This window comes from Gouania willdenowi, chromosome 19, assembly GCF_900634775.1.
Source record: "Gouania willdenowi chromosome 19, fGouWil2.1, whole genome shotgun sequence".
Classification (NCBI taxonomy): Eukaryota; Metazoa; Chordata; class Actinopteri; order Blenniiformes; family Gobiesocidae; genus Gouania; species Gouania willdenowi.
This window is the reverse complement of record NC_041062.1, coordinates 19,277,323-19,396,269: the sequence shown is the minus strand read 5'-3', so window position 1 is coordinate 19,396,269 and position 118,947 is coordinate 19,277,323. Positions and strand designations below refer to the sequence as shown.

Sequence of the window (118,947 nt, the reverse complement as noted above, 5' to 3'; positions counted from 1 at the left end):
ATTATCAAGTCAGCCTGCCTTGGCCTTGGACCTCACTCCCAGTGACCTAGTCAACACTTATTATAAAGGTGATGAATCTCTTCTTGTTTATTGCTAAGCTAACAGCAACTCCAAGGTCTGTAAATGCAACCGTTTACAGACGAGCCCATGTCCGCTTTAGTGGTTAGGTTATTTTATGATTCAGTCCTTTTATTACTCATTCATTCCATCATTTTGCTATATAGTAGTTTTTTCATAGTATTCTAAGTAAAATGCTGTAGTCAGACAAAGGGGGTACTTGCGTTCAGAAATCAGGGGGTACTTGGGCCAAAAAGGTGTGAGAACCAGTGCTCTAAAGGGCCCACAGGCCTTGAGTTTGACACTAAGGTACATAGAAACTTCTCTCTGGCCTTTTTAAATAACATTTTGACTAAGATTCAGATTAATTTCCAAGAACAAAACTCAATAATAGCCTTTCTGACATTGGCTTACGTGATCTTAATGAATTAAAAAAGGATTAACGATGCATCATTTATACTGAAAATGTGGAACACATTGTTCTGATCCTGCTCTGAGTTTCCTGTATCAAAATGAAATAACCAAGCACCACTCGACACAGTGTTATTACAGTGTTATTACAGGCAGCCCAGGAGGGCGGCTGCTAATCACATGTTGCAGAGCGTGTGGGTGGAATTGTAATTGAAGGCTTTTTTTTAGTGAAAGATAAGAGGCAGCTTTTTGATGTACAGACACTGAGGCCCGAGCACGCAGTGGGCGGCTGCTCAACCAACACCTCACTGTATATGGTCATTTCCTGCTTCTCTGGTCGTCATGGTGATATCATCTGCAGTGCAGTGAACCTATAGCTGTGCAGTGTTTACAGTGAAGGAGGCTGTGTATAGATTCAGTTTATTTCACCCTGTGTAAAGTGTTTCTCAGCATGTTGGTGCAGTTACTGTAATATTTTCATCTTCTTTATGAATGTGAGAATCATTAAAAAATGTGAGTCTGCTTAGCTTCAAATCTTTAATTCTTTGATGATCATCTTGTTTTTTGGGGGGATTTTTGCAAGTCACTGACGGTTTGTGATAATGTGACTCAAGTCTGCTTTCAAATGAAGGAAATGTTTTTGTTCTATAAAGAAAGAAAGACACGATTTAAGAGAAATTGTTCATTATTTCATTTTTCTTTGACTCACTTTAAAAGCCACAAAAAAAAAATTCTCTTCATCCATCAAACCTGCTCATCCTGAAGCCCTGCTGGGTGTAGAATAGATGGTGCAAAAACACATGAATTAATGAAATGCAAGTTCATTAGTTTCAATTTATGTATAATGTTTCATACTCCACATACTAAAATCATGCAACTCCGCACATAATGAGCCTTTATTAGACATTGGTCTAATTGGAAACCATTCATTTTCTTACATTGTACAGTTACACAATGTATTTTTGTCATAATTTGGGCTTCTGTTGGTTACATTCATTTTCCATCGTCATCATTAAAATTATCATGGACGTCCCCCCCCCCCCCCCCTTTTTTTTTTTTTACAATATTCTCAACATCATCTGGCTCTCATAGGGCATTAATGAGCTCACCAACCGCATCATCATAAATCACATATCTTGAAATAGTGATTATAATTATTACATTAAAAATTGCATTTTAATAAATAAATTCTTACAGTAATATTGCATACACTTGATCAGTATAGTTTAAAAAAAAAAAAAACAAACAAAAAATAGTTTTCTGGTGCTTTGATTTTAACACAACTAGGGCTGTGAATATTGTGGTTTAATATGCGCTTATTTTTTTAAACGGCCTCTTGTCATGTATTTTTCAATGAACACAAGCAATAAATCAATCTGTTTCATAAAAAAACACTTCAGATGTATTTAAACTTTAAATAAATATAAAATACACATTTTAAAGCACAGATTAAAATAAAGCAAACAAATCTGTGGCTTTACCTCATTAACATATCTAATTAACTTCACGTTTCATGTGGACTGGACTTCTTAAACACTCGCTGAACTTAACAGGACAAGACAAGAAAAAAACGAAACTCAGCCCTTTGCGAATAGAAAATAATATATCGCAAATGCAAATAATCGTTCAGCCCTACATACAACTGTTGTTTCATGTCACAGATGTTAGTTCTACCTCCGGTGTCATATAATTATCAGTAAAATGGCTCCAAACTCTTGAGACTTTAGGTTGGTTCTTCTTCTGTTGCAGAGTTCTTCACAACGTAAATGCTGAAGCGACACTGCACCCAGCAGTTCATGTATGGTACTGCAGCAACTATACCAAGAACAATTTACAGGTGTGTGGTTTTTATAAAAAAATATACTCATTGGACGCCAAACTTTAAAGCTGTAAACATACATGTACATATTTTTCACAGCATGCCTGTCAAAATACATTTCTTTCAAAAGAAAAGACAAGTCCAACATGAGATGCACATGACGTATTTATTTTTTCATCAGCTGTTCGCGACCCACCCAGTGCAGATCCATGACGTACTTTTGGGTCCCGACCTACCAGTTGAGGAACACTGCTTTAAAGATTATTACAGTTTTCTAGTTGTCAGAAACATACAGGTTAATTGATAGTTATGAGTTAACCTTTTACCAATTTGCATGTTCTCACCATGCATCTTAAATAATGAACTGGGGGCCTGTTCAGGGTGTACCCCAGGGCTGTGAGGCCTATTTTTGCCCCTCCCAACACAAATAATGACACATAAAGCCACTCCAATAGTTTCTTATACTTTATTTTCTTTGGAAAGTGTACAACCAAGCATTGCTATAACATGTTTTATTTCATGAGCTCATCAAAAAGCATACATACATACAAAGGCCAGGAGCTTCCAAATGCAGCATCATCGCTATGTCGAGTGTAATGGCATTTCTCTCAGAGAGTTCTCCTGAAGCTCAGGGATAAGGCAGCACGGTTCGGTTGGAACATCTGACATTCTGCAGTGATCTGTGAAAGCTCGGCTCCCCGGGACTCCAAGGAGAGCCAGGAGGGTAAAATAACAGCAAAGCTTACACGCATTCAAAGAATAATACTTTGACCTGGGAAAGTCTTCCACCACTTCACTACCAAGAACAGGCCACACATGGGGCTCTCAGCTCAGCGCGAAAGAAGAGGAAAAAAAACAAACAAACTAAAAACCATTTCACGTGTGATGTTTTCTGTAGAAATAGTGTGTATGTTCACACTGAGAGGCTCCATCACACACTCCTTCTGTTGCACAGGGTCGTCTTTTCATCCCTGAAACATCGCCGTTGCCATGACAACTTCCCAGAAACACTAAGGAAGTCCATCGCGGAGTAAATGTATTACAACAGTTGTTTCGTGATCGATAATAATAAGGCGTAATCTACATTTAAAAACTGCATTAATTACCTCAAGCCACAAGGAATGTTGTTTTTTTTTTTTTTTCCTAAACTTGTAAATAAATATTAATATCGATGTAAAGAACGGGAGAATCCACACAAAAAAAGAAGTAAAAAGACGACTGGAAACCTGCAGTCACCAGCTACACTGATCACTGATTGAGTCGCTACTTCACCTGCTGCCCACACGTGCTAAACAATACATGCTATGGTTTACCTTTTTGTTCTGAGGCCATTTTTAAACATTCTCAGTACTCACTGTAGTACTGGAAATGATCTGTGTTTGATCCGTTAAGTCATGGGGGGAGGGGGGAGGGGGGCATTTTTAAAAATGTATCCTTTTCATTTTATGGTTAAATGGAACCAATGAGGATTTTGTGACATTTACACATTCTAGAATCTTTATTGAATAATACGTGACTCACATGCGACCAAGGTTTGTTTAAAATAATAAACGTCGGCAGATTTCCTCGTGTCAATGACTTCCTTTTAAAGGCCAATCATAAAACCTATTTAGTTATTTTGGTAGACGGAGTTCAAACTGTGTGTTTCATGTTTTTTTTTTAGGATGAAAGTGAAAATATGAAATCTTCTATAATAATTGCAAAGTTAAATTTAAAGATTAAAAGTGTGAATTGAACCTTTGGCTTTTTGATGCGGACACAGAGCTGTGTGGTGGAGATAATGAGATGCTCCTTATAGGACGGTGCTCTCAGAGTCCAGCTCACAGTCTTTGGAGAGCAGCAGCGACGCTGATGAAGAGGAGGAGGAGGAGGAGGAAGAGGAGTGAGCAGGAGGAGGAAGATGGGCCGTCTGCTGCTCAACAGCAAGGTCAGGAACCAAAGCTCGACTCGGGCCCTTAAAGGACGTCATGGGGTCTGCACATCAACACAGAAACAAAGCAACAAAAACGTCAACACTTAAAGAGACAAACACACAATTCACACCTTCAGTGTGTGAACCTAGAGCTATGGAGGTAGATATGCAGCAGACTGGGAGAGCTTGTAGAATATAATGTGAACTTGTAAATAAAAATTCACACACACACGTGAAATAAATTTCACGAAGGTGTAGATTTTATATTTAAACCCAAAGAAAATATTCACAGGTGTGTCGACGGATATTTACGCAAATAAAATGACGGCTGCAAACTTGTAATACAACATTTACTCCAGGGCTGAATTCAATTATAATTACATTTTCAATTACCCATGTTCAATTACAATTACAGTGACCAGCATTCTTTACAATTACAATTATATTCTCAATTAATAAAGTTCAAGTACAATTAATCACAATTACTGAGCCTTAAATAAATAACCTAATAAAAGTGAACCTTCCTCTTGTGTTAGCTTTCTGTTAGCATCTCTTATAATAATATTATTATAAATCAGCTGTAAAATACACTAACATCCAATATCTATCATCTAATTTCTTTCCTATCTATTAGTTACCTTGTTAGGCTTCATAATCAATGAAAATATAGGTTTAAATATTTTTGGTGTGGGCGTCTGAGCCTTTTTTGTGTCACTATAGCCCTAGATTTATTTATTATTTTAAATTAGTAAAATGTGAGAAAAAATAAAATAAATAATTATATATTTTTTTTAATTAAACAAAATAAAAATAATAAAAAATAAATAATAGTAAAATCGTAAAATGTGAGAAAGCTTGATATGAAACATATTTTAATAATTGTTAACTACATATGTACATAAAACTGTAACATGGTTCACCAGTTTTGCATTAAATTACAATTGAGAATTTCCATGGCAATTGCAATTACAAAGTCAAGTATCTGAATTCAATTACAATTGAATCACAATTACGACAGCAACTGATTTTAATAATTACAATTGTAATTACGCTATAATTGTAATGAATTGTTAATTACACAACTAAAATTATAACTGACCCCAACCCTGATTTACTCCTATGTTTTTTATTTTTATTACTCATTATGTAAAAAGTTTTATTAAGGTTACAACGTCTACAGATGCACAAACTAAATCTGTTTTGCAACAGACGTCTCGCAAAATGTGTTGAAAAAAAATCAAGCAGCGCCGATTCACGTGAGAAAAGTAGTTTGAGCAGCTGTAGCAACAGAGTGGAGAAGTTAGAACCACAAAGTTGTGGTTGAAAACCATAACTGGCACAAATAACAAACAAAAAAAAACTTGGATTATAAGTTTGCCGCTGTCATTTTCCCATCATTTGTGACATGAAATCATTTCACTTTCATTGTATGTGGATTTTTTCTGCACGTTCTGCCATTTTGCAACATATCAACCTTCTTCGGAGCTCAATCATTGTCAAAGCTGATGTGAGTGTGTGAACAGCAGGGGGCGCTGTGTGCACAGAGCAGAAATAAACCCAGCAGAGCCACGGATGGTCAAATATGCAGCAGTGATTGATTGCCGAGAAAAACAGTTGGAAATTCAGAATGAGCTTTGGTTGGTTGTTGGATGATGCAGATGTGCTTTGACTCTGTTTGCTAATGAAGGGGTTCTCAACATTGGGGTCAGGGCCCCATTTGGGGTTGTGAGGCAGTGGGAGGGGGTCTCCAGATGTTTGTAAGAAACAAAATAGATTTTGAACAATTCTAGCCCATTTTTAAATATTTTTACCCCTTTTCTGTAACTCAACCAAACCATATTTTTTTACTTATTTTCATCACTTTTTTTTGTCATATTTAATGCATTACTTGGCACATTTTCCACTCTCAAGACAACATCAGCACTTCTAAACCCTTTCCACCACTTTTCCCACATAATGTTGCATATGTTGACTTATTATTGTCACTTTTATCCTCTTTTCACCATATTTCATACTTATTTTCGTCAATTTAACCACATTCACAATTTGCCAGTTTAAACAAATTGTTTCTACTTTTTAAATGTCATTTTTTACCACCTTTTCTGTCTGTTTTTGGCCACTTTAATTCATCTTTTGACCAATTTCTGTGGTTTTTAAAATCCAATTTCACCACCTTTTCCACCATTTTTTGTTACTCTTAACACATTTTTTTCTCTGATTAAAACACAGATTTACATTTTAAGATGATTATATATTGAGGCACAAATACGTTCAACCACCTTCAGGTACAGTAGGTGTCCCCGGTCTCTGGCACCTTTCATTTGGGGGTCGTAGGCTGAAAAGGTTGTGAACCACTGAGCTGACTCACACTCAGGCTTTAAAATGATTAATTAGCTCCAAAATGAGATGACGAGTGAATTCAGTCACTGATGAGAACAACTGTGATGTCAGACTGACACTAAACAAAGCGAGGAAACAAAACACCTTCATCCATTGATGTTCGTCACTTCTAAACGTGGACATCATGGTGAGGAGAAATGTTTGCTAAAGGGCAACAGGCTCAAAATAATGAGGAATGTAAAAGCAAATGAAAAATGAAAGTAGTGCTGCTGAAAAAGTGATGAACAAACCTGAGTGTGTTTCTTTCATCTGTGGAGCGATTACAATGCAGGGCTTAGTCACTTCATCATCCAGCACAGGAACCATCAACACTCATACAGAACCAGTACTCACCCATTGTCCTGTAAGCAGCAGCGGAGATCCCATTGGTCTCACTGGTGCTGGGCTGTGGAGGGGGGGGGATACTGGGACGGTTCCGAGGCTTGGGGACGGGTCGTGGTCTGGGCAGAGAACCAGACTGAAAAGAAGGCAGGGAAAGAGGAGGGGCTACATCGTGGCTGCCAGTGGAGGGCGGGGGCGTGTCCGGAGGGCTGGGCGTGCCGGGTGGGGAGGGGTCGGCACTCTTCTGCTCCCCCGGGTGTGAGGAGGCATGTGTGGGAGGCTCTGGGGGTGGGTGGCTGGGGGCCTGGATGGGCGTCTGATTGCTGGAGTGGCGTCGGTGCGTGGGCTGTAGAGGTGGGGAGGTGGGGGAGGTGGGCGAGTGACTGGAGAGTGGTCTTGGGGAGGGACTGAGTGTCTGTGAGGAGGGGGCGCTGGCTGATGGCTGACTGGGAGGAGGGTTTGTAGGTTTGGGAGGGGGAGGAGCCTGTTTCTTTGACACTGAAACACAACCATAAATATTCTGTTAAAACCTGTCACCAGCAGGTGGACCTCTATTAAACATTCAAAATAAAACACAAAGGGCACTTTATTTTGAAAACACACAAGCAGATTCATCATTTGATTTCATATTGTTGACATAGGAAGGTACAGTATATACTGTATGCCCCTCCTAGAACAGCGTTTCTCAAATGGGGGTACACGTACTTAAGTAAACTAAATTATTAGTTTATTATTTAAAAGAATAATAATAATTATTATTACTAAATTAAGTCAAGTTTGTATTTCCTATTTGTTCTTCAATTAACATTTTGTTCAATATTTTCATTTGTCTTTTGATATTAATTTTTGTGTAGTTTGTTTATATTTCTTAGTTTATTAGTTAATTTGTGTTTATTGAAAGGGGTGGAGCTCTTATACGAGCCCTTTGGGCTTCAGTCCCTCCTTGTTTTTTCTTTAATGTGTGCTAAATAAATACATAAATGAAATATATTAAATAAATGTACGTGATGGCACTACAGGGGCAACTTGAGAGAGAGAAAGTGGAAAATTAACAAAGAAATCATTAAAAATATGAGATTTTGTATTGTATAAAAATTATAATCATAATAATGATGATGAAAATGATCTTGATTAGGAGATGAAGTGGAAATACAAGATATGAGAAAAACTATAGATTCAGGAGGCACTAAATACTGTTTCTTTCCACTTATTTACAAAAAAAGATTCTTTAAAATATGTGTTCAGCATCTTCTCTGATGTTTAGAAGGTGTGGATGTTCCCCTACACGCACACGTTTGGGTGTTTTTCACTTGTCAATAGTGATAGTGACCTGTTATTACTACCCTGTATGTACTGATTTCATCTGAGGAATAAAATATGTAAAAATGGTCTGGAAATTTCCATGCTATTTTTATTTATTCCAGTAATTGTAAATAAATATCACAAAAAGCAGATTTTCAAGAAAATTCACATGGTGATAAAAACATTGTAGTCAGGTGATCATTTTTACCCAATCGGAAAATGCCATTTTTTGTTCCCTTCACCAGGGAAGCCTCAAATGCCCCAGAAATGATTAGACCAAAGACCAAGTTTCCACCCATGGTAGTTTTTTCCATTTTGTTAGGCATGGCATAGGTGAAAATAAAAGAACACAACTCTGATTTGTCATGTATTGTCATATTTTCATAGATCATGATGATAATGACTTTTTATTGGGTATAATATATCGGCGATAGTGATAGTGTTACTAATTCTAGCGATAGTTCACATGCTAATATTAAAGACATCTTTAAAACTTGTTAGAACTTCAACTTGCTGACTTTACTGTTACAGTGCAGACCACTAGAGAAGGCTTTAGTTAATCGATGTGATTCCAAGCGGATAAAACGGTTGTATGAATCCTCGATGACCGCCAGAGGAGGTGCTTAAAGCACTGGATGTTCCATCTCGCACATGCACAGGTCGAGTAATTATAACAACAATGTCTGCAATGAGGCATCGCTGATGGACTGGGCTGCAGGCTCCAACGCGGAATCATGCAAGGTACGTGACAAAGCCAGTACCAGGTGTGACAGGGAATTACCTAGACATCCCATAGGGGCAGCGATGTTATAACTGTGAGTCAAAAGATCATTAGTCAATCTGCACTGAGGTAGGGGGAAGCATGCATCTGGTCTCACCGCCTCATCTGGCGACACTATCAGTGCTGCAATGGCAAGATCAACTGGAGCTAGTTGATCTAAGCCGTAGCTGCCAGCATCATGCATGGTGGCTGTCGCTTGTTTGATGGGAGAGAACCCTCGAGTCGAGCCAGCATCAGCGGAGCTCAGCAATGTAGGGGTCAGAGGGAGGTAGGTTACCACAAAGGCCAAGGGGTTGGGGGCCTGCCTGAAAAAAGCATTTGCCGTTCGGGTAGGGACTGGAGCTTCATCCAACACAAGGCGTGCCAAGGCCATGGCTGCACAGTGCCAAGGCTGGACACTGAGCCTACAGAGGAGGTCCTACTAGAACCCTCTGAAAAGACATGAGAGGCAATCTCATCCTGCCCATTCCCGCCAGCGTCACCAAACAGAGTACAGGATGCTGCCGTGGACAGCTCACCCTCCTCCTAAATGCCCAACTTTTATTTATTGATTTCTCATCTGCTTTTAACACGATTCAACCACACATTTTAATCCGCCGGCTGTTGGATCATTTTAACTTAAGTAATAATCTTGTGGACTGGATTTGAGACTTCTGAACAAACAGAACACAGAGCGTCAGAGTGAACTGGTTTTTTATCAAACACAGTGTGCTCTTCCACTGGATCTCCACAGGGGTGTGTGCTGTCACCTCTGCTTTTATTCTCTACACAAATATGTGTCAGAGTACTGATACAGTGGTGGTTAGTCTCCTCCAGGGCAATGAGAGCAGCCATGGTCCTATAACTGATGATTTTATCAAATGATGCAATGAATCATATCTGGAAGTTAACACTGTAAAAACCAAAGATATGATTATTGATTTTAGAGGACTGACAAGGATCAACCATGACATCACGACCATCAAGGGAGTCAATGTTGAATGTGTTCAATTCCAATAAATACAATCATTGATAACTGAACTTTGAGGAGAACTGTGAAGCTGTGTGTAAAAGGGGCCACACCAGCGTCTTCACTGCTTAAGGAAGCTGTCCTACCTCCACGTGGACAAAACTATGATGACCCTTTTTTACCGTGCTTTTATTGAATCAGTTTTATATTTTTGTCTGGTGTCATGGTTTGGTGGGTTACCTCTGAAGAACACAAACAGACTGGGCCAGTTAGTGAAATGGTCCAGTAGAATCATTGGTGAGCCTCAGTTACAGCGAATCGCCCGCTCAATTAAGGCAGATACCTCCCACCCTCTGTCGGCAGAGTTCCAGCTCCTTCCATCCGGTCGGAGGTTCAGGGTCCCAAAGAGCAGAACAAAGCGCTACAGGGACAGCTTTGTTCCAGCCGCAGCTGTTCTTTAGTAAGTTATAGTTTTAGATAATTATAGTAGTTTTATCCTTTTACTGTCTTTTACTGTGATGCTGTAATGATCTTTTAATTGCTCAGTTGCCCCTCTTTCCTTCGGTCCTGGTCCTTCGGTAGGATGTCGTGTTGTGAATTGTCTGTTTTTGTCAGTGCTTTGTGGTCTGTTGTTTTAATATCAATGTAGATGCCATCCTGTTTTTCACTGCAAAACAAATCTACCTACGGGTATTAATAAAGTCACCTGAAGCTGAACCTGAACCTGAAGGTGGAATGGTCCTGCAACAGGGTTAGTAGATATAGACTCTCCAGGTCATCCAGGGGTCACAGGTGACTTTGTTGACATAATTACTTGACCTGCCCATGCGCGAGATGGAACAGCCGGTGCTTTAAGCACCGCCTCCGGCGGTCAGTAAGGATGAAATAAAACATGATCAGCAGTTGCTCTCATACTCTAAGAATCATGGGATTGGATGAAGTGTATAGTTTCTATCAACAGTGCACGTACCTCTGCGCAGGGTGTGAGGACTCGGCCCTATTGATCCAGGCCCGGGTGTTCCGGTGCTGTTCTGACCTGCAGCCTGGCTTCCTCCTCCTGCTGAGCCGTTCCTCTGAAGCACGGGTGTGGATGTGCAGTCTCGTAGCTTTGGGTTACTTTAAAGGAGACAAAATAAACAAACACAAGTTTTCGAGGTGGCAAGATGTGTAAAGTGTTCCACTGCATGCATCACTCAGAGGTTAGTCATTTTTTTAAGTGTTTTCATTTCAAAGTAACTCTTTAATGTCCCATGCTTCATATCATTGATTTAATCTGTGCTTCTGATCTCTGTTCATCAAAGCCATCCTTCAGTTTTAGCCCAACAGGGTCAAAGGGCCAGACTTCCCACTTTGGGCCAGTTTTTAGTGACAAAGGCCAATTGTTGTCAACCCTTTGTGGGCTGACTCCAGCAATTGATGCTTATCAAATAAATCTTGTGGTTTACCTGGAAAAACAACAGGTTGAACTGACGGAACAAAAAGTTCCTCAAAAGGTCTTTGAGGAAACATGCGTTTGATTTAAACGCATCAATCAATGCCTGTACTACGAAGCTGAATAAACATATGACAGAAACTGTGTAAAGACAAGCACAATGCTATTACTATAATTATTATAATATATATATATATATAAAATCACACCCACACTTACAGTATGTGTAAGATTTGGAAATAGTGTTTATGGTAACCTGTCAGCATTTTCTTTCTTTCTTCTTTTCTGTAATTGTCTCTGTCTTTGTGTTGTCTGTGCCAATTTTTTTTTTTTTTTAAATAAAACAAATAATAACATGAAGACTTAAAATCAATCATTCAGACCACAAACAACACTGTTGCAGCAAAAGCAGAAAAGAAGGAATGCAGGCCTCGAATTAATGATTGTTAATGCTTAAATTAGTGAGATTATACAATAATAATTCATGGGAGAATACAGACACTTTGATCAGTTTTACATTATTAAGACACAGACCTTGTCTGTGGCACTGATGCTGCGTTCATACAGCTCAGCATACATCATAAGGTGGAATAATATATTTGCATTTTAAATAGCCTGGATTATTTTACAGGCTCTCAGCGTCACCACAGAATACTGTACATGAATGAATGAATGGATGCATTTATTTATCGGTCTGAAAGCGCCCAACACACAGGTTTTATCAGCTGATGTAGGTCAGTCAATAAGATTAAAGTCTATGTTTCCTACAGGACGTCATCGGTAAATGAAAGGATTGCATCAATGTCTAAATATTCTCTCTCCTGTGAGCGTCACATCAGATCCACACAGCGACATGTTCACACAATGATCCTCTTTTTATTGGGCAGCTCGTTTTCCAAAAGAACTGATTGGTCAGAAGGCGGAGCTTTATGCTGGCTTGAATCTTATCAAGTCCTTAAACCTACTCCTAACCAGGTAAGGTGTTCAGCCTAAGTTACCATGGTGATTTAGCCCCGTAAGAAGTTAACTAGTACAGGACAAACCGATTAAATTTAGGAAGTTTGCACAATAAGACGAAATCCAGCTTCTTAGTTTAGGCTTCTAAAGTTTGTCCAACACAGGGGGTGTAAAGAAACTAGTTTTATCTCACAACACTGTTATATTGGGGGGGATCAACTAAATCTATGGCCACAGCTGTCCAGACATTCTGATTGAATGTTCAAATTCATCTGCTGCAAAGTGGATTCAATGTGTGGCCAAAGGACACAATGACAAAGACTGGGATTAGAACCGTAAACTCCATTTGGGTGGATGACCAATTTATTCCTTATTTCTACATTATTAAATGTTTGTGCAGCAGACAGAGAAGACCAATCCGTGTATCATTCGTTCATTTGTTTTTCATTATGTAACAAAAACATGTAAATTTTTCAAATTCAAGGTCTTTTGCTTTGGTACAGAAAACAAAAAACGGAAAACGAACACCTTTATTCGTTTTCTCCATTACGATTGGCCAAAGTACGTGACCCGGAAGTGAAAGCTCATCCAACGCTAATGGCTATGCTAACGACAGATCGCTGCTTCCAACTGCGCATCCGAAACGTGTCCTTTTCGCTTTATCTGGTGTTGGGCACAGAACCTCCTCACAGACATTTCAGAGGATTTAGAGAATCCTAAGTGTTGCAGAGCTAATGATATCTCGGAATGTGTAACAGTTCACTTCCGGGTCACGGACTTTGGCAAATCGGTAATGGAGAAAACGAATAAAGGTGCTTGTTTTCCGTAGCGAAGTAAAAGAGCTTGAAATAAAAAAAACAAGCCGTTTTCCGTTCTTTCATTTTGGTTTTGGAAACCACCTACCAAATGAGTGTTTTTTTTTTGTTTTTCATGTTTTTGTCACATAATGAAAAACAAACGAATGATACACGGATTAAGTCCATCTGCCTCAAATTTAACTTCCTCAAATGTCAGTGTGATTGTGCGCACTGACGTCTCCACATTAAACGAGCAAAACGCTCATTTAAAAAGGGTCGGTCTACACCAGTTCTGCTCATGCACTAATGAATCTCAGTGAATTCCATGCAGCAGGTGAGGAAACTGCGTCACTAAAGGATTTAGGGAAGCAACTGAATTACCACCCTTTATTTCAGATCTTTGTGAATCCGCCCCTTAGTGTAGATTCAACTCAATGTTTTATAAATGAGGCCCCTGGTCTTTTTTGAAGTTGTTGACCCCCCTTGGTCCTGATCATGCAGGTCTGTGTGTAACTCATGAAGCAGCAGCAGCAGCAGGGATGCGGTGCAGCAGCTCTTACCTAAGCTCCTCTGTGTGCTGGGACAGAAGCTGCTGAGCTGCTGCCAGAGCAGCCAGACTCTGAGCCAAGCTATGCTGGGCACTGTCAAACCCTGACCCCCCCGGTGGAGTCTGGTGCTCCACCTGAGCCTCCAGGGGGGGTAAAGGAGGCTGGAAGGCAGGTGAGTTGTGCTGTTTTCTACCTAAGGTGTTACTGCCTTTACGGAGGTTGTGTTCCAAGTGCTTGTTAGGGTTGCTGCTGCACAGGGGGAGCAAAGAGGGAAGGTGAGGGACAGATTGGATAAGAAAGTCACCAATTAGAGCAGAATCATTAGTACCCAAGAGAAAAGTTATATATATTAGAAAATAATTACATACAAGTCAACAATTAGCATGAAACAGGGTTGGGATCAATTACATTTTCAATTATCCATGTTCAATTACAATTAAATTACCATTACAGTTACCAGCATTTTTTCCAATTAGAATTAACTTGCAATTATTGTTTCTTATTTTCAGAAAGTCAATTACAATTACGTTCTCAATTACTAAAGTTCAATTACAATTAATCACAATTACTGAGCCTAAAATAAATAACTTAATAAAAGTTAATCTTCCTCTTGTGTTAGCTTTCTGCTAGCATCTCTTATGATATCGAGTCCTAAATCAGCTGTAAAATACACTAAAAACATATATATCATCTAATTTCTTTCAGATCTATTGGTTACCTTGTTAGTCTTCCTAATCAATGAAAATATAAGTCTTAAAAAATGTTTAAATGGTAAAATGTGGGAAAGTTTGATATGAAATGTATTTTAATAATTGTTAACTCGATATGTAGTTAACATAGAACTGTACATAGTACTGTAACATGGTTCCCCAGTTTTTGTGTTTGTTTTTTGTTGTTTTTAAAGCGACTTTGAGTTCCCAAAAAAAAGCGCTATATAAAATTGATGTTCATTATATTAGTATATTATATTAAATTATAATTGACCATTTTCATCAAATTTACATTTAATTAGGATTATGACAGCAACCGTTCTTTAAAATTATTAATTAGAATTATTTTTAATTTAATGGTATTTAATTATTAATTTGATTGTATTTTTTTTTTATACATTTTTCTAATTTACATTTTTTATTTACAATTATAACTACGCCATAATTGTAATTAACTATCAATTACGTGATTGCAATGACAATTGACCCCAACCCTGGTATGAAATATTAGAGACGGAGACCAAAGGAGGTAACTGGAAAAAGCAAAATGATATAGAAAGAGTTTGTGGTATTATTATAGACATAGACACATAGTAGCTAACTCAGGTGTAGAAAGTAATCAGAGTAATTACTTGTCTTTGCGTGAGGTGTCGCTCTCTGGTCCCACCATGCTGCCAGGCCTCTTTCTTTCTATGGTGCTGCAGTCGTAGTCCAGGTGATTGAGGTTGGAAGCAGGCGAGGGCATCACAAATGCCCCCGACACATTAAAGTCCACATCTGGGACAGGAAAAGAGGAGATGTTGACACTTTGATTTCCATCACATGACGAGAGCAAAGGAGCTACCATAGCAACATTGGGAGTCAATAAAAATACATGAGAAAACTTTGACCACACTTTAAGATCTACCACGGACAGCTCTACACCATCTACTTTATTGGGGGCTTATAACTGTAAATAATGTGATTTTATTATTTCCAATCCACTTTATTTATACAGCACATTTAAACAACAAAACGTGCTGCACATGAGATCATAAAAACAATAAAACCAAAACAATGCAAATGAGCTCCATCACTAAATGAGTATAAAACAATAAATAGAAATAAAACTGATTCAAAAATAAATAAATGACAACAAAAATAAAATAAACAATTTATTTATTTAAATATCACACTTGTTAAATAATTATTAAATATCTATATAAGATCAAAATAATATTGAATCAGTAACAATGGAGTTAGATTGACATTTATTTTAAAAATATAAATACAATCATTACAAATATTTAGAAAATAAAGTTTGTAAAATATACAGAGTGAAAATGTAGGATTTCCATTTCATCATGGCAGAACAAAAAGCGGTTTGTTTATCTCAGATAATCTCAAATTAAAAAATTCCACCAAGTTCATTATGTCTTCTTTTTGAATAAAATGCTACGGTCATCTATTCCGACAACTTTTTTCAGAAAATAAAGGAAATTAAAAAAAAAAAGAACTGAAAAAGAAATAAAAGAAAATAAAGATCAAATTAAAATTCCTGAAAAAAAAAAGTGTTTTGTTTTTCTCTACTGCATATGACAGATTGTTAATCATGTTATTGTTGATTTAATGTGTTTACTGTTGATTTTAATGTATTTATTGATTTTTAAACTATAAACTGTTTTCTGTTGCACTTTTTAATTATGTAAAGCACATCGAGTTGTGTATGAAATGCGCTATACAAATACATTAGCGTTGCCTTGCCTTCACCATTTCTCAGAACAACATGAAAGGCACAGTGATATGATCACCGAGTGCGTCCTAACCCAGACCTTCCCCAAAACAAGCCACACTACAGAACTCACTCACACGTGCTGTCCCTTAGAGGAGAAAAAGCCAAGAGGGGCACATATTGTGCTGCGATTTGTTAAAGGGGACATATCATGCTAAATCCACTTTTTTAGCCCTTAAATGCATTTTGTTGTATATTTAGAGTGTTTAGAAGTACAGAAAAAATCAAATTAGTCTCTTCAGGTGCTCTGTAGATATCTTTATATTCTGTTTTGCTCATATTTTTCAATCTCTTTCGATTTTTCTATTCTCTATTACGTTTTTTGAACTATTACATCACAGTATTTGCAGCGGAACTGCCAAATTAGTACATCAACTCCAGTTTCAACACTTTGAGCAATCCACCATTTTTATTTCTCGCTTTTATTTTGTAGTCCAAGCTCAAGGATGTTGAAGTTACGAGAGGATAAATCAAAATGTTCGGTTGTTGGATGTAGTAACCCACACGCTTCATTACACCGTCTCCCAGCATCAGAACCTTTTCAAAGTGACTGGTTGAGTTTTATTTTTTACGGAAATGTACCCACATCTGTGGGTAAGGTCATTTTTGTGTGCGTGAAGCACTTCAAGGTTGACAGCTTCAGCAACCTCCACCAGTATAAAGAAGGATTTGCCGAAAGACTTTGTCTGATTGAGGGTTAAATTCCTTCTATCTTTGGAGACGACGAACAGAGCACTTCGGTAAGCTGTAAATAACGCTAAAAAGTGTGATGATAAGACGTCCCTGTCATTGTTTTGTTAGCATTAGCAGTTGCACCGTCTTCATATGTTAGCGCTGTGTGCTCGTTTTAGATCCTTGATGATATGGCCTACGTGATTTAATTTAAGTCTAAAGTTTTCATTAGTCATTTCATTTTGCCGTTTTTGTCTTTGAAAAGACTGTATTAAAATGCATTTTGTGACGTTAGCTTGGCGCTAGCATTAGCTCGGTGCTTGTGCTAGCTCACTTGTTAGGGTTCTGCAGGTTCATCATCTTCATTTTCATCTCGCTCCGCCGGGTCCGACTCTGGCTGGAACATGTAAGGATGGATGGACAAGTCTTCTGTTGTTGACATTTTGTAAATAACCTCTGAATAAAAAGTTTATGCGCCGCTACAGAGCCGTATCTCTTCTATCAAACTACAAAAATGGCCGAGCAGGGTGGAGTTGAACCGAGTGTCACCTGAAGAGGGGGCGGGGTATGGAGTGTCTCATTTGCATTTAAAGAGACAGCACCAAAACGAGTTGCTCTCAGAAGCGCATCAGAAAAGGGGTAGAAAAGGGGTGGAGCTATAATAATGAGGAATTCAGACCCAAGCATTGCAGTTCCTCTTTATATAGACCACAACTGTATGATTTATATGTAAAAAGGAAGGATTTAAAACCATGATATGTCCCCTTTAACAAATGTGCCTCTGTGGCTAATTTAACCCAGAATTGTCTTTGAGAAAATATCGGGATATAAATGTTGGTCCGTATCATCCAGCCCTACTAGGAATGTGTGTGTTGTGTGTTTTTCACCCTTCAGGCTGACCTCAGATCAACCATCACTGTCTGATGGTGAATAAACACTGCAGTCATTTATGAGAGCATCAGTGGTGACTCAGCAAGTTGCAGCTGAATGTGAACCTGAACCTACCCTCAGGAAAGAACCAGTCAGCGTGCTGGATGATGGGCTCAACGATGCCCACCACGTGCACAGACGTAGCTGCAGCCATCTCAGCTAAGCTCCTAGATGAACAAAGTCAAAACACACGGCCACAGATTAGATAAGATCCTACTTGTCCTTATAAGGAACACTATATAAAACAAACTATATGATTTATCAGTGAAAATGTCCTGTATTCAGGGTCGGGGTCAGTTATAATTTTGTAATTGATAATTAATTACAATTATGGCATAATTATAATGGAAAATCTGTTGCTGCTGTAATCAGTTAATTTGGAAATGAGTTTAGATAATTGATTTTGTATTTGAAATTTTCATGGAAATCCTATAAAAACCGTCAGTACCAAGGCATGACAATGGGAAAAAAAATACAAATTTTAATTCTGAAATAAGGCTATAGTAAAGCATAAAAATGTAAACTTTTTTCTGAGATAAGGCAAAATAAAAACTAAAAAACTAGTTAAATATGATGAGCACACTTAAACTGAGGTGAAAATGCAGTAAGGCATGAAAAATGAGAAAAACGTGGAAAACACTTCAAAGGCAAAAAAATAAATAACGTTAACTTTAATAATTAAGAACACAATTGTAATTGAATTTTAGGGGAAAAAATAATAATTGTAATTTCAATTGTAATTGGGAAAAATGCCAGTCACTGTAACCATAATTGAGTTGTAATTGAACATGGATAATTGAAGATGTAATTGTAACTGAAGTTTAGATCAAGTAAACTTTTCTATTTTTTATAAAAACTGAAAATAGAAAAATTTCGGGTTTTTTTTTTGATGAGGTTAATAAGGCATAAAAATGAAAAAACATTAGGATTTTTTTCTGAGATAAGGCTATATTAAAGCATAAGAATGGAAAAATACATGCATTTTCTTTTGAGAATAAAGGCAATAGTAAGGCATAAAAATGTTTTGGAACATTTTTCTGAGATAAGGCTATCATAAGAAGAGTAAAAACCTCTTACCCCTCAGTCTTGGCCCAGAGCAGATTAGGCCCGAGGACGATGGCGATGTTGCTCGGCGTCATCTTGTTGGCCTCGCTGTCCTGAGTCAGTTTGGATAAAAACTTAACCAGATACCTGCAGAAGTTAAAAGTGTGAGTATTCTCCTAAAACACAACGAGCAGCAGAGGATAAAGCACGTTGCTCTGACCTCAGGTTGGTTTTGTTGCTCTTTGGTAGTTTATCACACACAACCCAGAGAGCCTGGAGCCGCTTGTCTGGGTCTGACACGCTGCAATGACAGAACACGACAGAGACGTGAACGCAGACATCATTGTTTACCATTCAGCTGGACCAATCCAATCTACTGCCATGTTACGCTGTAGAGCAGGGGTGTCAAACTCATTTTAGTTCAGGGGCCCAATACGGACCAGTTTAATCTCACGTGGGCCACAGATTAGCAGTAAAATGAGCTTTTGTATCATTTATGTGCCCTCGTTTGCAGTTCCACGTATAATAGTGTGTAAAGCAGGGGTCACCAACACGGTGCCCGCGGGCACCAAGTAGCCCACATGTACCATGTGAGGGGCCCTCAGGAGCTCTAGTCACCAATGAGCTCCATCTATAATCTGATTTACTTCCATGATTCAAACTCACAAAGATAAATACATATGAGAGATGTCGTTGGTACTGAGTAAAGTTAAATACTTGGGATGTCCCGATACTACTTTTCTACTTCCGATACAAAACCGATATTGCAACCTTGAGTATTGGTCGATACCAATATCGATCCGATACGATATCAGCACGAATCATACATACTTTTATTACTTATTTTGTAGCGTGGAATGTTATAAAAGGCTTGATCATGTGATGTTACTCAAACAGAGAACAATAGTCAACAATTCAAGTTCACTTCAGTTATTTTTTACTTTCAGTATATGTTGGGAACAACTGAGGGTGGGGACAAAAGAGATTTTAGATGCAGTCCGATAAAATCCAATTTTCGTTTTCTGGCTGATATCGGACCAATATCCGATATCAATATCGGACCAATATCCGATATCAATATCGGATCGGGACACCCCTATTAAATACAGGTGTGCATGATAAAGTTTTAATATTAAATTAATCATCTCTAAATGTTTATTTTCACTGAAAAAATGTGACAAATGTTTTTAAGTGCTGCATATTTGGTGTATGAGTTGTGGTATGTTATATATAATATGATTTATAAGATACATTTTAAAAATCGCAAGGAGAATTTTTGTAAAACACAACGTAATTGTTACATTTTACAAATGCCACATGTTAGACGATAGTTAAAAGTTGTTTGTTAGTGGCGAGTAAAATAGGAAGATGATAATTGTCTATGAAATGTTGTGAAAATAAAACAATTACATAAATTAGGAGAAATAAAGTGTTGCATGAACAAACATTTCCTACCTTTTTAAGTAACTGCTAGCATTCCTTATTATCTATCCCTCTGATTAAAGTGAAAGTGTGAACATTTGGTATTCAAGAAGTGCTTTTCTAACTGGTAGCCCTTTGGACTATATGGTACCTGTGAAGTAGCTCACAGTTTCAGAATGGTTGGTGACCCATGGTGTAAAGTACATTATATAAAGCACAGACAATATCCAAGCAAGAAGTGAAAAATGTCCTTGTATTTGTGACCAAATTTTATTCAATTTGGGGAAACCTTGGGGAATAATATGAGCAAAATTGTAGGATTTTGGAAAAGTACTTCTAACAATTTCCGATCACAATGACTGCCATCATGTGATATAGGCATTGGGAAAACTGTGAGCCCTGAAAAAAAAAAAAAAAGTGTATAATTTGAGGGACTGAGATATCTACATTTGAATTAGTTGCTGATTTAAACAATTAGTAATGTGTTCGGTGTCATTTTCACTTTCTCCTGCGGGCGAAATTGGGAGCTTCAAAGGGCCTGATTTGACAAGTGTCCTGTAGAGAGTGATTCATAGGAGCCTTGCCTGGATGCCAGGATCCAATCATCATAAAGCTGGTAGGTCATTAGAGGTTCAGGGAGTTCCCTCAGGTAGGACTTCAGGGCTCCTGAAAGCAGATATGAGGAAAATTACATCATTTGAGGGAATTTTATTATTATTTATTTAACAATGGTTAGATGTTGTACAGAAAATATGTTTGTTAGAAATATGACTCACTGAGGATTTTGATAGAAAATGGAACAAATGGATTTGATTTTTATAAAGACACCAGCAGTTAAAGGATAACGTCACCTTTGATTTTTTTCCTTCGTGTATAATGAAGAAAACTGAAATGTAAATATATAATAGCATTAACATTAACCTAGTAATAGCATTAACCTAACGTTAGCATTGGCCTAGTGTTAACATTAACCTAGTAATAGCATTAACCTAACGTTAGCATTAGCCTAGTGTTAACATTAACCTAGTAATAGCATTAACTTAACGTTAGCATTGGCCTAGTGTTAACATTAACCTAGTAATAGCATTAACCTAATGTTAGCATTGGCCTAGTGTTAACATTAACCTAGTAATAGCATTAAGCTAATGTTAGCATTAGCCTAATGTTGATATTAACCTAGTAATAGCATTAACCTAACGTTAGCATTGGCCTAATGTTAACATTAACCTAGTAATAGCATAAACCTAACGTTAGCATTGGCCTAGTGTTAACATTAACCTAGTAATAGTATTAAGCTAACGTTAGCATTAGCCTAGTGTTGACATGAACCTAGTAATAGCATTAACTTAACGTTAGCATTGGCCTAGTGTTAACATTAACCTAGTAATAGCATTAACCTAACGTTAGCATTAACCTAACGTTAGCATTAACCTAACTTTAACATAAACCTATTAATAGCATTAACCTAATGTTAGCATTGGCTTAGTGTTAACATTAACCTAGTAATAGCATTAACTTAACGTTAGCATTGGCCTAGTGTTAACATTAACCTAGTAATAGCATTAACCTAATGTTAGCATTAGCCTAGCTTTAACATTAACCTAGTAATAGCATTAACCTAACGTTAGCATTGGCTTAGTGTTAACATTAACCTAGTAATAGCATTAACCTGACGTTAGCATTGGCCTAGTGTTAACATTAACCTAGTAATAGCATTAACCTAATGTTAGCCTAGCTTTAACATTAAACAAGTAATAGCATTAACCTAGCATTAACATTAACCTAAAGTTAGCATTAGCCTAGCAATGGCATTAACTTAACGTTAGCATTGGCCTAGTGTTAACATTAACCTAGTAATAGCATTAACCTAATGTTAGCATTGGCCTAGTGTTAACATTAACCTAGTAATAGCATTAAGCTAATGTTAGCATTAGCCTAATGTTGACATGAACCTAGTAATAGCATTAACTTAACGTTAGCATTGGCCTAGTGTTAACATTAACCTAGTAATAGCATTAACCTAACGTTAGCATTAACCTAACGTTAGCATTAACCTAACTTTAACATAAACCTATTAATAGCATTAACCTAATGTTAGCATTGGCTTAGTGTTAACATTAACCTAGTAATAGCATTAACTTAACGTTAGCATTGGCCTAGTGTTAACATTAACCTAGTAATAGCATTAGCCTAGCTTTAACATTAACCTAGTAATAGCATTAACCTAACGTTAGCATTGGCTTAGTGTTAACATTAACCTAGTAATAGCATTAACCTGACGTTAGCATTGGCCTAGTGTTAACATTAACCTAGTAATAGCATTAACCTAATGTTAGCCTAGCTTTAACATTAAACAAGTAATAGCATTAACCTAGCATTAACATTAACCTAAAGTTAGCATTAGCCTAGCAATGGCATTAGCATTAATCTAACACTAGCATTAACACTAACCTAGCATTAGCTTAGCATTGAAGTGTTGAAATAGTGGAAATAGTTGAAAAAGGTTGAAATAAGTTAAAGGCAGTAACTGAACATGATAAAGGTTAAATGGTCAAAATCTGTTAAAGAATAACTGGAAATGAAGGGGTTAAAAGTTGAAAAAGCTGAAATTTCCAATAGAAATTAATGGGAAATAAAAGATATAAGTCAAAAAGTTTAAAAGTTACAAATTCTAGAAGTGAGAGCATAAATCTCGGGAACTTTCTGAATTTACTGATATCTTGTTTGGCTCCTGAATCCTCACTAATAATCTAAATCAAACATCTACAGTATGTGGTGTGACCATCCTTTGATTCTGAACAACATAAACCAACTCAGCTCGTCACTTTTTTTTATTGATGCAGTAGAACTTCCTTGTGTCTTGTTGCTCTGTGCTTGGTTTTGGCTAGATTATAAGAATTTATCTAAAAATATTTCCTAAATAGAGCAGAAGAATTTGATACTGAACAAGGTTTATTTAGATATAAGAACAGTTTTTAATGAATTCATTTCCTTCAAATGTTGCAGCTAATTTTGTCCAGTACCTGCAACAGCGTGAGGGTCTGAGTAGAACCCCTCCAGTTGGGATGTGGAACAGTCCAGCGCTGCCTTTAGCTTCTTTAACTTGGAGGCCCCTGCTGCTATCCTGAATAGACCCTGACACACACACACACACGCACACACACACACACATATTAGCTGCCAAAATCAACAAAAGCACATGCCGGCATTTCACATGCAAACAATGTAACGCACACTTTCCCGATCTTCTACACACTCCCTCTGACAGCAGCACATAATGAAACCTTAAAGCAGGAGAACAAACAGTGTCTCTTTACTCTGTCACATAAACAAAGGCCATCTTCACCACATAATGACACAGGATGGCCTGACAGGGAAATCAATGGGATGGAAAACAAGAGTGCTGTGAATTTAAAGCCAACACACACGCTCATCCCTTGTTACAGGACGAACTAACACACACACACACACATTTGAATCAAGCTGCAGCCATGTTGAAAGTATCAGCTCTGTCTGTCCCTGAATACCAGAGATATTTGAGCCCCACACACACACACACACACACACACACACACGCACGCACACACACACACACACGCACACACGTACAGAGACACGCGTAACAAACAAACCTGATTTATGAATGGGTGACAAGTGCATTCTATTGTTTGCTAAATGTGTTTCGTGGAAACACCCAAAACTTTTCATCAATCCTTACATCCGGAACACGCTTTCAAGGAAGCATCGTGTTTACAGTCTCTGGCTGCTGGTTTAGATCTTATAACGTTTGCATGAACCACCTAAAATTCTGCCGTTTAATGAGAAATTAAGCTAACTTTAGCAACCAAAGCTCCAGGGGGATCCTTTTGCAATGAAGAATGAAATGATCACATGTTTGTGTGGAAATCAGCACTGAATTGAGTCAATCTTTAATGTTTATAAAAGCTTAAACAATATATAATTCATGTTTATTCTCTAATCCAGTGTTTCTCAAATGGGAGTATGCGATGGCACAATAGGCACAATTAACAAATAAAGTTTCAGTCTAAATAATAAAAAAAGCCAAAAAACTATAGAAATCAATCCCATCAAAATCAGTGTTTATCAACCTTGGGGTCAGGACCCCATGTGGGGTTGCCAAGAGTTCAAATGGGGTCGCCTAAAATTTCTGAAAATGTAATGAAATAATAATATACTTTCATAAATAACATATATATATATATATACCTGTGCTGAAATGTGATCAAAATATAATTTTAGGGAAAAAGAAATGTCTTGGAGTCGCCAGAAATTATTGATATCGAAATGCAAAATGGAGCCACTGCACTAAATACTGTTTATTTCCACTTCTTTACAAAATTAGATTTGTTCAAATGTGTGTTATCACTCATTAATTCCATCATTATGCTCTATAGTTCTTTTTAAATAGTTTTCTATAAGCAAAATGCTGTTGTCGGACAAAAGGGGTACTTGGATTCAGGAGTAAGAAAAAGGGGGCAGAAGTTTGAGAACCACTGTTCTAGTCTATTACACAACAGAGGGTAAGAAAGGGTAAAAGTGTGGAGACAGCCTCCCTTCATTAAGTGGGTTGGCCGTCTACCAGTTTGTCTCTGTCTCCCTGGCTGTGTTTGAAATCACTTACTAACGTACTACTCATGCTAAGTTTGACATCATAATTAGTATGCACAGTGGGCAAACTAGTCATACTCAACCGCCCCGTTAGGGCTGGGCGATTTTGCCTAAAAAAAAAAATCTCTGATTTTTTAAAGAATAATTTGAGTTTCGATTCGATTTTTTTTTCAATGCACTTAAAAATGACTGCAGACATCGGATATATTGTCAAAAGTGCAACTTTATTGCTGTGATTGTCCTCAATGTATAGAACAATCCCAAAATAAAAAGTAAATGAGGCTCTGTCATTCATTTCTGATTAAGAAATCAGATAACTACATATTTTATAACATATAACATTACAATTAAAAAAACAATAAACCTTAGCATCTCAGCATAGTGTGAATAAAACATTAAACATGCCTGTAGCACACATATACAGTAGCCTACTCAAAGGGTAAACACATGTAAACAAAGAGGGGGCGTGCTCACATCGCGCTACAGTAACCCACAGGGATGGAATGTGAAAAAGTCCTAAAAAACTGTGGTGGGAAAAAAATAAATAAATAAATGTTTTAGATTTTGTTCAAAAATTTAAAAAAAAAAAAAAAAAAAAAAAAAAAATCACATTTTTTTTATTTATTATTATTATTTTTTAAACTCAAATTTGCAAAATAAAAATAATTTTTATCTCCAAATTTGATTAATCAATTAAATAGATTTTTCCCCCAGCACTAAGCCCCATGATGCATTGTGAACGAAACGAGTTTTATGGATTAAATGAGCACGTGTTGATATTCTACTTGGTCACTTTCTCACTTAAAATGTTTTCAGAACTTTCAAAGGTGGAGATATTTACCCTCAGTGTGGTTCAGGTTTTTATCGTTGTAGGTTCCAAATGCATCTTGGGAAAGTTGGAAGTATACTTCAGTGGGAACGCTCATCATCCTAATCTTACTCAGTATATAGTAGACAGTAAATACTCATTGTATACAGTTTGTAGTGTACAGTACGGACAGACACATTCTGTGTATACAGAGAGACAGGAATGTGTATGAATTTTGCTTTGCTTCAAAGTAAAATAAAATGGTTTAAAATGTAAAAAGTAGCACTCTTCCTTAATCCATTTCTGTTCTTTAAAAATGACTTAAAGGAGACAAATTATGAAAAATCTACTTTTTTTGATCACATATGAGGTAACTTGAGTGTCCACCAGCACAGAAAATATGAAAATAAAACCATCCAGTCGTTTGTTTGTGGTCGGTGGAAGTGTTATTCTACAAATGTGACGTCACAAGTAAAAGTGTTGCCAGATCAGATCAGATCAGATCAGATCATCTTAGAACCCACCCGTTCCAATGAGTTTGTGACACAATGTGACCGCTGCGGCTGCACAAAAGAGTAAACTATTACCTTGAATGGATTATTCCTGTAATCTCTACATGAGACGATGAAAATAAAGCAACGTAGCAGTAAGTGTTTGAAGCAGCAGAAACAGCTGCTGTTGCTGTTGAAGCTGCTGTTGCTGCACTGCACATACACAAAACAGTGTTTTTCAGACTCACAATCACAATAGCCGCTTAAATAGCCATGTGTTTTACTGTAATGTGCAGTTTTTTGGCTGAAAACAATAACAAGAGTGTGTGAATCATCGCTTCCTCTGTGGATTTACTGGACATTTTACTCAAAGGTGCGCTCACCTTTGCTCACAAAGTGAAGCGCCGGAGGAGAGGAAAAAGAGCTGGTGCGCTAGTGCACCTCCGCCAGCGTGGCCGACGCACACCGTTACCAGGGATATTCCTCTCTAACGTGCGCTCACTGTGTAACAAAGTGGACGAACTCCAGCTGCTGTTGGGTAGAAACAGAGACTTCTCCTCATCTTCTGTTCTGTGCTTCACGGAAACGTGGCTGTGTGGAGCGGTACCGGACTCTGCGCTGCAGTTGGCCGGCTTCCAACTTCACAGAGCGGACCGAGACGCGGAGCTCACCGGGAAGAAGAAAGGTGGAGGAATCTGCTTTTATGTGAACAGCAACTGGTGTAACGACGTGACAGTGATCCTTCAGCACTGCTCTCCTCACCTGGAATCCTTTATTATCAACAGCAAACCCTTCTATTCTCCCCGTGAGTTCGCTTCATTCATCCTGCTTTGTGATTTAAAGACAATATATCCGCGTTAAAAGAAGCTGAATGATAATATATTGCAGCTCTATGAGTCTGACAGGGAATCAGAAAGATGAGGTTATCTTTGATTTTCTGAAACAAATACTTTACCCAAATTATAAATAATAATAGATAAAGGACTAGTGAATTAATTGCAATGTGTCACATGACTTACTCATATTACTTTTGTCTAAAGTAACTCAAAATATTTGTGAGGTTTAGTAATTTAGTGAGCTGTAACAACTTTAATCAGAAAACTAAGTTGTCATCAGAAAATTAAACTGACATTTTACTGCTATTTGGAAAGAAAATAATCCTGTTTTTTAATTACAAACTCACAAAACATCAATAGAAATTCAAAACAAGAAGGGGCTGATAGTACACGCATTCATTCCCTATTTGCTTTCTGTTAGTTTTTTGGTTATTCCGTTTTAAAACCAAATCAAAATATCAAATAAACAGTGTGGTTATTTTGTTTTACTGACTTAAAACCAAAACAGAAATACAAAAAAATCAAAAACCAGACAAGCAGGGTTTTTATGTTTTAAAATTAAATCTTCTGTTTATGAGATATTTGGACGATAGCTTGATGTTTTAAGCTCACTACACAGAGTGGACCCACAGACGGGGGCAGACTTTTACTCTGCTGCGTTTCACAAAAATGATCTTGTATCATGTTGTACACCTCACACCAATGGCAAAGAGGCATAATTTGTGTGTCGATGACGTTTCGTTAAAGAGCTATTGATGGAAGTCCGAATCTGTGAATATCGTGCTAACTTTACCAAACAGTGTTGGTCTAAATAGTATCCAGATAAACTGGTGACTGACTATCGACTGTAAGGAACAATAGATGTTAGAACTTCTATGATTTGACAAAAACAATTACACAGCTTTTTTTGAGGGCAGTAAAAAAAATATTTTTGCATGTTATAATACCACTAACCAATAACGGCAGCAATCAAGTTGATCACAAGAAACGAGGAGCACCAGTAGATTCATTACACAACCTCTGGTTCCTTTAATCACTTATGACGTGCATAGTTTATCTAACATTAATTTTGTTTGTATTTATTTATGTATTAACGTTTCAATTCATCAGTTCGTCAGTAATGTGACTTGTGCGTTGCTCCTTTTTCGTCCAGGAGTGAAAGTCCGCCCCCGTCTGTGGGTCCCCTCTGTGTGGTGAGCTTAAAACATGAAGCTCTTGTCCATAGTTTTCCCGTAAATATCCAAATATCACACAAACAGAACAAAATTACATTTTAAAACAGAAAAACGCTGCTCGTCTGGTTTTTGTTTCGAATTTTGAGTCAGTAAAACAAAAACAACCATACTGTTTGTTATTTTGAATAGGTTTTAAAACAGAATAACCAAAGAACAAAGAGTACACAGATTCAAAACTTAAACTGACCTTTTACTGCTATTAGGAAAGTAAATGATCCTGAAGTAGATTTTATTAAGTTTTTGCTTAGATAGCATTTGACAGTAACCTGGATAAACCAAGACATGTGTTTTCTTCCTGCAGAAATGTTGGTTTCTGTATTTTTTTTTTCTTGCATGAGGATATTTTTTTAAATCCTAGTTTAATTCCTCACCTCTTCCTTCATGCCCGTCTCCAGGAGCATCATTACACACGCTTCTATTGGCAGTGCAATCTCCCTTCCACTTCTCTTCAGGTGCTCGTCCAGCCCGCTGCCGAACGCTGGCTTTTCCATCCATGAGTCTAAAGGAAAAACACACACATGCAGTGACTTTGTCTTTGATAATGTGTTGGAGGGCGAAAAAACAAAGCTGTTTTAGATCATTCCTATGAACTTTTTATCCCTACATCCTGCAATGAAATAGTTATTCTGCACGAGTGAGGCCTTATGCTGATGTAAATGTAAATGTAAATGGTAAATATCTGGGTCAACTTTTCTCCCCCACCAGTGAGCTTATTCTTCTTTTTTCTTGAACCACACATTAAACAAACATTCTCAGCATGGAGAAGCAACAGATTGTAGCTCTGTGTGTTTATGAGTGCACGTGTTTGAAGAGAGGAGTGTGGGGTGCAAAACTAAAAGATTAAGAGGAGGGGGGGCAGCATATGAGTCATTGACCACATGCTGGGAAACCAGGCTTGTCTGGTTTCATCCACTTATACTCAGTTCAAGAGAGAAAAAAAAAAAAAAAACACACTTCCTTGAATGAGTCACTGATTAAATTAAAAAAAGAAAAAGGTGAATACGTCTATTCAATAGACTATGAAAAGGAAGCATTGTCTGTGAAAGTGAAAGATACATAGAAGCTGGAGACTAAAGTGGGGAAAACAAAGTACTCCTATTTAATATCTAGAATTTACCAATCCATGCGACAGCAGTGAGAGAAACAGCTTTTGTTTTAGGTGCCACTAATGGAAGTGATTAAAAATAACTGCTTCTACTTTTACTTGTCATGGTATTTTTGTGCAAAACAATTTGAACTTCTAGCAAAGTGGGCTGTAAAACAGAAGGTGAAGTGAAACAGGAGCTGACAGTTTTGCAACAGATGTTTAAAGAGAAATGTGAATTTTAAAGTGGTAACTGTCTAGACCACATCTCAAACTCATGGCCTGGGGGCCAAATCCAGGCCTTTAGAGCTTCCAATTTGGCCTGCAGGAGAAAATAAAAAGGACAGATAAAACAGAAATCATTTTGTAAATGAAACTCAGCAATATTTGTATTGGCTCACAGCTTTCCTGGTGCTTATATCGCATGATTGCAGTCATTGTTGAAATTACTCGTTTTCCCGCAAAAAATCTGTGGCCCACTTGAGATCAAACCGCTCCGTATTTGGCCCCTGAGCTAAAATGAGTTTTACGCCCCTGCTTAAATGGAAGTGATTCAAAATAACTGCTTCTGTTTCTACCAGTGACTCGTCATGGCATCTTTGTGCAAGCGTTTTGAATTTCTAGCAAATTGGGCTGTAACACAGAACACAGATGGTGAAGTGAGACAGTTTTGCAACAGATATTTCAAGAGAAATGTCAATTTTAAAATAGTAACTGTCTAGACCGAGGTGTCAAACTTATTTTAGTTCAGGGGCCAAACATGTACCAGGTTTACCTCAAGTGGAATGTAGATTTTAGGTGAGGGAAAAAAAACAACTATAACATTTTTGTGCACTAGTTTTCAGTATCAGCTCAATTTAGTTCATTTATTATTATTTAAACATTTTTTGTGTAATTTAGAGGAATTTTATGTGATTGATTGGTGAGATTTGTGGAAACATTGAGAGCTCTTTCCACAATTTGCAATTAAAAATGACTGCATTCAACAAAGGAAAAATGCAAGCCCCTAAAAATATTGTGGAGTTTGTAAATTTGAGATATCTACAACAGGTTTTATTGGTAATTTACATAATAATTAATGTTTTCTCTGTCATTTTTGCTTTGTCCTGCGGGCCAAATTGAATAGGGTTACTATAGGGAAACTGTTTTGGCTCTAGTACCCATTTCTCTTACTTTTGAATCCAAGTACCTCTATTGTCCGACATCATTTTGCTTAGAAAACAAATTAAAAACAACAATAAAGCATAATGGAATAAACGAGTGATAACACACATTTTAGAGAATCTCGCTTTGTAAATAAGTGGAATGAAACAACCTTTTTTGGATCATGAATCCATTTTGATATCATGAATTTCTGGCGACCCCAAAGACTTAGTTTTCGATCATATTTGAGTTCAGATATAGTTCAGATTTAGTTGAACTATATTCACAAAGTGAAAGTATAGAAACAGTTGTATAAGATTGTGTTGTTTTACTTAAAAAAAAAAAAAAAAAAAAAAAGTCTATTTTAATTTTTCAGAAATTTCAGTCAACATCACTTAAAGTCCAGACTCTCATTTAGTGGCTCCTGAATAGATTTATCTCTATAGTTTTTATCCAAATTTCCAGTCATGTCATGCCTGAGGTGGGACCAAGACTGACACTTTATTTGTTAATTGTCCACTCTCTCTCCCTTTTTCAAGAACCCCGCTGTGCCATCGCTTACTCCTAAAGGTTCACGTACCCCCATTTGAGAAACACTGCTATAAAGGGCCGGATCAGGCCCCCGGGCATTGAGTTTGACACGTGATCTAGACCGTGTGTAGAATACTGTATGTTATGGAGTGTTAACATGTAGAGCAGGGGTCACCAGCCTTTTTGAAACATCAAGCTAATTCAAAGTTACTGAATATTCCAAAGGGTTACTAGTTTTATATATTAAAAAAATTCTAAAATTTACTTTAAAAAGGAGGAAAAACACATGATTTTTCTTAAATTATGGACTTGCTTTGTTTTCAAATGAGCACTTCTGAAACATTTTATAGAAAAACATCATGTTCCTATATTACTATAGCCACCAACTACCATTTATATAACATTTTCTAAAACTGCAATTTATATGTTTTTTAAATACATTTTCTTTAACAAAACCCAACCTGCAATACTGGTACTTAAAATTCTTAAAATAGTGTGCTACACCAATGACCATAACTATACTACAAAAATTTCATATAAACAAATTGCTGTGTGCAAATGTAAGAATTAAATGTTTATAATGAACTAGCTTTAACAGGCTAATACGTGTATGTCTCTTTGACATGTGCTCTGAATTACCAAGTAGGCGACAATGATTTTACCCAAAGAAAATCCTATAAATAAAATTGAGCTCTTGATAAGTGGTTATTAAAGCAGAACTAAGTAACTCTGAAGATCCCTTTTGGTTATGTCACGGCTGTAAAAACTCCCCACCCCCCGCCACCTGCCCCACCACACAGCTACATGCTCTCCCAAGATGGTAGCAACTGATCACTGAAAAATCCTAATACAACAGTGACACTAAGTGCTTTCACACATATAGTCCCATGTGACCATGTGAACAGTATGAGGAAGAGAGACAAGTAAAATAAATGTATGATGTTAAAAAATGTGTGTGATGTGTTTGTTTATGTGCTGACAAAGCGGCTCTGAAAATGGATGGTTGGATATTTGTGTGTGTGCTGCCTGATGGAGTACTGGGTTGCAAGTGTGTGCGCGCGTGCCAACAGTGCGTGTGATTGCTGTGTGTTGCTGCTGAGCTGTCACTGCATGGAGTTGCTCTGTTCCCCGGACAAAGGTCTTCTCTGCCTTTTTTTTTTGCTGGCTCCGTCATGATATAAGTTTGAGAAAGGTGAATTTATAGACAACCGCGTGCAACCACGGGGCTGGTCATAATCTAGCATTAGTTTGTATTGGGCTGCCATAAAAGCAGTACGTCTGCCACCGGGTCGGAGGCAGGAAAGTTGCAAGTGTGCTTTTCTGGCCAGAGACAGCAGGGGGAGATGAAAGACCCCCCAATCACCTCATAAACACTTGTATTACCCTCACAGGGACTAAGAGAAGGATTTATTAAGGTGAAAAAGTTACTTAGTTCTGCTTTAATGAAAGTGAAAAGACAATTTCATTTATTTTTCACAGTCAACTCTTCAAATTGTGCATAAGTCTGTGTTTAGTTACTGGAATTTCAAGGTGATTTTGATTTGATTTTCAAAAGGTCAACAATAAAGACCTTTTATTTTTTGTGTCATTGTAATAATTTTTGATACAGATATGAGGCATTTCCTTAAAATCAAGTGTAATTTGTTGCATTTCTTTTTGTGTTCCATACCTTGCTGGGCCTTGACGGTTGGTAGCACGTTTTCTAGAACAGTCAGAGACTTTCGGTGATAATCAGCCTGAGCTTCCAACAGCTACAGCAACATATACACATCAATTAAAGCAGTGTGTGAATAAAACAGTACTAAGACAGCAAAAGTCAGTAATTGCAGCTGTAAACATTCCCACGGAAAGCAACGCTGCACTCACGGTTATGAAGTAGTGGGCGTAGTCCCCTTCCTTAGAGAAAAAACTATACATGTCTGCAGCAAGTTGGTCCTGTGCAAATGAACCAGAGGGGAAAAAAAACAACAATGATCATGTGTTTTACACAAACATTACTTTACACACAGTCTAATTCATCAGTGCACATCTACGTGACTGGTAGATGGTGCTGCTGTTGGCAGGACCAGAGGAGCCTGGGGGAAGCGCGAGTGTGTGTTTCCTGGACGCGCCACAAACACACGCTGTGCTGACGATGCATTTTCACTCATTTGTGGGTGTCAGCAAATCAGCTCAGAGCATCCAGTCCATGTTACGGTTCACTCTGCCCCACTTTTATCTACTGATAATGGATTTCTGCAGTTGGTTTAAAGCAGTGGTTCTCAAACAGTTTTGACTCAAGTACCAATTTCTCTTATTTCTAAATCCAACTACCGTCATTTCCAGACTATAAGCTGCAACTTTTTTCTCAGGCATTGAACCCTGCGGCTTAAACAACGACTCGGACCAATGAAACGATTTATATTAGATCGACTGCGCTCCCACTGAATCATTTTCAGTCATTTTGTCATGGACACTGAAGCTGATAGAGAAGCTTACGTAAGGAGAACTGACAGACGGATACAGTAAAAGTCATCCAGTTTGTAATAGAAGGAAACATTGAACAGCATGACGTTGCCAAATCACCACGTTTCGTTTGCTCAGAAGAGATCTCATCCGTATTCTGACTCAGAGTCCGACTTGTCGTAATCGCTCCACAGTGATTCACGGTAAGAAGAACGGACAAAACGGTGAATCTGATCTGGTTCCAGTAAAAACTGACCATAAAAAGCTGTAAATGGACTGATATGCAGACGTGGGGCAGTGAGAAGAAGACTTTATGTGGAGAAGGAAAGATATCAGATAAAACACGGAACTCTCCATTAAAGCAAACGATAGCATAGCAGCCCGCCAACCTGCCCATTCTGATTGGCCGAGTCGTCTGAAGGGCACCCTCATCAGCCAATAAAGTGTAACCTATGTGACGATGCGGCCTTTGTATGAATTTTTCTTGGAAAATTGCTACATTATTGGAATGCGGCCAATAAATGGGTGCACTTTATAGTACGGAAATTACAGTATCCCCTTTGTTCGACTACATTTGGCTCTGAATACCATGGAAAAACAACCATACAGCATAATGATGGAATGAATAAGTACATTTAAAAAAATCTCATGTGAATAAGTGGAATGAAACTGTATTTATTGCCTCCTGAATAGATTTATTGCTATAGTTTTTATCATTTCCGGTCATCTCCCTCCTTGTGTGGGACCAAGACTGACTCCTGTATTTTCAGTTCATGTTCTAATCAAGATTATTTCCATCATCATCTATCTGCCTATAAAGCAAGGAATGTGTGTGTGTGTGTGTGTGTGTGTGTGTGTGTGTGTGTGTGTGTGTGTGTGTGTGTGTGTCTGTGGCTCAAATACAGTATCTCTGGTATTCAGGGACAGACAGAGCTGATACTTTCAACATGGCTGCAGCTTGATTCAAATGTGTGCAACCTTGGATTTGTTAGGACTGCAATAGTACCGTTGATGAATTATTTCATAAAACTGTCCACCGGAGCGAGTCACGTGTGTGGCAGAGCCAATCGCTGGAGAGTGAAATTAGTGAAATTGCGTACCCCCATTTGAGAACCACTGGTTTAAAGGGATGACAGTTGGCATTACAATATACCAGGACACTGTTTGGTTTTCTATCCTTCTTTGTAAATCTTTATAAAAACACCAATATTTTTCTTTCATTGAATACAATTCTAGGACCATGTGTTAATAATGTGAACCATTACCTTGCACATCTCCACTTTGTTCATAGCCTCATCCACCTCCTCCTTCAGCAGGTCGGCCTTGGCCGTCAGCGCTTGAGTGTTTGTTCCTGAGATTATTGACTTGGTTGCCTGCAACCACCTGATTTCGGACACGCAAAAGAAAGGAAGCGTATAAACGAGTGTGAGCCGTAAAACGTCTATAAATCTGTTGACCATCATGTGACGGACCTCGCTCTGGCAGAATCATAGTCCAGCACTAATTTAGCTAGCTGTTTCCTCTGCTTCAGGATGTTGGGGATATCCACCTGTAACGACAGGGAAACAGAAACCAAAGGAATAAAGAACACTGAAGTACATTAGATCAGTCTCCTCCCACAGTCACAACATAAGGTGGTAATAAATATTCAGAATTCAGACTTTACACCAAATACAATTAACAGCAGCTTTAAGAACTACAACTACTACTAATAATTCATTTTTTTATTTATCCACAAGGGGATATTCTTGACTGTTGAAGCACGACAGAGGACATGTTGGTTAAAGAAAGGTGATTTTTACAGATGCATGTTATTATTGCCATTATTTTGATCAAAATTTAAAAGCTTCGTTATATAGAGTTGAATCTAAACTTGTTATGTGTGAATATATAATCAGTGTACCTTTTCCTTTCAAAACCAAATTAAAAAATATGAAAAAACAAATTGGTTTTTTTTGTTTTATTAATTTAAAACCAGAAACGGGAAAACAGAAAAACCAAACAAGCAGCGTTTTTCTGTTTTAAAATGAAACCTTGTTCCGTTGGTGTGATTTTTGGATATTTACGAGAGCTTCATGTTTTAATCTCACCACACAAAACGACAGACAGACGGACTTTTACTCGCTGCGTTTGATAAAAAATGATCTAGTATCATGTTGTTCAACTCACACTGATGGTAGAGGTGTAATTTGTGTGTCGATGACGTTACGTCCGAATCTGTGAACATTTGACAACTTTACCGAACAGTGTTACGGTCCAAATAGTATCCAGATAAACTGGTGACAGGGCGAACCTTTGCTCCCGGTCCGGACATAAAAAGAAGCAACGCATAAGTCACAAATAAATTAAAACCAAAAAATGGATGTTACGTAAAACATGCACACGATAAAACGAACCAGAGGTGGTGTAATGAATCTACTGGCGCGCCTCGTTTCTTCTGATCAACTTCCGTGTGAGGTAAACATTTTTACTGCCCTCAAAAAAGCTGTAATTGTTTTTGCAAAAGAATCAAATCATAGAAGTTTTAACATCTATATTGTTCCCCACACCAGCCTCACAGTTGATAGTCAGTCACCAGTATATCTGGACACTATTTAGACCGTAACACCGCAAAACAAAACAAACCGGAGCAGCTTTTTACGAGCTAAAACATCCAGTCTGAATGAAACAGGAGCAGGTCCAGAAAACTGCTCAAATAAATCCTAAAAGGAGACCTGGTCCAGGACCTGGGGAGGGAAACCAGGTGCAGCGGACTTCAAATCTCACTCTAATTTCCCCCGTCACACAAACAGAACAAGTTTAAACCAAAAAAAAACAAAAAAAAAAAAACACAAAATGTCATAGGGTTAGGATCATTTTTAAACACACAAAATGACAGTAAAATACACGCAAAAAAGACAACAATAATTAAAATCAGTCAAAACACAAGATGACTATAAAAATAGCCAGAAATCAATGAAACAACAAAAGTATAAAAAATAAATAAAGGAAAAGCAATTAAGTATATCTATATATATTTTTAAAAACAAATGTTACCATTTATTTCGAAATGTGAGACTAATTCCAATCATAAAATCATACTTATTATATGTTAAAATTTAAGACTTTTGAAACATTGATTCAAGACATTTTAAAGACTTTTTAAGGATCCGCAGGAACCCTGAATAATGTAAATAGGTCAAACACTCCCTTTGATGGTAAACGATGTATCAGGCTGACCATGTGACTGGAAACGGGTAAAAAAAAATGGTTAAGTGAACTCACAAGCCATTCAGCAATGGATTGACATTGATTCATTTTCTCTGAGTGCAGAAAGAAAAGCTTGACGACGTTGGACAAAATGGTCTGAGTTCGTAAAAGCAGTAAGATCAGATTATATATGAATATAGTTCTAGTTTGTGTCAACCATTTTTATAGTTACGACAATCATGATATCTAGGCAATGTGTACATAGCGAGATGTAGATTTTAGCTTTTCACAATAGCTGTGTTTACATTACCCTTGAAAATGCGCAAAATCTAAATAAAGCAATAAAAACTGGTAATGGAAAAACCTAAAATTAAAAAAAAAAAAAAAAACACTCAAATATGGCTAAAAGGTTTTGAAGCTTTCATGAGGAAAAATTTCAGGCGTTTCGATATTGAAATGTGTCGCAAAATCGCTACGGAAACACTTTTTTCGCACTGTGACGTACCTGGTCATATGACGTGAGGTATTTGGTCACATGACCACTTCTCTTGGAGAAGTACATGTAAACAGAAGAGGAGACTGAGACATTCTTTAGCATTATACTTAAAAAAAAAAGGCAGTGGCTATCCGTGCGGTTACCGTATCAATATACCGACATTCTATCTGTACGCAGTGCCCCTATTTGGCCAGTTTAGGTCACGTGACTAACACTACACCTAACCGTGAACCTAACCCTAACCCTAAAAATTGTTGCGATATTGGGGTATAACTAAACCTAAACCCAACCCTAAGACGTTACGTACTTGTACTTCGGTAACCGTAACAATAGCAACGGGGTTGTCCGTACAGCAACCGTACAAATAGACACTTTCTTAAAATACTTACTGTCACATTAGACGTGAAACAACAAATTATTACCGAGTGTTATAAGGAGGTTTGGAGCGTCCGTCTTCCAGCAGCAAAGAATGGCGGGATGAGATTTCACGGGAGTTACGAGGCTCCTCCCCAAAACAACGTTCAATGGAAACACATTCAAAGCGCAATTACTGTATACTTTGTTGACATTTAGAAATATTGCTTTTATATTGCGAAAATCTGTAATGGAAACCCAGCTAGTGATACACAATTCTTTGTATGACTGAGATACGACCGAGGAAAGTGTGGAAGGTTGTGAAAATGAGAATTTATTGGCTTTTCCAAATAAAAAGTTATTTTGAGAGAAACAAGCAATAGTCTCGGCTAGCTCTTCAAATGAATGGAGGTCAGACCAGGTTGTGAAGTTGGGGAGGACAAACAGGGACGGACACAACTTAGTTTGACTTTTTTTTCTCTTATTTACCTACACATGTTCATACATTTGTAACTCATTTTAGGTTGTTTTGTCCCTGTAACTGATCTCTTGTCATACTTCTCCTCCAAACTCAAGACAATCTTCAAAAAACAGACAAATGGCAAGACAAACAACTCTCAAATCTGGTCTTTAGTTACAAACAAAGCACCAAAGCAAAAGATACTAAAAGTCACCAAAATCCTGAGACCATTTGAAGATTTCAACATAAAAGCTAACAACTCAAATGCACTTATGTGGTTTCTGACCTCTGCAAGCTGGCTGAGTGGATCCAGGACGTCCTTTTCTATCTGCATCTCATGTTGCATCAACTCTGCAGCCAGTCGGTTCTCTGCCTCTCCACACACTTCCATCATCTTCCTGTAGATACAAAGACATAACATAATATATACCATAACCATCAATAACCTCATTTATTTGGTTGCAAACAGGGTTGGGGTCAATTCAATTTTTTTATTAAAATTTGAAATCTTTATTTATCCATGTGCAATTACAATTACTTTGACCAGGCTTTTTTCTAATTACAATTATTATTTCCTCCTGAAATCAATTACAATTACATTCTCAATCACAATAAACCACAATTATTGAGCCTTTAATAAAAGTTAACCTTCTTCTTGTGTAAGCTTTCTGTTAGCATCTTTTATGATACCTGGTCAGTTTGACCCATGTCTTAAATCAGTGTTTCTCAAATAGGGGTACGTGTACCCCGAGGGGTACGCAATGGCACTACAGGGGTTACTTGCGAGAGAGAGGTAAATTAAAAGCATTATAAATATGAGGTTTTATGTTTATTTTTTAATAGAAAATGATAATCAGGATAAATATTACCAGCAACTCACAAAAACGACAACAAAAACACAATTATAAGAGAAAAATATACTGAATAATAAAAAAAACAAACAAAAACAAAATGACGCCAAAAACACACACACTGAGAGAATAATTTAAATAATAACACACAAAAATACAAAATAAGAGAAAAAAATATTGAAAAATAAAAAAGAACAGACAAACAACAAAATACACGACATGACAACAAAAACACAAAATTACAAAAAAAAAAAAAAACACGCACAAAATTATACAAGAAATGATACTGATTAGAACATGAAGTGAAAATACAAAGGTCAGACTTGGTCATACACCTGGAGGAAAATGACCGTAAATGATAAAAATGATAGAAGTAAATCTATTCAGGATTTACTAAATACTGTTTCTTTCCACTTACTTACAAAATGAGATTCTTTAAAATGTGTTTTATCACTCATTCATTCCATCATTATGCTCTATAGTTATTTTTTAACAGAATTCTGAACAAAATGTTCTCGTTGAACAAAGTGGGTACTTGAGCCAAAAAAGTTTGAGAACCACTGCCTAAAATGAGCTGTAAAATACAGAAAAAAATGTTATCTATCATCTAATTAGTTTTTCATCTCTTGGTTGCCTTGTTAGGCTTCCTAATCAATTAAATAATTGGTATTGATATTTTTGGTGTGGGCGTCTGAGCCTTTATTCTGTCAGTACACCCCTAAATTTAATTTATTTTTTTTAAATAATAAAATGATCCTTAAGAGAAACATGTTTTAATAATTGTTAACTATGTAGGCCTATGTGTAAGCCATAGAACTATAACACGGTTCCACAGTTTTGCATTTAATTACATTGTAACTTTTTTTTTATAGAATGTCCATGCCTATTACAATTACAAAGTCAATTATCTGAACTCAATTACAATTAAAACAGCAGCAGATTTTTTCCAATTATGATCACAATTCTAATTACATCATTGGTGTCTTAAAAAGACCTTTGACAGCATGTGCAGGCAAAAAAAAAACAGCAAAACAATTCTAATGACATCATAATTGTAATTAATGACCAGTTATTATTGATCCTGACCCTGGTTGCAACATAGTAATGCATTGAAAAGATGGTTCTGTTTCAGTGGCTCTTCATCTGCCCTCATCAATACACGACTGTAAAACCAGGTCATCACACTGTCACCAGTCACAGCTGCCTGGAGCTAAAGTGAGTGACAGCTCATCTGTGCTTATGAAGACAAGCTGCAAACAAACCTTCAGGCAAGGGAGGGAACTTAAATCTATTCTAATTCAGGAGTGCTTTTTATACACTAAATGTGAGTTACCTGTACATGATTAACAGGGAAACATTAAAATCCTGAAAACAAATAGAGCTGTTGGCAGTTTGATCTAGTTGTGTGCAGCAAACATTATTATTACTGGAAGACCTGTGAGACCTAATATTGACTCTTAAATTTGATGGTTTGTCAACTTAAGTTAAGTGTTTGTAATTAGGGCTGTGTTCTTAGAACAGTAATTGCGATTATTACAGGAAAAATAACGCACTAAAAAAATGAGGCCATCAATCGCGTTTTCTTTTTTTTTTTGCACTCCAAACAGCACGGAATCTTTCTTACATCAAGACTTCCCAGCATACCCATAATATTGATCCACAGACTGCAATACAAGACGGGAGACTGCTGTGCTTTCGTTTGTGTAAATTTTACCAAATAAAAACACTGGATAGAAAACAAAAGCCTGGCTGTGTGCAAACTGTGCGCAACATTCTGTGAGCAGGCAGTGTGTCCAATACACACTGGACAAGATGATAGGGTTCAGAGTCAAAATAAGTCCATGACTGACAAATGAACAAAGTCAATGGCTAAATATTATTATCTGAAGAAGAGAAAAAGCAACAAGTCTGGTGTTTAGTAATTGTTTTGATCATAAAAGTGTTCTTACTGTTTATGATGCACTAACTTATAGCACTACATATGGACCTGATGTTTTATTTCATTTGTATTTTCTATTTTTTGGATATTGACGAAAGTACACATCAATATTTCCCCCTGATGGTCTAAACTAAAGGTGTCAGCAGTTCTTGGGACTAGTTTCAAGAACAGCAGAATATAAATGTCTATGTTATATATCAATATTTTGATTTGCTACAATAATGTCATTACTTTAAATGAAAATACCTCAAATTGAGGGCTTTTCTCAGCAATTTTAGATGAGATGAAAAAATCGATTAATTAGACTCTCTTGAAAGCACTGTTTGTATTTTAGGATGCATCCACATAGGGTTAGCCCCAGACTAAGACGAAACGGGCGGAGAACAGCTAATACAAATTGATTTGTCTCAGTTTGTTTTCACAATGCACTTTTGGAATTGTTCCAAAATGTCAAGAAAAACCTGTCGGATACTGCTTTAGGTGTGCATTCAAACTATTTTTCTTTACACATGTTGCAGCGTTGCCATCTAGCAGTTAGCTTTATGTCAGAGCTGTAAATTAAATTGAAACTGCTCCAAGATCTCCTTTATTTATCCAAAGTACAATTAACTTGTCTGATCTGCTCTAGACTTTGGTTGTGTGTTCACATGGGACAAATGAAGAGGACTTTTCAGGGAAACAAAGCACCCTTAAGGATGGTTCCACAACGATTTAGTCCCGGACTCGGTCGGAATAGGACAGCTGATAATTTTATCACCTTGGGTTTGATTCGCTTTGAGTTCAGATCGCAAATTCTAATCCACTCCAAATAGCCTCTGATGCTGTTTGCATGAGCTACTACCGTTACTGGAGTAGAAACTTCTCTCGGCAGAAAAACAGAAACCCGAAAAAGATGCTCTCAACAATGGGTCAAAGTGAGCCCTTAAGAGTGCGCAGAAACTTCAGCCTTCTCTGTTTTTGTTCTTTCACCACCATCAACAATGAAGCAGCAACAAGTTGCCGTGCTTTTGTGGTTTTAAAGCCCTGTTGTGGACTTCTGTTTTAGAATTTGTTTGATCTGCTTTGGACTTTGTTTGCGTGTTCACACCGCCCAAACAAGGCCGACTATCCGAGCGAATCCTAAAACTGTTGTTTTTGAGACAATGGTTTGAGGTATGTACCAACAACAATCCTCTAATCTTTTTTACTGCGGACAAATTTCTTGAGTATTGTTGTTAATTAGTTGAAGGAATTTGTTTCATTCAGTCATTAACTTCAACTACTTTATACCACTAGATTTAGTTGTCGTCATCTCAGTATGTTTGGTAATCACCAACATAGTTGTTAGTACATAGTATATTTCAACTGGCAAAAAAAAAAAAAAAAGTCCCAGAATTGAGCCTTGAGGAACACCATAGGTCATATCCATGCAACCACATTCAAAGACGCCTCATTGCACAGTGATGTTATGTTTAAGAGCCTGTATAAAGTGGGAGTTTCGCCTTTATTTCAGTTTCACAGAAATATGCTAAAAGTGTGTACTCAAAAGTGTTTCGTCGTTCATTTCCATCCATAAACTGAACACAATTAAATATTATTCAGCACATTTTTTACCATGACAATCAAATTGACTCTTCCATCATTCTGGTTAACATTGCAGCACTTGCAATTGGCGAATCATGAACTCACCCTATCAAAGAATCTTCTCCCAGTTGGTTTCCACCTTCCACCATTGCCTGTGATAGAGCTGTAAGAGGAAGCTTTTTCTGCAGGGGAAGATGAGATGGCGATTAGACTTGAATAAAAACATCGACCAACTGAGACATTTTCAAGTACTTTGATTTCAAGTCAAGACAAGATGCATTAAGGGCTTTTACTGTGGAAACATCAACTGGAAGATAACAGGTTTAATAATGTAATAGAGACAAATGCAGATGTTATATGGGATTAAGGATGTCGACTTAGAAAGCAAGAAATTTAGAAGAACTCCCACAGCCTTGTTGACAACCGTATAACCTTAATTTTTGCAAAAAGACTGCATGAAATATCCTGTTTTATACCAACATTCCCAAAAGCAGAAGTGTCATGCAGAAAGAACAAAGATAACAGATGCTTGAATAAGAAATGGAGCAAATGGTGTTGAGGGTAAAGCGGTGGTACTTTTACCTGACCATTTCCTGTATAGAGGCGTGGTACCGACTGTAGTGTATATTTGGGCCGAAAACAAAAGAAAAAAAAAGACAAATGATAGACTGGACTAGATTATCTAAATAAAAAAAAAACATGTTTTTGCTGTTCAGAGAAAAAAATGTAATACATAAAATTTAAATTAAAAGCTGTAAACATTCAAAAGCAATGACATACATAAACATATAGCCTTACATGTCTCTTTTCCGCATCTGCACACATGTGTCCCTGTAGACACGACGCCATTCTTTTGTGCGTGTTGTGCGCCACCACACGCACCAGCTCCATACGCCGTTCGATCTGTGCACACAAAGTGATCCAAAGACATCCACCATTTAATGTCCTCCATCATTAAGGGCACAAAGCAAGAACATTAGTTCAGGTTGTACTATTTATGTTCTTATCCTGTACTTTTTAGTCCCTGTATGCTGATCTAAAAGCTATGAATATATATTATGTTTGACAACTCAAAACAGCCAAGATGTAGAAAACACAAGTACAAATCTCAGCGTTTAAATGTTAACTGGACATTATTCCAGTAAATTGTGCACAAAACGTGACTGTATCTGCTAAAATAATCCAGTAGCCTTGAACAGATTTGATTTGGTGCCTGTGTGGGATTGATGGTTAAGGTTCAAGCATGGCGGATAAGGTCTGTCCCTGGGGAATGACGCTGGAATGTTATCTTTGAAACGCATGATTCATCGGAAATGTCTTCATCGCAATGGCCACGGGTTGAAACTGAACACTCTCAAGGGTAATTTGGCTTTGAAGAAAAAAAAAAAAAAAAAATCACACAGGCATTCTCCTGTCCAGCAGGCCACCAACACAGACCCGCTGTGGGACACGACATAATACTCTCATTGACAGCGGCCACAGCTATTCACGCTCAAAGACAGAGGCCAACTGAGGTTTTGCAGGAGGACTATTGACTTTCCTTTCCAGCCCAGGTGTCACAATTACAATAGACAGTAATGGGCTGTGTTTCACCAACTCATGAAAAGAAGTGACGATTGTTGAAGTTACTGTTTGTGTCAGGCAAAGGCTGTTAAATAACACAAAACTGGTTTAGGTTGGCATACCAGTGAGAACATCGAAAGCAAGATTGCATCCATTGAGATCAATTTACAAAAAGGGAAAAGGACAGAGAACTATAGGGAGATAAACACACAGGGAGGATGAACCAAATACCAGAGTGTTGTGCTCCAAAAACAGAACCAAAGTCCACAAATTCCACAGCAGATATCTATACAAACCCTCCGACTCACAATTACGTCATTCCCAGCCTACATTGAACCCAGGCATTCCAAAAACAGCTGGGTTAAATACAGACTTACCAACTGCATATTCATGCCTGTATACACATATGGATACACTCTATCCATAGGTTACAGGCTTAGATTTGAGTGAGTGAAGTACGTCTGGCAGTTAACCACTGAGGAGATTCCCATGCTCTAAGGCAGTGTATGTTCTCTGTGGAGGCTTATGGAAAACATTTGGATTACGTGGCTATTTCCTTCTTCCTTTCATTGTACAAAACAAGGATAGATACCAAACTTGGTGATCTCTATTCAGAAAATATGCGAGAGGAAGGGAAACCACGGAAAAGAACTGAAAGGCAGTGGGGTGTGTTATTTTTCCAGCAATGAGGTGAGGTCAACATTTGGTCAAACCCATAAAACGTCATAGAACAGGGAATCCCAGAAAACAATTGATCTAACAGGAAAAAGCAGACAGAAGGTTGTGTGTTTATCCGTTGGTTCCTAGGAGAACGCTGACATGTCTGGACAAGTACTGTGAGAACATAAATTATATAACACGGTGCATTAGGGTCATTTTACACTAATAGGATTAAATTGTTTTTGTTTTCTTTGAATGACTGATGACAGAAGATTTTCAACAGCTCCTGGTGTATTTTTGGTGCCCCAACGTGAGTGGGTTGCTCTTGTATACATAGGAATGGATACATGGTAGAAAGCCTCAGGGAAACTCAATTTAGAAAAAAGTGGTACTAGAATTTAGAAAAAAAACAAAACCATAAAAACAGTAGTTTTGTAAATTTGAAAAAGATTTACATCCAGATGTGATTTTAAATGATTGGCAATTAAATGTGTAGGCTTTTTTCACACAGTAGTGATGACAGATCTGAGATGTCTGGTCAACCAGACGGATATAGAAAGAGCACAGTGTGCGCGCCTATACGATTGTTCCCCATGCGCACTGATGTGCTCTTCTGTTGACATTAACAAATGTTGAAATATGGAAGGCTCCTGCAGTTGCTTAACAAAAGCGTGCTTTCCACACAAACAAATATAAATGTCATTAGTATGAGAAGAAAAAGAGATTATATCTGTGTCGGGCTCGGGTCAGGCTCGGACATAATTCTTAATGCTTGTCGGACTCGAGTTGTGTTGGTGCTGGGCTTGGACAGAAAAATGTGGCCCGATCCGCACTCTAATCGGAAAGGCCTGAGAAGTGATGCAGAGGTCGGTGCCTTTCTGTTAAAAAGGTAATAATTTTGTCAATGTGAAGCATTCCCTATTTTAAGTTCCAAAATCTTTCTTATTGTTATTTTCCTTGAATTGACCCTGTTCGTCATACTGCATGCAAATCTTAACCATTCAAAGATCAAAATGTTCTGCTGCTTAGTGACAATGACAATATATCATTTGTAAAATGCCAACTATCTTACTTTTAATGTAATTTAAGGTTTTATGCAAATGAAGCTGCTTTTGCAAGCCTTAGAGTGCTTGATTAGGTCCGCTAGAGTGTGACAGCTGCTGCTCATGAGCTTCAAGGAAAACTGCTGTTAAAGCTTTAATCTTGCAGCTACAGCCACAATTTGTATCTTCCTCTTTCTTAAAGACATACTTTTAGTGGGAATGCTTAGCATTCACCACTTATTTTGACAGTAGGAATTTTATCGTAGGACTTCTATGTGCAGCTTTAGCTCAGTGTGACAGAGCCTGCTTCTACCTCCTATCAAGCAAACATCAAGTGGAACCTGGTTTGAATCTTGCCCTGCACAATGTCTGTAACCTTCACTCTAAATACTGTAAATCATGTTCAAACATTGCAGACTGCACCTTTAAAGGGCCGACAAAGACAATGTCCATAGCTTTAAATTAATACATTTAAATGTTTTTCTTATGAATAGGACTAGTCCTAACAAGTGAAAGGCTTTGGATCAAAAGATCAAAAACAACAGCAGTGATAACATTTATTTCTTCAGTAAAAAGCACTGTGGGGTGTGTGTTAGCGGGTGGAGAGGAATAAGAAGGTGCCTCAAGGTATCTAGCTCTGAATAATGATTGGGATGCATGTGTGGCGGGCCTCTTTTCATTGTACCTGCTTATTTATTACAGTGAGCGACTGGGATGCTCATTTGGGAGCACCCAGTGAACGAACGTCAGTAGGTGGCTGCGAGGAGCCAAGAAAAACTGCTAAATAAATATGGGTGCAGAAAATACAAGAGCCCCAGAAAGAAACACGTGTATCTGCATCTGTGTCCCTGTCAGAGGTAGCCTTACCTGCAACAGAGTCGTGCTACAAGCACCTTTATGCATTCCATGTACATGAATAGAGACATCAACCCTGCATACTTACTGGCAAAAGAATACAGGGTGGTGAACAATTGTCTGTTCATAAGAAGTAAAGCCATGGCAGCTATGACACCTCCCTTTCACGCACAGATGATCCACAGGGCTGGAATGTGTTTGCTAAGCAGCCACTAGTATGTATTCCCCACCTGCTGACTGCCCAGCTGGTCTAGAGGGCTGTAGACACTTTTCTTCTGAAATTTTCTCACACCAGCAAGGTTCACATGCACACACAGGGCTGTGTAAACATAACTTAAACTGACCTCTTTGCAGAGTTGCCAGCAAGCTTCAGTTAGCAGAGTGTCATGAGTATGCTGAACTTTATTTTTGCTTCTAGTGTAAACCCTGACTAGGAATGGTTTAATAACATTGTATCCAGAAAGAAAACAGCATCAACCCTAAAAGTCAAAGGCTTGCAATTTCACCCTAGCATCTCCTTCTAGCTAGCATTTACTATACCTGATGCAGAATCTAGAAAACAAAATTTTGTAAGAGATTATTCATTCGGAGGTAAGCATTACCCAGTGCTGGGCAGTATATCAAGTTTTAGGAGTTGCTGCTTTTGCTACTTCTCAGAACAGCATGAAAAGAACAGTTAGATGGATTGCTGAATGCATTCCCCTAAAACAAGCCACACTACAGAACTCACTCACCTTTATAGAAAAAAAAAAGCCAGAAGTGGCACATTGTGTTAATAAATGAGCCTGGGTGGCATTTTGCATCAGAAAATTTTACCCAGAATTGTTTTTCTGGCTGGACTTTATTTGAATTAAAAATAGAGATTTATATCATATATCACTATTTTAAAGGAACTTTACCTTACTGCACACATACAGTTGCTACAATATAGTAAAAAAAAAAATCAGCAGGGACTGAAGACTGTTTTAACAATGCATGTCTTAGGTGTTTGTTTAAATTAACATATACAAAACCAAAAATTATGTTATGTAGTGAAAAGGGAAAAAACATCTGCCTGACTAATGAGTTACCTGCAGGAGGTCATCGCTGAGAACTTCAGTTTTCTCCGCTCTGTAGGTGAGAAAAGAAAACACAAACATGGAGTTCAGCACTAACAGTGATAGAAGATAAGCGCTTTCAACACATAGTCATCGGCAAAAAACCAGCACACAGATTGCACTGTGTTTGAAATGGTGGTTTCCACAGGACAGTAAAAAAAATTGTGGACATCTGTGGGGAAAGTTTCAGGAGTGGGTGGGTCTCGCAACGGCATCAAGCAGCCAAGTTGGTATGTGCTGGTTCTTTGTTACTGTGTCATGCTTTTGTGTTCTGAATGTTTAGGCTGTCGGCACAACAAGCTTTGATTTCCTTGTGTTTGATCCACACCCGCCTGCAGTATTGTGCAGGGAAGGGTCAGCTGTACAGGCCTACACTGCCTTAGCCTATTAATAGTCAACTTTGACTAGGCCTTGACAGAGTCAGAGAGATTCGATTCAGTTAAAAGGAAAAGGCTGAGAAACCAACAGACTCAGCTAACAGTGCTTATCAACATTTTCACAAGTTAGTTGCTTCTGTCAGAGGGTCTGTCACTGCACTTGGAAGCATACCACAATTCTTGACTGTCACAAAAAAAATACACATTGGCAGAATGCAACACAACATCACACAAAAACAGTTTGAGGTTTTTTCTGTTAAGGCTCTTAGCTGGAGTAAAGCAATGTGTTTAAAGGGTAAAAATGGTAAATGGACTTGATTTATGTAGCGCTTCATAACCACCAAGGTAGTCCAAAAGTGCTTCGCAATATCAGCTCATTCACAAATTCACACACACATTCAAAAACTAATGGGACTGAGCTGCCTTGCAAGGTGCTAATTAACCATTGGGAGCCACTTAGGGTTCAGTGTCTTGCTTAAAGACACTTCGACACATAGATAGGTATAGGCTGGTATCGAACCCCCAACCTCTGGATCAGAAGTCCATCACCTCTAACACAGTCACCTTAAAGAAGAAGAGTCCAAATGTACGTGTGCCCTGGGGTGCCAATCTTGACACTTGTACAAAAATAGTAGTACTACTAGAAAAGATTTCAGTTTTTACGAGTAAGATTTTTAGTAAAGCCAAAAGATTCACTAGTGGTTCTAGTCGACATGATGCAACTCAAGTAGGTGAGGTAAAAACAACTCTATAGGCTTGATTGTTTGCAATCTTATTGAAAGGCAATGAGAAACCTGAATTGGCTTTTCCCCATTCCCTTATTAGCATATATGGCCTACTAGCATTAAGGGTGCAACAATTAGTCAACGCTGTCAACAAAAAATGACAACAGAAATAGTCGCAGACAAATTTAATTGTCTATAATATGATTGACAGAAAGGAACATGGAAACCTGGGAAGTCTGGAAGGTCAAGTCCTTGCTGATGATGCCGGCATCAGCAACAGAGTCAAAAAGAGTAGGCAGAGTATGGTTACCATTTGGAAGGAGAAGCCAGGCTTGGAGAAGAGTTCTTCGCTGGTAGGGAGATAGTGTAGTTGAATTCATCTGTGTCGCCCAAGTAATAAGTAAGTTTTGGCTTTATCAACCTTGCATGAAAAAGGGTGCAAATCTGAGTGCACAATGTGTTGTACGACACGACCAACATGGGACTTATTCATATCTGACCAATCCCAGCGTACCAATGATCGAGTGTTGATAAATGCGCCGGCTGAATTTGATTGTCGTTAACATATTACGCCCTCAAATATTCCAAGTTCGGAGGCCCCTCCCACTGAGGTCAAACAACCATTGGCAAGAAAATAGGTGAAGAAAAACAAAGATGTGCTTTTCGGTAGTGTGAAAACTAGAATTTACAAAGCTCATTAAAACGTGGCATCAACATTCTTGTTCTAGAGGGGTGAGGGACGACTGGCCCAACTGCATAGGCACAGTCCCCACATCTGCTGATTTGGCAAGAAAAGGGAAGTGTTGGTGCTCCCTCTGAAACAAAGTGTGGACCAAAGCTTGGGAGGCCAAGTTTGACTAATTTGACTCATCATCAAGTGTAGAAAGAACCACAAAAGACACTAGGTCATCTTTAATGTAATAAGCCAGACCATGGATGTAAGCATTAATAAAGTCAGCAGAGTTCCAGCTGGTCCAACTGGACGTAGTGTAAACCTCTATGCAGTAGTCAGCCACTGTCCTTTCCCCTTGTCATGTTGTATCTTCATCAGCCCTCGAGCAGCCTCAGAATTTGAGAACCCCAAGTGGAAAACCTTGCGTAGCTTCTCAGCAAATGAGAGAAAGGAGCTGCAGACTTGAGATTGACTTTCTCACTTAGTGATGCTGCACTGGCAACCTTTCTTAGGCAGAAGTAAAAACAGCAGAGAAAAGTTTGTCAGAAAAGTCAGATCTCTGAGTCTGCAGTTCCTACCTGGGATTTAGGTGCATCAGAGCGTAGAAGTGATGGTGCAGGAGAGGCTGCAGTTTGATGCTGCAGTTGACTTGAAACTATTGCAAATGATTGTTTGTGGGCTGCTACAGCTGCAGTCATCACAACCTCAGATTGCTGGAGGATGCATTCTAATCATGTCAAGGAAATCCAGGAGGGATGGATTGCGTGATGGCTCCATGGTTGACCAGATTGTAGTGGATACAAATGGAATGCAATCAACCGTGAAGTACTCAGAATGTCTTTTGTTGTTGCACTTAAAAGGAGTAGTGTAATGCACAAGTGCCAGGACAGAACACGAACCTTGGGAAGGGGGAGTGGCTAAGGTGAGAGGAGCCAGTGACCAGGAGGGCAGTGATGTAAAGTTAAAATTAGAATAAACCCATACTTTTACTGCATACACTGAAGTATACAAATTAGTGGTGAGACTCTAATAATCAAACTAATTCGGTACTTTGTAATGAATTTTGGTATATGATAACAACAAAACTGTGGAACACAGTTTTGTTGTTTAAGCACAATTCCTGTTTATTATTTTCATCACTGTGTTTTAACATTTTGTGCAATATGAATAAAAAATACTGATTACATTGTTCACAAAGCACAACCTTATATTTAAGTAAGCTATATTCATGCTTTTTCTGATTTTTTTCAAACTTTCTAAAACAAATATGTTTTTGTGTATTAAAATACAAAACTGCAATTGGTACAGAACATTCCAGAGAAGTGAACCCTGTCTTGTCCAGTGTGGAGTGGTAACACGTCGAGCTCACAGCATGTTGCAGCTAGCACTGTCTGAATATCCGTGCCAGCCAGGGTTGGGGTCAATTAAATTTTTCAGTTTCAATTACCCATGTTCAATTACAATTCAAGTACAATTACAGTGACCAGCACTTTTTCCATTTACAGTTCATTTTTTTTATCCTCTTGTTTTAGCATCTCTTATGATAACTGGTCCTAAATCAGCTGTAAAATACACTAAAAACAAATATCTATCATCTAATTTATTTCCAATCTATTGGTTACCTTGTTAGGCTTCCTAATCAATGAATATATAGGTTTTAATATTTTTGGTGTGGGTTTCTGAGCCTTTTTTGTGTCACTATAGCCCTCGATTTAATTTATTTATTTTATTTTTTTCAAATGGTAAAATGTGGGAAAGCTTGATATGAAACATATTTTAATAATCGATATATAAATACGTTTAAGACTGTACATAGAATCATAACATGGTTTCCCAGTTTTGTGTTAAAATATAATTGACAATATTTATAGCATTTTCATGGAAATTACAATGAGAAAGTCAATTATCTGAACTCAATTATAATATAATAGATATATAATAATTATAATTATTTATCAATTACCCGATTACAATTATAATTGACCCCAACCCTAGTGCTAGCTGTCTGTACTATATGCTTAGCATTAAGGCTGTAGCGGGTGCCGCAAAGCCATTAACGTTATTCTTCTTTAGTGCGTTATTTTCGGGACACCCCTACTATGTAGCACTATTCATTTTGCCTGTTAGCCACGCAATATTGCATAAATAAATAGCATAAATATAGCATTATCATTATAAAGAGTGGCTAACAATAGCTTGCCTGCATTTAACAGAGGCTCTGAAATCTATACTAAGCCATTCTCCCTAAACGTGTTCTCAGTGAACTTTAATAACCTCCTCACAGGCATCTGCTTTCAGTTAGGTAATAGAGGCAGTGAGAGGGGAAAAAAGAAGAAGACTGACAGAGAGACGCGCATGGTTTGAGTTTGAGAGGAAGCAATATACAAGCAATGCCAGTTGCAGGATAAACGATTCAGCAAAGTAAAACAATCCACAGGATTGAAATGTATCGAAAAATATTCACCGGAGGCGAGTCATAGCAAAGTTACTGAGATCCTACATCTTTAAAGACCTCCAGATGGCTTTGGAAAAACGTGATCACAAAACACACACATACATGACGAGTGTTGGAACAGGGCTAAGAGAAATACGAGCACATTTTGCCATTTTTATGCATAACTAAATGAATTACATGACATGAAAACAGAAAACAAAAAAGAACATTCTCTTGTATGCAAGATAACATACAAGAATGCACCCAAGTATTTTCACATAAACTTTTAAATATGTATAACTTAAAGGCCTAAAAAGCAACATTGCTGAAATAAACGCAACAAAACAGTAAAACTAAAATTAAAATGTTTTAAAAATTATAATTTAAATACAGGCATAAGGAACATTGCTTTTCATATCTTTAATCTTGTAATCTTTCTTTTCTTCGAAACTTTACCTTTTTAATAGGTAATCAACTTAAACTGAGCTGTATATAAAAAAAGACCACTTCTTATACTGTACATTCAAAAAATGTAGGTTTAAGTACATTTGTTATTCGTGAATTAGCGAGATCGCCCGATTCCTTGCTGTGACAAATACGCATCACAGATGGAGGCAGTGGCGATTGACGGACAGTGGATTACGCAACAGTTACACAGTGGAGACTTTACGGAACAGTTACACATCCAGTGGAAATCCAGTGTTAGTTTAGACATCCGTGGCCTACATGATGCCTGACTATTTTACCAACATTTTTATAAGTGGCCAGTGGCCTATATTAGAAGTTCTTCCACTGTATCACTAGGGCTAGGAGATTTTGCATTAAAAAAAAAATCTCAGATTTTTTAAAGAAAAATTTGAGTTTCGATTCGATTTTCTTTTTTTTTTTAAATGCACTTAAAATGACTGCAGACATCAGATATATGGTAAAAGTGCAACTTTATTGCTGTGATTGTCCTCAAGAGTTAAAATGCATAGAACAATCCCAAAATAAAAAGTAAATGAGGCTCTGTCATTCAACAATTTCAAGCTTTAACCCAGGTTTAAGCAAAAGTGCAACAGCGCCTTCACAGTAGCTTAAATTTTCTGATTAGGAAATCAGATAACTACATATTTTACAACATATAACATTACAATTAAAACAATAATAAACTCTTCCCTTAGCATCTCAGCATAGTGCGAATAAAAAAATGAAACATGCCTATAGCACACATATAGCCTACTCAAAGGGTAAACACATGTAAACAAAGAGGGGGCTGGCTCACATCGTGCTAAGGTAACCCACAAGGATGGAATGCAAAAAAGTTAAAAAAAAAACTGAGGTGGGAATATATATATATATATATATATATATATATATATATATTAAATTCGATAAATCAATTAAATTGATTTATTTCCCAGCCCTATGTATCACTTGTGTAACCACCCTGAAAAACCACTGTGTCATCAGGATAAAAATAGACGACAAACTGCAGGGTCAGAGGACAAACAGTAAACAAAACAACAATTGTGTAGTGTGAATCTGCTGACCTGGAGCGAGTGAGGCAGATCCTGACCTGTCTCACTGACGCTACACACAGAGGAAAGTGTGTCACTCTTTAACACATGCGACCTCTCAATGAGTCACAGATCGTTCAGAACCATGGTGATCTACTACTGAAGTGTAATGGGGAGTAAGTTAATAATAAAGTACAAAAGAGCAGCTGTTATGTCAGGGACCACTACACAATCACAGGGCTGAGGAGGAGGGAGGGTTTCCCAGTTAAGGCTGCAACAGTTGGCAGCTTAAGGCCCACTGTAATGGATATAGGACGCAGAAGAAAGGGACCCAGGGGATAACTGACTGACTCGGTCGCTTGCCACTGACAAGTTATTATTATTAGAGGAGCCTCGATCCAATATTGATATCGGATATCGGTCCGATATCAGCCAGAAAACAAATATTGGATTCTATCGGACTGCAACTAAAATCTCCGATATAAGCGCTCCGATAAGTTTTTGTTGTTTTTGTCCCCGCCCTCAGTTGTTCCCACCATATACTGACAGTAAAAAATAACTGAAGTGAATTTGAATTGTTGATTATTGTTCTCTTTTCTATCATTCCACACTACAAAATAAGTAATAAAAGTATGTATGATTCGTGCTGATATCGTATCGGATCGACATTGGTACCAGCCAATACTCAAGGTAGCAATATTGGTATCAAATCGGAAGTGGAAAAGTTGTATTGGGACATCCCTAATTACTATCTCTAATTAGCCCGACCCGATGAGTCTACATCGGTCTAGTTCAGTTTGCTACTCGAGCTGTACGACTCCCATGGATGTTTCACTGAGGTTTGAAAACTCTAGCTGTGTTTTCATTACAGTTTTTCGCAAATTAAAAGCGATGTTTCTAAAATTTCGACAAAGTTTTATTGTTTTGAATGCATTTTGATTAAAGATAGTTTTGAGTAACTCCCGTCAGGGCTCTACACAAAGTTTTCCAGTGGTGGCACAGAATTTGGTCGCACCCTTTTTTTTGCGCGTGGAGGGGGGCGTGAACAGCATACAGTAGCTATGCATTGATGAATAGTTGACTTAACTGGCGTACCGTAGTTTTGTATGAGGAAAAGATATACAATGACTCAAGATAAGATATTTGCAAAATTATTTTAAAAAAATATATACAATTTTTTTCTCATTTTGTCTCTCATAGTTGAGGTACCTATGATGAAAATTACAGGCTTCTCTCATCTTTTTAACTGGGAGAACTTGCACAATTGGTGGCTAACTAAATACTTTTTTGCCCCACTGTATGTATGTATGTATGTATGTATGTATGTATGCATATATACATTATACATATGTTTTATTTGCTAAATAAAACAAATGCAAGCTCCTCCGCCCCGCCCCTCTCAAAGCTAATGCTAGCCTACAGGCTAACACGAGCAAAGTTGTTGCTAGCGGTCTTAAAACATGGCAGGATAAACGCAGCAAAAACACTTGGTAAACAAGCAAGACAAGTCAAATTCTCTTACATGGGAACACTTGATGATGACCTAGAAAAAAGACACATCATGTGGAAGTAGTGTTTGTTCTACACAAAAGTGAACATACTTCATTTTAGTGTTTGAAGGATTTTTATTTATGTTTAAAGAATATATTATTGATTATGTGAGCTGCCCAAAATAATAGACCTGTTGGAGAGCAAGTGAACTTTCTATGTCCAGTGCATTGTAACAATACAGATATATCTGTGTAACAACATTAATAATATTCATATTCTCTTTAACAACTACTTTTGGACACTTACTTTGGATGGTTTGAAGCTTTTAATAATCTGGACTCTACACTGACAATGCACTCCTGAAGTAAAAACATTTGGTAGTACAAAAAATATTTACTCAGACACAAAAATAGGCCATGTTTGGAAATGGTATACTGACATAAATTAGTATGTAGTATGTCGAGTACGCAAAAAAATACCTGGAAGTATAATACATTGGGACATTTTTGAAGTATGCACGGTGGCCACACTAGTCATACTCAACCGTCCCATGATGCATTTTGAGCGGAATGTAAAATCGTCCTGGGACCGGCTTCAAGCTAAAAATCAAACATCCCCTTTTCAAAACAAAAGCATCTCGTCTTCCAATAGTTTTTAACGCTTTTGCAAATAGGGCTCTTGTTTTGAAGTTAACTGAGTCAGTAGCACAATTCCAAAATGTCGGAATTAATTGTGCAAGTATTTTGGATTAAGTGATTTCCTGTTGATTTTCTACTTGGTTACTTTATCACTTTAAATGTTTTCAGGACTTTAAAAGGTGGAGAATCAACAGAGATATTTAGCCAGTGTGCTTCAGGTTTTTGTCATAGGTTTGAAAAGCATCTTAGGAAACTTGGAGGTATACTTTAGTGGGAATGGTCATCATCCTATTCATACTTTGCACACTGCAGGAAAGAATTATCAATTAATTTAAAAAGAATCAGAAAATGCTCCTAATTTCTTTTTAGGCTATTATTGAAAAAATTCACCACAAACCAACAGTACTATTGGGGCCTAAACTACAAAGCTAGAGTTCCTCTTATCGCGCTAATTTCCGGGATTTAATCAGTGTGTGCTGGACTACGAAGCTGGTTAAAGTCTTACGGAGCTAAATCACCATGGTAACTTAGGCTGAACGACTAACCTGCTCGGGGCCAGGTTTTGTTCTGGATAAGATCTGAGCAAGTGCTAAAGTCCCGCCTTCTGACCAATCAGTTCTCTTAGAAAATGACCTGTCATATAAAAGGAGGATCATTGTGAACACGTCTCTGTGTGGATCTGATGTGACGCTGACAGGAGAGAAAATATTTAGACATTGATGCAACCCATTCATTTACCGATGACATCCTATAGGAAACAGATTTATATCTGACTGACTGATAAAGTAAAATAAGTCTGCTGATAAAGCCTGCATGCATCAGGCGCTTTCAGGCCGATAAAATAATTCATTCATTCATTCATGTATTCTGGGGTAATGCAAAGAGCCTCAGTCCAATTCCTGCATTAACAGTGTTGTTTTTGGTTTGAAGTATGGATTTTAATTCTTCATATTATTCCTCAATCGTGACGCAAATTGCTCTACAGTTTCTCTGTAATTGTGATTGGTCTGACGCTGTAATCTCGACCTCTGTCACAACAGCGCGCACTTAGCCAAGCTGAAATCAACTCGCTTAACTTAGCGAGTTGTAATCAAGTTTTGTAGGACAGCTTCTGTCTGACGGACAATGTTAGGTTAGGTGAAGTCAGCTGACGGAGACAAATCCAGGATATAATTATCTAGCTTTGTAGTATAGGCCCTTGCTCAATAAAATACTATAATTGCTTGTAATTTATTGAAAGAAACAGGATTATTTTATGCTGTAGATGCTAATTTATCACACTTCTGACAATAGGAGACAGTAATTAGCTACATTTTACATATGAGACTGTATTAAAAGTTGCATTGGTATCTAAGAAAAATAAATAAATTACACTCATTGTTTTAAATTTGTAGATTAAGCCTTAGGGAGACATATTTAGGGGTTTAAGAGAGGCCACTGTTCCACAAATGAACAAGCATATGAAATTATGGAAAGGGTACGAAAGGGTCATGGGTATGAAATGAAGAGGGGGTACACATGACTTGACAAAAAAATATTGGGAACCACTGTAGTAGTTTGTAGTGTATAGTGCGGAGTGTGTCATTTCGAACACAGCCATACCCATCACATAGTTGTTTGCTGGCTGTTTGGCACAATTAACATAGGCCAAAGAACTAGCACAAAGCTAAGCACAAATTTCTTTAAAAAGCTGCAGCAAAGGTGTTTTAGGCTGCAGCAATCGACAAATTGGCAGTGAAATTGAGGAACTGCAATAAAGAACTCCATCAATATTTGCAGTAAATCTAAAGGTAATTTGCATGAGGACAAAAAAATACAATTTGATTTCGTAAAATTCCAAATAGGTGACTCTAATCCATCACAAAGTTATATTCTGTCCCTGGCTGGAGATGTTTTGAAAAAGTTTTCTTCTATCTTTATAGAAATCCAGTTTACAGCGGCACAGCACTGGCATCCGAGCTGAAACATGTCATTGTTCTTGTGCCACAGGCTGCATTAGCAGACAGGAACACCCACAGCCACCTTTTGTTGTTGATTCAATACTCAGTGACATTTATCGGAGCCCTATGAGAAAAAGATGCTTTAGCACTTGGAAAACACCCAAAAGATAAAGTTTCACTGGATGATGTGGGGAAATTCAAAGTCACTTTAGATAATGGCACTATTTCATCCTGACATCACAGCCATGACAGATTCATTCATCGTTGTTTCGACGTACAATTCTACTGAGATACTATATATATATACAGATATTAAACCACCGCAAAAATACTATCAATAGTCCTGAGGGGGGTCACCTGGTAATTTCACAGCTGTGATAATTTGAGATTCTCATTTCAAAAAGAAAATCGAGATATTAAAGAGGTTCCCAAAAGGAATATAATCACCATTGATGCACCATGGCCGAAAACCTAAATTATTAGAACCACTGCATTTATGGCTCTGATTGTGAACTCACCTCACGACTAAAATTAAAGCATTACAATTGCATTAATTAATATTAATGCTTCAAAGAATATAGAAATTAAAAATATATTATGAACCTCAGCAAAGTTTAGAGGTACTGTATCTACAGTACCTTTCAAATTATCTTCAAAATTGAACTTGTTCTTCCTTTTGAGCTCTTTGAGTCAGCAGCTATTGTAGCCTTTTTAAATGTATCTAGTGTTGATGTATTCAAATTAATTTGTGTAAAAACCCTGTTTTCACTTTAAGTTGGGAATTTTTGTATTTTTTTTATTTATTTATTATTATTTTATTTATACCAGAAATTATCAGGATAATTATTTTAGTCTATGTCATCCATCTCTAGCTGAGACATGCGCAAACTGGCAGAAAAAAATATTTAAATAGTAAAATCCTTTGGATTAAAAAATAAAAATTTACCCCGTTCTACTTCCCAGTATGATTCTGGTTTGTTTCATTAACAAAGGAACTGTGAACCTCCCTCACCTTCCGTAAGCGAACCGAAACGATTCGAACCAATTATGAGGCAGTGTTGTGTTTAGGGTGGGATATCCGGGTGTGACGAAGGCAGAAGCGTCCAAGCAAAACCGGCGCATGCACAGTTGCGGAGAGAGGAACTAGCTGGGCTACCGCTATTAGCATACCTCCGAATCAAAACAGAAAGATGTCGATGCAGGAGGATGAACATGTGGAAGCTGCTATAAACTCAGTTATAGAAGTATCCAGCATTTCCTTTTTGAAAGAGCAACAGCGAGAGGCGCTTTGTGCATTTTTGGACAATAAAGACATATGTTTTCACCAGCGGAGCCTTGTTGTTGTTGTTGTAGGCTAGCAGCATCTCTGCCTTGTGATTGGCTAAAACAAATCATGGTGAACAGCTTCAAGCATTCTGTTCATGTCCCTCACTGGTTCCGAAAGGATTTGCCTGACACGGACCCAGATCGATGAGGAGAACTCAAGTTAGAAGGAGGGCTACACATCAATCTGGCTCTTGCCAGGTTACTGGTCGTGAGGTGTTAATCACTTCTCGTGACCCCATATATACTACACGATGCACGACACATAATTTAGCCGAGACTGGCCCAATCCCAAAAATAAAATAGATGCATGAGTGAAAGATTGGCTCAAAATGGGCCAAAAATTGCACCGTGTATGCCCTCCTTAACAAGAAAAAATCTACACCCCAAAGGAAATACATTTTACAGGCTCATCTGTCCTGAGGATATGAGACTTTGTCTTTCTCTTTACACATTCCCTTTTCCTTTGAGCTGCTCCTTCCAGTCAGACTCAGCAAGTTCTCTGTGGCTGGACTAATTCATGTGGGCAAATACTCAAATTCCTCCCACAGGAGCAGACAAACTTATCTGAAGTTAATTTCCTCCCCGTCAGAAGGTATGCTGATGGGGAGGAAACAAGATGCATAAAACATGTACTGAATCAGTAGAACTTGAAGGTGTAATGCCAGTATTGGTTAAAAAAGGATCCTATGTGAAATCGACTTTTGGAAATGCTGATACAGTATGCGATGTCATAACTTTGAGAGTTTATACATAATTAACATAATAACTCTCCACAAACAGTTCAAAAACCTTTTGTCTCTAGCATTAAAGTTATTCTCTGTTGACTTATTTTCAATCACTTCAATTCTCATTTGTTGGTCTCTAGAAAGCACTAAACATGTCTCAGGAATGCAGTTTCCTGTTTGGAGAAGAAGAAGGAGAGATTTCCTCAAAGCGACTGTTCGCTGAACACAGTGTTCTACCCTCACACAATCACAGGAACTCAAGGGGCAGTTGATTATTTTTTGCGGACACAAGAATGACTAGGCAAGGCAAGGCAAGGCAAATTTATTTATATAGCGCATTTCATACTCAAGGCAACTCAATGTGCTTTACATGATAAAACATTCAATTGTTTAAAATCAATAAGAACATTTAAATCAATAAGAACATTTAAAATCATCAGTAAAATCAATTAAAATCATCAGTAAAATCATCATTACATCAACAACATGACAAAAAATCTCTCTCTCAATCATATGCAGTAGAGAAAAAAAGTGCCTTTAACTTTGATTTAAAAATGTTCACATTGGATGCTGACTTCAGCTCTGCTGGCAGTTTGTTCCACTTCTTTGCAGCATAACAACTAAAAGCAGCATCACCATGTTTACTGTGAACTCTGGGCTCCACTATCTGATCTGTGTCCATAGATCTGAGAGACCTGCTGGGTTCATACCTGACTAACATGTCACTGATATATTCTGGACCAAACCCATTCACAGATTTATACACCAGCAGCAGAACTTTAAAGTCTATTCTGAGGCTGACTGGGAGCCAGTGTAAAGACTTTAAAACTGGAGTAATGTGCTCTGACCTCTTTGTTCTGGTTAAGACCCGAGCTGCAGCGTTCTGAACCAGCTGTAGCTGTTTGATGCTCTTTTGGGGGATTCCTGTCAGAAGACCATTACAATAGTCCAGTCTGCTGGAGATAAAAGCATGGACCAGTTTCTCCTGATCTTTCTGAGTCATTAAACCTTTCACTCTGGCGATGTTCTTTAGGTGGTAGAAGGCTGTTTTTGTGATAGATTTGATCTGACTGCTGAATGTAAGATCTGAGTCAATCAGAACACCAAGGCTAGAAAACCCAACGTGCTTCCTCGAGCAACGGCTCCACGTGCACACTAACACATGCAAATGTCTGCTTTCTGCGTTACACACACACTCCACTTCTAATTTACTGCTGAACCCATGCAAGGAGGAAAATATGAGTATTCCATCTGCTCCTCTTGGTCGGGAACATTATGAAGCAGATTCTGTGAGAGCATTACCACCAAATAAACAGAGTGGAAATTACTCTGACTGCAACTCACACAAGCTCTTTTCAGGAGCACTACTAATGCTTTGTCCACTCAATCACTGGCTGTTTGTTTCGCTCTTTAAAATGTCAAATGTACTGTAATAGATAGGGTTATTATTATCATCATAAGAGGAGATTGATTACCTGTATAGAATTATTGGCAACCAACCCTGGTCTGATCTAACGGAGCTGGGCCAGTAGCTTTGTTGAAAAGGCAACAAGTACCGATATTGATCCATCTATTTTCAGACCTGCTTGTTCCTGTTTTCAGAGTTGTGGGGGTCTGTTGGTGCCTATCTCCCGCTCTCAATGGGCGTTAGGCGGAGGTACACCATGGACAGGGTGCCAATGAGTCCATTGGTCATACCAGCCTGTCATTGCCCAATCCCGTTAGATCTCGCAAGCAAAGCAGGTCTGGGGCTGGTTAGTAGGTGGATGGGACACCACTGAGAATTCCAGGTGCCACAGTGAGGTGGCAGTGGTATCTGTCATTGGGTCCTTGGGCAAGGCACTTCACCCACATTGCCTAGTATGAATGTAGTGTGAGAGTGAGTGTTGGTGGTGGTCGGAGGGGCCGATGGCGCACTATGGCAGCCTCGCTTCCGTCAGTCTGACCCAGGACAGCTGTGGCTACAACAGTAGCTTACCACCACTAAGTGTGGAGTGAAAGAATAATGCCTTAATTCTGTAAAGCAACTTTGAGTGTCTATGATAAAGCGCTATATAAAATTGATGCATTTTTATTATTATTATTGCAGAAGTACCAATATAAAGTATTTCAAAATGTACAGTTGAACTTCAAAAATCTCTATTAGATTCATTGGATTCCACAGTTCTGGATCTGTGTGTGGTAGACCAGTTGCACAGCGTTTCAAAGATAAGTATTATGTATTATTAACATGGCCCAGAAAACATCAACTGCCCTCTCCTCACTCTGGAAGAACTGCATAGTTCTGCTGTCTCACAAAAGCTCACAACACTTTATTTTTCTTAATAATGTTCTCAGAACAATCCTAATAATATTAAGAACAGCTCCCACCCTGGACACTTTCTGTTTGAACTGTTACCGTCAGGCACACGATACAGGTCACTGAACACAAAGACAAATAGATTTAGGATGCATTCACATGGGTTTAGTCCAACTGGGCAGAGGACAAGTGATAATTTTATCACCTTGGTGTGGCTCGATTTTTGTTCAGAGTGCATCTCCTGATTCGCTCCAGCCTCTGGTACAGTTGCATGAGCTTGCATAAACCTGAAGAAGAGACTCTCATCTATGGGTCAAAGCAAACAGTGCGTAGAAACTTCTGCCTCCTTAGTTTGTTCTTTCACAACATTCAATAACGGAGCAGCAACAAGTTGCCGTGCTTTTGGTGGTTTTAAAGAACTTATTTTGTGCCATCGCCGGCTCTCCTGATCACAAATTCTGTGCACTCCAAGTCATTGCCGATACTTTCCGTGCTTGATCCGCTCTGAGAGTGGTTGCATTCACGGCGCTCCTAACCACTCTACAGTAGGGGTGGGAACCTCAGGATAAGATACGCGATACAAAGCTGACAACAACAATTATCTCACAATGTGACGATACTGCAATTATCGATATATTGGTCAGAAATCAATCTATGATAATCTATGACATAATAAAAAAAAAAATTAAGTGTAAAAATACAATTTTTATTTTATATCTTTGAAAGACAATATATTGAAAAAGTTAGTGTAACAATTCTATAAATAAGTGTTAACGTACCGTCATAAATGAATAACCATCTCCAATAGTGCTTTCTGTAAACAAACAGTAGGGTCTTTCTTACCATCTCTGGACTTTGTGTCTTCACACCACCAAAACGAGGGGGACAATCCGAGCATTTAAAACGCTGCAGCCATCAGCCAAGCTGGCACAGGAGTTCATGTAAACTCTTAATAGCAGTGCAGCTGATGCTGTTATTTATTTACTGTGAAGATGCGTTCACACCGAATGTGACTGAAGCTATTAGATTACATTCAAATAAAGGGAAATGACGCAACCTCAAGTTATCCCCTCTCAAGCGACGTGACTTGCGTGATTTGAGACTAGGTCAAGGGCGACCTCGTCACTCAAAGTTGAAAAATTTGAATTTTTTAAGCGACAATTCTCCCGTCCTTCTCTGTTTGTAGAGCCGCGGCTGTAGCCCCTTCCTGCTCCCTCCCGCTACAGTGCAGACGGCTGCAGCGGAGGGCTGTACTACACTTCATCGCAAAATTAAAGCTGTTCACTTCTTGATTAGGCCTGCGTTCTGAGTGAACTCATTCTTTAATAACTCCGTAAGTTGATCATTTAAACCATAAAAACGGCGCCGTCTATGATAAGTGCTGTAAACATATGGCTGGAGAAGGAGAAAAAAAAGTGATCAGACCTCTCTCTCTCTGCTCTATCACCGTTTCTAGACCCACACACTGTTCTCTGGTCTTTCTGTCAATGGAGTGATGACGTGATGGAGTGACCAAAAACCACAACTATGTTCAAGCGACTCATCAGGGGCGATTGAAGTGACTGCAGTCGCTACAGTCGCGTTCGGTGTGAAGGCAACTTAAGGCCTCTGTGTATACCTCCACCTAACCAAAAAGTAGTTTGGTCCACTGCGCTTGTCTTCCTTCCAGTGTCCAAGCCGTCAAGAATAAGCATTCAGCGTCATTTGACGTCACGTCTGCAGAACTGGGAGGGACATTCTGACCACGAATAGCAGTACATAATACAGCACACCTTCTGTTCAAGGCAATAAGGAGATGTGTGTGGGCTCATTCTTTTTGGTTTTGAGTGCTTCATCACCCATTAATTACGTAAGACTTAAAATGAACGTTTATTTTTTTTTTTTTTACAAATCCTGCCCTATATATGCTCCTTTAAGAAATACTGGAAGAATTGTTCGGGCTCCAATTAAAATATTGCTCAAGTTGGGAATTTTTTAATCAAATTACCCTAGCATGTAGAGAGGTAGTTTTGTTTGACTTGGTGTGAATGTATTAGGAAATCTGATACACCTGCAAATCTGGCAAGTCAAACAATGATTTCCTTTAATGGGAACATACTGTAAATTAGCTTTGGTAGCCACAAATGAACTAAACACGTTGTAGATGCTTACAATTTCAATTCAAACTGCTTGACAGTGCACAAGCCTGTAGGAATACCCAGTCGGATCACTCTATTCTGGCGTCTCTAAGTTTCAACCCTGAGATATTTTCTGTTATTCCCCAACCATCCTTGTACACCCTTGAACTGGTTGTGCTTAGAAATCCCAGTAGATCTGCAAATTTGAAATCAGCATCTTAGGTTAGGCCTGGGACGCTAATCAATAAATTGTTTAATCGCATGGCAAATGAAGATGGCTTCCCTGCTGTACACGTTTTACAATAGTAAAGACATACTCATGAGAAATGAAGAATTGTATTTGAAATGTGTACTTGCATTAATATGATACATTAATATTAGTGGTTAATTTGGTCTCGAGAAATGTTGACAATAATATTGTTTATCGTAGGCCTGGGCGATAAAACTTTAATGATATATACTGTATATCGCGATAGAGATGGAATCAATAACAATAGAAAATGTGTAAAGAATGTTCAATAATTTCACTGAACTCTGTGAGAAAAAACCCAAAAACAACCCCCGACTAAGAACTGCAAGGCATTCTGGGGGATGTAGGCCAATGAACCACGCACAGTAGCAGTTTCACCACCTGAAATGATTAAATTAAATTAAATTAAACTGGGCTTTAAGCCTTTATTCGTCATGTATATACTGTATGTTGTTACACATATATATTGAAATTTGTACTCTGCAATTTAACCCATCCCTGGGGAGCAGTCGGCAACCATTTTGCGGCGCCTGGGGAGCTGTTCGTGGTTAAGGGACTTGCTCAACATCCCACATGACCCGTGAAGCCATGTTGAGGTGTGCATTATTTTTATAATCGAACAATTGGTCAATAAATTAATCGATGAATCTGATTTCTTTTTTTTTTAAACAGTTTATCTATACAGCACATTTAAACCCTGCTTAAGCTGATTAAACTCAAAAGACTCATGCACAAAAACGCTTGCACAAGCAAGTCACACACAAACACTGGCACGCTCGAATACACACAAACACTATGCACGCACACGCAAACACTCTGCACACACACGCAAACACTCTGCACACACACGCAAACACTCTGCACGCACACGCAAACACTCTGCACGCACACAAACACTAGTGGTGCACGCGCACACAAACACTAGTGGTGCACGCGCACACAAACAGTAGTGGTGCACGCGCACACAAACAGTAGTGGTGCACACGCACACAAAATCTTGTGGTGCGCACACACACAAACACTGCATGCACACAAAAAAACTTGTGGTGCACACAGACAAACATTTGTGGTGTGCACACACAAACACTCTGCACGCACACAAAAAAAACTTGTGGTGCACGCAGACAAACACTGAGTGCACACACACAACAACTGAGTGCACACGCACAAACACTGAGTGCACGCGCACAAACACTGAGTGCACGCGCACAAATACTCCAGGTGCGCACACACTAACACTGCAAGCATACTCAAACACTCTGCACACACAAAGCTCTGCAGGTGAATCAAACTGCTCTGCGTCACGGTCAGTGACATATCGCACGACGCAACGAATCGATAATGGAATTCGTTTCCAGCGCTTTTAATAGTTGATTTTTATCGATTTGATCAATTCGGTGTTGCAGCCTAACCTATCAAATTAATCACTAAATCTTGACCAAGTCCTCATGAATACATTAAGCTGCAGCCATGTGGTGGCTTAATTATTAGTTTATTTGCTTTAAAAATGTTTAAATTAGATATTTAACCAAGTAAATGACCAACAAAACATAGACATGTTTCAAAGATGAGAAAAAGTCAAAAGATCTGCTGACTCATCCCTTCTCTTTATGCTCAGATCAAGCTAGACTGTAGCTACTTTAGAGATCCAGTTACACAAGAAAGAGCCTCTGTAATCATATAACAACACACTGGGCTCTAGCCACTGAGTGAATGTGCAAAGCAATATGCAGTAGCATTACTGGGATTAACAATACACCGTAAAAAGTCTGACCCATAGTTACTTAAAAAAATTATGGCAACAAAGTGACACGTAATATTTGAATAGATTTTATTAGGAGGTATTAAATAGATTAAATCTAAAAAAAAAAACATGTACATGTTAAGCCACAATGTGAGTTCTATTAATCTAAAAATATTTAGTAAATACCAATGAATTTCTATGTAAACTTGATTTACATTTATATATACAGTATATATTTTGTCATTATTTGGAAAAAACTGATTTAAATTTACTAAATATTTAGATGAAATATATTTGCATTTACTACATATTTGTCAATAAATAATTACATTTACCAATTTTTTAGGTGAAAATAATTCAAGCTTCCAATGCTCATCTTCAACAAATGTCTATCATATTGTTATTTAAATCTATTCAATAATACTGCACGTCATTTTGTTCAGTTGCCATAATTATTTCAATTTATATCGACCTAACATCAAGTCCTTTTGGTGCAACATTTTATTTAGGATGGTTAAGCAGATTACCAAAATGACAAATACTCTTTGGACCTTTGTTTAAGAAATTCACAAACGTGCACTAATGTGTTTCAACAATCTAAATGCCAAATGGCAATATACATTAAAAAAAATGACGAAATAACTAGAAACAATGTCTGAAAGGTTTGTTTACAACAGGGATATAGCAGCGCACTCGTTCATCTATTATTTAAAATAGCAACATTTATTATTGCAGGCAAACAAATAGTAAATTGTAGCTGAGAGTTTAGCACATTTGGTTTTTACCACCAAAATGTAAAGGAGTGGAAGCATCAAGACTCATCATTCCCACACAGTTTACAACGCCCAGCCATTACATTATGAATCACTAATACTGTGGATGATTCTGCTTTCAAATAAAGTCATAAAGTGACACAGGCTGGGAGCTGAAGAACATAGCTCTTTAATTCAAACTACTGGTGTATGTTTATTTATTTGTTCATTGGATCCCCTTTAGCTTCCACCGTGGTGGTTGCTAATCTTCCTGGGGTCCATAAAAACAATTAAAAAAAAAAAAAATCAAGATTATAGTACATATAAGAAGAACAGAAAAAAATACAGTTAAAAGTATACAGAAACATTACATACAAAGGTACATCAAGACACATTTTCATTACACCAACAAATACATTAAAAAATTAATGATATATATCAATGGTTCTCAAACTTTTTTAGCTCACGTACCCCCTTTCTCTAACTTTTGAATGCAAGTGCCCCCTTTGTCCGACTACAACATTTTGCTTAGAATTCTCATAATGATGGAATGAATGAGTGATAACTAGGGGTGTCCCGGTCCGATATCGATATGATATTAGCCTGAAAACAAATATCGGAATCAAATTTCCGGATTCTCCGATATATATATTTATATTTATTTTATTTATTTTCCCCAATTCATTTTTTATTTATTTTATTCAATTGTAGAAAACTGTAGATATTATGTTGAAGGTTAAATATATGTAACCAATTTGTTATTATTAAATAAATGGGTCAGTTTTTTCTCATACCTACTGTTGCTGACTATTGTTCTCTGTTTGAGTAACATCACTTGATCAAGCCTTTTCTAACATTCCACACTACAAAATAGGTAATTATTGTTTTTTTTATTGAAAAAAAAAAAAAAAATTATGATTCATGCTGAAATTGGATCAATATCGGTATTGGCCGATACACTTGGCTGTAATATCGGTATCATATCGGAAATTAAAAAGTTGTATAGGGACATCCCTAGTGATAACACATATGTAAATAAGTGGAAAGAAACAGTATTTAGTTACTTCCTCCTGAATAGATTTATTTCTGTAGTTTAACTAACCCTAACCATGAAAATGGATGATACCACATGATCATTTTTGGTATCCATTAAAGATGAGATTCCCTAGACTCTGTATTACCCACTGTACACATATCCTACTGAACTATTTGCAAATACTGTTGAAAAATTTACTTTTTTGAGAAGTCCAATTTTTTTTTCTATTAAATCTAAAACATTTCAACAATGTGCTTATTTGACGCAGAAACATTTCAACTTAAAGCTGTTTTTGGCTCAAATTGCACTGTGGATCTCCAATAGTATAAGAGTAGGGCTGGGCAATATGGACCAAAACTAATTTCTTTATGTTTTTTTCTCAAAATAGCAATATACGATATAAATCTCGATAATTTTAATTCAATTAAAGTCTGACCCCAAAGACAACTCTTCATGGTAAAATTTTCTGATGCAAAATGCCACACAGGCACATTTATTAACAAATAGTTGGACAATATGTGCCACGTTTGGCTTTTTCTCCAATAAGGGACAGCATGTGTGAGTGAATTCTGTAGTGTGGCTTGTTTAGGGGAAGGTCTGTGTTAGGAAGCACTCAGAATTCCATCTAACTGTGCTTTTTATGCTGTTTTGAGAAGTAGTGACTCCTATAGTCTTATGCTATTTTTCACACTCTCCATTTGTTCTCTGAACTCCAACAATATAGTATATGGGGTTTATTTTCCCAAACTAGCCTGTTTTCTGGAGTTTCAGCCCTCTGAAAAGTCACTTTCAGACCGTTCCTAAAAATAGGCTGTTTTTTAGGTCTTCGTGCATATGTATGAGTGGGCGTAAACACAATCGCTGCATCAGCATGTGTGTTTATCACAGGAGAAATAGAATAAATCATTAACAGTCGCTTTCTTCTACTCCTCACCTCTTTTGACCAAAGAAATAATACATTCAACATAGGGCTGGGATAAATGCTTATTTTTTAAACGATTAATCGAGTGACAATTTTTTCGATGCATTGATTAATCTCACAATTCATTTTTCAATTCGATCATCAAATATTTCCCAATTAATTGACTAAAAGCAATAAGAGTGTGACTATATCTTGATACAGCAATATATCGCGATGTATTTTTGCAAAATCGATTATCGATATGCTCGCGCTGACATATTTTAGAATTTTTTTTAATTTTTTTTAAACCTTTTCTGCTTTTTCACTAAAATGTGCAGGTACGTCTTCACAGAAATGTTGTCACTGTTTGTTGAAGGAATCAACATATTGTTTACTGGAATATTGCACTATAATGGTAAATGGTAAACCCTATTTATTTTTACAGAAAGCACTACTGGAGAAACTTATTTGTTTATATTGGTATGTTGACACTTATTTACAGAAATGTTGCACTAAAATAGTGTCACTGTTCACTTTTACAATTTATTGTCTTTCAGAGATTTAAAATAAAAATTGTATATTTTCACTTAATCTTTTTTTTGTTGTGTCATATCGTGAGATAATCCTTATTTGTACCGCGTATCGTATCGTAAGGTACTCAGAGATTCCCACCCCTAAAAAGCAATTAATACATGTTGATTTTCATATCTAAAATGAAAAAAATAAAAAATGAATTCCTCCGCCACTCACATTTTTCTTAAACTCAAAATTCCAAATGCTGATACAGAAAGTGCTTTTCCAACAAAAAATGTGCGTGTGTGTGTGTGTGTGTGTGTGTGTTGCTGCTGCCAGGGCAGGTGTTTCCCCCTTGTCGCGTCGACGCGCTGCCATCCGGTCACACCCGAGATAAAGTACGAGGGTTACGGGGAACAGTTACCTTCGACGAACGAGTGCGTGTCTTCACTGCCTTGCACTTTTGAAACTCAGAGGAGCCACTCGCGTTAGTTATTCTCCGGTGCCGCCATCTATGTGCGCATATTTTGCGTCAACGTATTTTTTGCGTTGATGTCATTGATTACGTTGAGGCATCATCAAGATGATAATCCATTGTTTAGTCCAACTGCCACGTTGCATTGCGTCAAAAACATGTCAGATAATCCCATAAAGACATTACGAGGCGGCATAACGGCTACTAAAAGTGAAACTGATTGTGAGGGCTTGCGCTGCTCGTCGGATTATCTTTAAACAGAACGTGGGCGACCGTGGCCCAGGTGGTAGTGGGTCGTCTTCTGATCGAGAGGTTGGGGGTTCGATCCCAGTACCTGACTATGTGTCGAAGTGTCCTTGGGCAAGACACTGAACCCTAAGTTGCTCCCAGTGGTCGACTAGCGCCTCGCATGGCAGTCCTGTCCCACTGGTGTGTGAATGTGAGAGTGAATGGGTGAATGAGCTGATATGTAAAGCGCTTTGAGACTGCTTCAGTGTGGTGATAAAGCGCTATATAAAATCAAGTCCATTTACCATTTTACCAACGTAATGATATTAAATGTGATATTGAGTGTAACATTAACCTGCCTTCGCTATGTTTGTTTTAGCCGTGAGGTAGTTTGAGAGAGAGGAGCTTGAGGAGTTGTCAGGAGGAGGAGTTTCTGCCTTATGATGTAATATTGGGGGGAAAATCCAACTAGTCCATTTGGAGCTGACATTTTACAAAATGTGGAATAAAAAGGGAGGGAGGAACTAGAACTTTTTCAACTTTGTCCCTCTGAATGCGGTTAAGGATTGTATATCACTGAAGCTAACCATTATAAAGTAATTTCTTCGTATAACTGCCCCTTTAAAACAAAATAAGCTATAAAAAGAAGAAAAAAAAATCATGTATATTTATATATATCGATAAAGGCGATATTGTAATTTTCGATATCGTCAAAATAAAAAACTCAATACATCTTGCATCTTGATATATATCGCCCAGCCCTATATAAATGTTACCCTTATAATTTCATAGTTCAGTTTAAAAAAAAAAAAAAAACAGGTCATGCATAGGTTTAGTATTAAGGGATACTATGAAAGAGGATTAATGATACTATAGAAAAAACAAAACAAAAAACAAGGTCCAATATTTTATTATTATTATTATTCTGAGGGCAAAAATTAATTCTGACTTTTTACTCAGAACATTAATTTTTTTATTATTATTATTTTAAACAATTGTTGGACCTTGTTTTGTTTTTTGTTAGTTTGTTTCCAGTTGTTCTAATCCTCTTCAGTGGGATGCTCTTATGAAAGCCAGGGCAGACACATTCATATCATGTGATCTCTTCTTTAGACATTTTAAACTAGATGTTGTATTATTGGCGGTGTTGTTCACACAGCAGCACATTATTGAGGTTTCTGGTTCATTTCTGAGCTCTTACCTGCCCACGGTCTGGTTGGCAAGCTGCTTCATCCGATTGAACTGCTTCTTCATCTTCGGTCCCTTTTTTTTCCAGACTTTAATCCGAATTTAGGCTTCAACACCCGGTCTCTGACTGGTAATGAAGGGCCTCTCCCTAACTTTCCCAGCTGTCGCTATGACAGAGAGAGCTCCATAGAGGCACTAGCCACTCACTAACAGTCCGCAGCCAGGCTAGTACACCCGGCTAGCCTTTCCCCAGTAAAAGTCCTAGAGGAAAGTCTCCACTAGCGGACACAGCATGGTGTTTGGAACGGGTTTAAAGTCCCAAATAAAGCACAGACTGAGCCTCGCTTCTCATTGCCGCCGTCAGTTCCACAACGTTAGCTTCATGTGCTAATGTTACCGAGCAGTGAGTGAGTGTGGTGGGCTAGCGGGGAGCCCTCAGCCCTCAACCCTCTACTTCTGCTTCTGCTTTTGCCTCAACATCCACTCAGTCAGCGGCAGGAAATCGCGTTAGAGCAGCTTTTATTTTTTTTTTAGTTCATAGAGAGAGTTCTTGTTCTGTCAGCCTGCATCACCTCCCTCTGGACACTGGCTGCACACTGCACGCTTTACTTTAGCAGATGACTTTTCCTCATTGACATATATTGTTCTATATATGGTTAGAGTGTCCCAATCCGATATTAATATCGGAAATCTGTCTGATATATATATATATATACAGCCATTTTAAAGATGTAAAACCTTGTTTTAATCAGATATTTAAAAAAATAAATAAATAGATTGAAAGTACCAAAAAATGATTGAAAAAAGTAGTGAATGGGATATTAAAAACCACAGAAATTGGTTAAAAGTTGCAAATTAAAGAAGCCAAAAACAGGTAAATTAAAAATAATAATAAATTTAAAAAATAAATAAAAGGAAAAATAATTTAAGTGTCAATATTGGAACAATTAGTTTAAACTGGCAAATAACTGGCACGGCAAATCATGAATGTGGTTAAATTGGCAACAAAAAAACAAAAAAAAAAATGGTGACAAGAGTTTATAAGTGGCAAAAATCTCTTGAAAGTAGAAAAAAGGTATTGAAATTTAATAAAGTAGCAGAAATGGAAATCATGTAGCAAAAATGCATCAAAAGGAGCAAAATATAGCAAGCTTGCTGTAGTTCAAAAAAAGGGTGAAAATGAGCTCAAATTACAGTATATATATATATATATATATATATATATATATATATATACTAGATACTGTCTGTAAAAATTATCCATCCATCTATGCATTTTCAGACCCCCTTTGTCCTGAGTTAAAATTTAATGGAGTTAATTTGAACAATTCAAGGTAACTTCCTTTAATTTTTACTGTAACCAAAAATAACAACTCCATTGTTATTTTTCACATTAAAAGTATAATTTATTTTCACTGTTTTTATCAGTTTTGGGGTTATTTTTATGGTCTTCTAATTATTTATTTATTTTAATTTCTGCTATTTATTTGTTGATCATTCTTACATTTAAGTGAAGGTATTGTGCACTTTGTATTTTTTTCAGCACTTTATTCAATTTTATATTATTCTTATTTATTTTACATTGTTAAAACGTAAGTAACCCACATGGTTTTTCTCATACCTATTGTTGCTGAATGTTGTTCTCTTTTTGAGTAATATTACTTAATCTAACCTTCTAACATTCCACACTACAAAAAAGTAGTAAAAGATGATTTGAGCTGATAACGGTTCGGATTGATATTGGTATCGGTCGATATTTAAAGATTTTGATCTGTTGAGACAATAGCCTACATGTACAGAAGATATAAAGTAGATTTATCAAACAAAGAAATTTGTCGCTTCAACGCAAGTGGGAAAAGGTAATAATATGATAATATATTTAATTATAACACAGAACTATGAATATGAAAATGTATAGTGGTTGCACTGGTGATGGAATTTAAAGAACAATAAGAATAAATGTTAATTATTTTCACGCTAAACGACGTGACTCTTAATTTGAAAAGCCCTTTGAACATACAGGAAGAAGTAATGTGTAGTTCCGGTGTCACGCGGCTTCAGGTGAAACTACGTTCATCTTATTTTTAACCACACAGTTCGCTCCTTGTTATTTTTAGCTACTGGACTATGCTCGGGTTTATTTTTTTTCGTTCGTGTAACCGTTCTTTTTTTGGATTTGTTACTGTGTAGCAGCACAGCTAATATTAATAACAATAATATTAATAATATCAGGAGGAGGAGCGTCCATGGCAGCCCGTGCTGCGTTCACTGACTCCGACACTGCGGATGAAGCAGTGAGGGCGACTTGTGACGATGCGACTACATGCAAAAGGTAACGATACACATAAACTTAATCTGTTTCAGTTCTGATAGTCACTGCTTTAACTGCCCACTCTGCACATAACTACTTTAACACCAATACATGCATTTGAAGAAAATTTGGAACCCCTGGGCAGGTTTTCAACACATTTGAATGATGTGTTCATTGACATAATATAACTCAATGTTATTTCTAATAGTTAATGTCCTTTGTAAAGATGATTGCTTTTTGTCGCATTCGTCCACATACGTCAAACTCAAGGCCCAGTGGCCAAAACTGGCCCTTTAGAGTACGGTTCTCAAACTTTTGTTTTGGCTTAAGACAAGTTAAAGTATCCCCTCAGATTGTCTGACTTTTTGCTCAGAATCCTGGACTTTTATAGAGGCCACCCTAAGCCACACCTAGGGCTGGGCGATATGGAAAAAAAATTAATATCACGATTTTTCAAAGTCAAACTCACGATTTCGATTTTATCACGGTTTTTTTTTTTTTTTTTTTTTAATAAAGCACACTTTTAATTAACATGCTAATTTTTGTTGAAACAAGCAAAAACATTTTTTTTTTCAATTTATTTCAATGTTGTACAACTTATGAACACACAAACAAACTCACATCAACTATAAGATTACATATAAACTAACAAAATTCACAGTCTAGTTTTTTACTGTCAAGTTTTCAAGTAATACTTTTAAGTGTAAATTAGTGCAACTTGCAATGACAACAATCGTATAAGGGCTCATCCAATGAGGCAAAATAATTTTAGTGCACAAATGAACTTTTGGTTAAAAGAAAGTGCAAGTCTTTCACCATATTAGCCCCGCTGTCTGTCGTCATGCACGTCATTTTTTTTTCATCCATGTCCCACGACTCCAGAGCCTCTCTTAATCCTGCAGCTATTAGTTCACCAGTGTGATCCTCTGGGAAATACGTAGTTTGCAGAGTCGCATTGCACAGCACCCAGTTGTCGATGTAATGAACTGTTATGCTCAAATATGGTTCAAATGTTCTGCTGGACCATAGTTCACTTGTTGTGGCATAGAACTGCACATTTAGTATTTTTTGAGCAACTTTACTTCGACAGTCTGTATACATGCGTGGGATGACGGTGTTGGAAGCGCTTATCCAAAACTTCTACCATCTTCTTAAAGCCCACTCCTTCCACCGTTTGTAGCGGACACATATCCTTTACTATATGAAGAGCCACAGCATCTGTAATAGTGTTCCAGCGTTGACTGCCTCTATCATAAGGTGTAAGTTTAGCGAAGGCATCTGATATCTTTTGCTGTGGTTTTGAAGCGGCCGCTGCGGGGGGTGATTTAGCTGCTTGTACAGCTCGACTTTCACTATACTGTTTATTATGTTTTCGCTTCAAATGGTTAAACAAGTTTGTGGTATTGCCGTCTGTTGCCTTTACCGTCTCCGTGCACACTTTGCATATTATATTATTATGCTCTTTGTCGTGTGGGGCGAAGCCAAACCAGTTCCAAATTATGGACGTGGAGTTTCTTTTCGGGACATAATCTCCGCTCTCCGCTGCGACCGCCATGCTCCGTGCTTGTTGATGAATGAAACACAGGGGAGGGGATTACGTGCACCGATCACTCTGATTGGTTAAAGGTCACATGTCACCACTGTCAGAGTGGAGGGGGAGGGGGAGAGGGAGAGGAAGGAAAAGAGCAGCGCCTTCGGCTTTCACAAATATGCTTATATCACGATCCTACGATCTCTCAAAAAATACAGATTGTCAGCTTTGGAGATCGTAAGACGGTTTTATATCGTCATATCGCCCACCCCTAGCCACACCTGTGCAATAATTATGCTGTCTAATCAGTATCTTGATATGCACACCTGTGAGGTGGAATGGATGATCTCTGCAAAGGAGAAGCGCCCACTAACACAGATTTAGACACAATTATGAACAATATTTGAGAGAAATAGGTTTTTTTGTATATATATAGAAAATGTTTTAGATCTTTGAGTTCAGCTCATGAAAAATGGGAGCAAAAACAAAAGTGTTGCGTTTATATTTTTGTTCAGTGTACAGTATGTATTTCTATAGTTTTAATCATTTCCTCCTGTCATCTCCCTCCAGAGGGGTATTCCATAAAGGAGGGTTAACAAACTCTGAGTTTATTCATAAACTCTGGGTCAACATACCCAGCGAGGGGAAACTCTGGGTATCGGATTCCGTTACAGCTGGTATGAAGTGGGTCAATCAACCCTGAGTATGTAAGCTTGGGTTACTTACGTGCACGCGCGTGATTAAAACGCCATCATCAATGGATCAGAGATGACTCGAGCTGCCATGACAACCAAACGGAAGAGTGATTTATTCACCATATGGGTGAAATAAGCCGGTGTTTGAGGAATATGAGCCTGTTCTAAAGGTGCGTTCAGTCTTCAGTGACAATAGTGGCTTAAATCACCCGTAATAGGTCACACTATTTGGTCGCTTCATCACTTTATTGCTTCAGTGACGTGACGAGCGGTGAATAATATGAATAAAATGTGTCTGAGGAGACGTGGCAGCAGCATAGGATGGCTGCATAGAGAGCCCTCCCGTTACACTGGACATAAAGACAGTGACTGCCGCTTGATATCAAATCAGTTATATTGATTTTTAATGTAATTTTGTCGCCAGAGTTATCTCGACGTCCTAAGAATGTCATAAAAAAAAAACTGAAGCGGGATGCGAACCCGCGACCCATCGCTTCCAAGAGCAGCATCACAAATCACTGCGCCGTCATACCTTCAAAGAGACGTGATCTACAGATTTAACTGTATAACAATATAAAACAACAATCGAGCCTTAAAAGTGGATTCATTTAAATTTTCATCTCCTCCTTTATATTATTCACAGGTTTGTATTCAGGGAACTTTACTACAGACGTCAGTAGATGTTTTAATGCAGATCAACCTCTCAGTGACTTTCACTTAATGATCTGTATCCACAATGTTATAAAGAAAACTACCGTTTGCACAAAAAAAAAAAAAAAAAAGTAAAGTAACACAACATTGGTAATGATGTGAGCACGTCTGTGGTGTGTGATGTTACTAATGTGTTTCAGAGAAGAGTGTTAAGGTTCATTAAAGTGTTCAGAAACGGTGTTCAGGTGGGCGGAGCCAGGTAGAAACCCAGGGTTTTTTGATAAAACCTGCCAGCGACCAGGTTTAGTTCACGGACAATGTTGCCAGGGTAACATAGTCAGAGAAGAACATACCTCGCGTTTAGGAATGAGATACTCAGAGTTTCCCTCATTTGAGCCTGAACATAATCTGAGTTTGAACATAACCTGCTTTATGGAATACCACTCTGATGTGGGACCGAGACTTACATACAAGTGCCACAAAATCCAAAAAAATGTAAAGTGAAGATCCTGCAGGGGACTGATATCTGTCACTTATTGCTTTGATATTATCAGTGCTGTCCGTATTTCATCGTATGTGAAGTGCAAACTAGAGCACAATAATGATAAAATGACTAATTTTTCCACCTAAAATCTGTGGCCCTCTCAAGATAAACTGCTCTGTATTTGAACTAAAATGAGTTTGACACCCTTGCATTAGTCCATATGTGGTTCCTGAACTACACAGGGCTGCTTTACCAACTGAATAACCTACGTAGCGCTTTTCTTTATTCATTGCAATCACTAATATACATACAAGGTTCCACTGCAACAAGGATGAGAATCAAACAAAACATTTGATTAGAGCAGTGGTTCCCAAACTGAATGGAAAATGACTATTTATGAAGTTAGTTGAGTTTGATAATTCCTATTTGTTTGTTAAAGGTTTGCTACCAGCAAAGGTTACTGGAAGGACCCGTACATGCAGTATTTTGCCAGATCTGTGGGAGAGAGAAAAGCTCCTGAAATCAACAGAGGTGAGTCAGGCTGTTCATAGGCCCTGTGTGAGGACTGTTTAACATTTAGACAGTAGATACCATTTTTTTTCTTTTTGATAGTTTGATAGTAAAAACAGACATGTTTATTATCAAGAAAAGCATTGGGAAAAAAAAGTTATTGGCCGTCATTTATCAACCGTTCGTAGGTTCAGATCTGAGCGTATGACGTGCGTTCGACTATATTCATGCAACCTTTGGTATTTATCAATTCTGACGTGATCATACACTACATTCAGATCTCATGTCTCACGAGTATGTCGATTAGTGGTGCAGCAGCAAAATGTGAGTGTGACTGCAAATTAAACATTAAACAAGCCTCAGCTGTCATTGGAACATAAGCAGGCACACATTCAGCACAGATCAGAATACATTATTAAAATGAATGAAACAAAATAAAATTACTTAAAAAAAAAAAAAAAAAAAAAAACCCACATTATTATAGATGCCACTCTTTTGGTTTTCCTTCCACAGTATACTGTATAACCCCCTAGGGTTCACCCATTGCACACACACACACACACACACACACACACACACGGGACGCCCCAGAGAAAGTGTGCAACATAATTTTCTAGCCTGATCAGTTTTTCCACATCATCGCATTGGTAATGATGTTTTCTTTGATGTGCGCAGCACGGCCTGTGGCAGCTGTACGGGATAAATAGGACCTCATTTATGCTTTTAAGATGTAAATCGTTTCTTAAAGTTACTGATGTACAGTATAAATGTGCTACAGTATTTTAATCAGCAAAGTGATGAATTATTTAATCTTTTTAAGGCTTTCGATCATTAATTTCTTTTAATGTGATATTTATTGCCTAAAGCATGTGGACTGAGGCCCATATAAACTAGGGGTGTCCCGATCCGATATTGATATCGATCCGATATCTGCCAGAAAACGAATATCGGATTTTATTGGACTGCATCTAAAATCATCTAAAATATATATTATATTATACTTATTCAATTGTATAATGCTGTAGATATTATTTTGAAGGTTAAAATTTATGTAACCAATTGGTTAATAATAAATGGGTCAGTTTTTCTCATACCTACTGTTGCTGACTATTGTTCTCTCTTTGATTAATATCACTTGATCAAGCCTTTTCTAACCTTCCACACTACAAAAAAGTAATAAAAGTATATATGATTTGTGTTGATATCGGATCGATATCGGTATCAGCCAATACTCAAGGCTGCAATATCGACATTGTATCGGAAGTGAAAAAATTGTATCGGGACATTACTAATATAAACGTCATATAAGTGCATCTCTCAAGGATCTCTGATATGAAGTTGCTCGCATTGCACACAGGGGGGCAGACTTCATCTGCTCGGTAAATGATCCTCTTCCACAGAGCGTTTAACCGAGCTCCTAAGTCCAATTTTCACACGTTCAGAAAGTGCATATTTGTTTTGCTCTCCCTCAGATGTGACAATGCCAATTTTCATCTTGTAAAAGTTTCTTTTCCTGTTTGACCTCAGTGGGCGTGGCCTCCGAAACAGGAGGGCATAACAAGTTAATGACGATCAAATTCAGCCGCCGCATTTATCAACACCCGATTTTTTTGTATACTTGGATTGATCAGATATGAATGTCATAAGTCACACGTTGGTCCTGTCGTATGACCAAATGAGCACTCAGATTTGCACTCGTTTTCACACAAGGTTGATAAATGAGGGCCAATGAAACCGAACCTCACACCCTGTACATTTCCTAAGCTTTGATGTGTTTTATAAGCATCAGTAACACCATAACGAGAGCTCACAAAGCACCAATAAAACAATCTGACAACATCTCCAAGTGCCTGTTGCAGTAAAGCTCTATTCTCTCATGGCCCACATCTGTGTTTTATGAGGTGTGTGATTTGACAGGTTACTACGCCCGAGTGCAGGGCATGAACCATCTTCTGGATGCTTTCATAAGGAAAACAGAGTGTGACTGCCAGGTGATCAACCTGGGAGCTGGACTGGACACTACTTTCTGGAGATTAAAGGTCATATCATTTAATCTTTAATCTTTGTGTCTATCATAAATTTGACTGCATCATAAAGTGTCGGTGCATACCTGAGATGAAAGTTTTTGTGTTTTTGTTCTTTTAGGAAGAAAACCTCCTCCCTCGGAAGTTTTTTGAAATAGATTTTCCAACAGTTGTGGCCAGAAAAATACACAACATAAAGTAAGTTAACTGGGTTACCATTGTAAAGTATTCTCTTCTTTTCTTTTCTTTGTTGCGCTATGACTGGGGAAGGAAGGATAGGTTATGTTATTTCAAGTGTGCACTCAGAACCGCTGTCAGAAGGGAAATGTTTAGGAAATGACTTGTCTGGTCCATGCTGCAGTGTGTGTGCGTGTGCGCGCGCGTGCGCGTGTGTGGCTAGTAGCTACTGCTGCTTATGTGGACCAAAGTGAACCATGAATGGCACAGGAGACATTTTAACAATCCTTTTATTTTAGAAAGTGTCTAATTGTACGGATACCGTACGGACAACCACCGGTGCTATTGGTACGGTTACCAAAGTACAAGTACGTAGCATGTTAGAGAGTAACTAGTAACTTTCACCTTGAGTATTTTTTAATTTAGCTACTTTTTACTTGTACTTGAGTATTTTATGTAAAACTTCTTGTACTTGTTTTTGAGTAAAATTTCAATCAAGAAACAGTACTTCTACTTGAGTAGGATATATCAGTAGTCTTTACACATCGCTTCTGAGTATATATGATCTTTTTGATAAATCTTTAATTGTGGTCTTGTAATGTAGAGTAAAAACCTGCAGAGGGTGATATTTTGCCCACAAAGCAACAGAATTGACCTCACTTCCACTGTATTTGCTGATGTCTTCCAATATATGAAGGTATCTGAATCTTTATTGATGCAACAGTATGGTTTTCTGTATAGCACATATTTAAAGTGCTGTTGTTGGTTAAAATGTGTCATGTTTTCAACAGAAAAAAGCCACCGCTGTCCAAACCCATCATCGAAACCCATTCAACAGATTCCTTACTTCTTGGTAAACAGCAGAAGTTGTACTTCATTAAGAGTGGACATGTATTTGTGAATCTGTTGCTTTGTAATATCCATCACTTTTTCTACAGATGCTCACAGCCTCGACTCAGATCGGTATTGTATCATAGGTGCCGATCTTCGAGACATCTCAACTTTGGATCAAAAGCTGAAGAAGTTTCAGCTTAATCAAGAGTAAGTAATCAGATACTGAAACTAGCAAAGGTTCTGAGTGTTTGGTAAAGCTAAAGAAAAAACCTGCAGTGTCATTAAAAAATGCATCACTCTCCGACAGCCTTTGGTTGTTTCCTCGCACATCTTCAGAAATCCAAGAATTGAAGCTTTTCTCGGCATCTCTCACTGTGAGCAGCCTCAGATAACACTGAACACACTCCATTTGGAGCCTGTTTGAATGGATACAACACACTACCACATGTGGGTTGAACGCCCTGAGTCAAAGGCAGAGCCAAACAGATAAAAACTTCAATAAAAAATTGCATTGCCGCGACAATGTAAGTGGGAATGTGAAAAATAATTGTCAACTCCTTTGGTTGATTGTGTTTATTGTCATTGAACACAAGTTTCACATAGTTCCCGCAAGATCAGGTCTTTTTCTTGAATAGTATTTTAAGTTGAGGTTTTGGTAATCCAGACAAGGTTTTTCAGGAGATTTTTTATCTTTTACAATGTTTTAACTGCCAACGTAGCATACAATTCAAGAAGAAGACAAAATGAATTTTGCGGGAATTGTTACATGGAAGTCAAGTGAAACATTAAAGGAGGCATCAAAGTTGATCAACATTTTCTTAAGTCGGTTTTTTAGGACTAAAAAGTCGGACCGTGCCATCCCTACATACGAAATATACAAATAAATAGCTTGCTTTAAAATTCATAATTGATTGTTATAAAAGCTTTATACTGTAAATAGGAGAACAAGGGTTTTATTTTTTGCGACGCGTGTGTTTTTATTTGCCCCCGTAAACAGGAACAAAGCATGTCAGATACATCTAAAAAAATTTGAATATCGTGATATATATTTCTCTCTCTCTCTCTCTCTCTCCCTCTCTCTCTCTCTGTGGGTTTTGTTCTGAGCCTGAGATCCTCACACATTGGTTTGGCCAGTGTTCACATCTCGCTCCCCCTATAAGCTGTTAACTGAGTGGTTCCGGGCTCTTGGAAAGGTGTTTTGTTTGTTTTTGGCCCAAAGTATTTGGCTAAGAAAACGGCTGTCCACATACTGATGAACTTTTTGTCAGGTTCTGCTAAGTTAGCAATATGGCTGAGTAGGAAGAACCAGGTAAACAACACTAAGTGTGTGGGTCCTTTAATGGTTCTGAAGGGACTTGTGAAGGACAGACTGAGAGTGGAGTTTATCTTTATAATATGACAAATGATGTGCAGACCTTCACTCGTGTGTGGGCTGTTGGGGGGCTTTGTGCTCTGTTGGGGAGGGGAACAACTGGTGGTACAATTTTGATGTTTGTTGTCGATGTTTGCTGTTAAAAAAAATCTCTCTCTCTCTAAAACAGCTTTATTGCTATGAGAAACAGGTTTACATTGCCAAAGCAAGTGTGACCTAGAACGATGTACACAGGAAAAGATTAAATGTAAAAAAAAAATTAGCTTTTATGAGTGATGTAAAAGGTTATGTACAGAATTTTACGTATATCAATATACACACACATTTGTGTCCGGTTGCACAAGTTTTAGGAGTTGCCGCTTTTGCTACTTCACAGAACAGCGAGATATGAGTTTTGGTTCATATTGCCCAATCCTAGAATGAATGTTGAAAAGCATTTGCACAGCAGCACCGCAGACTTTTTTTTTTCCAATCTCCTGCTCTCATCCTCAGATTACCCACAATGCTCCTCTCAGAGTGTGTGCTGGTGTACATGACGCCGTCCCACTCCTCCAACATCATCCACTGGGCCGCAGAAAGCTTTCACACGGCCATGTTCATTAACTATGAACAGGTGAGCTATAGGTAGAGCGTACCCCTGACATTCCAGGATAAGGCTATGTTATCTTCTCTGGGACCTTGTGTGTCAAAGCACAGTGTGATAAACAACCACTAATAGAGATTTAAGGTGTTTGGAAATCATTTAGGTTTTAGGAGACAGTAATCTTAACGTTGTTCTACATCTGGGATGGACAACTTTATCACAGCAGGGCCACAAAAATGTGATTGTATCTGACCTGAGGGCCACAGTATCAACATTAATGCCAGCATTTAGAATAATGACCGATCTGAGCATTAATACAGGGAAAAAACACAGGGTTTTGTCTTTTTGTTGTCTTTGTTTGTGGTTTTGTTGTTGTTTTAGAGTAATTACGTGTATTTTTTTTTATTTTTTGTGTTCTTGTACTTTTTTATATTTTTCTATCATTTTCAGAATATTTGTTGTTTTTGTGGTCACTTTCTGTTTTCTGTATATTTTCATGTCATTTTGTGCAATTCTGTTGGTAGTTTGTCTTTGGAGTTATTCTGTACTGTGTTGTTGTTTTTGGAGTCATTTTATTTGTTTAAGGGGTTGTTATGCCTGTCTTTGCTGTTATTTTGAAATATTTTTGTGTACTTTGTGTATTTTGCTGTAAATTTTTGTGTTTTGGAAGTTATTTTGTGTATATTGTCAGGCTTTATATTCCTTCCAATTTCTTGAATTCCAATTTTTGGGGGCCGCACAAAATTATGCCAAGGGCTACATGTGGCCCCCAGGCCGCCAGTTGCCCATGTCTGTTCTACATGCATGAGTGCATGGGTTTGATTGTGGTGGAACGTCTCCATGAGATACTTCAGCCTCAGGTTTGGTCTGTGCCTGCAGGTGAACATGAGCGATCGGTTTGGCCAGGTGATGATCGAGAACCTGCAACGTCGTCAGTGCAACCTGGCTGGAGTGGAGGCCTGTCAGTCCCTGGAGTCACAGGTGACCATTAAAGACACAGCATAACCAAATCAAGAGCCCTTTATTAATAGTCTAATCAGCAAGCAAATTTAAAACAAGGTTTGATGTAAAATTATCTGTGTTCAAATCAGGGGACGGATCTGGATAAGCATAATGCTTTTTTCCGTCGCCCTTTCCGGCATGAAAAAGGACAAAAAACAAAAAAAAACAATGATGTGATTTTGCTCTGAATGTCAAAATGAATTTCTGTGATTGCAAAACCATGTCGGAAATGAACTGAATAAATAAATAAAAAATAAATACAATTTATTTTAAGAATATATAAATGATGGACCGTTTTCCATCTTGTGTTTGCAGAAAGAGCGGTTCTTGAAGTCTGGCTGGGAGCACGCCGACGCTTTAGACATGATGACGGTCTACAGCATGCTGCCACAGGAGGACGTAGCAAGGTAACGGGAGACACAACGTTTAAGTGTCATTATTCATATCTGCAGAAACTCTGTGGAAAATTGGACACAGGGTTAAGACTCAAACATACTCATGCAGACATCTGCGGAGTCACCAATTAAGTGCAAGTGTGGAGTGTACAGCATAGCGATGCATAGTTGACTTCACTGGCGTATTGTAGTTTTTTATGAAGTAAAGATTGACAATGACTCGAGATATATTTCCAAAATGTTTTAATGTTTTAGTGACAATATTAAGTTTTTCTGCAGCAAGCAGTGGCTGAAATAACAGGTAATTTATTTCATATAATTTTAAAAGAAGATGTAACAAAAATGTTTAAAATTTCAGCAAAGCATAACAACAGGTTACATTAACCTTTACAGTAGCATGACCAACTTAGCATCTGCTTTGCTTCACCCCATGCAATTCAATTCAGAGGGTCCAGCTCTGATAGTGTGGTCTCCTAACCCTCGTCCCCTGGGAGAACCACAGCTGAACATCTGGTCTGGCATCATAGTCCATCAGTTCTGGCGCCTCGATGTTGATTCTGATAAGGTTCTACACAGTATCAGGCCATCATATCTGACTTTATCTCTGTGGGATCGTGTACGCTCTATCACTCAGCTCGGCGCGTTCTTTCCCGCCCCCTGTCTCAGGTCCTATAAGCGTGCCCCACATGCGCTCCATCACTCCGCTCGGTGCGTTCAGTGCGCCCCCCATGCGCTCTGTTTTTACGCGGGCCCGGACGCCTCAACGTGTAACTCCCCATTTCCTCCTTTTGGATTTTCAAAATAAGGTGACCCTACGCACTCGCACAGATGCGACCAGATGAAATTTTCACTTGCACACTCTGAAAAAATACCAATTTGGTCGCAGTCTCCAGCCCTGAGCTGTATTTCACTGCCTGGTGAAACAGAGCAGGAGAGATGGAGACGAGCTACGACAGTAGCGACACCTTTAAAACACGTCCCAGGAGTATAAGGACTACAGAGAAGCGCTAAGGACTGTGGGAAATGTAGGATTTTACTTGAAACTACTATGCGGCGGTGCGCTCAAAGATAAATTTGGGTGGTCAAAATTACGATTTCAAGTTTGATCTATCTATTCCATCCATCTTCATGCTTTTTAAGAAGAATAAAACTTATGGTTGTGACTTTTTAAATATAGCACTTCCATTCCCAATTGCACTGTCATGAGAAACTCTAGTTTTTCATCATTTTATCCTCTTTTTTTAAGATGTTTTTTTTAAAAAAAAATTCATGACGTTACAATTTTGCAGAATTGAGCGACTGGAGTTCCTGGATGAAAAAGAGCTGTTGCATCAACTTCTTCAGCATTACAGCATCTGCTGGGCCACTAAGGACAAACTCAACCTGGGTATTTCATACATTACACTGTTTCTTCTCATTGTATTTGCCTCACCACCGTTCACAAATAAATTATGAAATTATTTTCATATTTACTGCCATCTTTTAGAATAACAGGTTCTCTTTCCTTAGGTTTATCACAGCTGGCGTATTAGACACGTCTCTCTGCCATTGCTCGCATACGACATCAGTGGAACATCCAACATCACTGGAACATCCGACCGAAACAACAAGATCAGAAAGACGTGTAAAACAAGACTTCTGAGAAAATGAAGTCCCAATTGTCCATCCAGTCATTGCTTTGCAAATCCTACGGTGCTGAAAGTTCAGTGATTAAATAGGATTTCTCATCTCTCCATGAGAGCTGTGAAGAATGAAGCATGTTGTTACACTATCATTTGTCATTATTTTTACACACTCTTACCTTCTGACTGATCTTTGTGCCACTTTTGACTGGTTAAAGAATGTAAGCATTTAAAGGATTTTAAATGACGTGTAGTTTTCATTTCTCAGTTTATTGTATTTGTCCTGGAGATGAGTTCTGCAACTGAAACCATTCTTACTTATTAAAGGTTTGGTTCTCTTCAAGGAGAGGACGATGATCATTCTGAAGTAAAGCCATTATTTCTGTTGAAGTGCAGTTTGTGGAGAAATGTATGGAAGAAAAGTAAAATATCACTAAAAATGTCTAAAGTCAAAATTATGAGATACTAAGTCATAATTGTGAGATACTAAGTCATGATTGTAAAATATTAAGTCATAATTATGAAATACTGTCTCATGATTGTGAGATGCTAAGTCATAATTATGAGATACTGTCTCATGATTGTGAGATGCTAAGTCATAATTATGAGATACTGTATCATGATTGTGAGATGCTAAGTCATAATTATGAGATACTGTATCATGGTTGTGAGAATCTAAGTCATAATTATGAGATACTGTCTCATGATTGTGAGATATTAAGTCATAATTATGTCATACTAAGTTATAATTATGAGATGCTAAATCATAATTATGAGATAATGTCTCATGATTGTGAGATACTAAGTCATAATTATAAGATACTGTTATGATTGTGAGAGGCTAAGTCATAATTATGAGATACTGTCTCATGATTGTGAGGTACTAAATCATAATTGTGATATACCAAGTCATAATTATGAGATACTGTCTCGTGATTGTGAGGTACTAAATCATAATTATGATATACCAATTCATAATTATGAGATACTGTCTCATGATTGTGAGATGCTAAGTCATAATTATGAGATACTGTCTCATGATTGTGAGATGCTAAGTCATAATTATGAGATACTGTATCATGATTGTGAGATGCTAAGTCATAATTATGAGATACTGTATCATGGTTGTGAGAATCTAAGTCATAATTATAAGATACTGTTTCATGATTGTGAGATATTAAGTCATAATTATGACATACTAAGTTATAAATATGAGATGCTAAATCATAATTATGAGATAATGTCTCATCATGATTGTGAGATACTAAGTCATAATTATAAGATACTGTTATGATTGTGAGAGGCTAAGTCATAATTATGAGATACTGTCTCATGATTGTGAGGTACTAAATCATAATTATGATATACCAAGTCATAATTATGAGATACTGTCTCGTGATTGTGAGATGCTAAGTCATAATTATGAGATACTGTCTCATGATTGTGAGATGCTAAGTCATAATTATGAGATACTGTATCATGATTGTGAGATGCTAAGTCATAATTATGAGATACTGTATCATGGTTGTGAGAATCTAAGTCATAATTATGAGATACTGTTTCATGATTGTGAGATATTAAGTCATAATTATGACATACTAAGTTATAATTATGAGATGCTAAATCATAATTATGAGATAATGTCTCATCATGATTGTGAGATACTAAGTCATAATTATAAGATACTGTTATGATTGTGAGAGGCTAAGTCATAATTATGAGATACTGTCTCATGATTGTGAGGTACTAAATCATAATTATGATATACCAAGTCATAATTATGAGATACTGTCTCATGATTGTGAGGTACTAAATCATAATTATGATATACCAATTCATAATCATGAGATACTGTCTCATGATTGTGAGATGCTAAGTCATAATTATGAGATACTGTATCATGATTGTGAGATGCTAAGTCATAATTATGAGATACTGTATCATGGTTGTGAGATTCTAAGTCATTTATTTTGGGTATTTAAGGCTGCAGCAGTTGTTTATGAATGATTCGACAAATGGATGAATGCGTCCGCAACAATGCAGACATCAAACAAAGCCTGCAGTTCAAATGTACAAATCTGAAAGAAAGCGTTTGGGGCGGATCTGCTGTTTGGTCTAGTGGTTAATTTTCTTTAAAGTTTAAATTTGAATAATTAAAGCTGCAGTATGTATTTTTTTTGGTATCATTTGGTCAAAAATCCATAATCATCTTTGAGCATATTGTAATCCAAAGTGTTCTGAGTAGACAGTGTATATTTTCTCCTTCTCCTAGTTCTGTAAATTAAATTTGGAAATGAAGTTGCGTGATGCTGGACTTCAGCCAATCAGAGATCTTGCTACAAACACGTGTGCTCCATGAGTTGTTTTGGGTGTTACTAATGGCTGCTCGACTGAAGCCAGGCGCGTTCACGTACCGTCGCTAGTGAAAGTGTAATGACTGACGTCCAAGCAGAAATCTTCATCGCAGCGTTAGACACAACAGTTACACAGCAAATCAAGCAGGAAAAGGCGAACCGAGGTGGAGAAGCAACAGTTTATATTGGAGAGGAACGGACCACTTTGCGTCTTCGCAGATCCCCGTGACTGCACAGGGTCCGCCGCACACACTGGTGTCAGAGAGAGAGTGATAACAGATGCGATAAATCACGTGTAAACCTAAGAGAAGTTATTTTAAGGTGAAATAATTTTACAGTCTGGATGTGGAGTTGTGGTTGTCACTGTGCCCTGAGCAGCAGCTGAGATCACAGCCGCCTCTGTGAGCTTGTGGCAGTACCTACAGTCATACGTACATTCATGTCAGAGTCTCTAAAACACCAGAAAAATCTCTACTAACACAAGATAAAGTCCATACATATGTCACTAGTCTCTATTGGGCAAAAAGTCGATAAGAGCATTCATGAAAGATACCAGTAAGGGAGGTTAAGTTTCATACTGCAGCTTTAGGTCATTTCATAATTTCAATGAGAAACATTTTTTTTTCTTCTTGGCCTATTTGCTCCAAGATGCTGACCTTCGCGTGAAACTGCGAAGTCATTGACCCGGGTCTTTCTTATCTACATAGGCCCCTGTTGCTTATTCTGGCTTCACCATTTACTCAGAGTAGAAATTTCTTTTCCTTCTCAGACACATGTGAACCCACTGACTGGGGTCAGCCTTGCTCCGAACTTTAAGCCTTGGGTCACAGACGTCAATGACCTCACATTTAAGCGTGTTGTGATAATGCGTCATTGGCCCACCTTTGACTCTGCCCTTTTATCACCTCAGGTGCACTTCACTTTAGTGTGCCAATTGCATGTGCTGGTTATAAATGACCTATAACATTTAGTTGTGCCTGAATCAGCAGGATAGTTTGGTGTTGGGAGTTTACAGAGAGGAGCAACGAGATCAGGGCAAAAGCTGAAATGGGAGCTGAGAAAATTGAAATGGGAGACGTGGATTGTGCTCTGATGGCCAAGGGCAAAAAACAAGACCTTGTCCAACTAACCAACAAGTTTGAGAAATTCTTCCAGCCCTGCTTGGCTGAACTTGTAGGGACCATGTTTTTTGTTTTCATCGGCTGTTTGTCTGTGATCGAGAACGTTCCAGCAGCTGGGAGGCTCCAGCCTGCTCTGGTCCATGGGCTGGCTGTGGCCGTGTTGGTGGCAGTCATGGACAATATAAGGCAAGAATCTAATTATTACATCCTCCTTATATTGCCAAAGAATAAGACAGATTTTCTTCTTACATTCATCTTTTGTCATTTCTAGTGGGTCTCATTTCAACCCTCCCTTCACTATAGCCATCTACCTGTGCGGAGGTATTGAGCTGAGGATGGTTGGTGCGTACCTCATCAGCCAGATGATTGGAGGAGTGCTGGGGGCTGGAATGGCAAAGGTTAGATGATTTATGAAAATAAAATGTATCCGTACACCACAGAAGCTGCGTTTTCATTATAGATTTTTGCAAAATAAAAGCAATATTTTGAAATGTTGACAAAGTATAATTGCGCTTTGAACGTGTTTCCATGAAGGTTGTTTTGGGCAGGAGCCTCGTAACGCCCGTGAAATCTCGATCTGTGTGACTTCGCAGAAAGATGGACGCTCCAAACCTTCTTATAGCACTCCGTCTTCCTTTGTTGTTTCACGTCTAATGTTGCAATAATAATTTTAAAGTCTAATGCTAAGAAATGTCCTGGTCTCCTCTTCTGTTTTCATGTACCGCGCCGTGTTTTCTCTAAGGCAAATGGTCATGTGACCAGGTACCGCACATCATGTGACGTGTATTTGTGTAAAAAGTGTGTTTCCATTGCGCTTTTGCAACACTTTGCAATATCGAAACGAATGAAACTCCTACTCATGTAAGTGTCAAAACTTTTTTGCGATATTTGAGTGTTTCCATTACCAGTTTTTATTTCGCTATTTAGATTTTGCGCATTTCCAAGGCTAATGGAGACACAGCTAGTCTCAAACATTTAGAACAGGGGTCACCGACATTTCTGAAACTGTGAGCTACTTCATAGGTGTTGTATAGTGCGAAGGGCTAACAGTGAGAAAATCATTTCTTAAATCCTACATTTTCATGGTTTTCCTTTAATCACAGAGTAAGATAATAAGGAAGGCTAGCAATAACTTAAAAAGGTAGAAACTGTTGAGGTTTCAATATGCAGCACTTTATTTTTTCGTAATTTCTGCAATTGTGTATTTTCCAATAAATTTGATAAAAAAAATCTACTTATATATGATATTGTATTTAACAGTGGTTCTCAAACTTTTTTGGCTCAAGTCCCCCCTTTGTCTGACTACAACATTTTGCTCAGAAAACTGATTAAAAACAACTATAGAGCATAATGATGGAATGAATGAGCGATAACACACATTTTAAATCACCTCATTTTGTAAATAAGTGGAAAGAAACATTATTTAGGGCAGAGGTTCCCATTTTGATATCATGAATTTTTGGTGACCCCAAAGACATTTTTTCCTCTTGAATTAGTTTTTGATCATGTTTGAGCTCAGATTTATTTTTATCTATTTATTTATTTTTACCGCATTTTAGTTGAACTCAGGTTATGTTTCACAACAAAGTGAATGTATAGAAATACAGTTGTTTAAGATTGTGAGTTGTTTTCATTAAAAAAAGAGAAAAGAATAATAATTGAAAATCTTTCAAAAATTTATTTGAATTTTTCAGAAATGTCCTTTAAACTCCAGGCGACCCAACTGTCTGATTTAGTGGCTCCTGAATAGATTTATTTCTATCCTAACCCTAACCCTAAAACGCTGCGTACGTGTACTTACGGTAATCGTACTAATAGCACCGGGGGTTGTCCGTACGGCAACCATACACATACACTTTCTTATACAGTATATATATCTATGGTGGTTTGCCTCCAGGCTAAGCCCCGCCCACCAAAATACGTCACAATATTTACAAACAATCAAAGGGTGTATAAAATGTCATTGAAGCTTTATTTAGCATTCATAGACACCACTGTGTGTTCAATCCTAGCCGTTTAATGAACCCAAGCTCTGTTTTCTCAGGTGATGACACCTGCAGACAGGTATTCCAATGCAACAGGAGCAGCTTTTGACATAATTCAGTCAGACATCCAGCTGTACCCAGCCCTCATGGCAGAGGTGACAATGACCTGCCTGATTACAATGGTAGTTCTACTGGTGGCCGTCAACAACAAGACTAAAACCCCTCTGGCTCCCTTCCTGGTGGGCTGTACGGTCATTATCAACATCTTGGCTGGGTAAGGTCAAAGGGTTATGACCACAACACTGATATATCAGCCGTGTGAAACCAGTTTACTGCTGTTATTAGTGTTAAACATTTACGTGTCCTACGTTGTGGTGACCTCTCACTGGAGTCCATTGTACAGAGGAATGGTCAGCTCGTAATGAATGACTTTGATTTAATGCTAAATGGATAGCAGAGGAATAAAAATAACCTGAAACAATATTTAGCTTGTATTGACAATCTAAATAATTTGAATACATTCTGAATAATGTAGAATACATGTTGCTTTTTCAAAATAGTTTTTCTTAACTCATTTGTTATGGAGGGCCAACTCTGCCATAATTAATAAATAAATAAACAAATACCTAGGAATATACGTGTGCCATAAATAAAAACAAAGAATGAATAAATTCTATACTTGAATATATATGCCATAAATAAGTAAATGAATCACTTAATAGCTAAATATATGGCACGAATGATATTTATTTATTTATTTATAGCATAAATCTGTATTTTTAAATTCATTAATTTATTTATTTCAATTGATTTTTGCATAATAAATCACTGTGCATATACAAAAGAATAAATAAATAAAATGTATGGCATATATTTAGGTATTGAGTGATTTATTTATTCATGTAGTTACTGTATTTAAGGAATTTATCTGTATTTTTTCAATTAATTAATTAATTAATTAATTAAGCAATTTATATATATATTTATTGATTCATTCATTTTTTTTTACTCTATCTGTCTCTGTCTGTAAATGTTAATATTGAAATATAGGAGAATTATTGGAAAACATGCAAACTTTTTCTGAAGGCAAGGCAAGGCAAATTTATTTGTATAGCGCATTTCATACTCAAGGCAACTCAATGTGCTTTACATGATAAAACATTCAATTGTTTAAAATCAATAAGACCATTTAAAATCATCAGTAAAACCAATTAAAATCATCAGTAAAATCAATTAAAATCATCAGTAAAATCAATTAAAATCATCAGTAAAATCATCATGACATCAACAACATGACTAAAAATTTCTCTCAATCATATGCAGTAGAGAAAAAAGTGCCTTTAACTTTGATTTAAAAATGTTCACATTGGATGCTGACTTCAGCTCTGCTGGCAGTTTGTTCCACTTCTTTGCAGCATAACAACTAAAAGCAGCATCACCATGTTTACTGTGAACTCTGGGCTCCACTATCTGACCTGTGTCCATAGATCTGAGAGACCTGCTGGGTTCATACCTGACTAACATCTCACTGATGTATTCTGGACCAAACCCATTCACAGATTTATACACCAGCAGCAGAACTTTAAAGTCTATTCTGAGGCTGACTGGGAACCAGTGTAAAGACTTTAAAACTGGAGTAATGTGCTCTGACCTCTTTGTTCTGGTTAAGACCCGAGCTGCAGCGTTCTGAACCAGCTGTAGCTGTTTGATGCTCTTTTGGGGGATTCCTGTCAGAAGACCATTACAATAGTCCAGTCTGCTGGAGATAAAAGCATGGACCAGTTTCTCCTGATCTTTCTGAGCCATTAAACCTTTCACTCTGGAGATGTTCTTTAGGTGGTAGAAGCTGTTTTTGTGATAGATTTGATCTGACTGCTGAATGTAAGATCTGAGTCAATCAGAACACCAAGGTTTTTGACTTGGTCTTTAGCTTTTAAAGATCGAGACTCAAGATAATTGCTGACAGCAGTCCTCTTTTCCTTGTTACCAAAGACAATCACCTCCATCTTGTCATGGTTTAGTTGAAGGAAGTTTTCACTCATCCAGCAGTTTACTTTTTCTGAACAGTCACACAACACCTTATCTGGGTTCAGTGATAGATATAGTTGTGTGTCATCTGCGTAGCTCTGATAATCAACCTTACAGTTCTGTAAAATTTGTCCTAAAGAAAGCATATAAAGGCTAAACAGAAGGGGTGAGCTTTTCAATTACAGTCATCTGGGTTCAGTGATAGATATAGTTGTGTGTCATCTGAAAACACCACTAGTTTTGTTCATCTACCGTCAACTTGACTCTCACATAATGTCATTGTATTATAATTATAATATATTATAATAGTGATATTAATTCTATTTGCTGTGCATTGACAACATCTGATCATTATCAGAATCATAGTAATGTTATTTGCTGATTTTGTGGGGACAGAGGTGACATATCTGGGACTTGCCTGAATCCAGTCAGAGCCTTCGGTCCAGCACTAATGGCCAACTACTGGTCCTACCACTGGGTGTACTGGGCAGGACCAATAGGAGGAGGTCTGGTGGCTGCTGCTTTGCTAAGGTACGAAATAATTCTGATAAATGGATTAAATCAGTATTTACCAGTGACTAAAACTGTGTGTCTATTTATCAGGCTCATTCTGGGTGATATGAACTTACGAGTCGTTATGAAGTCCTAACATCTGCTGGGCATCAGTAAATTGGACATTTTTAAGACATATTGTATGTGATGGTGTCATACTGTAGTATAAGTGTGTAATTAAAGGTGTTTCTTTTTACTATCTTATGTGGAGTTTTTATTCAAGTTTTAAAGGTGCAGTCCGCAACCTTCAGATCCCTCTCTCCCCGCTGCTCTCTTGCCCTGCCTCCAAACTTTCCAAAGTCCCTCCCTCAGAGGAGCTAATAAGCTAACATTAGCCAGACAGCAACATCACAGTAATATAACATGCTCTGTTGAAAGCATATTACTGCAACGCTTCTCTCTCTCAATGTGCACACACCTCAGCAGCAACAACACAGTGTCACTTACAGCAGCTCACACGGAGGCTGCTGCCTGCACATGAACAACACATGCACTACAGAGTTCTAGTGTAACAATTACAAATCAAACATAATGTAAATCAAACAGCAGTAATTACCTTTCAAGCAGAAACGTTGCTAATCCCATCTTCTACTCCTGCAGACAATACACTGTAAAAAAGACGGCGCTCCAGCCCCGGGAAAGAGGCGGGGCTTGTGAGCAACAGCTGTCAGACAGTCCATCAAACACAATCCTGGCTCTGATTGGTTCTTTTTGCTCGGTTGTGGTGCATTCTGGCAATCTGCCAAAGGCTGCAGGAGCAGCAGGACGACTCAATGAGCCTGTTTTTTTTTTTACACACAAACTACTAGTTTGATGTAAAGCTGTCCTTACATAGTGACAGCTTTTGCAAATATGACAAAAAGTCACTTTTATAAGAGTTGCAGACTGCACCTTTAAAGGTGATGTTTCAGGAAACCCATTGTGTCACACCCAGAGTTGTAGTCCATTACATTTTTCAGTTATAATCACGTTTCCTTTTTCTAAAATTAATTAAGATCTCTTCCTTTTTAAGTTTATACATGAGATGTTTACTGTATGCATGGTAACCATGGCAATGATTTATTACCAAAAATAAACGTGGGGGGTGAAAGTAACCAGTAACTTTTGCTGTAATTTAATTGAGCTACATTTTACTCGTATTTAATTATTTTTGTTTTACTATTTGTACTTGTACTTGAGTACAATTTAACAGTACATCTACTTGCGTAGAATATATCAGTACTATTTACACCTCTGAGTAAAGTAATAGTACGGGTGCAGGAGTCTAAATTAAGCCTATACATTTAAACCTTTGAGGGCCTGTTATTTATATCACGTAATGTTGGTTCAACAAAACACACAAACAACTGAATAGTTTGAAAATGCGTGTAGTTTATTGTTTAGTCATGTGATCTCCGTGGCCTGCATCCCATGGACTGAGCACTTTAGCGGTATTTCTCAGACAGAGCGAGGGCCAGGCAGGTCAGGAACTTGTCTAGAGCCATGTGGGCCTCAGGGGTGAACTCCACAGGGAACTTGGTGGATATCACCACCATGATGCAGTGAGCCAGGAGCTGAGGACAACACACACACACACACACACACACACACACACACACACACACGTAAGGGAAGCAGTGGAAGCTACGTGAACTGATGATGATTTAATATTGTTTTACATGAATCAATATTTTCTATGAGGCTAACAGCACATACCTAATGGTATCATTAATTAATGTAGCTACATGTGTTATTTTGTTATATTTGAAGGTAACAAATGTTTATTTATTTAACAGTTTATCAATTTACTTATTTATTATTATTATTATTATTATTATTATTATTATTTGAAATTGCATTATACAGTTTTGTTATATTGAGAAAAACAGTATTATACCTAATAAAATGATCTATTTTGGGCTTCAGAGAAGTCCTATAATAACAATAATAATAATAATAATAAGTATTATTATTATTATTATGTTTGAAATTGCATTTATACAGTTTTGATAGACTGAGAAAAATAGTAGCAAATAAAATAATCTCCTTCATAGGCTTTAGACAAGTTCTGGAATAATTGTTTTTATGAGATCAATCAATATCAAAATTATTATTATTATTATTTGAAATTGCATTTATAGAGTTTGGATATTTTGAGAAAAACATATACCTAATAAAATAATCTATTTTGGGCTTCAGAGAAGTCCTGGAATTATTATTATTATTATTATTATTATTGTTGCTAAATATGCTATGCTAGCAAATAAAATAATCTGCTTCATTGGTTTTAGACAAGTTCTGGAATTATTTGTTGTTTTTATTATTTGTTATTATTATTATTATTATTATTACTATTATTTGTTATTATTATTATTATTGTTGTTGCTAAATATGCTATGCCAGCAAATAAAATAATCTGCTTCATTGGTTTTAGACAAGTTCTGGAATTATTTGTTGTTTTTATTATTATTATTATTATTATATCACCTTGAAGTTGGCCGGGTCCACCCTCAGCTTGAAGGCGTGCAGCTCACTGAGTGACTGCATGCCAGCGTTCAGATCATCAATGCAGTCCACAGCTTTGGCCACAGCACCCATCACATTCTTTCCATGCTTCTTCACGGGGGCCGAGCCGAGGGACAGGTCGTTCCAGTGGGAGAAGTAGATCTTGGTTTGGGGGTAAACTATCAGCAGCCTTAGGAGGTGAAATAACTACATATTTATACAAGAAATACACAAAATGACAATAGAAATGCACAAAACTACATCAAAATGATTCTAGAATCACACTACAATGGCTAAAAAAAAATACAAAACACAAAAAATGCACAAAAAGACAACAGAAACATACAAAAATACACATAATGACTACAAAAAACATACATTACAGAAAAAATGCACCAAACAAAAAATGTATAAAAAATTAGTAAAAAAAAACCCAACAACAAACAAAATTGCACACGCTATTTTACTTTGCACCCACAAATATACCTCTTTATAACACTACAGAGTACAGAGTATGTACACCTCTTTGTACATCCAACCTTCAAACACACACTCATTTGACCATAGTTGACTTTACTTAAGCTCCTCCCACTATATGAATACCAGTGTTGGGTAAGTTACTCTAAACTTGTGATATATTTATATTACACGTTATTGGGATAAAAAATGTAATATATTTGTATTACAATATTACTGTTTTTAACTGAGTTACACTAGTTTGAGTTGCTTTTGGTCCAGAACACTAATTATATCCCACTGATCCCCATAAGTAATATATAACTGTAATAATCATGTTTTTTTTTTCCTCAAACAATTGCAAACAGAGAGAAAACAAAGCAAATATGCACTTAAATTAAACATGCATGTAATTTGAGTTACTTTAATTGTAATTATTAATATATGACCACTTTTCACTTTTGTAATGAGTTACACTGCAAAAAGGAATATATAACTGTAATATATTACAAAAATAACAAGTGACTCCCAACACTGATGAATACATACTGTACTAGTATAAAGTAAATGATGAGGTCTTACCTGCCCAGGGCTTCTTCACCAATAACATTAGCTGATGGAGAAACTTTGGCCCAGAGGCTCCTGACAGCCGTCTTGTCTTTCTGATTGAGGCTCATGTTTTCTCACCACTCGTATATCTCAGATGTGTCTGAATTCCTACCTAAATTTATTTGAATCCAACATGCCACGCCCATAATACCGGGCCAATCATCTTCACTGATGCAGGTTATCATCAATATCATCGATTACGACAGAGAAAAAGTCTTATCAGCTGAACAAAATGTGTGTGTGACGTGTGTGTGTGAGGTGGTGGTGGTGGTGTCCTCAGGAGAACATCAGGTCATGTAGGGTCATCACTGATGAAGCTCTAAGGTGACGTGAGTCAAAGGAGTGGATACTATAGAATATGGTTATAAGCTTCTTTTTACACAAGCACGTGTTTGCTCACAACACTAAACATAAGAATCCTAAATCCTTAATCTAAATAATGTGCTCGTCATTAAATATGTAAAATGTAATGAAATGTAATTAAAACACTGTAAAGAATAAAAATATACAAACCTGTTGCATTAAAAAAAAACACAATATATGTTTAAATCAATTAGATTTGGATTCACTTATAAGTTATATTTATTTATATTAATTAGATTTTAATAACTTTTAAGTTATATTTACTTATATCAATTAGATTTTAATAACTTATAAGTTATATTTACTTATATCAATTAGATTTTAATAACTTATAAGTTATATTTACTTATATCAATTAGATTTTAATAACTTATAAGTTATATTTACTTATATCAATTAGATTTTAATAACTTATAAGTTATATTTACTTATATCAATTAAACTTTAATAACTTATAAGTTATATTTACTTATATCAATTAGATTTTAATAACTTTTGAGTTATATTTACTTATATCAATTAAACTTTAATAACTTATAAGTTATATTTACTTATATCAATTAGATTTTAATAACTTATAAGTTATATTTACTTATATCAATTAAACTTTAATAAACTTATAAGTTATATTTACTTATATCAATTAAACTTTAATAACTTATAAGTTATATTTACTTATATCAATTAATTTACTTATATCAATTAGATTTTAATAACTTATAAGTTACATTTACTTTTATCAATTAATTTACTTATATCAATTAGATTTTAATAACTTATAAGTTATATTTACTTATATCAATTAATTTATTTATATCAATTAGATTTTAATAACTTATAAGTTACATTTACTTTTATCAATTAATTTACTTATATCAATTAGATTTTAATAACTTATAAGTTATATTTACTTATATCAATTAATTTATTTATATCAATTAGATTTTAATAACTTATAAGTTATGTTTACTTATATCAATTAGATTTTAATAACTTATAAGTTATATTTACTTATATCAATTAGATTTTAATAACTTTTAAGTTATATTTACTTATATCAATTAGATTTTAATAACTTAAAAGTTATTGAAGTTTAATTGATATAAGTAAATATAACTTATTAGTTATATTTACGTATATCAATTAGATTTGATCAATTTGTAAGTTATGTTTACTGAAACTAAATACATTTCATTAATATACAAGTTATATTTACTTATATCAATTAGAACTTAATAACTTACAAGTTATATTTACTTAAATCAATTAGATTTTATTAACTTATAAGTTATATTTACGTATATCAATTCGATTTTAATAACTTAGAAATTATGTTTACTTATATCAATTAGTTTAGATGAACTTCTAAGTTATATTTACTTAGATTAATTTGGTTAACTTTAGTTTATCAAATCTAATTGATCTAAGTAAACATAAATTATGTTTTTTAAGGCAACAAATTTCTTTAAAAAAAAAAAAAAAGTAATGTTAATGTGTTACAGTGAAGATAAGTAAGCAAACTAGAGAAAACAAATGTTCTCTGCGTTATTGAATTTATAAATTAATAAAATACGTTTGTCCACTCTAAAAACCCAATAAAATAAAATGCTGTAAATACAGTTTTGAGCTGCCAGTCAGATTTATCTTTGATTTACAATTTAAAATGATTTTTTTTTTTTTTTTCTGGACCCGCCCAATATATATATATATTTTTATCTAAAAAACTTAAAGCTGGCGAGTCAAATCGTCCAAAAACAAATCCTAATCAAACCATGATGGTTTGGAAGTTGGTCCGGGTGGCGTTTCAGATAACACGCAGCGCTGTAGATATCAAAGCACAGGCTGTGGGACAAACCATATCAGCCCAAATTAAAACACATTCAGATTCAACAGCACATACATGCATATCTGAACACACCATTTTCAAATGATTTATCAATCACACTAAATATAAAAATAATAATGATCAGAAATATGTAATAATATAGATTAAAATGGAATTTTATAGTTTGTGATAAAATTATCAGTAATACATATTATCACATAACACACGCCCTGCACTAAATAACATTAGAAATAACAATTTCTTTTAAAATAGGACTAGAAATTATATATTTTTAAAAACCCAACAATAAACAAACAAACCTTATTTAATAACTTATTTGATATTCAAGTAATAAAATCTTCAACATGAATTATTATGTCTTTAAACCTCTGAAATATTCTAATGTAATTAAATGATACACATTTTGTCTAAAATGTGTCACAAAATGTATAACTGTACATGTAACTGACCACTTTTAAATTGGAATGGTTTCATTTTCATGACCAAAGTAGATAATAATTATTCTAATAATCATAATCATGTGGCATTTCAATCTCCTCAATAAATAAATAAATAAATGAATAAATAAATGAATAAATAAATGAATAAATAAATGAATAAATAAATGAATAAATAAATAAATTCAAATTTGTTTTATGTACAAAAGCACACACACTTTTTAATGTTTTTTGGGCCGGTATTAAAAAATGTTTATGCTTTTATTGTTTTAAATATGATATTTTGAACTAACCAGCAGAAAAATTAAAGTAAAGTAAAATTTGTGTTGGCTTTAAAAACACAAAAATTATTAATTGATGTAAATATAAATAAACAAAAAATTGGGGGGGGGGTTGTGTTTTTTGTTAACAAATAATTGTTTTTCATGGTTTTTTTTATTTATTTATTTGTAATTTATTTATTGTTTATAGCAAAAACATACATACCTGGCAAAGCATGAAGTTATTACTATGGCATTGAAGTAGTACATTATTTCAGAGTTACAGTTAACTAAATAGACTAGACATTCACACAGAGTGACAGAGTTGCTATGCAAGGCAGCGGACACTAAAACATGAACATGTACAGCCTTAGAATTGAACCTTCAACCTCTTGAACAGGAGATCATGACTCCTCGACCATTGATGTTCACTGATGGATTCACTACATGTTGCTAATATATAATGATATTTTGTTTGATTGCATGCATTCATTTCAGCTTCAGCTTTGTTTATTGTTGTATATCATTAGAAATCAGAATATTCTGTATCCATATAGTTTCAATGGTTAGACCAGCACTGTGTGTTTTGTTATCACTCTGTCACATACAGGTTTGGGAGGAGGCGTCATTTGTTTTTTCAGCTGCACACATAGATAGTGTATGTCTGAGGGTTCCATCTTTAGGACACGCTTCGTCATATGACGCCATTGCCTCGCGTGATAAGAAATGTTAGCTGCGCTTCAAATGTTTAAAATGGATTGTCTCTGTAATGGAAATGTGATGTTTTTCACTGTATTTTTTATTGTATATTTCTTCTTTTTGAGTGACAATTGAACATTCTGTTTAAAGACTAGACGGAAAATAGCCCTGTACACTGTCCCTGTTAAATAAACCAATAAATGAATAATAAAAATCAATAATTTCTACCACTATTGTGCTGTCCGTCCAGTGAAATAAAAAGGCCCAGACAGAAAACTAAGTGCTTCCATAGACTTTTATTTGTTTAATAGACAATGAAAGTCAGCGGAGGATGGTTCCCCAGCTTGTTCTCAGTTCTTTGGTTTATTGGTACTGCTTTCCCAGAGCAGACACCACCACGGCCAGGAACTTCTGGAAGGTAGCCTGGACCTCTGGGGTGAAGTCGGTGCCCAACTTTGCAGCGATGACGATGGTCAGGACGTCAGAGAGAAGCTGTAGGAATCAGAAGATGTTTGATCATTGTGTGTTGGGGGGGAAAGGGTAAAAAAAATAAAGTGTGTATTTGTACGGTTGCCGTACGGACAATCCCCGGTGCTATTGTTATGGGTACCGACGTTCAAGTACGTTGTTTCTTAGGGTTAGGGCTAAAATTAGGGTTAGGGCTAGGGCTAGGGTTAGGGCTAAGGTTGGGGTTCGGGCTAGGGCTAGGGCTAAAGGGCTAGGGTTAGGATTAGGGTTAGGGTCAGTCTTAGTCTTAGTCAGCAACCTAAACTGGCCAATGACTGACCGATCACGTGACCTAAACTGGCCAAATAGGGGCACTGCGTACAGATAGAATGTCGGTATATTTATACGGCAACCGTATGGATAGCCACTGCCATAAAAAAAAGAGTGAAGCTTTACCTTGAAGTTGTCGGGATCCACGTGGAGCTTCTCGGAGTGCAGCACGCTCAGCTCAGCGTACGTCTCCTTGATGTTGTCCATGTTCTTCAGGGCGCGGTCCAGGCCGTGCAGGATCTTCACTCCGTGAGCCGCAATGTTTGGGTTCATCTTGATGGCCTCGGCATTGTAGAGGTTACCAAATCCACCAAAGTACCTTTGGGTCCAGGGATACACGATCAAGCACCTGTGAGGAGGGAGAGGCAGGTTAAAAAGACATCTACGGGCTGCATTAGAAAGAAATAGAAGTTCTCATGTTGTACCTGGTGAGAGCTTTGGCGCCGACGTCTTCATAGTCCAGATTGGAGAAGAGGTTGGCAATAATGCTGCGTTCCTGCTCGCTCCAGGCAACCATATTGACTCTGCTTTGTTTTAGGCTTGAGAGAAAAGTCTAAGACAACAGCTTGGACACTCGGCTTATATGAAGGCCTTTGAGACCCCCACCCAAAAGGGGTAGGTCACTGGCCAAAGATGAAGTGTTGGAGATAAACCACAAGAAGTTCTCGAAGATTCTGGAAAGTTCAGCCTTTTTTTTGCAACAATAAATCAAAAAAAAAAAAAAATCTCACTTATTATGAGAACGAAACTATAGAAGTTTACGAAAAATGCTAAAAAGTTGTTTGAAATGTTAAATGTCGTCTTTTTTTGGTTGTTTTGGCAAATGTCAAACACGAATGAGTGATTCAAACAGTGAATTATTCTCACTATATTCACATTCTTATAGGCTTAGTAAGGGACTCGGTCTAAAATGTCATTCTGTTTATGTAAAAGAACATGGATGAATTATTCAAACAGCAACACAAACTCCATTTTCTATGTTTTTATTTGTAAAAAGTAATTGTCTTCATCATTGTGTATTTCAAAGAAATAAAATAAGAATTTAATTCTTGTTTATCAAGTGTTTCATTCATCTCATATATCCTTTCTTATTGTTCTGGTGACATGTTTTATACATAATATTTTGCTGAAATAAAATGAAATTAATTCACAGATTTGATGGTAAAACACAATTACCAATCGTTCAAGCTGAACCCTAAAGTAGATTTAACATTTATTAAAACAGTTCCTAAATGCTAGCTAACATTTTTTTTCACATAATGAATGTATTGTAATAATAATAATGTGTACATTGATCAATAGGCTTTACAGTGCCAATACTACTGTGCTATCTACAAAACCACATTGTTGTTATCTAAAGTGGCAGCACATCAAGCATGTTTGTGTGCAACACTATCACTTGACTTTGAATAAAACACAAAGTTTAACTTGTAAACAGCCAGAAAGGGTGCACACAACAAAACATTTCTTAAAAAAAATAAAATTATTTCTTTATTATTATACATTATTTCCATTATTACAATTCATACATTAAATATGGTTATATTTTGCTCATTTCATCATAATAATGTATCAATTTCTTCAAAATAAGACATTTAGATTGCATGTTTTTAACCATAGAACACTTTTTATTTTTATGAAGTTGTGTTTGTCAGAGTGTCGTGGGTTCCGGGGTAGATTCAGCATCTTCTTTGGTGTTTAGAAGGTGTGGATGTTGTCTTAGTCCAAAGCCCACTTTTATCCTACAAGCACATGTTTGGGTGTTTTTCACCCACTGATAGTGTTCATGACCTGTTATTACTACCCTTTATGTATTGACTGCATAAAGTAACTAAAATTGTCTCAAGTAAATATTACAAAATGATGATTTCCAAGGAAATTCATGTGGTGATTAACACGTTTTAGTCAGGTGATCAGTTTTATGCAATTTTTGTTCCCTGGGTGGACCAAAGACCAAGTTTTCAGTTTATTTTATTTTTTATTTATTTTATTTATTTTTTTACAGTTATTTGTTCTTACTTTCCTAATTTTGCAGTAATTTTGGTTAATATTTTTAGAGTCCACCAATTGTATTTTTTTTTATTTTGTTAGACATGGCATAGTTGAAAATAAAGCACAATTGTAATATGTCATATATTGTCATATTTTGATGATAACTACTTTTTATTGGGTATAATATATCAGGTAAAAATCATCCTGCGTTAGCAACGGTGTTACAAATTTCAGCGATATTGTTCGAGTATTAATAAAGAGTGCTTTCAGCAGATTAATGCACAATTGATAACAATATGTCAAATATGATTGCGTATATATTTCAGTCTATGAGCTTTTCCTCCGATAGCATCCTATTCATTAGAATACATGAACTCAAAATTAGAAACCCGTGCAGGGCGGCAGATAACGCCCTGGCGCTTTGTAGATAACAACACACACCAAAGAAACAAACAGGCTTTAAAAGACAAAGTAAAATTGGGTCACCATTGTCCAAAATAACACCTCAAATAGATTGTCTTAATTGTTAAAGCACTGATTTCACCTATTGTTGACTTTCAACACATGTATATTCTGTATAATTTGTATTCAATGACTTTATTAGTTTAATATGTCACATGATGTTCTTCGAGCTAGAAGAAAATATTTACACATTTAACATGGACTGCACATGAGTGAGAGATTCTAAAAAGAACTAAGTTGAAGAAATGAGCAACATATCTTCCTATATTTGTAAAAAAAAAAAAAAATTCCTCCTACAAAATAGTTAAAGTTACTTTATTTTATGATAAACATGCATGGTAACATTTGGAAGCATTTTTTGTTCATATTTGGAGGAAAATGAGCAGAGCCTTCCAGAAACTTCGAGATGTTCTTGCGCTTTATCTGCAACCCTTCATCTTCAGCCAATGACGAGACTCTTTCCTTTTGGGTGGGGGTCTCAGAGGCCCACATATAAACCAAGTGTTCGAGCTGGTGACTTATTCAGACTTTTTTTTAGGCTGAACAAATCTAAACCAGCGTCAACATGGTTAAGTGGAGCGACCAGGAGCGCAGCATTATTTCCAGCATCTTCTCCAATCTGGACTATGAAGACGTCGGCGCCAAATCTCTCACCAGGTACAACATGAGAACTTCCTCATATCTCTGTGTTGTGTGTTAACCTGCCTCTCCCTCCTCACAGGTGCTTGATCGTGTATCCCTGGACCCAAAGGTACTTTGGTGGATTTGGTAACCTCTACAATGCCGAGGCCATCAAGATGAATCCAAACATTGCGGCTCACGGAGTGAAGATCCTGCACGGCCTGGACCGCGCCATGAAGAACATGGACAACATCAAGGACACGTACGCTGAACTGAGCGTGCTGCACTCTGAGAAGCTGCACGTGGATCCCGACAACTTCAAGGTAAAGCTTCACTCTTTTTTTTTTACACCTTTCCCTTCACAGACTGCCCCCCCACTCCCCCCCCCCACCCGCCCCGAACACACAATGATCAAACATCATCCATAAACCATACTTTCTTGTTTCCCACAGCTTCTCTCCGACTGCCTGACCATCGTCATTGCTGCAAAGATGGGCGCCGACTTCACCGCAGAGGTCCAGGCTACGTTCCAGAAGTTCCTGGCCGTGGTGGTATCTGCTCTGGGAAAGCAGTACCAATAAACCAAAGAACTGAGAACAAGCTGGGGAACCATCTTCTGCTACGATCTGCTCTTTGGTTGAAAAATAAAGCTGCACTAAAACAAACCCACATAATTGTTTTTACTTTATTGCACTGGTTTCTTTTTAGTGTTTTTTTTTGTTCCTTTGAAAATTCCTTAGAATGATTTTTTTTTCCTTTGAAAATGCCTTTCAATTTTTTTTCCTTTGAAAATTCCTTAGAATGGTTTTTTTTCCTTTGAAAATGCCTTTGAATTTTTTTTCCTTTGAAATTTTCTTCCCTTTGAAAATTCCTTTAAAATGTTTTCCTTTAAAAATTCCTTTTAAATGTTTTTTTTTTTTGCCTTTGAAATTTCCTTTGATCTTTTTTTTCCTTTGAAAATTCCTTTGAATTTTTTTTTTTATCTTTGATGAAAGTAATGAATCCCCTCCAAGATTAATGTAAAAACGTCCACAAACAATGCAAAGTGTTCTACACAAAAAAAAATGATAAGCAGTGGTAATTTTGTGGACAAATACTTTTGGTCATAGCTATCATTTACTATCAGACTATGTGCATTCTTAAACTTAGATTTCAAATTCCTGTCACAATAGTAAAACCAAAAGTAATTTTGTAATTTGCTTTTTAAATGCCCTTTGGTTATTAAATTAGCAATATATATAAAAAAGAAAACCTAAATACATTAGCCCTCATTTATCAACCTTGTGTGAAAATCATAGGCAGAGTTTGAGATGCAAAAACGATTAGTAACATAACTGATAATATTGACACCGAATGTGTTCATCGATGCGTCATTTAATAATATCCACCATCCTCAATACATGTCACAATGCATGTTCTCACTCATTCACACACTTAAGGGATTAAATGCTTCTCAAATACAACAGCATATCACAAGTGTCATATATATTGTTTGAAAGCTTAGAATTTTTCATTTTTGAACCATGTAAACCATTCTAAGACACAACTATCAAAGCAAACACAGGGAATTATTCTGTCAAACTTGGAAAAAAAAAAAATGGCGACAAACAAGCCAGCACTGCTCACCTTTAAAGCAATGCCATGTCTTCCTGAATCCACATCAAAAGTGGTCTCAAAAGACATTCAAAAATCCAATGAATCGCAGCATTTAGTCCAAAACACAGTGAAACTGCTGTAAAATATAAACTGTAATATCCTATTTACAAGAAAAAAGCAGGTCTGATCCTGATATCTACCATATATGAACTGCTGGACACAGTGTCGCTTCACCATTTACATTGTGAAGAACATTTTTGCGCAACAGAGGAAGAACCAAGTCACATGACTCGAGCGCCAAAAAATTACTTTTTAAAAGAACAACAAATGAATTCATATATATTTTGTTCAGTCACTGTGTTTTATGGCACTGAAAATATTCATATATTATGTACATTATATTAAGTATTGTATTTTCAAATGAATTTAAGAAAACTGTAATAAAAACTTTTGGCGAGTGGCTGGGCAACAATTACAAAAACAGTGATGTGGAATGAAATGGAGTGGGTTTCAGGGACGATAGACTTAGTGGAGATGTATAATTGGACGTCGTTGGCATAGCAGAGAAAATAGAGACCATGACAACGAATTATTTGACCGAGGGGGAGGAGGTAGATGGTGAAGTGAAGAGGACCAAGCACAGAGCCCTGGGGGACTCCTTGGGACAGGCAGGCAGTGGAGGACGACTAGTTGTTAATAAAGATAAATTGCTTTCTGTCAGTGAGATAAGACTGTAACCAGGTGAGGTGAGGTGAGGAGGGATTGAATGCAGGAAAATAGGATGGAATGGTGGATGATGTCAAAAGCAGCAGTGAGATTGAGAAGAGGAGCAGGTTGTTGGTGACTTTGAGGAGGGCTGTTTCAGTGATCCAGATAAAAATTGTTCCAATAGGTGATTACTGTTCAGATAGGATGTGATTTGTGAGGCGACGACACGTTCTAGAACTTTTTACAGGAAGGGGAGTTTGGAAATGGTTTGGAAGTTGCTCATGATGTTGGGGTTGACACCAGGATTTTTGATGATTTTTGATTACCACAGCCAGTTTTAGTGATGAGGGGACAGAGGTAACTGGTTTTCATGGTGAGAGGAAGAAGAGAAACAACATACCACCAGAAGCAGACATGTGGGGAAAGTTCTTCAGCGCCCCACTCCATATTTTCCAAGTTTATTTTAGTTTGAACAGATTTCTGGTAGTCCTGTTTTTGTATTTCTATAGATTTAATGTTTTGTACTTTTTATAGTTTAGTGGGTGGACGCTGGGTGCGATGGCCCTGTGTAGGGTTGGCCCAGTGTCCTCTGTAGTTTCTCCAGTTCCTTTTGTCTCGTTCTGCTGCTACTTTTAATACGTTTTTGTTAATAAATACTTTGAAAACCTTGATTTCTTTTTTGCATCTTCAATGTTGCAGAATGAGAGAAGTGTGTGATATCCTCCTGTTACCAAATACAAAATAAAGATTTGACTACTTCATCATACAAACGGAGCAGCCATGGAATCATTAGCAGGTACTCAGCCATCATGTTACATTTAAAAACACCTCAAATAAAACACACTCCTACCTTTTCACACGCGCGGGCGAACACACACAGACACGAGCCCAGTGTGAGTGACCTGTCTGGAAGACGTACTTGGGAGGCGGAGCCGAAGTGGGAAAGGTTTTACCCTTTTGTCTGCAACATGTGCTTCCTTTTTCCCCTTCAACCTTAATATTGGTGGGTACATTTCAGCCATCGTTTGAGATTGGTATGGACACGTCCATACGCAATTCTACGCCTATGGACGTAGGACGCAACCGATCACGTCACAGCAGGGTCGGTGGTGCTAGCCTGCTGCTAGCGGAGGCTAACGACACAGCTTGTGCTAAGCTGTCCCAATTTAACAGAAAACACGCATCACTTTAGTGGTATCGAAAGAAATCGACCCTTTTCTCATAATAGGTGAATTATTAACTGTTTGTTTTGCACTACAATTCCCATGAGGCCACACTTTGTTTGTAAAGCGTGGGAAAGTTAGACTTTGGTCAATGACGGCTAGTCTCGTCCAATTCTCATGCGCGCTGGGTCACTATTTTGCCAAATATGGTAAACAATTCCACCACCGCCAATTGCAAAGCTCGGAGTTAAATTAGGGACGGCAACGTCCTGTCTGCTCACATAAAGTAGACTTTTACTGAACTACAGTCTCTCTCTGTCTAGTGTGTGTCCAATCACTTCTGCAGCACATTCTCACACCACAACAATAAACTGATACACATCTACAACCACATCCACGTCCTTTGTAATGACTGACTGAACATTTGTTTATACTGTATATAGGCCTGACGCCCAACAACATTATATATGAATAACCAATCGTCCAATAAAACTACAACAGGCAGCATGTTGTAGTAATTAAACAGTGTTTTGTTGTCATTAATGTATAAAAGCAATTAAGTTTGACTTTAATTTAGTTCTGTAATATTTACTGGATATTCATTAATGGTGTTAAAACGATATATATATATATATATACATATACGATATCAATCTCAATAATTTTCTAACCAGAAATACAATTCAGGGTTCAAATGGCTGACACAAAAATGCCACACAAGCACATTTATTAACAAACAGCATGTGTGAGTGAGTTCTTTAAGTATGGCTTATTTAGGGGAAGATGTGGGTTATATGACGCACTCAAAAATCCATCTAACTGTGCTTTTCATGATGTTCTGAGAAAAAATGAAGGCAGGGCCTCCTAAAATGAGTATTTTGATTCAAAATTAGCTATAGAAAAATATGTATTTATATTGGCTATATTGTAATTTTCTATACCATCAAAATAGAAGACTTCATATATCTTGAAACTCGATATATCGCCCAGCCCTTATATATCTATATATTGTGTGTATATGCAGGAGCATCAGATTGATTAACATTTATATTATAATTTATCAGGTATAGGTTCTCTTGCTACTGTAAGACTCTATATTTTCAGAGTTGTTACCAATAAAATGAAAATGCTAAAAGATCCTATTGGATTGTGTTATAATCAATTTAAATATTTTAATATACAACCAAGGGAACCAAAATATTACCTTTAATTCTGAGAGAATATCACCTTCTTCAATAACCAACTGGCAACAGTCTGGATGATAGATTTTACCACTGTTGGAAACACACTTATATGATCTTTTTTTAAAAAACATAAATATACATATTTTCCTGTGCACCATGCATTTCACAGCATGCCTGTCAAAGGAAAACTTTCTTTCAAAATAAAAGACATGTCTAACATTAAACATTAAATATGTATTTATTTTTGACCAGCTGTCCGCGACCCACTTTTGTATCCCGACCCACCAGTTGAGAATCAGTGCTCTAAAGCCTTAACATATGTAACAATTTGCGTGGCGAGGTAAAAAAGATGACTGGTGAATGTAAACACGATGATATTCCCATTTTGTTTAAATCAACAGAGATGAATATGAATAAATGTTAAATTCAGCATTGCTCTTATCTTTAATGACTGAAAGCAGTGTTTAGTTCAATTCAATTAAACTTTATCTATATAGCGCTAATTACAACAAAAGTCATCTCAAAGCACTATCAAAATATAAAATTCATAATAAAAAGGAAAAAAACCAACAAATCCACATGAACAAGCATAATCGTTTACTATAAAATATGTTTTTACATATTTTTGAATCCATTAGTATGTAATATAAATGTATTAAACACTACCCTACACCTTAAGAGGGATAATGTTGTCTTTATAATAATAAATATTTAGTTATTTTAAAAAAAGCACTGCTGTTTGGCTCAGTGTAAAACCCAAATTTCACAACTTTTTTTTAATTGCAAGTCTTGCCAGATACAAGAGGTTTTTTAAACCCAAAATAACTTTTTTTTTTTTTTAGCTAAAAACAAATATATTAGGTTATTAAGTAGTGCTACAGGAGCCCCACTCATAACAATGCGTTCTAAAAATTTCCCACTTGTGGCAGTTGTTGCTCAACGTTCTAAGGTAGCCATGGTAACGCAGAGTAAAAGATGAAAGATTAAAAGAATCTACCACAGTGTAAGTTCTGCAGCAGGATCTACAACAGTGACTGACTAAAGGTCTAATATCATTAAAACCAGTCTGTAAACATTGACCAGCAGAGGTCAGCAGTGACCAAGGTTTGTAGCCAAAGGTTTTTTTTTTTTTTTGTAATATTGTAAACTTTAATGATTAATTCAGTTATATTCCTGAATCAAGTTAAAAAAAAAAAAAAAAGAAGTTTGTTTTATAATATTGAAAATGTAGTTACATATTCAGTTATAATCTGGTGTGTTTGAGCTGATATTGTAAAGCAATTTGGAAGTACTTTGTCATTACAAATCCTACCTACTGTAAATCTAGTCCATTTTAACATTTACTGTTCAGTCAGAATTGTTTTATTTAATACATAATTCCAACAGTGTGGAAGCCTTTTTGTGAAACTTTTGCTCATTTAATAGATTGCAAATGAACGTTATTGACTCATGTTTAGCAAGACTCCTCATCAATTCAATAGCAATGTGAAAAAAGAAATGTATAAATAGTTACACATTTAAATTCCATGAAGGCAAAGCATGATGTGTAAATGATATCAATGTTTATTGATGTTCACAGTGTACTGTATATTCTGTTGACCTTTGTCAATGTCTTTAATTTACTTCCGTATTCAACGGCGTGATTCTCAACACTTTAGGTCCAAAGACGGGACAGTGTGAGTGAGTTTCTGACAGCTCTCGCTGCACTGTGCCCCATATGACGGTGCATAAAAGTGTTTTGGATTTTGACAGTAAAGTATGTGACGGCTCTTCTACGCCAGCAGCGCTGAATGTTTATGGCGCTGTTTTTTTGACTCAGAGCCAACTCAAGTCGTATCCGCAGGTCCATGTTTTCAGTTACCAACTCGTTGGCCGATACCCCAGTTGTCGGCGAAATACAATAATCGTGGTCAGTAGCCAACACCTCCATCTCTGATTCCGAAGAGTCCTCAGTTGGATCTGTTGCCACAGGGCTCTCCTGCCATGGCCTACGTTCCCACACACCGGGTCTTGGCTCAGGCAATGAGTAGTTGTTCCACTAAAATAGAACTGGCACAGCTCCCCTTTTAACAGCCTCTTCCCCCGTGGTGTAAGCACCATATCACTGGGTAAGAAATGCCCACTACATACTCTTGTGTCCCTACTTAGAGTGAAGTCATCTTTCCAGATTTTGGCTATCCATTGTTGACACGCTGCATTATCAGCAGGGAAGCAGTGGAAGCTAATACAGGAATTGTACCATGAAGAACAGGTGCATCGAGGTACACATCAGTGTAATAATGCTGAACCTCCAACCCATTGATAGGCCTATCTCCTCTTTTGGACACCAAACATACTAATTTATTTCATCGCTCGCTGGCTTTACTAACAACAACAACAATCCAGGTTTCTTGGCAGGACCTTGGAACCGGAAGTCCTCGCTTTTACACACTGACCGGACGTTATTGGATTATGCCCATAGCCAATTCAGTTTTTGATGTGTGTAATCTGTATACTTCCAGGACAAAGTGGTTCATATGTGACTAAAATCTCACTGATGTATTCTGGACCAAACCCATTCACAGATTTATACACCAGCAGCAGAACTTTAAAGTCTGTTCTGAGGCTGACTGGGAGCCAGTGTAAAGACTTTAAAACGATGTGGTGCCAAATGTAAAAACTCGGTCACTGCTTCATAGCTGACATATTTTGAACATTTACTCACTTTCCTCCCATTTAGCTCATTTGAGACACATTCATGTTAAACAGTATGTTCTATAGCACTGTTAAAAATGTGCAAACATGAAAAATAAATCTAAATGTAAATGTTAGTAAATGGTAACCGCCGGGGTCACCATGGATTTATCTTAACAGCAGCACTTTTGTCTCCTTTGTTTCTTGTTTAAGGATTAAGTGTTGAGTTCTTGGAGAGAAGATCAGACTGCAACAGGTGGACTGACAGCATCAGAGGTAGGAAAATACTCACATCAATCCCATGAATGATTAACCGTGATAATTAAGGTTTTTGGACATTTTCCATAGAGGAGCTGACGTGGCAGCTGGTGACATTATTGCATTCCAAAACACTTGGGATCATGGAATTCCAAAAAGCCCTCTTTTCATTTTGGGACAGCCAAACAAGAAAGATCGAGGAGATCATCACCAATGTGGAGAAACACTTTGGAAACATGTGCCAACGGTTTGCTGAGTATGTCTGTAGCACAGCCAAGCTACGAGACAAGGCCGACAATCTGGTTCGAGAGATTGGTCGGTACGCTGACACAGAGACGTCAAACCTTAAAAAGGGTATGAGGCAGTTTGCAGGCCACCTAGCCATGATTGAGGACTACCGCGAAGCTCGGGTGGAACGCCTCAAAGCTAAAGTTATCGGGCCTTTAAAAAGTTATGGATCTGTTGTGAAACATACAAGGAAGGATTTGAAGGCTATCCAGAGTGTCAGAAACCGAGAGGCCAAGCACATGACTCGGCTCGAGAAAACCATCCAGAAAAACCCTTTCGACTGGCAGATCATTTTTCAGGCTAAAAGTGAGCTCCAGAGAGCCACCATGGATGCCACACGCACCACTAAGCAGCTCGAGGAGACCATAGAGGATTTTGAGAAGCACAAGATTCAGGACCTCAAGAAAATCTTCTCTGAGTTTGTGGAAGTGGAGATGTCGTTCCACGCCAAGGCTTTGGAGAGCTACACTCTGGCCTTCCAAAGTATACAGAGTGTGGATGAGGAAAGGAACCTGGAGGTTATCAGGGACTCCCTTCATCCCCCCAACAACAACTAACACTTGTATTAACTGTTCGTTAGTACGTCAGGGAGTAAACAGCAACAAAGAACAAGCAGCTGCCAAACACTGAGAGAAGAGGAGGAAAAAGATGATCAAGAGGTGGAGAATGAATCCGAAGAAGTGGAAGATGACGAGGAGGAGGAGTGGAATGATGGACGTTCATCTTTTACCTGTTTGTGTGTCGTGGTGCACATTTGAGGATTAAAAAAAATCTGCCAAAACTCGTGCAGGTGATCTGAGCAGTATTTGTGTTGTTCTTTAATGTTCTGTCAGGGAATGTTTTATTTGCTATTGCTAAGCTTTATATTGCACCTTTTAGATATCTAAATCCTGGTCTATATACTTGTTCTTTCTGTAGTATGTTTTCGTCCATAATCAGCAGAGATGTGGAGCGTTATTACAGAAATAGTTTGGTGTGTGAATCAATCCAAGTGATAGTTATGTGATGAATGCAGTAAGAAGAGACTCATCCTTTCCACAAACATGCAACGATAATAAGAACAATGAAAGTCGGTTATATTTCGCAGCACATAAATGTGTGACAATTGTCAGAATCTCATGATGGTACCTCAGTATTTACCGTATACACATTACATAGGATTAAATAAGACATTACTCTTCATCAAACCTAACCTTGTGTGAGTTTGTCTTCTACTGAGCAATGCCTTCTTCTGGGTTTTAACTTCCATTCATCTTGCAAACGTTAGAGGTGTAGAGCATTTTCCAGCATAGGCAGATTACATGGATTTATTATCTGCTTTGTGTGTAAACCCTAATTGTGGGATTCATGGCCCCGATCCTTAATCTAATCCTCAATAAACCACATTTATAATTTTCTAAAAAATAAAGGCTATTCAGAAAGGGATTAAAAAAAAAAAGTTTGTATTTTTTCAATTAATATTTTGTTCAGTATTTTCATTCATGTTTTGATATTATTTTTGTGAACTTTGTTTATACATTTGTTTTCCTCATCTTTGCATCTTAAATGTTATTTCTTTAACGTGTGCTAGATAAATAAATGAAATAACCCACATGGACATTTCTTCCATAACCTGCTTTGCTCCCTGGGACTGTAAATTATTTTTTTTTTTTGCTCTTTCACTGAAAATCAAGGCAAGGCAAGGCAAGGCAAATTTATTTGTATAGCGCATTTCATACTCAAGGCAACTCAATGTGCTTTATATGATAAAACATTCAATTGTTTAAAATCAATAAGACCATTTAAAATCATCAGTAAAATCAATTAAAATCATCAGTAAAATCAATTAAAATCATCAATAAAATCAATTAAAATCATCAGTAAAATCATCATTACATCAACAACATGACAAAAAAATTCTCTCAATCATATGCAGTAGAGAAAAAAAGTGCCTTTAACTTTGATTTAAAAATGTTCACATTGGATGCTGACTTCAGCTCTGCTGGCAGTTTGTTCCACTTCTTTGCAGCATAACAACTAAAAGCAGCATCACCATGTTTACTGTGAGTTCTGGGCTCCACTATCTGACCTGTGTCCATAGATCTGAGAGACCTGCTGGGTTCATACCTGACTAACATGTCACTGATGTATTCTGGACCAAACCCATTCAATCAAGGATGATGACATCGAAAAAAAACACAGCTCGCCCCTAAAAATGAAGGACAGACTTCATTATCCCTGTGATTATTGTATTTCAAAGCTGATGTTTTCTGAAATGTGGGATTAAATAACACATTCCTACAGAATGGTAATAATCACTGAAAGGAAAACTTTACGTGTGAATATCATCATTTTGTGCGTTAAATTCAAACTGGATGATATGTGTTACACAAACAGACAACTCCATTAAAAATCTTGTCACTTGAACTTTTCCAGTAAACAGCCGTTGCCAGAAGCTAAGATATGTGTGGCTAACGGAAACCTACTACTCTCTTTTAGCTGTCAATATTTTATACAAATCATCCATTGCATGTCCTGTATCTAACCATTATGTATGATGCTGATGATAGAGACACACATATTTACAGTGAATGCTGCAGCCACCAAATACTTTCAATATTGCACTTTTCAGTTTGATTTTGAAAGATGTTTTGCTAACTATTTCTCCAAGAAGCCTTATCTCTTTAGGCCACCTTGTTTGGTGGCAGTTTCCCCGTGTTATGGTTGAATTTTCATTATTATTTATTTATTTTATTAAATATTTCTCAGCCGTTCGTTGATCGTTTCTTAAAATGTTTAATTTTATATCATCTTACAGGACTGAGGCTCTTTGCATCACCCCAGAATACATGAATTAAAGCGCCCGATTATTTTACTTCTTTTACTTTATCAGTCCATCAGATATAAATCTATATGTTCCCTATAGGATGTCATCGGAAAATGAAAGGATTGCATCGATGTCTAAATATTATCTCTCCTGTCAGCATCACATCAGATCCACGTGATGATCCTCCTTTTATTGGACAGGTTGTTTTCCGAGAGAACTAATTGGTCAGGAGGTGGGGCTTTAGTACTCGCTCAGATCCTAGCCAGAACATAGCCTGGTCCCGACCAGGTTAGCCGTTCAGCCTAAGTTACCATGGTGATTGAGCTCCGTAAGACGTTAGCCAGCTTTGTAGTCCATCACACACTGATTAAAAACCGGAAGTTAGCGCAATAAGAGGAAATCTAGCTTCGTAGTTTAGGCCTTGGTGTGTGAAAGTGTACACAAAGGAGTATCAGTTTTATTATAATCTATATTATTTTGTATCAGTTATTAGAGATTATTAGTCATTAAAGTTGTTTTTAAAAGGCTCTCTTGCCACTGTAAAACTGTGTATATTCCGTAGCCTGGAATCCATCTTAATTTCCTTGTATTATTCAATGTTTAATACAAGCAATTAGATTTTTCTTACAAAAATAAGGGAATGGGTGTGGCTTATCATCAGACTATATATATATATATATATATATATATATATATATATATATATATGTATATATATATTATTATTATTTATTCATTTTTTTTACTTGCCAGGCTATATAATCCATGCTGTCGGGCAGGTAACATCACTGCAGACCCCTCTCACCCTGCACACAATCTGTTTAAACTCCTCCCCTCAGGCAGACGCTACAGATCACTGTACGCCAAAACAACCCGCCATAAAAACAGTTTCTTCCCCCAGGCTGTCACTCTGATCAACACTGAACAGTCAAAGAGTGTCAGACCTGTTTCTGTGAAAAAACCCTGGAACCAAACATAACAACCCTGGATCAATCTGACACTGAGAATGTTCATGTACATACCTTTAATTTAAATGTTCTCCTGCACTACTTATCAATGCTCTACTGCACTATTTTCCTTTTATTATTATTATATTTCATTATTAGGGTCCGATGTCCCAGAATGGGACAGAGGAACCTATTGTTTTCGATGTTTTTCACTATTATACACAGGCAACCTTTGATCGCTAATTCGACCCCCTAAAAATGCCCGAAAACTTACCGAAATTTGCACGCACCTCAGGCCTGGCGAAAAATTCGATAATTTGGTGGCGTGAAAAAAAATGGACAGAAAGCGCACGCGTAGCGTGCGTTTTCGCCGCCAAAACAAACGATGGAACCACACGACCGCCAGGTCTGACCGATTTGCACGAAAATCGCCACATGTAGTCTTCGCCCCAGAATGAGCAAAAAGTTACATTGTGACCCCGCCCAAAACCAAACAGGAAGTCAGCCATCTTGGGTCAAAGGTCAAAAATGGCGTGTCGCCCTCGAAACGCATCTGCGCGAACTAGTCTGAGGGGATTCATCCGATTCGCTTAAAACTTGGCAACACCACATAGGACCCATTGAAGATGAAAAGTTATCGAAAGAATTTTCGTATCTGTCACGGTTTGGTCGTGGCGCAGCCACAAAAATGCAATGCTAATTTTTGTTAGCACGCAAAAAATTCCAAATCTCCATAACTCTGACACACAAACTTCGATCAGCTTCAAATTTCACACAAAGGACATGTGCCCAAGCTTCGTCATGACTGCTTTGAAACATTTCCCATCATGCCTTGTGTTTTCGACCGGTGTCATTTAAGGTCATGTACACGGTTAGCATTTACAGCACGCCGTTCAAGGAAAAAGCTTATAACTCTAGAATGCAAAGTTCAAACTGCTTCATATTTGATACACATGATGACCGTACAGCCATAAACAAAACTCGAGAACCAATTTACCCATAATGCCTTGCGTTCTCAGAGGGCGCCGCTTCTGTGGTCGTCCAACACGAGCAGCTGTAGCGGACAGACGATATGTCGAGTTGACTTCAAAACACTGTAGGATGAACCTACACAGAGGGTAGCAAATTGCTATGGAAGAAAAAACAGGCTGTGATCAGTGGGAGGGGCCTATAATGACACGGGAGAATCCTTCGCCATCAGCACGCTATAATAGGAAAATGCTTATAACGCTTCAATGCAAAGTTCAAACTGCTTCATATTTAATACACACGATGATTGTCCATCCATAAACAACGCTCGATGACCAAATTACCCATCATGGCCAGTGGGAGGGGCCTATAATGACACACAAAAATCCCTCGCCATAACTACGCCGTTATACGAAAACGCTTATAACTCTAGAGTGCAAAGTTCAAACTGCTTCATATTTGATACACACGATCACTGTTCAGAGCTAAACAACAAACGATAACCAATTTACCCACAATGCCTTGCGTTCTCAGAGGGCGCCGCTTCTGTGGTCGTCCTACACGAGCAGCTGTAGCGGACAGACGATATGTCGTGACTTCAAAACACTGTAGGATGAACCTACACAGAGGGGAGCAAATTGCTATTGAAGAAACAACAGACTGTGGTCAGTGGGAGGGGCCTAAAATGTCACTGGAAAATTCTTCGCTATCAACACGCTGTAATAGGAAAATGCTTATAACGCTCCAAAGCAAAGTTCAAACTGCTTCATATTTGATACACATGATGACCGTACAGCCCCAAACAACAAACGATAACCAAAAACACCCACAATGCCTTGCGCTCTCAGAGGGCGCCGCTTCTTGGGCCGTCCTATGCCAGCAGCTCTAGCGGCAAGATGACATGTCGTGTTGACTTCAAAACACTGTAGGATGAATCTTATTAGATGGAAGCGCATTTCTATGGCAAATAGAGCAGGCTGTGAAAAGTGGGAGGGGCCTATCATGACACAGGAAAATCCTTCGCCATAACTACGCCGTTAACTCCTGGCCAATTCCCAAATCCCCAACAGTGGTATACGTGACCGTGGGTTACCGCCCCCGGCCGCTTCATCGGACCCTATGACGCCGCTCGCGGCTTTAATTATCTTTCTTTTCTATTATTTTCCTTCTTTTTATCTTATTTTTTTTATTTTTATTTTTTTATACTATTATTATTATTATTATCATCTTGCTATTTTATCGAGTTTGCACATTCTAGTCTAACTACTGTTTATATTTATACTTATGTTTATACTTATTATCATCTTTTCTAGTTGATTGTTTATTATTGAATGTTTTCACTATTGGAGAGAGCACAGTTGACCGAGTCAAATTCCTCCTGTGTACAACATACACTTGGTGAATAAAGATGATTCTGATTCTGATTCTAAAGATGATTCTGATAAAGGGTGGAGCCAATGCTAGTTCACAACTCCTGTCCCTGGTTGGGCCTTTCTACACTACAGTCAAATATAGTCAAAACAATAAAACGTACCCACCCACAATACAAAGATTATAAAACGTTCACATACACGCACAGCTATTTACAAATGGTTACAATTTAAATTTTCTTTCAGCCAAGACTTAAGAGTACAGGTGAACGTTTTAAAATCCGATATGGAGTTCAGTGGGTAATGGATTCTCCAGCTTAACATTTAGATTTAGATTAATATTTAGATTTAACATTTATATTTATTTTTCATGCATAGACATTTTTAACAATGATAAAAAACGCTGGTTCTCAACCTTTTTGGTGGTTGAAAACAGACATGAACATTTAGAAACAGTCATGTGGAGACAGGGCCATCCATAAGGGGGAATAAAGGGGAGAGCTTTTAGGGGCCCATAAAGTCAGCAAAATGATGGTCCATTGTGGTAACCACATTTATTTATTTATCCAAATAATATCCACTGTTATCCAGGAAATTTATTAGGGTTAGGTTAGGGTTATCTTAAAGATGATTTAATCAGAAATAAAAAGGTTAAAGTAACCAAAAATGGTAGAAAAGGACGTTAAAACTTGCAAATTAGAGTGGACAAAAATTGACAAAAAAGAGTGATAATAATGTCATTTAAAAAGCAGAAACAATTAATTTAAACTGGACAATAATGGGCATGACAATTTTTTAAAAACCATAAATATACATATTTTCCTGTGCACCATGCCTGTCAAAGGAAAACTTTCTTTCAAAATAAAAGACATGTCTAACATTACACATTAAATATTTATTTATTTTTGAC

General features: G+C 37.2%; 6 protein-coding genes and 1 pseudogene across 11 annotated transcripts; 4 read left to right on the top strand and 3 right to left on the bottom strand.

The window, feature by feature from the left end:
* Nucleotides 1-3,661: 3,661 nt before the first annotated feature.
* arhgap17a (Rho GTPase activating protein 17a) lies at nt 3,662-71,419 on the bottom strand. Of its 6 annotated transcripts, XM_028476413.1 has the most exons (22): nt 70,852-71,419; nt 47,481-47,520; nt 43,088-43,192; nt 42,872-42,904; nt 42,395-42,471; nt 38,223-38,334; nt 34,910-34,986; nt 34,703-34,820; nt 32,859-32,927; nt 32,662-32,743; nt 28,606-28,733; nt 23,259-23,370; nt 20,820-20,901; nt 19,034-19,114; nt 18,847-18,960; nt 17,845-17,936; nt 15,029-15,173; nt 13,699-13,935; nt 10,923-11,068; nt 6,933-7,418; nt 6,830-6,848; nt 4,092-4,261 (listed from the first exon to the last, which is right to left on the bottom strand). In XM_028476413.1, the coding sequence occupies exons 1-22, from the start codon at nt 70,902-70,904 to the stop codon at nt 4,243-4,245; spliced, it is 2,427 nt and encodes an 808-aa protein (XP_028332214.1). In that variant the 5' UTR covers nt 70,905-71,419; the 3' UTR covers nt 4,092-4,242. The 6 variants fall into 6 exon arrangements, with proteins under 6 accessions (XP_028332209.1, XP_028332210.1, XP_028332215.1 ...); XM_028476408.1 differs by lacking the exon at nt 6,830-6,848 and having other exon boundaries at nt 3,662-4,261; XM_028476409.1 differs by lacking the exon at nt 6,830-6,848 and having other exon boundaries at nt 3,662-4,261; nt 13,699-13,932.
* Nucleotides 71,420-72,870: 1,451 nt separating this feature from the next.
* lcmt1 (leucine carboxyl methyltransferase 1) lies at nt 72,871-85,273 on the top strand. Its single transcript, XM_028476216.1, has 12 exons — nt 72,871-72,899; nt 73,071-73,170; nt 76,950-77,041; nt 78,938-79,059; nt 79,166-79,242; nt 80,013-80,074; nt 80,160-80,262; nt 81,920-82,040; nt 82,890-82,991; nt 83,328-83,419; nt 84,697-84,794; nt 84,917-85,273. Exons 2-12 carry the CDS (start codon nt 73,085-73,087, stop codon nt 84,937-84,939), a joined length of 978 nt encoding a protein of 325 aa, XP_028332017.1. The 5' UTR covers nt 72,871-72,899; nt 73,071-73,084; the 3' UTR covers nt 84,940-85,273.
* Nucleotides 85,274-87,318: 2,045 nt separating this feature from the next.
* On the top strand, nt 87,319-93,270 carry LOC114481434 (aquaporin-8-like). Its single transcript, XM_028476265.1, has 5 exons — nt 87,319-88,690; nt 88,776-88,902; nt 90,549-90,763; nt 92,914-93,048; nt 93,121-93,270. The coding sequence occupies exons 1-5, from the start codon at nt 88,431-88,433 to the stop codon at nt 93,164-93,166; spliced, it is 783 nt and encodes a 260-aa protein (XP_028332066.1). The 5' UTR covers nt 87,319-88,430; the 3' UTR covers nt 93,167-93,270.
* Nucleotides 93,271-94,438: 1,168 nt separating this feature from the next.
* On the bottom strand, nt 94,439-96,703 carry hbae5 (hemoglobin, alpha embryonic 5). Its single transcript, XM_028475814.1, has 3 exons — nt 96,592-96,703; nt 95,536-95,743; nt 94,439-94,622 (listed from the first exon to the last, which is right to left on the bottom strand). Exons 1-3 carry the CDS (start codon nt 96,684-96,686, stop codon nt 94,494-94,496), a joined length of 432 nt encoding a protein of 143 aa, XP_028331615.1. The 5' UTR covers nt 96,687-96,703; the 3' UTR covers nt 94,439-94,493.
* Nucleotides 96,704-100,500: 3,797 nt separating this feature from the next.
* LOC114481204 (hemoglobin subunit beta-1-like) lies at nt 100,501-101,537 on the bottom strand. The gene is made up of 3 exons (XM_028475774.1): nt 101,426-101,537; nt 101,127-101,349; nt 100,501-100,715 (listed from the first exon to the last, which is right to left on the bottom strand). The coding sequence occupies exons 1-3, from the start codon at nt 101,515-101,517 to the stop codon at nt 100,587-100,589; spliced, it is 444 nt and encodes a 147-aa protein (XP_028331575.1). The 5' UTR covers nt 101,518-101,537; the 3' UTR covers nt 100,501-100,586.
* Nucleotides 101,538-103,990: 2,453 nt separating this feature from the next.
* Nucleotides 103,991-104,656, top strand: hbbe2 (hemoglobin beta embryonic-2). The gene is made up of 3 exons (XM_028475782.1): nt 103,991-104,111; nt 104,176-104,398; nt 104,528-104,656. The coding sequence occupies exons 1-3, from the start codon at nt 104,020-104,022 to the stop codon at nt 104,654-104,656; spliced, it is 444 nt and encodes a 147-aa protein (XP_028331583.1). The 5' UTR covers nt 103,991-104,019.
* A 5,085-nt stretch (nt 104,657-109,741) lies between these two features.
* Nucleotides 109,742-112,529, top strand: LOC114481785 (protein FAM92A pseudogene; annotated as a pseudogene).
* The last annotated feature ends 6,418 nt before the right edge of the window (nt 112,530-118,947 follow it).

Excerpts from the sequence above, each read along its gene's own strand:
- arhgap17a (XM_028476408.1), bottom strand. The coding sequence starts at position 70,904 with ATGAAGAAGCAGTTCAATCGGATGAAGCAGCTTGCCAACCAGACCGTG. Across the intron at positions 34,987-38,222 it reads CACTCAGCCAGCTTGCAGAG|GTGGATATCCCCAACATCCT; the intron begins GTCAGAAACCAC and ends CTGTCGTTACAG. Across the intron at positions 32,744-32,858 it reads ACGCCCACTACTTCATAACC|CTGTTGGAAGCTCAGGCTGA; the intron begins GTGAGTGCAGCG and ends ATGTTGCTGTAG.
- lcmt1 (XM_028476216.1), top strand. The coding sequence starts at position 73,085 with ATGGCAGCCCGTGCTGCGTTCACTGACTCCGACACTGCGGATGAAGCA. Across the intron at positions 79,243-80,012 it reads AGAAAAATACACAACATAAA|AAAAAAGCCACCGCTGTCCA; the intron begins GTAAGTTAACTG and ends TGTTTTCAACAG. Across the intron at positions 82,041-82,889 it reads TGTTCATTAACTATGAACAG|GTGAACATGAGCGATCGGTT; the intron begins GTGAGCTATAGG and ends CTGTGCCTGCAG.
- LOC114481434 (XM_028476265.1), top strand. The coding sequence starts at position 88,431 with ATGGGAGCTGAGAAAATTGAAATGGGAGACGTGGATTGTGCTCTGATG. Across the intron at positions 88,691-88,775 it reads GCAGTCATGGACAATATAAG|TGGGTCTCATTTCAACCCTC; the intron begins GCAAGAATCTAA and ends TGTCATTTCTAG. Across the intron at positions 90,764-92,913 it reads ATTATCAACATCTTGGCTGG|AGGTGACATATCTGGGACTT; the intron begins GTAAGGTCAAAG and ends TTGTGGGGACAG.
- hbae5 (XM_028475814.1), bottom strand. The coding sequence starts at position 96,686 with ATGAGCCTCAATCAGAAAGACAAGACGGCTGTCAGGAGCCTCTGGGCC. Across the intron at positions 95,744-96,591 it reads GGTGAAGAAGCCCTGGGCAG|GCTGCTGATAGTTTACCCCC; the intron begins GTAAGACCTCAT and ends TCACCTCCTAAG. Across the intron at positions 94,623-95,535 it reads TGGACCCGGCCAACTTCAAG|CTCCTGGCTCACTGCATCAT; the intron begins GTGATATAATAA and ends TGTTGTCCTCAG.
- LOC114481204 (XM_028475774.1), bottom strand. The coding sequence starts at position 101,517 with ATGGTTGCCTGGAGCGAGCAGGAACGCAGCATTATTGCCAACCTCTTC. Across the intron at positions 101,350-101,425 it reads GGCGCCAAAGCTCTCACCAG|GTGCTTGATCGTGTATCCCT; the intron begins GTACAACATGAG and ends CCCTCCTCACAG. Across the intron at positions 100,716-101,126 it reads TGGATCCCGACAACTTCAAG|CTTCTCTCTGACGTCCTGAC; the intron begins GTAAAGCTTCAC and ends TGATTCCTACAG.
- hbbe2 (XM_028475782.1), top strand. The coding sequence starts at position 104,020 with ATGGTTAAGTGGAGCGACCAGGAGCGCAGCATTATTTCCAGCATCTTC. Across the intron at positions 104,112-104,175 it reads GGCGCCAAATCTCTCACCAG|GTGCTTGATCGTGTATCCCT; the intron begins GTACAACATGAG and ends CCCTCCTCACAG. Across the intron at positions 104,399-104,527 it reads TGGATCCCGACAACTTCAAG|CTTCTCTCCGACTGCCTGAC; the intron begins GTAAAGCTTCAC and ends TGTTTCCCACAG.